At 34.5% G+C, this 144,179-nt stretch overlaps 1 long non-coding RNA gene across 1 annotated transcript; it reads left to right on the forward strand.

Moving 5' to 3' along the window:
- The first annotated feature begins 23,249 nt into the window (after window positions 1–23,249).
- LOC127183366 (uncharacterized) lies at window positions 23,250–104,808 on the forward strand. Its single transcript, XR_007830029.1, has 3 exons — window positions 23,250–23,351; window positions 23,477–23,573; window positions 104,749–104,808. It is a non-coding gene; the product is annotated as an uncharacterized LOC127183366 (long non-coding RNA).
- Window positions 104,809–144,179: the final 39,371 nt, after the last annotated feature.

Here is a 144,179-nt window from a genome sequence, read left to right on the forward strand (position 1 = left end):
ACTGTAAAAAATAAAAACACAATTTGCTGAGTCAGCTTAAAATAATTTGTTACCCTGCTGCCTTAAAATTTTAAGTTTAGTCAACTTGAAATGTTAAGTTGTACTAAGCAACAACTTAGATATTTGCGTTTGCTAAACTTAACAAATGGGTAAGCAACCCAGCTGCCTTAAAATTTTAAGTTGATTCAACTCAAATATCTAAGTTGTCACTTAGTATAATTTAACATTTCAAGTTGAATAAACTTTTTTTGAGTTGACTGAACTCAAAATTTTAAGGCAGCCAGGTTACAAATTACTTTAAGTTGACTCAACAAATTGTTTTTTACAGTGTACAAGCAATGGAGGACCCTGCACGTCCAAAAGTGACGCTAAAGGGGTGCCTTAAGCGTCAAAAAATTGACGCCCAAGCGTCAATATTTGACAAATTGGGAGTGAGAATGTGTTGTTGATGCAGAATTACCAAAAGTGCAACAGTAAACTCAACAATCTTTAAATTACATCACTGAAATATATATTGGGCTTTGAATGTGTCAGCTGCATTGCTGTCTATGCAGGGTTAGAAAGCTCTAGGATTTCTTAAAAAAATACCTTAATTTGTGTTCTAAAGATGAATGAATATCTTACGGGTTTGGAACGACATAAGTGTGAGTATAATGACAGAATTTTCCTTTTCCAGATTCATAGCAGAAAGTGGAAATGATATAAATTTAATTATTTATCATAGTACAAATTATTTAAAATGTCCAGCAACTTTTCTCTAATGATGTTTGCACAAACAGTGTTTTCATGGGTAATGGTGATGTTTTATATTTGATATGCTTTGATGACACTTTAATTTTAACAAGGACTGCAAATTTAACTTAAAAGTGAATTGTGATAATAACCACTTTATTCTTGTTAATGATTAAGGTTAAGTGGTGGTAATGCTAATTGATATTGAGAGACATTTCTAGTTTGGGTCTTGATGAAGGGGTACTTGAGCTTTGCTAATGGGGCTGTGTGGTCACTTAAGACAAAAGGTTAGGAAATACAGCTATAGAAGATTCTTGCTTCACAATTTAAATGTGTACATCACAAGCCACATTGAATGAATACGTACTGTGAATGACTACAGGTGTTTCTGGCCAAATCTTCCTTTGAATGCTAATTTGATCCATGGTTACTACTGCACATTTACATGTCTTGCTTTCTTGTTGTGTCAGAATTAGATTTTGCATGTAGTGTAATTTCAAAAACATTTTTAGCAGCACTTCTCTTTCTGTTTATTGTCATTATAAAGATGCTTTTGGGGAACAGCTTATTATGATATACACCGTTTCATTTAACTTAAGGTCTTTGAGAAATGCAGCCTGAGGGCCTGTCGTTTAATTTTAACTTGGCAAACAAAGAAAGCATTAAGGAACCTTCTTAAGACATAAGTTGCATAGAAACACAGAGTTATTGATGACTTAACCCTTGTATGGGGTTCGGGTCTGTGGGACCCATTTTCACTGTTTGTCAAAAGAAAAACGATATGCAAAATTATTTTTTCAAGCTCATACTCATTGGCCTTGGCTAATTTTCTGTGAAGAGCATATATCATACACATAACATATGTGTGTTTATGTGTGTGTATGTGTGAGTACACTGTAAAAAACAATTTGTTGAGTCAACTTAAAATAATTTGTTACCTGGCTGCCTTAAAATTTTAAGTTGAGTCAACTCAAAAAAGTTTATTCAGCTTGAAATGTTAAACTATACTAAGTGACAACTTAGATATTTGAGTTGATTCAACTTAAAATTTTAAGGCAGCTGGGTTACTTACCCATCTGTTAAGTTTAGCAAACACAAATATCTAAGTTGTTACTTAGTACAACTTAACATTTCAAGTTGACTAAACTTATTTGAGTTGACTCAACTTTTAAGGCAGCAGGGTAATTATTTTAAGCTGACTCAACAAATTGTGTTTTTTTTTTTTTTTTTTTTTTACAGTGTATGTGTGAGAGAGAGAGAGTCTGAGAGAGTGTGAGTGTAAGTTTGAGTTCCGCTTCTGCCCCTGCTATTTCCGCACAAGGCTGTAGCACTTTAATTCATAAATGTGATCTAACAAAGGAAAAGGGCGAATATCAGCCAAACATTCTGTTTATATTGCTTGTAATTGGGATGAAGTAAACATCTGCTGAGTATTTTAACATAATTTTTTTGTGTTGAATTAAAAACCCAAAAATGCAGCAAGTCCACCAGACACCATACAAGGGTTAAGATTTACATGTTAATTATATTATAAGGATATCTATTTTCAAAAAAAAAAAAAAAAAAAAAAAAAAAAAAAAAAAAAAAACCTGTTAATTTATTGTATTCACAGGGACTTGGGGCAAAAATGCCACAAATAGGTCAAAAATACCCCCGCACGTCTTTTGCTAACAAAGTGAAAATGAAAGAAAAGTGTTGTGGCATTGCATCTTATTTCCATTTAGGCAAATCACATAGGATTCTGTTGATCTTAGAAATGAAGTGGCCAATCAGAGGCATCCAGTTATAATGCTGCCAGCGTGTAGTCATAACTAATTACAGCTGAAATATCATATATCTTTAATAAATATATTTATAATATTGTTTTTACATGAAATGTGACCCTGCAACACTTTTCACACTTCAGTACAGTTAACTAATGAGATTTGCTTGAGCGTGGTCTAGATAAGTGCCTATAAATCTCTTCCTCCTCCTCCTCCTCCTTCTCTTCTTCCTCCAATGTCAGTTACAAATCTGCTCCAGTAGCCTGTACTATGTTGCACGTCAGTCACAAGTAGCTATTGAATGATGCTAAGACCTTAAACCAGATGATCTATGAATGCAGCTTGCTAAATTCGAAGACATGATGCTCATGGTGTTTAGAGATGCAAATAAATGAGGAGACACTGATGCAATAGCGCCCTGATAAACATGGGTACCTGCTTCAATCGTGCAGAGCCTGTTAATTAGAATGATTAGCCACAAATACCTCACCACTGAGTAATTAATTTAGAACAGGAGTTGTTGACATGAGGACAGCTCATTAACATAGGCAATAATTGTGTCGTTGTGAGTGCATCTGCATTTAATTTTCTTGGAATAGTCACAGAAACAAAGAAATATTTTAGTAAAACCCACATCCTCAGCTTTTTTTTTTCTTTTGTGTGCAGTATGCATGGACTAAAAACTGGTGCATTTCTAAATAGGACTGTGAAACTCATATCTCAGAGGAAGAAAGCCAAGTTAGGATCATTTCCCAGCTGTCCATTTTTCATGGTATAAAAAGACTAAACATTCACGCTTTCATTCTATGATGTATAACTTATTTTTTAAAAGCCTCAGAATTATACACACTGCACTCTTTTTACTCTTTTACTAAAGGCTATTCTCAAAATATTGTGTGATAACAGATGAGAGGCTATTGCGCACGCAATTGCAATTGCACGAGGCATGTTTTGAGCTCCAATCAGCCAGTAAGTGCGTAGTTTGCTTCTCACCTAAGCTTTTATGTTGACAAGAATGGAGGGAGTAAATGAAAGGGAGACAAAAATAAAATAAGAAAACAGTCTTAGACTGCTAAACAACATCATCACAGTAAACAAAAGCACAGAAAAAAAAAAGTTTTGAACTTGTGAAAATGAAACTAGAAATAATCTTAATTAGAAAAAAGCTATCAGACCCTAAAATGAACATAATATTGGATAGATTTTTTTTTCAAATCAAGTTAAAGCAGAGAGAAGTTGTGAAGAAATGTTTGTAGAACATATTTTTTCATCTTTATATTCAAGCTCATTTTTGTCTAAGAGTGAAAAATAACAATGTCAATTCTAATTTTAAAATAAGAAATGGTCTCAGTCTGAGATATGAAGTCCAAATCTTTAGAAACAAAGTCAAATTTATTTGTTTGTTTATTTATCATTTATTTTTTATTATGAGGGAGAAATGAGTTTCCATACATTTACACCACTATTTATCTATCATTTTTCTCAGTTACCTGAAATGTATTCCCAGCAGTAAAAGATGTATATTAATATCGCACATCTGACACATTCATATCATTCTATTTGAAAGGCTTGCATGTTTTAGTGATATGTTTGTTAGTTGTTTATGTCTGTCTGTATTCTCATTTTCACTGATGCCTGTTTTCATTTTCATTTCTAACGGTATCGTTTTTGTGTTGATTGAATGCTTTGGCAAAATTGTATGGGGAACAGTTATGCCACAGTTATGCCAATAAAGCACACTGAATAGAGAGACAGAATGCGAGCCAGACATTTAGATTCAGCGACACCAACATATAAGAAAAGAGACATGATTTATGTTGTCTCTAAGGCTCCTTGTTTAATAGAGTTCCTTTATCAAGGGGGGAGAAAAATCTGTCCATCTGTTAGTGTTTTGCAGGTAAGATAACTAATAATGAGTTGATTTAATCAGTGCAGTGCTGAGACAAAACAGGCACAGGGTGACTTCTCGACGACTTCATCCCCAGAACGAGAGACAAAGAAGTGTGCGAGGAAGAAAAACTATCAAAAATGATTATGAATCCTGCTAGCGTTGTTGCTATTGATTTTCTCATCTTCTCTTGGCTCATAAACAGTGTAGTGAGAGTCGCTCAGGCAGAGCTCACAGCTTACCAACAGATCTGGGATCAACGGCCACGAGGAGATCGATTTTGCCACGCAGATTTCAGTCCTGCTTAACCAATGCTGGCGTTATGAGTACTTTAGGCCATCAGTCAGCTTACATGAGCTGCTGAAGCATCATGGTCCAAAGATAAGTGTGTGTGTGGATTGAGGAACAGGATGCTAGCTGAGTATTTCCTGACATGAAGGGGTTCTCTGGAATTGCGATATTTAGTATTTCTAGTTATCTGTATTTTTGTTGTAACTATAAAAAGGTCCTAAAAAGATATATTTACTTAAAATAAAATTATACAGGAATTAAGACTGGTTTTCTGATGTGCAATAATAATGATCCCAGAGCTGTTGAGCCTTTAGTAATGAATTTATTTTTGTTCTGTTCTGTTCTGGGTTTTTGTTGTTGTTGTTGTTTTTGTTTTGTTCTGTTCTGTTCTGTTTTGATTTTTGTTCTGTTCTGTTCTGTTCTGTTTTGTTGTTGTTGGTTGGCTTGTTCTGTTTTTGTTGTTTTAGATTTTTTTTCTGGTTTACTTTTGTTTGACTTTTTTGTTTTGTACTGTTTTGTTTTGTTTTGTTCGTTTTTTTTTGTTTGTTTGTTTTTTTTTGTTTGTTTGTTTTGTTTTGTTTTGTTTATTTTGTTCTGTTCTGTGTTGGAGTTTTTTTTCTAATTTAGTTATGTTTCTGTTGTTTTGAAATAATTTCTAATTAATTTTGTTTTGCTTTTTGTTTTTTTGTGTTTTGTTTTGTTCTGTTTTGTTCTTTTGTGTTTTGTTCTGTTCTGTTTTTTTGTTTGCTTCTGTTATGGGATATTTTCTATTTTAGTTTTGTTTTGCTTTTCGTTTTTTGTGTGTGTTCTGTTCTGTTTTGTTTTGTTCTGTTTCTGTTGTTTTTGGATTTTTCTGGTTTAGCTTTGTTTTGTTTTGTTTTGTTTTGTTAGTTTTTAGTTTAATTTTGTTTTGTTTTGTTTGTTGGTCTGTTTTTTTTCTGTTCTGTTTTTTTCTGTTTTGTTTGTGTTGTTTTTTTTTGTTTTAAGATTTTTTTTTTTTTTATCTGATTTAGTTTTGTTTTACTTTTTTTGTTTTGTTTTGTTTTGTTTGTTTGCTTGCTTGTTTTGTTTCTGTTGTTTTGGGATATTTTCTAATTTAGTTTTGTTTTGCTTTTTGTGTTACGTTTTTTTGTTGTTGTTTTTTTCTGTTGTTTTGTTTGTTTGTTTGCTTGCTTTTGTTTTGTTTTGTTTCTGTTGTTTTGGGATATTTTCTAGTTTAGTTTAGTTTTGCTTTTTGTTTATTTGTTTTGTGTGTGTTTTGTTTTGGTGTTTTATTTTATTCTTTTTTGGTGTTTTGTTCTGTTTCTGTTTTGAGATTTTTTTTCTGGTTTAGCTTTGTTTTGTTCTTTTTATTGTTTATTTTGTTTTGTTGTGTTGTGTTCTGTTCTGTTCTGTTTTGTTTTGTTATGTGTTTTGTTTTGTTCTGGTTTTTTTGTGTGTGTGCTCTATTCTGTTCTGTTTTGTTTTGTTTCTGTTGTTTTGGAATATTTTCTAGTTTAGTTTTGTTTTGCTTTTTGTTTATTGTGTGTGTTTGTGTTTGTTGTGTTGTGTTGTGTTCTGTTTTGTTTTGTTTCTGTTGTTTTGGGATTTTTTCTGGTTTAGCTTTGTTTTGTTTTGTTTTTTTGATTGTTTATTTGTTTTGTTGTGTTCTGATCTTTTCTGTTTTCTTTTGTTCTGTTTTGTTGTGTTCTGTTGTTTTGTTTTGTTTTGTTCTGTTTGTTTTTTGTGTGTTCTGTGTTTTTTTTTCCTCTCTTTTTTTGTTCTGTTCTGTTTGGTTTGGTTTTTTGTTGTGTGTTTTTCTGTTCTGTTCTCTTTTGTTTTGTTTTATTCTGTTCTGTTTTGTGTTTTGTTTTAAGCATAAAAATAAATTTGTGCGTAAGACCCATTCTCCAAGTCTTATTTTGCACAATTTTGCTTCTCATGCTAATTTATCTTGTTTTAAGGGTGTTTAAATAGTTCTAATCTGACACAAAATGTTTTTTCCTGTGTAGTTGTCAGTTCAGCTTAGAAATCCCCCATGACTCCAAATCGAATAAAAGCTTCACGTCTCATCTCTAAAATAAGAGTGACAGTTCATTTCTGTTGTCGACTACGATTAACATTTTCTTTTAGTAAAGTGGATGATGGATAGACAGAATATCCTGTCCACTTGAAAAGGATAATAATAAAACAATTTTCTTTGTCCCTAGGTCAAAGCTCCGAGCTTAACCCGAGTAAGCCTGTGAAAGTGTGTAACACGATTAAAGGCAGAGAGAGAATATGTCAGCATCTTTGAGTCCACTGGGATAAGCCTGTTAACCCTGACCTCTGATGTAATAACCAGAAACCACTCTGGCCAAACTCTCCTTATATATACATTAATGTAATTATCAGCAAACAGGGTCACAGCAGTTCAGCACAGGCTGCAGTAAGACACACACTGTTACAGCAACGGTCAGGTGTCAAAACACTGAGGCTAATAGTCATCACATTCTCTATTTAAAGAAATAAAACAGAAAGAAAACACCCAGTGAGGGAAAAAATAATTTGAGATCACCAGCTGGAGAACTTGACTTGAAATGCAATGAATAGTTTATAGATATTCATTTCTAACTCTGCATAGAAGAGATAGATATAGAGGGTGTGCATGTTATGCTAATGGTTTCATCAAGCTTCTTTTAGCTCCTAAAAGTTTGCCTTTTTAAAAAAACCCACATCTCTTCAGTTTACTGCCCCATGCCTCATGTTTTTGAACACAAAAAAAATGTGTTCTGCTTGCATGGCCTCTTAGTAGGCTGCTCCCTATGTAGGCAGCTAAGCAGTTTACTTGGTTTGGATTTCCATGCTGACTTGATTCTCCATTTACTCCACTTGTAGCAACATACTCGAGTGAATTTAGCCATAATGAGTTCCTCTCTCGTTCAGGACTGACAAATTAACCCGAGTTCTGTTTGCTTTGTCACGTGTTAAGTCACAAACACGTACTAATCACCGAATCCAGTCAGTCGCTCAAACACTTTCTCTTAAAACTAAACATATGTTAATTACCTGAAAGTCATTTCCGTCAAATCAAACCGCAGACACTTGTAGAGAAATCTGTCCTTTCCTACACCAAACACATGTTTCTCATTCCACGTAATTAGCCACAGATTGCAGAAGTGCCATATAGGGGAAATATTATTGTTGGACAACGAGTAAAGAATTTTAACAGAGGGAAGGGTGGGGGAATAGACTTCATTGTGGTTTGTAGAGGTTAAAGTTCACAAGTGGTCTTTAAACCAAAGCCATGCTACAGACTTGACTCACCTACAAGAGAAGTCTGTAATTCATGCTGTAATGCATCTCATATACTTGTGCTTTCAAAACATGTCTGGCTTTTTTTAAAGCTGGAATGTATTTACTCTAAACTCACATGGCCTTGTCCGGGGGAAACATGATATGATCATTAAAGCAGCTCAGTGTTTAATGGCAACATTTTAGCATTGCAAGTACAGCGGAAAGTATAATAAATGAGTTAAGACCTCTGTCTTTTTCGAAGGTAAAGAGCTGGAGGGCTGTTCCAGTTCTCTTGTTCTTTTCTGTGGGTGGTTTACAAATGTATTGTGTTACAAATGCATTGGAAATATCGGTCAGCACGAAAAACCTTTTTAAGAAGGTCACTCTGTGCTAAATCGTCAAAAAGAAAAAAAAATAAAGCAATGGTAAAAGTGAGAAAATATTCCTCTTAGAGCCCTATTATTTTCTGGCCTTCACAACATGGCTGTGTTTACTCTCCAGAGGTATTCAGATTTAAAAAAAAAAAAAAATCAAATAAATAACCTTTTTGTTTTGTTTTGTTTTGTCTCTGTGTTGTAACCTGAAATCCAAGAAATAGGTTTTTTTTTTTTTTTTTGTTAAAATTGTAAATGTAAATGTAACACAATAAAGCTGGATATGATATAATATAATATAATACAATATAATATAATATAATATAATAAAGTATAAAATAATAAGTTTGGGCATGTCCGTGTTAAAGTTTCATTGTATATTATATTATATTATATTATATTATATTATATTGGTAATGTGGTAATTCTTTTTTTTTTTTCATCTGCATCTGGTAAGACTGTATTTTTTTTTAATTATATAAAAACAACACACATAAAAAGGTTATAAGTAAATATTATTTGTAATTTTTATTCTGTGTAACTTAACATTTTATTATTATATTATATTATAATATTACACTATAGTAAATTAAATAATATTGAATTGACAGTGAGATTAATATTTTTTTTTGTCTTTTAAATTTTCTTTTAGTTAAGATATATATATATATATATATATATATATATATATATATATATATATATATAATATAAGGAAATGGTTATGAATAAATATTATTTGTAATAGCGTTATGTTATGTTATGTTATGTTATGTTATGTTATGTTATGTTATGTTATGTTATGTTATGTTATGTTATGTTATGTTATATTATATTTCTGGTACTTTTTCCTGTTTATGTCACTCTGTTTGCCTTTGTTTGCGTGTTCCATACAGACAATCAGTCTGTGCATTGATAAGGCATTTTAGTGACTGCAGTTTACATTGTTGTACCGAAAGTTGGTGATATCAGGGTGTTGGGGCTACTGCCCATAAAGTGTTTATTGAAAGAATTTCCCCTGGATTCTTCTATGTGCCAGAAAACTGCACCAAAATATGTGCACACAGGGTGCTAACAGGGTGTTCCAGACTAATGACCGTTTTAAACCAGATGCCACTTCATAAACGTAATATGTAATATATGTAAAAGTAATATGTAACATATGAAAACATAACATGTAAGTGAAATGGTGCAAAATTCCATTGGGCAGATCTGATTTGCAATTACAGGAAACATTACTTCTGCCAAAAGAGGGTCAAAATCACATACCTTTCCTCAGGCTTTGTGCGTTACAGTATTTGTTTAAGCAGATTGTGTACGTCTGTTGTTGTGACTTGAAGGTCATATCAGATTTTATGACCAATTTATTAGATGGAGGTGCAAAGCGCATATGATCTTACTCGAACGAGTGGTTTATTTCAGCAAAAAGCATTGATGATCACAAACTCCTTATTTTCAATATCACCCCACCAAGTGGATAAATCACAGCATGCCACTGCTTCACAGATGTTGTGGGAGGACGTTGGATCATCCTCAATCCAGTTTTCTCTACACTTTTGCCTTATCATCACATTGATAATCTTGTGCTCATCTGTCCATACAGTTCTGTTCCAGAGTTTCACTGGCCCATCGCTGTTTTGTGCCAAATTGTAATCCGATATGTGGTTTGCATCTTCAGTGTGTGCTGTGAAATTCTGCTGCCAAGGTCTTCTGTCAACAGCAGATAGTAGCACTTCATCACACCGTTCTGGATGTTGAACCTCGCTGTTCCTTCTCTTCATCGCTAAAAGAACAAGTGCTTTTCTTAATGGTGGCCTATTATGCCCCTTTTTACAATATGAAATATAAGTCTTAGGTGTCCCCAGAATGTGTCTGTGAGGTTTCAGCTCAAAATACCCCACAGATCACTTATTATATCATTTTGAAAATGCCTACTTTGAGTGGAAGCAGAAACATGCTGTTTTCGTGCATGTATATTTACCAGAATAGAGCTGTGCCTTTACAGCTCATATCAGATACTCTGCCAAAAAACATCTGTTTGGTTTTGATTATAATGTCTATCACGCTGAAATCATGCGATTTTAACCATATTAGTTTAAACTTCTGATATATGGTTTTCTGAGTGCACACATTCGAAACACACACACACACAGAAAGCAGCTGTCACACGCCATGTGAGTACTAAACAAAGTTTAAAAAAAAATGCGTTACTAACGTACATTACTTTTTTCAGTAACGAGTAACCAAACGAATTACTGTATCCCTGTTACAACGCCATTACCATTACTGACAATAAAATGCGATATACTGACAATATAAATAATGTTTAAAATTTGAAAAGCGAGGTTGCTTGTGGGTGTGATTACAATAGAGATGAGTTTAGACTGTAAAAGCTGAAGCTCGCATTGGTATCATACTGTTTGCTTCATCAGAGAATATTTGTTTCCGACATGACTTGCTTCATTTAAAAGTAGACATTTCATGCTTTCTATACTGTACATATATTTCTCTTGTTTGCGAGGCACGTATTCACGGAGATTCAGGTGAAATTTCGGGCCAAAATGTCTGTGAAGAGAGGTGATGGAGACCGAGACAACAGAGAGCGCACCCTGTTTATTTATTTTACAAAAGCACATTGTTTTGTTGTTATGATGTTTTTTATGTCCGCGGGTTGAAGTGACCCCAATAACGTGATATTTAGCCACTGGAAGGTTTCTCTCATATTGTCACACAGCAACATTAAAATAGTGTAGAGTAGTGTACAATGTTTTATTCATTTACCATATTTTTTTAAAAGTAACACAGTAGTTTCTTACCCTGGTAATTAGTTACTTTTATAATGATGTAACTCAGTTACCAACTCAGCTACTATTTGTGAGAAGTAACTATAATTAATTATTTTTAATAAAGTAACATGCCCAACACAGATAAAAAGTAAAAAATAAATAAATAAATAAATAAATAAATAAATAAATCCCAATCCCATGTTATCCAAAATGATACAGATTTTACTTAATGATTTTGTCATAACATTTCTTTTTGTTTTTCACATTTCTAAAACTTTAAAGTTTTACATTTGATTTTGTATCCCATATTTTTCTGAACTTAGGACACCATTGGATTGGATTAGGCTAAACAAAACAAAACAAAACAAAACAAAACAAGAAAAAAAAATCCTTTTATTTCTGACTTTAAATTTTCCATTTTATTGTCAAAGTGCGTTACAGCTTTAAGACATTACTGTCTCAATATTTCCATGTGGCATTGTGCCTGAATCATCTTGATGTGCATTTATTGTCTGTCCTTGGTAAGATTTTGTCATTTTAATGGCTCTCCTTATTTTGTTTGCTTCAATGATTTTCTTCTTATTTCTATTGTGTTTTGCCAATTTCCTACAGCTGTGTCAGAGTGCCACTCGTTAATCTGAACTTTATTTTATCAGATGAATCTGAGAGCTCTCTGCCAAGGAAGCCAACAAACAGATCTTTCAGTGACAAAGTGAGTTATTGCATCTTACAAAATGAGTCATTTCCACAGCAGGTCCAAACTCCCAGCCAAGCAGTTTACTGTTTACTCAAGCAACTGTGATTTGACCTTTAAATCCGCTCCCACCAAGGATTCGGTCCCCCAAACAACCGCATGCTCAAATACACAATCAAGACTCCCTATAAACTCAACTGCATAGTCATACAAAAGACCTGCTGAAAACTGGTTTGTGCTGGTCAGGCTGGTGGATTGTAGGAAGTGTAAACATCGCATGGCAGGTCCTCATTCTCCAAAGCCATGAAGAAAACTACTGTATACAAGATGTCCTATCTGTTACGTTATTAAAAAATGCAGTTCATACATGTCTCAAATACATCTCTTCTATGATAAACGTGTTTCTTATTTTTTAATTAAAATTAATTTTGACTTTACTTTTATTGAAGGACATCTGGTAAAAAAAAAAAAAAAAACGTCAGGGCGATACTGTCCTGATATCATCTAAAATATTTCTGTCATGACAATTCCCATAGAATTTAGCATGGTAATTTAGCATGGTGGTTAATGCAAACTGATAATAAGCGTTACACTACTTACAAGCTGAATTTGCTCATGTTGCACACGCTGCCAATGAGCTTAAATGCTTTACAAATAAATGGCTGGTTAACATTCAGAGCATGTTGCAGCGTGCTTTCAGAGTTCCTCTAAAACCCCTCACCTCCTCAGCTCCACCTGTATAGATGTGCTATGGTTTATTACATATGTTATTTGTGCAACAGCAGTATGGCTTAAAGGTCCCATATTGTCAAAACTGAAATTTCCTGGCTTTTTTTCATGATAACTGAGGTCTAGGGGCTATGTAACCACTATATAAGTTTCAAAACAGTCAATCCACAGTAAAATGCACACAGCCAGCATAAAGTAGCTGTGCCTTTTTACAAGCCGCTGTGACTTCCGTAAAAATGTGACGTCCGAACTACTCAGTCACCACCTTTAGTCACCACCCCGAGCACCAACCACCATCCCACCCTCCTTTTACCAAGCCCACAGACAACATCACGCCCATGCCATTGCTGAGCAGTGTTGGGGGTAACGCATTACAAGTAACGCAAGTTATGTAAAATTAGTACTTTTTCCAAGTAACTAGTAAAGTAACGCATTACTTTTTAATTGACAAGAAAATATCTGAGTTATTTTTTTCAGATAAGTAACACCAGTTACTTTTCCCCCAATTTATTGATTAAAAGCTCTCCTTTCCCTATGTTCCCCTTTCAGTATTTCTCACAATGAATAAAAACATGTAATTCAACTCAGAATATTGCAAACCTGCAATAATTAAATGTTAAATAATACAAATATCCTTTATGCATTTAATACCATTTTATTAACCCATGTATTTGCTGCTGACCTTTAATGATTCAATTCAACCATACTAATAAGCAAGAATTACTCAAGATAATCTAACATTTGTTTTCCTTTTTTTATATTGCTGAAGAGTTTATATTTTTTTCTTCTGCAGTCTACTGTACAGACGTGAATTCACTTTTACATTTGCCAAAAATAGAACTTTTTATATTAAAAACAAACAAGCAAGCCCTGCCCAGATTTAAAAAGTAATGCAAAAGTAATGTAACACATTACTTTCCATAAAAAGTAACTAAGTAATGTAATTTGTTACTTTTTTAGGGAGTAACTCAATATTGTAATTCATTACTTTTAAAAGTAACTTTCCCCAACACTGTTGCTGAGCAACAACAACATGGAAACAAGTCGAGAAAACGCTGTTCAATCGATGGATGTCAGGAAACTACATCATCGTACAGGCTTCCGAACAACATTAATATAAGAAACCAGTGGCACATCAGCTTTAGCCTCTTTTACACAGCAATTCCGGAAAATACACGGATAAAGTGTCTCATGATTTGTTCCAGAATTGTTTAATTTGGTTCGTTCACACAGTGATTTTCTGGAATCTGTGCGTGCTTTACACACAACCTCTAAAGATCCCGTAAAGACATGTGACGTGTAATGCGACGCATACATTGCACTAAACTGAAGCTACACTGGCGAACGATCTGCGCTTCAGCGTGGTGAGGAACTCCCTGCAATGCTTCATTCCGGTTTACACATATTTTTTCGTCGTGAAGAGTCGCACAATAACATGCATCAACACTACAACACAGCCTTTATGGTACTGGTTCTGGCTTTTGTTCACACAGCGCTCGTTCCGGGACTAACCCCAGCAATGTTACTAGGTTCCCAATCCGGGATCGTTCCCGGAATCAATCCTGGGACGTGTTTGCATTCACACAGAAGGCACTCTGGCAACTTTCCGGCAATTTTCCGGAATCAACGTCCAGTGTCAAAAGGGGCTTTACTAAAGCAATAGTTACGTAGCTTGAATAAATAAATAAATAAATAAATAAATAAATAAATAAATACCATTCTGAAACATCCTTTTGAGTATCACCAAGCCACAGCAGGCTACAGCATACATGACCCTAGTTACCTGTGCTTGGCTTGGCTGTGCGTCACTCAAAAATCAACAGGCCAATCAGAAGAGCGGCTCATAAATATTAAGTAGATGGGCCAAAATCGTTCTTGACAGAACTCCTAAAAGAGGAGCTGTAAAAATATATTGAGATCGTTTTTGGCACTTATACCGCAAATATATATTCTTAAAGACATCAACAGCTAAAATAAACCTCTAGAAATGTGTACAATATGTCACCTTTAAATACTCACGGCACCATATTGGTGTATGTATTGGCAGTAGCAAGTTCCTGTACTTGCTTTGCAGCAGCAGCAGCAGCAATAATCTACAACAACAACAATTCAGCAGCAGCAATTTAGGAGCGCAGATCTATTCCACCAAGACCAAATTCATTAACATTGTAATATCTATTATCATGCTAAAATCTTCCAAGAGCTGTTATGACAGAACTTACAAGATAAACATACAAGAGCAACAACAACAAAATCTTACTTTATTTTGCATCTTTTATAATTATTCGCATAATTATTTCTTAGATCAGATATATTTCTTTGCTCATTAATATTTGAAAAACTGGTGACCAGCATGCAGGAAAATAATAATAATAACAATAAATCAGGAAATTGTATAATAGGGAATAGATTCTCATGGCTGTCAAGGTCAGAAAGTCTCTCAAGATATCAGATAATTTGATCTTTTATGACAAGGCAAGATTAGTTCAGGTTGAAAAACATAATGTTGTTCAATTTCCCTCAAAATGTAATGATATTTATGAATAATTCAAGATACCTTGAAATTACCTTGGAAAGTAGTTTCAAAAACATGATGAAAATATTCATTAAAATGTTTTATACTTTTTTTCTTCTTCAAATATTTTCATATTTGAAAGAATAGTTTCAAGTTTCAAACATTTCATGAAGTACACAAGAAGTGGCCTCAAAAAAGTCAAAACTGATTCACTGCATCCGAAATTGAATACTTCCTTACTATCCACCTTTTTCTTCCTATAAGAGTGGAAGCGGACATTTGTTAATTACCGCATTTGCATGTGGATGAACGACTAAACCATATAAAAAAATCTGCGGTTTTGAAAATACCACTCGCATGGACCCTAGTCACTTTAAATGGCCAAAGCCCACCCAAGAGGCCATATGACTGACAGGTACAGCAACCAATCACGTTTCGTTTTGTGCCCAGTCATGTTTAGGGGCGTGGTAATGTCGCCACAATAACAGACCGGTGTGTAAACTCTCATATTTTAAAGATTCTATGCTGCAAACTTTACATTTTTACGTACTTTTGAAAATCCAGCATTTAGTTGATCCTGATAAGCCCTCGCCGTCACAGTTGTAAACACGACGGCTTTCTTTCTTTGTGAGAGTGTTTGGCGCCACTGCATTTTTGTTTCCAGGCGTAACATTTAAAGAATGTGACGCACATGTCTCCCAGAAATCCTGTATAATCTAACCAATCCAATGACAACTTCTAAACTCCTGAAGTGTTTCCAGCTAAGTGCGCAATATGCATTAGATGTTTAGCCAACGTTCCGTGGGCGTTGACCCAAACCCTAATGATATCAGAATCTCACAATAAAATAATGTCACAATATGAAGTCCATGATACGATATTGCGATTTAAAAGAGAGAGAGAGAGAGAGAGAGAGAGAGAGAGAGAGAGAGAGACAGACAGAGAGAGAGAGAGAGAGACAGAGAGAAAGAGAGAGAGAGAAATTAAGACTTGGGGAGAAAAAATAAATAAAATGTTGTACATTTTAAAGTTACATTTTCCTATCTAATGCACTTTGAGAGTTCAAAATTAACAGCTCCAACCCATGTTCTACTCTGAAAACTTAAGTCAGTAAAAAAGTCTTTAAGTCTTTTTATTTGCAGTATACTGTCTCAATCTAAATTACATTCACACTGGTGTTTTAGGAAGCCAAACAAATTTGAATATAATAATAACAACAACAATTTTATATAATATATATATATATATATATATATATATATATGTATATATATATATACTTTATTTTATTTTTTTAATTTGCACTGGAGTTACCCATTTAAAACACTAGCTGTAAGTAATTCATACAGCAGCTTTTATTTTGACAGAAACGGCAGTAGAACTTTTATTTTGAAGGAAATCTCCGGCTTCAGTGAAAATGACTTACGAAAATGCATCTCACTATGAATCCAGTGAAATGCTGTAATCATCTGCCGCGAAAAAATAAAGCGCAACTGGTGGCCATTGCGTTTCCAGACGTGCGCTAAACAAAAAATGAGTTCACTGCATTCACTGTGAATGGAGTCGTTCTGAGGTGTGAAAAACACCGGATCACAGGTTGACTGCCTAAATGAAGTGTGTGCTTCACTTTGAGATGCACAGCGAAAACAGATTTGATGAAGGGATTAAGCCATTTGTTCGTTTGACAGATACTGTGCCAAAGCAACTTTAAAGATCTTTTATGTTAGAATAAGAAGTTTAAATATATTTTTAAAACTGCATTTTTTGCCTGGAAGACCTATTGTTTCATATCGTCATGTGGCCACGATAATATCGAGAGAGTTTTGCTATCATGATACCATGAAATTGACAATACTGTACGTTACATCCCTAGTGGACAGGGCCTAGATATGGGATAATTTTTGTGCCAATAAGAATGAATGTAACTTTATAAAACTGAACGTAACTTTCCAAGAAACGATCAAAAATATGCCACTGCAAAAGAAGAAAAACACAATGAAAATTAAAAAATGAACTCAGTCGCACAAATTTAACATGCTCTTCAAATATGCTTCATTCTTTGTTAATGATTTTCAAAGAATCGTTTTCACGAATCATGGATTCTAAATGCGTTGCCACAACTTTCGCTTACGCTTCGCAAATTTTCGTTTGCTGTTTTGGCACAAACCTCTCGTAGGGGCGGGCTTAACAGCGATCTACTCTGATTGGCTAATGAGCTTTTGATGGACAGTTGCTCTCTGACCTGGAAGCACGGACGGTGACGTCAGTGGCGCACATATTGGAAAGTTGTTGCGGTGTGCAATACGTCGTGCTTTGTTTATATTAAGTATTAATGTTATTAATTTTTCACCTACGGTCGTCTCTTAGTTTCTAAAGATGAGCTCCCAGGAAAGACACGGAGCAGCATCATCTTCCACCTCAGCTTGTCCCTCAGGGCAGCTTGAAGTAAGTTCGTGTTGCTAAAGTAACGTTAATCAATAACATCGATAAAAGTTTTATTCATGTACAGTGTGCAACAGTTCTGATAGTTTCTATAAACAAAGCACGACGTATTGCGCCACTGACTTCACCGTCCGTGCTTCCGGTTCAGAGAGCAACTGTCCATCAAAAGCTCATTAGCCAATCAGAGTAGATCGCTGTTAAGCCCGCCCCCACGAGAGGTTTGTGCCAAAACAGCAAACGAAAATTTGCGAAGCGTAAGCGAAAGTTGTGGCAACGCATTCAGAATCCATGATTCGCGAAAACGATTCTTTGAAAATCATTAACAAAGAATGAAGCATATTTGAAGAGCATGTTAAATTTGTGCGACTGAGTTCATTTTTTCATTTTCATTGTGTTTTTCTTCTTTTGCAGTGGCATATTTTTGATCGTTTATTGGAAAGTTACGTTCAGTTGTATAAAGTTACGTTCATTCTTATTGGCACAAAAATAATCCCATACCTAGAAGCCACGGTTTTCTTTGCTGTTTCTGCGATTTTTACAATGTCAACAAAATTGTATTTTTGACAATAATGTACTAATTAAATAAAAGTACTTGAAATGGTTCTGGTTGATTAGCTAGTTCTTCCAATGTTTCATTGTCAGACTCGTGCTTGAAATTATATGGTAAAACCAGTGGCATGTTGCTGTTCTTATCACTGAAACAGCTGTAGAGTTGAAATGCTAAATGTGTGCCTTGCGATGTTAAATTCAACTTAGGTCATTGCATTCAAGCATTGTTTGGACAAGCTTTGGCAGCAACATATAATTGCATGTTAAAACACAGGACATCTAAATGGTGTAAAATTGTACTGGCTCTCACTTGAAGCCTCTGTAATGTTGTTTTGAAATGTCTACAGATCAAGGTTAGCTGTAGAGTAGCTCTGAGGGTTTTATACACAATAGTTCCTCAAGTCTCTCTCCACTTCAAGGCCTGTGAGGACAAGGTCATTCATGGGCCATTATGGGCCTTTCCTCTATCCTTGTAAAACTTGTAATCATGGAGGCAATATCCACAGCCCAATTGACAGCACTTTGGGGCTCTTTAGAGGTTACACTCCTAACAGTCTCTCTTCATCCTGACTGTCAAGGCTCTTAGGATCATGTAATTGTATTGGCTCGTTTAGATTCAACACAGACTTGTATTCTGGCTTTTAGTCACGAATGAGTCTTAGTCTGTATTTGTGCTATTTTTCCTCCTCTGTTTCTTTGAAAACCCTAACCTGAGCAAGCAGATGAGAAGTTGCTGAGCAGTGTCAGGAAGCATGTCTGACTATTATTTGCAGTATCATTTGGACTAACTTTGGGGGAAAAAATGCAATAGTTCTTGTAGTCTAGTATTTCTATTAAAATTATATGTAGATGTTTTATCATGAGACATTTTACATTTATGCATTTGGGAGATGCTTTTAAAACAACTTGCATTGCATTCAAGGTATGCATTTTATCAATTCATGCAATTTAAATGTAATACATGCTTGTAAAGAGAATACAATAACTGGAAGCAAAACAAGAGTAATGGCACCGTTCTGAGGATCACACCTGTCAACATGTAAAAATATTCAGTTTGAGTGAAAATGATTTGGAAACAAAGTAGTGTGTGTGTGTTGAAGTCAAGGTGTGTATGTGTGTGAGGAATTGTGTGTGAGGAAGCATAAAAAGGCGTGAAGCAAGCGGAAGGAGAAAGGAGCTTTATTTTGTGACAGCAGATAGAGAGAAAAAAGAGGTGTGTGCGCCTGGCAGGCCCAGCAGGAGGGCAAATGGGATGATAATGAAACAATGGAGCTGTAAATGCTAGGTTGCTTTGGCAGAGGACGACGTGGCAGACATTTTCTGAGGTGCCTCGGTAGGTCAGAACCTGGCCGTCTGGTTCAGCGTGATGGGTGTGAGGTGCAGAGTCAGGGTCAAACTGACCGATCTCACGAGTGACGCAACAAAAAAACAGCGTGAGTTCAGAGGTTTAGCAGACACAACATACTATTATAGCTCATCCGCAGCAGGGGTCTCTTTGCCACGGCTAAAAATGAGCTGCTGTCAGCTCATATGCGTAATGGCCATGTAACGGTACTATGTGCGTATGTGATGTCCTGTGTTTACCTTGAGCATTTCATGTGTTCTATAAAAAGCTCTTGAACAGCAAAGGACACTTTCCCGAAAAGTTTATAGGGCCTTTACAGTTTTGTGAGTTATTGTGTCCTTTACAGAACGGTTAGTCAAAGTTTTAGGTAAAGAACTGGAAGTATAATTTAATATACAGTAGTCAACATTTGAAGTGAATCAGAAAAATTCATCAAAGTTGTCCTAAGACGAGAACGGGTATTGTTTTGTTTAAGGACAACTTTTATGAAAGATTTTGATCCACTTCAAATAACGGCTTGCATATATATAGGCCATTCTTCAGAATTGGTCCAAAGTCAGAGTTAGAAACATTTTGGAAAAAAAAGTATTTTTCCAAATAATGTGTATGTATGCAAATTGTATAATATCCAAGGTACACATTTCTAGTGATTCTGCAGTTAATTCTCGTATTGTATTTTCAGAAAGTTATGGAATATTTGTCCTCTCCCCAAATTTGTCACTCCTGAAACACAGTAATGTATTTATTTATTTATTTATTGCTATTACAATTTTTTTTAGAGGTAAATCAATAACATTTACATTTTTAACAATATTTCAAGTGTAAATGATAAGATTTGTTGTATTTTGAATCCAATTTTTCTTTGTAAAAGGCAAAAAGTTGATCATACTGATTTCAAAGTTAAGGATTCATTAGTTTGAATATATATTGAACCATCATGACATCTTGGTTGATAATTCAGTACACTGTAAAAAAAAAAAAAAAAAAAAAAAAAAAACAATTTGTTGAGTCAGCTTAAAATAATTTGTTACCCTGCTGTCTTAAAATGTTAAGTTCAGTCGACTTGAAATGTTGAAATGTTAAGTTGTACTAAGTAACAACTTAGATATTTGTGTTTGACTTAACAGATGGGTAAGTAACCCAGCTGCCTTAAAATTTTAAGTTGATTCAACTCAAATATCTAAGTTGTCACTTCTAAGTATAATTTAACATTTCAAGTTGAATAAACTTTTTTTGAGTTGACTGAACTTAAAATTGCCCAACTTAAAATTGAACAACTGAACAAATGCATAACTGTACTAAAATTTAGTTTATTTCCCCCAAATATAAGGATTATGTGTTCCCTTTTGTTACTACCAAAACAATGATGACATGTTTCAGTCGTGATTTTTTCGGTAGTGACAATTTTATGGGATAACACCCAAAAAAACAAAGATGCCAATACCAAAACTCCACCAAATGTTTCAGTTTTGACAATTTAAGATACTTTTGAACCTAGGTCAAAGATGCTAATCAGCACATGGTTAACTAGCACAGTTGTACACATAAAAACGAAATGTTATAAAATAACTCCCAAAAAAGTGTTTAATTGCAGAAAAAAAAAGGTTTTCGGTAGTGACATTCCTCAAAGTTACTCACAGATTTTTAAGACTTTTGAACACATTTAGCTCAAAATGATGAGGCCTATCTACTCACACTGTAGATATGAGAGAGAGGGACTCAGGAATATTTTCTGATTATAAATGTAGGGGTGTAGTTAAAATCCATCTCAGCCAATGGACCAAAACATGCACTGTTTCGGTAGTGATGTGAAAATGCAGGACATATATATATATATATATATATATTTTTTTTTTTTACATAGAGTTTCCCAATGTACAAAGAAAAGATTTAAAAAAAAAAAAAATTTTGAACTTCACTTTTTAACAAAATCAAAAAGATTTAAAAAAAAAAAAACAATAATAGAATAAAAAGTGAAAATGATTTCAATTTCATTTTCATAAATGTTGAAATTTAGGGGTTGGGGTTCGGGACAGCCACCTCCCAACTGAAAGTACCCAATAAATGATGACTTAACATTTATTAAGCTTACTAATATTTTAAATATAATTGTGGGTTTCAATAGATAACAGACGGATCATAGTAAACATATAAGATTTGGCCCATATATATCTATATCTATAGATAGACAGATAGATAGAGCACAAGTGCTGTATATGATGATTTAAAGGGATAGTTCAACCAAAAATTTTTTCATTAATCACCCTCATGTCATTCCAAACCCATAAGACGTTCGTACGTCTTCAGAACACAAATTAAGATATTTTTGATGAAGTAGACAGCAATGCAACTCATACATTCAAGGCCCAGAAAGGTAGTAAGGACATTGTTAAAATAGTCCATGTGACACCAGTGGTTCAACCATAATGTTATGAAGCTACGAGAATATTTTTGTGTGCAATGAAAACAAAAATAATGACTTTACTTAACAATTTCTTCTCTTCCGTGTCACTCTTTAAAAAAAGAAGGTAAACGAAGGTTTTACGGGTTTAAAACTAAATGAGGCAGAGTAATTAATGACAGAATTTTCATTTTTGGGTGAACTATCCCAAATGGATAGTTGAATGGAGGGAAAGCATTCTCAGGTCTTAATGTCTAAATGTTTAATGTCTTTGTTCTAAAGTGAATGAAGGTTTGGAACGTTATGTGGATGAGTAAGTGATGACATAATTTTCATATTTGGGTAAACTATCCCTTTAAATACCCATTTAATGCATTTCTAATGAGGAAAATACCCTGAGCAAATCCTGTCACAAATAATCATCCGACAAGTCTTGTGGCACATCCCCAAAGTTCAAATGAATCCTACACCACCGGTGCGTGCCCTCTTTCCTCAGAACCCATCAAAACTCCGCTCACCCCCTCTGGAGTTCTCATGTTTTTTTTTTTTTGAACTGTCTCATTTGTTATCCAGGTGGAATCCGATTCTTATTCTCTCCTCTACATCTCCAGCTCGCTCTTTTTTGTTTTAATCAGAGGAAGAATATGATCTCCCGACTCCTCTAGACTTTAATTATAACAGAAACCCTGAGCAATAACAGAGCAACGGGCCGATCAATAATGCATATCTGAGTTTTACACTACAAATGCACATATCCTGAGCTCTCCAGCGTTCAGATGTTTGATTGCAGTATCCTAATGATGCTATCCATCAATTCTGGACACGGTTTTAATATTCCTGTCACGCAAAAACCTGCCGTCCATCCATACTCACCATGACAAAGATAGCATCTGTGGTTGGAGACTCAAATCAAGGCCTGATTTATACACAAACCTCACAGATAGACGAAGAGCACATCTCCGCCGTGCATTGTTATGACTCTCGCAACATCTATCAGAGAGAAAATTGGGGCTCTGGTAATGAAGCTACGCTAACGTCAACACAGAGTGCCGTGCGAGATGTCCTCCCTTGATCTGTGCTCGCAGACTAAACCGTTAATCTACGCCATCTCCACATCCGAGATCATCTAACAGAAATAGACTGACGTGCAGAGGGGACTCGTAAGCGAGTGTTTCGCTAACAATTAAACGGAGAAGAAATCATGACTCCATTTGTGTCATTCTGTCACTGTGATTATGTCTGGAGCGCAGAATGGAGAGCAGAAGAGAGCTCTAAAAATACCGAGCACAGTACATGGTGTTGGCAGCCCTCCCGGCCTTCTTCATCATGTTACAGCTACTGTTGATTTAGCTGAGCAGGAAACAGATGTCAATAGGAAGGAGCTGCAGTGCCTCTCCCAACCTGTAGGGTGCAGTGTTTCCATTTTAAATGAACGGATGAGTGGTGGATGGGATGGGGTGTTTGTTTTCTGCTTTTTTTGGTGAAGGAAGGCCACTTACTTTAAGCTGAGGTGAGGTAAATTCAGCTTTTTTCTCATTCTTTTCTCTCCACGTCAAAGCTCAAGCTGTATTAGAGCTGCATTGAGAGGTAAAAGAGCTATTATTAACAGTCTGGGATTGAGAGTGTAAGCTTGGTGACATGTTTTAGATGTATTTTTGATTAGGTGAGATTCATCATTACCCAATCCTTACAAAGAATTACCCGTTTGACAGGAGATCAAGAATCACATGTCAGATCCGGAGGACACCGTGTGTCATTATTCATTTTTACAAATCCTGTTATCTTCAAGGTTTGCATCTGCTTTCAAAGGTACTACACTTTATTAGTCACCAAAAATATTCTCAGCGGGTCATTAATCAGTCACACCGGAGATACAAGGAGTGAATGTCACACTTTATATCTCTGTCAATGTTTGTTACAAGGTTAATTTGTTTTTGAAAGTCTATTTTTTAAATAGGCACATATCTTACAGTCAAGACAAGTTGTCACAATGGAAACTTGCTGTATTTTGCATTTTGATACTTTTTGATAGATAGATAGATAGATAGATAGATAGATAGATAGATTTAAACTTATAAAGTAAAAGAACAGGCCAGTTTAAACAAATTTGACTATATTTTTAATGAGTATATTTACATAAAAAATTACACATGAAAAATGTTAATAAAACATACAAATGATATCAACAACAACACATATCATATCATGAAATTCTAATTAACAAATGATAAAATTACAATACATAAAATGAATGACAATTTTTATGTAATTGATATGCTCTTATAGATTTTATAAATATTTAGGAATAGATTTTATTTAGACATTTTCCTTCTTCATATCAAGTGTAGATAAAGTTGTAATAAGGCCAGTTTCCACAAATTATCATATTTAAAATTGTATGTATGTTTTTTTTTTTTTTTTTAATTACTATTTTGAAAAAAAATAATAAAACATAAAAATGATAATAACATTACTATCAAATCATGATATTCTAATTACCAATTGTAAAATTACAGTATATAAAATGAATGATAAATTATATTTAATAATTGATATATTGTTCTAAATAATTTGGAATGGATTATATTTTGAGATTTTCCCTTTTCATTTAAGTTTAGATAAAGTTATAATAATTTAGAGGCCAGTTTCCACAAATTAACAAGCAAAAAAAAAAAAAAAAAAAAAGAAAACATAAAAATGATAATAACATAACAACTATCAAATCATGAAATTCTAATTAACCAATCAAAAAATTACAAGTAGATAAAACTGTAATAATTTACAGACCAGTTTCCACAAATTAACATAATTAAAATTATATCATGACTGTGTTTTTTATGACTATGTTTACATACAAAAAAAAAAGAAACATAATAATAAATAATAATAAAATAAAGAGTAAATAACATAACAAATATCAAATAATGAAATTCTAATTAACCAATTATACAGTTACAATATATAAAATTAATTGCACACTTGAATTATTGCTATACTGTTATAGTTTTTACGAATATTAAGGAATATAATATATATTTTTGAAAATACCCCTTTTCATTTAGTGTTTCATTCAAGTGTTTAGGTAATTTTTTTTTGTGTTTTATTTTGTGTTTTTGTCATTTGTATTATTTATTGTTGTTATATAGTATATGTGTGTATATATATATATATATATATATATATATATATATATATATATATATATATATGTATATATGTATATATGTATATATATGTATATATAGCTTGTATTAGTTCAGTTTTAGTTTTTATTTGTGTCAGTTTTAGTTAGATTTTTTTTTTTTAATCAGTTAACATTTAATTAGAATAATAATAATAATTTTACCTACTGATCATTTTATCTTTTTTTTTATGTCCTTACATTGGTATGTCCTTTGTAAAGGATGAATGTTTTATTTTTTAAATCAGTTTTTATACTTTTAATCAAACTTTGTACAAAGATTCCTAACTCATGAAAGCTATAACAGAATGATTTGATAAACTATTTTACTTTATGCAGTATGTGCGTAAAAGGTCCATTAACTGGTATTGCCATTCTATACAATCTGTCTATGCATTGCATCTAATTTGCATATTAATGTGTTCTTGGGGTAAACGCTAATGAAAAAAGAAGCACTATAATAGGAACAATAACTTTTCATAAAAATATTTCAAATTTATTTGGAATATTGATAATTTCTTTCCCTATTGTGTCTCCCCAAAATGCCTGATTAACATGCCGATTGTCCTGAAAACATGTTTCATAACAAAAAGTCATATTCCGATTTGAAACCCCATAGCATTTTTCTAAGTTGTTGATTTATTCCAAACAAGTTGCTTTGAATACAAACGTCTTTCAAATGCACAAATGTAATGTATTATTTAATTTACATATTGAAATAATGCAAATTACTATGCATTTGTTTTGAGACTTATGCAGTTGGACGTTTGACTCAAAAGCTTATACATTAAACGCTGAGATTCAGCCTGGCAACTAGCTCTACTTCCCACTACACCGAAAAACAGATGCATTATGCAGGTAAACCGCGTAAGTCACCTGAAAGAGATGAGTCGGTAAAGGTTCTTGATTAAAATCAAGAAATTGAGAGAGATTTGTTTAGAGCACGAATGAAGATTTGCAATTAGACTTCGATAAAATCTCTCAGAAGCTCTTCATAACGACATAGCAGTTAAATTGAGGAATCAAATTGGAGATGGGTCTATTCCTTTGGCAATACAAACTTTCTGTGGGGTTTAATTAATTTGAGGATGCGATTATGCTGCGCCTACGTGCCCCAAATAATGTGTTGCATCTAAATGCATGACTATTTTTGCCATTAAAGAATTCAATTTTACTCCCCACCTCACCCAAACAGGCAGCAGGCCCAAAGCCCTAAACAAACACAATGCGTGCATTTAAGCTTCTCTGTTTGACAAATTTCTCCCCAATGCTGAAAGATTGAACTGATTAAATAGATTTGTTTTAACCGACACATAAATAAATCTATTTTATGCCTCTGTGTGATACGGCACAACCCGAGTCCCCTGTCAGCGTGCTGTGTGCTGCTCCGGCTGCATAATATCAGCTTTAAAAGAGCTCAGTCCTCAGAACAAACGACTCACTTCTGCATTTCATTACAAACTAGTGTAGATAAGCTGACCTCTGATTTTTCTTCAGAGACTTGAGGAATGTTTTCATAGGTGCGGCGTGTAGTTTTTTGGATGTAAAAATACTTTGTCATATCCCAGCTTAATGTGCATTTTTGTAGCCTGGTTTCCTGGTGTGTAAATATTGTGGTTCTGTGGTGCTATTAAAACACTGATGTGTTTGTCTGAGGGTCCTCACCAGCCCAATGTAGGATCAACATGGCTCAACCAGTACCATTAGTTTGGGGCAGGAGCTTTGTCTTACTAATTGTAGACAGCAGCCGGGTTTTCATCCACAATTGGCAGTTTAACTTATGCGCAAAAATTGGAATATCGTATAAAACATTTGCGAATAAGCATTTCCATCCAAGTCAAAGAGAACAAAATTGTCACTTCCTGATAAACTCCCACTATATATTATTAAAAGTAGGAGAAACCACTGAATATAGTAGTTTTCATATATAATAAACTACTTCCACCTCAGAGCGGGCAGACGAAACACAATAAATGTGATCGTTTCTTTCGGAGGTGGATGCCTGCTGTTTGGGAATGCAGTCGAGACAATTGGGAGGCAATATTACAGAAATACTTTGATGACAGGTATTTCAGAATGACCATAACAACATTTCAGATGCTGTGGAACAAGATCGGTCCACTGGTTAGACGGGTTTTGCCGTTCCATAGTGTAAAGTCACATTACTTTTTTGATGCGCATGGAGGAATTTATTCGGCAAATGCGTTTCCATCTCCCATTATTTGCATTAACCCTTTTTTTCGCACACGTCAAAAACCACCTTAAGCGAGCGTAAGAACTTTTTTTGTTAATTTCTTAATTTTTTTTCGAATTAAGAGATTTTTATTCGAAATGTGGCATTTTCATCACTCATTTCTGATGCGATACTTGAAATGCGCATAAAAACAGGGTGATGGAAACATAGCTAGGGAGAATGAATAAATAAACAAATAGCATGCTGCTTAATATTTTTTTTGAAACTGTGACATTGTAACTCAGGATTTTGGAAGTTAGTTAATGCATTTAGGATTACTACTTTTATTTAGCAAGGATGAATTAAATTGGCAATAAAAACAATCCTAATATTTCCAAGTATTAATATAAATGCTGTTCTTTTTGCTCATCAACGAGTCCTGAAATTTCCATACACACACAAACACACACATGGAAATACATTTTACTATTGAGACCGCATTGGTGTGTTTTTGTGTATGTATTTGTACATATGGCATTATCAGTGTATTTTATTTTTGCTGTGGAGGAGCATCCAGATGTGCTGCTCATCTGGTGTCAGTACACAGATGACAAAGCGCACACGGTACAAACAAGAGCTGGAAATAAAAGTAATAATGTGCCTCTATTCACTACAATAAAATAATCATTCCTAAAAACTCAACTGCACAGACTCATTCTGCATGTTTGCTATCTTTTTCACAGAATAGGACTGTAGCTTTAGAAGAAAACATGTTTATGGCAGCAATTTATCATGTTGCATACCTGTTGTTTTATAATAGCCATTCCCACCTCTCCGTGATTGACTGAATTCACACAACCTGTTTGATGAACACGTGCAGCTCATGCAATTTGAAAACTCCCACTGTTCCTCATCGGCATTCCAAGTCATCATGTAATTACACGTCACATGTTAGTTTCATGCTAATTACTATATATCCGGTCATTATGCCATTACCATTAGGGAGTTAAGTGTAATTCCAGGTCCCTCTCACAGCCAGACCTTCACTGTAGCCAGTGTAACCAAGGAAACCAGAACTGAGGTGGTGACTGGCTCATTTCAGATAATTAGTACAGAGCTCTGTGCATTGGCTCAAAGGAAGGTCTTGCTCAAAACAACCCTCATATTCAGACACAAAAGCACTTATGCCCATCTGCACACGGACATTCAAAATTAATTCCACCTGATATAAAGATCAATGATGGGTAAGAGTGTCCACGATTAAGAAAAGGAAAAAATCTTTGTAAGAAATCTAGTTTAAAGGTAATTAAGATTTAATTTTATTACGTTTTGAATACATGTGAGTGTATCTTAATCATTTTCCAAAAGGTTTTGAAATACATTTTTCAAGATTAAAGTAGTTTTGTAAGTATGTTAGCATGAGTTATTAATTCAGGAAAATAATTTTGTGCAGTGACACCAGATGACATATTATAACCTGAACTATCCCTTCTTCATCATAAAAAGGAAAGATTATCTGATATTTTAAGTATCTTCTGTAACATGATGCAGAAGATATCATTTCCTGGTCTTTTTTTTTTTTTTTTTTTTTTTTTTTTTTTTTTTACCACATGCCTTGGCGGATGTTTAGGAATTTTAATTTATTAGCAAAACAGTTTTATAAGTAATAATAATGGGGGGAAAAAAGCCTTTTAAAATAAATCTTTTTTTAAGATGTTTGTGTAATATTCTATTTTTTTATTTCCTATATTAATCAAATAAATATATTTTGTTATTTTAAGGAATAAAAGAAAGGTTTACCAAACTTCTCATTAAGAATTTAATTTATTTAGGAGGCTTTATTCTTCATTATGTTATCAGGACAGCTTTTGTTTCAAAATTATTTTGATTCAAGATTTGATGGCAAAATTCATTTTAAAGGAACAGCTCAGCTAAAAATAAAATTTGCTGACACTTTATTTACCCTCAGCCTGTCCAAGATGAAGATGAGTTTCTTCATCAGAACAGATCTGAAAAAATTTAGCATTTACATTTTAGCATCACTCACCAATGGATCCTCTTGCAGTGAATGGGTGCCGTCAGAATGAGAGTCCAAACAGCTGATAAAAACATCACAATAATCCACAAGTAATCCACATGACTCCATCAATTTTTAAACTTTAAACTGCCGCTTCTGGACAAAATATAAGTCCATAATCCATAATAATGCTTCCTCAAGTTGTTCTCTCACATCAAAATCCGCCAACATATTTGTTCAGAGCTGTTTAAGACTGTTTTTCCTTGTAAACGTTGTATATCTGTGTATATTTCTCTTCTGATTCAAACGGGGCGACTTTTTCATTGGAGAGATCAATATTATAGATAGAGGACTCGTATTTTAGCCGGAAGCAATTGGTCTTGATGGATTTGTTTATTTTGAACACACAGCTTTTGGATATATAAGACGTTAACCGATGAATTGGTCAATTATTTGTGGATAATTCTGACGGCACCCATTCACTGCAGAGGATCCACTGAAGTGGAAATTTCTCCAAATCTGTTCAGTTGAGGGAACAAACCCATCTACATCTTGTGAGTACGTTTTCAGCAAAATTTCATTTTTGGCTGAACTATTCCTTAATTCAGAAATGGAAAAACATGCTCCTCACAGACAGAGTGTATTCAATTCAGTGTATATGCAAAATGGCTCTCAAATGTTTTCAGCTTGAGTAAATGATTGAAACAGATGCAGAAACACTGACAGCTTAAAGCTTCGGGGCTGAGACATATACAATTACTGCACATCGGCCCAGTGACTAACGTTATGATTCCAGTATTGCAGTTAAGCAGATATCACATGCCTGTCATAAAAGTTATGAGCCTGTGAAGCATATGAGATCAATGGGGCATGAAAAAGTGAACGAGAGAGAAAGATTGATCAAATGAGCATGCAGACTCATACTGTGTCTCTCTGAAGGTGAAGCAGGGCTGCTGTGTTATTTCGTGTTGGGATGAGCATACAAATGTCCTTTCCCTTTCTCAGTTTCAGAATGCTTATCTTTTTATTCAAAAATGTGTATTAGCATTTGGCCTTCAGTCCTTTTCATTAACATATTAGAATCTGCAAAGAAAAGAGAGCCAACGAGTGATAAAGATACAACTGTAGTCCTGACCATCTCAAAATGTCTTATGACAGCACATGGTTTAATGTCTGAATCACTCCATTTATCTGGCAAGCTGTCAGTCTGTGTGCTGTTTGACATGGAACACTTGTTATGGCTTTGCTTGCTAGAGTACTGACAGTGTAACTTCCCATACTGTGTATTAAACATAGGTTATTTGATATTACCTTCTTGCTTATATTTCCTCTTTTAAAGATGCATTAAAGCAGTATCACACTCACTTTATCAAGTGGTAATTAAAATCTGTTAGTCTTAAGGTTATCTATAAAATAGTGTGCTCCAAAACAATGACATAATTCACATTTAGAACAAATAAGCCATATATAAGACATATAAGACATTACCCTGCAATCAGACTTTCTGTCCAACTAAATGCTCTCTAGAATCCAAAGCGTCCCACCCCCTACACTATAAATAGATGCTGAAGCTGTGGCTGAAATTGGTCACTTGTTCAGAGTTAGTATTTCCTATATGGTGAATGGCATGTACACTGAAAAAAAACTTTTGCTGAGTCAACTTAAAATAATTTGTAACCTGGCTGCCTTAAAATTTTAAGTTCAGTCAACACAAAAAAAAGTTTATTCAACTTGAAATGTTAAATTATGCTAAGTGACAACTTAGAAATTTGATTTGAATCAACTTAAAATTTTAAGGGAGCTGGGTTACTTACCCATCTGTTAAGTTTAGCAAACACACATATCTAAGTTGTTATTTAGTACAACTTAACATTTCAAGTTGACAAAACTTATTTTAGTTGACTGAACTTAAAATTTTAAGGCAGCAGGGTACCAAATTATTTTAAGCAGACTCAACAAATTGTGTTTTTTTTTTTTTTTTTTTTTTTTTTTTTTTTACAGTGTAGTGCACTACTGTATATAGGGGGCAGGAACCATTCAGATAGTATAAATATGCTTTCCATTGGGGCAAAAGAAGTCTGGTTTCGCGTTGTGCCATGCGAACCTCCTTAGGTAAAATAGGCCAACAGACGAGACAGAGCAGGCTACTTTTGGTATAAAACAAGGTTTTAGCTTTAAAATGTTATCTTTTTTTAAAGAAATTCAAACAATAAATACCGTTTTGTGGCTGTTTGATGTGTCCTGACAGATCACTACATTACCTTATTAGATCAATCGACACGTGAACCAATCGTCATTTCTTATTTACTTAAAGCACAAAAAATATCCATGAACATCAGAACGTACTTTATTTCAGCCACGGAAAGACATCAATACACACAATTTTTCAAGTTTAAATCCACTGAAATTAATCTGCTCTCCTGTTTGATTTGTTTGTCGGACAAAATGAGGAATTCTACGTTGCTATTGGTTGTTTACGACTGGTCAGTTGCATGACATAAACTTACAATTGTCTTTTTTTCTTTTTTTTTTTCAGAATTGTGAGATAAATGTGAGTTTGTATCTTACAAATCTGACTTTTTTTCTTGCAATTGTGAGTTTATATCATGCAACTGACCCGTCGTAAACAACTTGATTGGAAAAAAAAAGACTGACATTCTCAGAATTGTGACTTAATAACTCAAGTTACAAAGTCACAATTGCAAGATATAAACTCACAATTCTAAGAAAAAAGTCAGAATTGTGAGTTTATATCATGCAATTCTGACGTTATTTCTCAGAATTGCTAATTATTTCTCAGAATTGTGAGTTTGTATCTCGTAATTCTGACTTTATAACTCACAATTGCGAGTTTGTATCACAATTTTGACTTAACTCGCAATTGAGTTAACAAATCAAAATTGCGAGATATAAACTCACAATTCTAAGAAAAAAGTCAGAATTGTGAGTTTATATCATGCAATTCTTACTTTATTTCTCAGAATTGCAACTTCATTTCTCAGAATTGCTAATTTATTTATCAGAATTTTGAGTTTATATCTAGTAATTCTGACTTCAGTTGCGAGTTTAGTCAGAATTGCGATATAAACTCACAATTGAATTAACAAATCAAACTTGCGAGATATATACTCACAATTTTAAGAAAAAAATCAGAATTGTGAGCTTATATCATGCAATTCTGACTTTATTTCTCAGAATTGTGACTTTTTCTCAGAATTGAGATTTTATATCTAGTAATTCTGACTTTATAACTTGCAATTGCGAGTTCATATCACAATTCTGACTTAACTGCAGTTTGTGAGATTTGATGAATAAGATCATAATGAACCTTTATTTATCTGTATTAAATAAGTCACTATTTTGTGTCATATTCTGTCATCATTTCACTGTATGTAGCCTAATGCCAAAATATGAATATTCAATAGTCGCACTGTCAACATGTTACTGTTAAAAATTATTTCAATGTTTAACATTGTTAAATAAGGCACTTACCCCACATTTATTCAGCTATTTTAAATGGCATAAGCAGTATGGGATTGGAAAAAGAGCACCAACGCACACAAACAAATTAGCTATGGTTTTACTACAACCAAAACTGTACATTCATCAGGTATGAAATATGATCAGAAAAAGAAAAATACTGTTAATGAGAATGCGGCAGGTTAGTGGGGAAATATATTTGCTTATCATTCAGAATGCACATACGGAAGTGAAATTTATAGTAACATTTCAGCAGGTTGAAGATGATTCATGTTAATGCAGGAAATATGATTAATAGTTTTTTTTTAAAGAAATGCCAGCCATAAAATGTAGTAATAATCTGCGTTCTCATTAGAAATTGTCTGTATGTAGGTACGCTGAACACTAACCGGGAACGCCCGAGTCGTAACAAGTAGAACGCGGAAGTAGTTGTGCAAGTAGTCCATTGAGTTAACAAATCAAAACTGCGAAATATAAACTCACAATTCTGTGAGTTTATATCATGCAATTCTGACTTTATTTCTCAGAATTGTGACTTTTTCTCAGAATTGCGAGTTTATATCTAGTAATTCTGACTTTATAACTCGCAATTGTGAGTTTATATCACAATTCTGACTTAACTCATAGAATATTTCACATAGAATATTGCTGTGCATTTCAGTGGCACTTCAGTAGATGTAAATATAGATGTACATTAGATTTGACATGAATACCTTTTTTCACTAATGAAAAAAAGAAAAAAGAGAGTAAGGATTTGACTGCATACTCATTGCACAACAACTTTTTTGTTGTTTCTCTCCTTCATTTTCATTTATTTTTCTTTCAATTCCAATTTCATTTGCAGTCTTTGTAGTCCTGGCAATACATTGCTCCTTTTTTGATACCAATAAAGCACATTTGAATTGAATTGAACAGAGAAAGAGAGAGAGAGAAAGAGAGAGAGAGAGAGAACATTAGGCTGGAGTGAAATTAGCGTGATTTGTTTTAGCTTTCAAGAATAGCTGAAGCCCATTTGCTGGACGTTCAATGAGTAAAAGACTGAAAAACAAGTAGGAGAGCAGCCCACATCAAAATAATGGGCCTACGGTATTTGAAGATGAGAGTGAGAGCAAACAGTCTCATCTTTCCTTTCTTATTTTCCCAGCCCAAAGTACACATTTGTCTTTTTTTCGTATATCATCTGATTTTTCCCTCAAGGGCTTCTCTCTGTCTCTCTCCCTCTCGTTCTCACCCTCCCTCCGTCTCACATTCTCTCTGGCGCGTGCAGTTTGTGTATATGTCTTTCTAAAGCCTTACACATGTGTTTTCCCGTACTGCACCATGTACGGGGATGTGGCGTAAAGCCAGGACCGGCAAACAGAGAAGGACAGTCTCTAGTGAGGGTTAAGGGCTAAACTACAAGAATTCGCTACATCTGTTGGAGCTCCGACAGCCCACTCAGTGCCATGTCATTGTCATGGCTTCAGAGGCCTATACTTGTCTGCTGATTTACCATGCAGCTCACCTTAAAAGAAAATGGCTGACTCATGAGCCCGCAGTCTCCACCATATGGAAACACTCTCAGACAGCCTGCTGTGCCCTCAAACTCTTACATGACTTTCCTAGTTTTAATAAAGAAAAAGTCTGAGCTAAAGCCAAATTATTATGGCACGCTGCTTTCTCTGGGCTGGAGTAACTGTAGCTGGGGAGGTCTGGAGAGAGTTTTAAGAGCAGGCTTTAGGAAATGGTTTCCTCTAAGAGCTCTTAGCAACGGAGCCTCAGCAAATTTGATTATGAGTGGTAAGGGTGTGAATGTGACACAACTGCATGTATCAGAGCGATTACATTTAATCTCTCGCTCGCTCCTTCGCTCTCTCTCACATCCCTCGCTGTCTTTCTGTGAATATTTATTTGAAAGCATTTACACTAATGGGGCTGACTTTTGCAGGTCAACAGGGATGAAAAAAAATGAAATTTTATCACATCGAAAAGACGGAAGAGTTGGTAAGGCACACATCTGAGTAGACGAAAGTGAGAGGTACAGACTGTGAAAATATCTATTATTAATAAACTGTAAGTATTCAGGGGGTGTTTCAGATAATTCTGTGTGTTTCACATCCCGGGGACATTATGCAGTACTTGTACAGGTCTGGAAAGTGTTTGATGTGGTGATAAAGGAATATTTCAGGTTCAGTACAAGTTAAGTTCAATCAACAGCATACAGTAATTTTGATTAGAACATAAACTGGTTTAGACTAGTCCCTCCTTCTCATAAGAAAAAAGCTTTTAGTTAGACATTTGTAATTGAAGTCAGTGGGGCCAGCCAGTTCATAAATGATAAAGTACTCACATTTTAATAGCATTTCCACAAGATGCGAATGTTAATATGATTTCAGTGTGAAAAAACTAACTTTTTTGGTAAGTTTTATTCAATTCTGCTATGTTATCTTGACAACGCAACACCATATACTTTAAAACCTTAAAATTACTATAGAATAAGTGATTTAAAGAATGTGACATCTCATAAAATACACCTTTTGACTCAAGAATTACTGTAAGAAGAAGAATTACTTTTATAAAGCTATTAATAAATATAAATCAATCAGTCATTCTGTGGAATTTATAGTAGCTGTGGTTACCAGATCTTAGTTGCTTTTCCACAAGCTGAGGTAAATGATTATATATAGAATGTGCCCAGAGTCATACACAAATAACACTAAAATAATGCAATAAACATTAATTTAACAGTGTAAGATGTAACATAAAACCTTAATTTACATAACTGTTTAAAAAAGAAAGAAGAAGAAGAAGAAACTTTTTAATGAAAAAACATCAAAGCTGTCACAGAGTGGATTGTGGAAGTCTCAATGTATGTTTTTTCAATGTCACTTCGAAGATTACATTTTTGTGCATTTAGCAGTATCTTGCTGTAAAATTATTTGAAATGTTCTAATAGTCCATTACAGTCTTTTTTGCTGTAAGTCAAACGTAATGTTGACCAGTTAACAAGTTAAAAATAATGACAATTTTGTCATCACTTATTAACCCTCAAGTTGTTCTAAACTTGTATTAATGGCTATATGTTCATCACACAATTTTTTATGTGCATTTTGTAGTATCTGAAAGGAGTGATAGAAATGGCACATTTTGGGAAAAAAAAATCTCTTAATTCGCAAAAAAGTTTTATACTTACTTTTATACTTATGAAATCGCATTCATGAATAAATGCTGAATAAATTCATCCATGTGCATCAAAAAAAAAAAAAAAAAATCATGTGACTTGCCCGATGAGACGACATAACCTGATTAACCAGCAGACCGATTTCACACAGGATCTGAAATGTTATGGTCAATCTTAAATGCCCAAGCAAAGTCTGTTGTCAAAGTATTTCTGTATAATTACCTCCCAGACGACATGCACAACTTACATCACTGCGTTCCCAAACAGCAGACATCCATCTCCAAAAGCAATGGCTGCGTTTATTGTGTTTCGTCTACTCGCTCAGAGGCAGGGCCTAAAACTAACTTTTTGCCACACCTGCCAATGGCCAGTGACGTGAGCAAATTTACCAGCCAATTTATTTATTTTTCAGCCATGAAACTATTTTTGCAAAAACAGGCAGTTACAAATATATGCATTTATGGTGTAATTACTACATTTGTGTATCAATGCATGTTCATATTTAGCGCAAACAAAGAGCTGTCACTATAATTCAGCACGTCCAGCACAGCAAAAATAGACTCGGTGCAGAAACGATCGCAGTACTGCTGCACCGCTCCTGGAACGCACTGCCGGACCGTAACCGTGTGCAGTGTGAACGCTCAAATCCGTTAACATGAGTGCGTAAAAAATCAGCACCACAAATGGAGTATGTGTGAAACAGGCGTACAGTATCAAATACAAGCCAGTCTCTCTTTTATCCATTGTCAGTGAAACACCATCTCTCGCCAAAACACCAAGAACCGTCTTGACTTTCTGATGTTTGCGTTCCGTCCATCGTAAACCTAGGTATGTGTCGCCACATTCTCAAGTTATGATAAAGGGAAATGTTAATCTTCCGAAATAAAGCAGCAGTGTCTTCTCAGGTAAAAGTTGTTAGAACCTTGTATAGGGACAAGCTGGCAATCACACTTCTCTGACCTTATCAGGCCATTTGTATAATGTTATTTGATTCAGTATTGTCGCTTATGACAAAACAGCTAACCAGCCACAATGATTTTGTCTTCGGAAAAGATTATTTTATTCGCTGACATCAGAAACATCGAATCTCTTTAAAACTGGCTGTTGTTCTCACTACGTTACATTGTTATGAATCGTAAAAGTAAGAGTTTTCCCCGCCAAATCGTGACCTACAAGGTTACCTATACTCGCCAACGCCGTTTTTTTACTCGCATTTGGTTCTTGGCGAGTGTTAATTTTAGGCCTTGGGCACAAGTAATTTATTATATCTGAAAAATTATTATATTCAATGGCCTATCCTCCTAGTGGCATTTAGTGCCAGTTTATCAGGAAATGACAATTTTGTTCTCTTCGACTCCTTGGATGGAAATGGTGTGATGTTCCATTTTTGCGCATAAGTTCAGTTCATACCTTTGGATGGAAACAAAGCTAAAGAAGTTAAGGGAATTTAAGAGATGAGTTAAATTACTTTTTGAGTAATCGTTATTCTACTCCAAATGTTGCTGATTAAACTTAAATTGCATCAAACCTGGAATAATTCTTTAAACATACCCATGTTCTTCAGGCTAACAAACAGGCCGAAGACGCACCTGGAGGCAATCAGCAGACAGGAATGTTTTTGACAAAGCCCTCAATCTGTTTCTTATGCTTTCTTACCGTGTGCACTTTTGACCGAGTTTATCTGGGTGGGTTTTGAGAGCCGCCAGTCCATGTGAGGGGCTGTTTTTAAGCCTGATGTTTGTTCACGGTCCAAAATAACTCACTGTAACTGCTGAGGGTGGTTTTAATAAGGGCCTCATTCGATCCTGAGTTATCCCAGTCTCTCTCCCACTCTCCTCATTTTCGTGCTTTCCGAGTATCTTATTCCATTCACCTGGTTGTATCTGCCCTCCAGATGTCCCCACAATCCCTTTCATCTCTGTGGGAACCCTTGTCAGGAAGAAGTTATTTTTTTTAACATTTTCTGCCAGGGGAAAAAATCCTGGCATGATACTGCCCTACCTTTTGGTCTACTGAGAACAAGATGAAAAATATCATTTCCTGGATTTGAACAGTGTGAACACACAGCAATGAAGTTTTCCCTCTGACTAGACCACATCATAGAACAAATAAGCACATGAGAACTTGTTTTAAAGGCATAGTTTTAAAGGAGATAGCTTTGTGCGCTTGAATTTCAGGCGCTGTAACATACACGACACACAAGAACCATTGATATCTGGAATCACTGATGTCGAGTTTGATGTTTGAATATAGGAAAACATTAATAAAAAATATAGCTGGAAGCAGCAATTAAGGAGCCAAGCACAATCAGAGGCAAAATAAGGAGCTAAGCATGGCATGGAGTGGCAGACCATCTTAATGAGTAATTAAAGCCATATTAGGATGATTTTAGTCAAAATGGCTGAAAAATAATAAATACAACCTCTAGTAATATGATTTAATGGCATATTACTTTTGACCAATAGGTGGCACTGTTATCAATCGATGTGGTGTGTTCTGTGTGAACAATAGCAAACAGAAAGTTTGGTGTCAGTATGTCAAAACATTGCAGAGATTCAGCCTCAGATGTAGTCAAGTATCTTGCCAACTTTATTGCGTTGCTATACAACAACAGTTTTGTTTATCACAATGAAATCCATATCTTTTTGTCAGCAGTCTGAAGATGATCTGACTTGATTTGAGTAAAAATCAGACCAGGAATTGAGGAAGAGTTTGGCTACAAGTGTGTTTTGGGACCCGGTCTGACAGTGCGGTCAAAATCCACAACCTTTTGTCAGCATGGTTTGAAGATGATGCAAGACAAATTTGGTGAAAATTGGACCAACAGTCTAGGAGGAGTTAGAAAAAGTAGGTTTTCAACATGAAAAAAAATGGCAGACAGGAAGTTTGGCTGAATATGGCAAAATTGGTATCTATGTTCTTGGAAAGGAATATATTGAGATCTTTACAATTATTATTATTATTATTATTATTATTATTATTATTTTTACAATATTTACAATATTTTCATTACAATAGGCCAGTTTAATCAAATGGTATTAGCATCTCCGGGTTCATCGTTTCCCACCCCCCGCTCCACGCTGATCAAGAACACTGCTCAACCTTCACTCTGAGGAAATTTACGTTTCGAAATATCACATATATTACAATAAAATGAAATACTAGGACAGAAGTTTTGTGGCTTATTGGACCACTAGTGTGCAAACTATTCCTACCACGTTCCTATCAAGCTTATTATGTGGGGTTCAGCATTAAAAAGTATCATCTGCTTTTTTCAGTGCAAATTGAGTTTGTAAAGGATGAAAATAATAGTTCATTTTTGTCAGTTATTTTATCTACGGATCGCTGCATTTCCTACAGATTTCTGCTCATTCGAAATCGGATACAGATGAAGCAGCGCTGTAAGATTACATTTGATAAAATCCATTATTGAGTGTTGTACCTGTTTAAATCATGCTTTCATCCAAAAATATTCAGTATCTAGAAGGAGCAAACAAATTCCTCAGAAACTATCCTCCTAAACCTCCAGCTCACGTATATTGCTGTCAATATAATCATGACATTCTTTCCGATCTCAGTGATTTATCTATATCAAGCTAGCTGACTATGTTTAACATGTGAGTTTTTGCTAAATATGCAGTTATATTACGGGCCGTTGGCATGAATTGTACTCGTGATGGAGCAGTAGTGGAGCGCTCTTGGAGCGAGTGAAAACCACGACGCTCCGGCTTTTAAAAAATGCGCTCCTTGCTCCATACAAAAGCAGACCACTCCACTCCGCGCTCTGCTCCCACGCCTCTCCGCTCACATACTCTGGACTCGCCATGCTCCTCCGAATCTAAAGAGCCCAGTTTTGCCATACCATTCAGAAGTTATAAGCAAAAATATCAATTTTTCATATCTCCTGACTACTAGGTGGCACTGTGCTGAAACTGTGCAGGTAGCCCCAGGCCATGGTTGTTATAACACACACCAACTTTGGTGTCAATACACCAAACCGTTGTGGAGATATAGCCTCACATCCATTTTAGAGTGTTCTTTGTCAAATTCATTTGCGCATTATTCGAGAATGGTTTGACTAATGAACTTTCTTTCCACAACTTTTTACCATCATGCTCTGAAGATGATCTGAGCCAAATTTGGTGAAAATCAGACAAACTGTCTAGGATGAGTTCGAAAAAGTAGGTTTTACGAACTATTAAAAAATCAACAACAACAACAAAAACCTTACAAATTTTCCTTCTAGAGCTAACAGTTCAAAAGCTGTGAGTGGTGCTGCTACAGAGTTTGAATTAGAGACTCCAATCTTGCTCTGGTTAATGATGAGACTGCCCTTTGTGTGCCAAATTTTATAACTTTCCCGCAAGCGGTTATATGGGCTGCCGTAGACTTGAGCGGAAGAAACGGAAGAATAATAGTAAGAAATGTAGTGGTTTCAAGAGATGCCTATCCACAGCAGTTACAGCTACAGCAGTAGAATAAATAAAGCAATTTTTGTCTTGCACAAAGCCATCACATGGTTTTAGAGGATATATTGACTACCTTTATGGTGGGGTTTGATCTTTTTGGAGTTTGACATCCTCTGGTTTCACTGAATAAAGAAGAGCAGCATCAACATTCTGCTAAAGCTCTCATTTTGTGTTCCACAGAAGAGAGAAAGTCAAATGGGTTTGGAATAACATGTAAATAAAAAAGTAAATAAAGACAGAATTAAATATAAAACTAAATAATGACAGAATTTTAAATCACATAGTTACCTCTAATGGACTTAAATTTTGACACCAGCATACATAATTTTTGTCCTTCATGCCACGTTTCCATTTATGAGACAAAAATGGAGAAGATATGGAGAATGTGGACTACTTCTCTGTCTTTAATGTGGACTACTTCTCTGTCTTTCTATGTGCTGGGAATAAACGGGATGGTCTTTCAAGTCCTTCTCTTTCATCGCTCATGAAGGTGTAGGATGACATTTACAGCCCAGATACACCATTTAACTGGCAGTGCTTTACTTTGGACTTGTTCTCTGTGCATGTGTGTTGCTGTGAAACATCCATTTAGGCAATGTGTCAGTGCAGCCTGTCTGTGTTTCCTTTACCTTTCCTCAAAGATAGCATCATCAGATGTAGGCCTTTCTCTCTCTCTCACACACACAAACACACACACACAATCATCAAAGTCATCTAAGAGCTGCGGAAATCTCAAGAGAGAACTTTTCATGCATGGTCATGTCACTATTTAGAGCTGAAACTCACTAAATATACAAATCATCATCTAACTGATGGCAGACAGCATGAAATATTAAAGAGAGACTGTGTGTATGTTGCAGCATATGATACTAATTTGATACTTTAATGTAATCATTTAAAAGGGATGGCTTTGGTCTATTTAAAATTCTAAACTCTGTCTTTGGAGGGCTGGAGGGTCTAATGAATATTTAAAGACTATTTTGATTTGAGTGTTTTTCACTGTTTTCAACTAGGAGAGAGCTGGAACTGTAGAAAACCTTGGCGCTGTCTTGTTACCGAATGAACAGGACCGGTAGCTGTTATCACCCCGCTCCTATAAAAATTCGTTCACACACTCCTTTCTTTTGAAGTATGCTTCATATTCATATTAACTCAACTGCTAAAGAAAATATGTGATTCTGTAAAGTCCAACGTTTAATTGTGTTATTGCGAATCTACGTGTTTACAAAATTTGGGAGGTTTTTAAATGGCGTGTCTTGAGAAGCTTGAATATTTAAAATGCGTTCATCATTAATAAATAATTGATCATTTAGCATACATTGGTAAATATAATATGTGTATATTAAATGAAATAGTTATGAAATGGGGGAAAATATGATAAATGTCACAATGCATCTGACATTTAAAAAAAAAAATAATAATAAATAACTGAGGAACTGAAATTTTGAAGTTAATGAAAACTACTGATGGTAAAGAAATAGTTGACAATTGTGCCATAATTTACTCAACTTTAACTCAACCCCTAAGACTTTTACTCATCTTATAAACAATTGAAGATATTTTCAATGAAACTTGAAATTTTATTGATTGAAAGTTCATATCATCAAAACTAGGCTGTTCAGAAAAGAGATGGTAAAATGAGTCAAGCAGTTTAATTAAAACTTTCTTGGAATGGGATAGTTTTACGTGATAAATCAGTTTAATTTAGGCTTATATTCACTTAAAAACATTAATCAATGCACATACACAGAGCACATCAAATATGTGACCCTGGACCGCAAAACCAGTCATAAGGGTCAATTTTTCAAAATTGATATTTATACATCATCTGAAAGCTGAACAAATAAGCTTTCAATTGATGTTTGGTTTGTTAGGATAGGACAATATTTGGCCGAGATACAACTACAACAAATATACTCCAGCGACTTAAGACTGGTTTTGTGGTCCAGGGTCACATATGGTAAAAAAAAAATAAGGTCAAAGTTTTGGTTGCATAGATTTTTTTTTTTTTTTTTTTTTTATTTAAGCATATGGAAATCTCTCTGTTTAAATTAAAAATACCTGAGTTTGTGTTTTGAACATGGTTTAAAGTGTCTTGGGGTTGGACGAGTAATTATATTTTCATATGTTGGTAAATTGTCCCTTCATATTCTTAAAAAAGGTTTTATGGCATTAACTGAACTGATAAAGAAAATGTGGTAGTCTAAAGTTTAATTGTGTTATTGCTCATCTACATTTTTACATATTTTAGGAGTGAAGTTTGTTTTTTAATAGTATTGAGAAGCTTGACTATTTAAAAATGCATTCATTATTAATAAACTGATTATTTAGTGTACATTGGTGAATATAATATGTATATATTAAATGAAATATGAAAAATATGATATTAAATAAGTCATCTCACATTTTGTAATTAACTGAAGAAGTTAATTAATTACTACCTGAATGTCTGAAGTTAATAAAAACTACTGATGTTAAAGAAATAGTTCACCCAAAAAATGACAATTCTGTCATCATTTACTCACCCTTATGTCTTTCCAAACCTATAAGACTTTTACTCATCTTAGAAACAATTGAAGATATTTTCAGTGAAACTTGGGAGACTGAAAGTCCATTCCATCAAAACTAGGCTGCTCATAAAAGAGATTGTAAAATGAATCCATATCGAGTCAAGACATTTAATCCAAGCTTTCTTGGAATGGGATCGTTTTATATGACAAATCGATTTAATTTAGGCTTATATTCACATATAAACATTAATCAATGCACATACATAGAACACATCAAATATGCTAAACAGAAGGTTAAAGTTTTGGTTGTATCGATTTTTCAGTGAATGAGAATCTCTCCGTTTTCATTAAAAATACTTTAGTTTGTGTTTTGAACATGTTTGGAAGTGTCTTCAAACTAAAGGTATGTCTTGAGAAGCTTGACTATTTAAAAATGCATTTATTATTAATATGTAATTGATTATTTAGCGTACATTGGTGAATATAATAGGTATATATTAAATGAAATATGAAAAAAATATGATGTGAAATAAGTCATCTGACATTTGTGAGAAGGTACTGAGTGTCTGAAGTTAATGAAAACTACTGATATTAAAGAAATAGTTCACCCCAAAAAATGAAAATTATGTCATAATATACTTTGAAAGCCCATTCTATCAAAACTGTGTCGAGCAGTTTAATCCAAGCTTTCTTGGAACAGGATTGTTATATGATGAATCGATTTAATTTAGGCTTATATTCACATATAAACATTGATCAATGTACATACATACACTGTAAAAAAAAAATATATATATATGGTAGGAACGTTTTAGGTTTTACAGTTTTAATTTAAATTTACATTTAAATATCGTAATTGCATTAACTGATGTAAGTTAATATACCAACCTATTAAAGTACTGAAATCTAATAGGAATAAAAACTAAGAAGAAGCATAGTTATTTCAACAACAACAACAAACATCAAATTTGAAATGTAGCACAGGGAATTCTGGGAATGTCCATTTACGGTTATTCACTGTAAGTTTTACGTTCTTTTTCATTTCCGAAAATGGTACCGTAAAATTACATGGAATGTCCAATACAGTTTTTTAACTGTATATACGGGAACTTACTGTTAACCATTTAACTGTTTAATTTAGATTTTTACTAGCCTTTAACCGTTAAATTCACTGTCAATTTTTAAAGTTTAGAGCACATCAAATATGGTAAACAATCTCAAAATTTTGGCTACATGGACTTTTTTAGTGGAAATCTCTCTGTTTTCATTAAACATACCCTTGTTTGTGGTTTGAACATGGAAGTGTCTTAGGTTTGGACGAGTAATCAATATAATTTTTTTTTTTTTTTTTTTTTTTTTTGGTGAACTGTCCCTTTAAGTATATAATTAGCTAGTTAATTTAGACATTTTGTTTAAAATTTTAGCTCTTTTATTCCACATTGTAGTCTGTATTTTGCTGAAAAGTTATTCCAGTTAAAAATTGAATATATAATGCAAAATGAATCCTGCAGTCATTATAGTCTTTTTTATGTAGTTCTGTATCACAAATTTGAATAAAAACAAAACTCAGCTCAGAATTATTCCGTCTTATAAATATGATTGTAGATGTTCTCTGCTCAACACCACTCCATACTGGCATCGCACAAAAGAGAGTTTGACCTTCCTTTGGTGAGATGGCTGAAGCGATAGTTTTGTGCTCTTCCTGACAATTCAGCAGGGGTTTCATACATAATGCATTGGATGGCATACACTGCAGCTGGCCATGGCCACAGTCTTTAATAAATATCTGTGACAACAGACAGACAGAGAGAAGAAGCATTATAACCAACAACGAGCTAATGTCTCCGTGCACTTTCATGAGGCTGCGAATGCATTATTCAGCTTCAGAATAGATGGCTTCCCACTGCATTTTTCATGCTCTTCTATTCTCTACCTTTTTTTTTTATTTTCTTCCTTGCACTTTCAAACACTTCTTTTTTTTTTTTTTTTTTTTTTTTTATTCTCACTGACTCTGTATGTATGTATGTGTGTGTGTGTGTGTGTTCTCAGTCAGTCTCGTCGGAGCCTGGAGGTGTGATCGTGTGTGTATCACTGCGCAGATTCTGATGTCGTGTTTATTCGCAGGCGTTGCGTCTGTCTGAAGAGATGCAACTTCACACTGGGGCAAATAGAGAAAAAAAACAGCACTTCAGAGATCTGAACCGAGACGACTTTCAGGGCCTTAAGAAAAAATCTGTGCAAAGAGAACAGGGCTCCCTGCCATTAAAAGTCTCTTTAGCAACAGATGCATAAATTTTCATAGAAAACATCTAGCGGCGTTATCTTATTTGGAGTGGAAAGTTTTTCATATATCTCAAATTATCCTTGTGAGCAGTTCAAGGTTGGGTTTAAATCTGGATATTGAGGCGGATCTGTAAAGGCAGCATTTCTGTTTTTTAGCATTATGTGAACATGTTATTTTCAGTGCATGATGACGGTCTACTTTTTATTCCTTGTTTGGATTTCTTAGAAATGTACTCTTTGTATTCTTGTATTTTTGAAATTTGTGATCATTTTTAATGACTTTAAATGTCATGTTGTGTAAGATATGGGAAAAATGCTCTTAAAATATATTACTGATTATTACAAATATATAAATGGAATAAATGTTGAATTTTTTAAAAATAAAATTCAAAAGTGCCCATGACAAAATAATTGGTAGCCATAAGTATGCAGCCTTTGACCAATGCAAGTGGCCTTCGATAACCTCCTGTAACCATCCATTAGCTTGGTGTGGTTGAATATAGACTAGCCTCACTTTTCTATTCATGCCCTCATCTTTTATACTATAATGCGTTTGGACTGAGATGACCCCTCACCCCAATGGCTTAGTCCAAGAGTTTTAAGGAAGTAGTTGAACATATTTTGCTTTAAAATAAAGCTTTTCTTTCATGTCTTCATATGAAATACATTGGGCTCTTCATTCTTTAGCTTCCCAGAACATTTTAGATGGAGTTCATCTTAGGGAAAAAAAAAAATTGTAGCCTTGAGAACTTTCTTTGCAATTCTGTTTGAATTAGCGTGTGTAGCTGCACTTCACTGTAGCCAGTTTCCTCATCCTTTTGACTTGGTGAAATACAATGGATGAGGGAAGGATATTTATGTGTTTTTGTTGTTGGTTTTGTAATATTACAAATACTTGTTTAAAAAGCCTACTCTGTTTTACCAGAGTTTTTCAGCAGTATAAAGATGCATGTCAGTCTTTTCCGTCATTTGAGCAAAACTATAATGCATCTAGAGCAGGTTTATGCTCCAAATCAGTTTTGCAGAATAAATATGGACTGTGGAAGGGTACTTGTGTGTTTTTGATGTAAATTTTGAAATATTATTAGATATACGTATGATGAAAATCTTACGTTAGCAGCGAAGCTAGAGCAAGTTTACACTCCAAAACTGTTTTACTTAGTGAATATTGAGGAAGAATACTTGTGTGTGTGTGTGTGTTGTTGTTTTTTTGTTTTTTTTTTTTAGGTTAATGTTGAAATATCACCAAATACATATTTTGAAAAATGGCATATTTGTAGATTTTTATTATTTTATTTTTTTTTACCACAGTTATTCCAGCAGTATAGTGATGGACATCTTCAGTTTTTGCACGAAAACCATAGTGTATTTTAGATCAGGTTTATGCTACAAATCGGTTTGGATGAGTAAATATGGAATGGGGAATGGTACTTGTGTGTTTTTGATGTCAATTTTGAAATATTGTCAAATACATGTTTCAAAAAATGCTACATTTCCAGATATTTTTATTTGTTTTATTTTACCACAGTTTTTCCAGGAGTGTAAGGATGAACATCTTACTTTTCAGTCTTCACAGCAAAACTATAGTATGTCTAGACCAAGTTTATGCTCCAAATTGGGATTGCAGAGTAAATATGGTACGGGGAAGGATGCTTATGTGTTTTTGATGTCAGTTTGAAAAGATTGTTAAAAACATGTTTAGAAAAATGCCACATTTGTAGATTATTTTGTTTTGTTTTGTTTTACCACAGTTATTCCGGCAGTATACTGTAGCGATGAGTATTTTACTTTTCAGTCTTTGCAGCAAAACTATTGTGTATCTAGACCACGTTTATGCTCCAAATTGGTTATTCCCACAGTTATTCCAGCAGCATCTTACATTTCAGTCTTTGCAGCAAACTATAGTGTTTCCAGACCAAGTTTCCACTCCAGATCAGTTTTACCGAGTGAATACCCTGCTGAAAAAAAAACAAACAAACAAAAAAAAAAAAAAAAACACAGGTATCTTTTCTGTACCCTGAAAAGTAAGATGCTGCTGGAATAACTGTGGTAAAACAAAACAAAACAAACAAACAAACAAAATCTACAAATGTGGCATTTTTCAAAACATGCATCTAACAGTATTTTAATTGACATTAAAAACACACAAGTATCCTTCCCCAGTCCATATCTACTCAGCAAAACTAATTTGGAGCATAAACGTTGTCTAGACACACTATAATTTTGCTGCAAAGACTGAAAAGTAAAATACTCATCACTACAGTATACTGCTGGAATAACTGTGGTAAAACAAATATTAATCTACAAATGTAGCATTTTTCGAAACATGTATCTGGCAATATTTAAAAATTGACATCAAAATCACACAAGTACCATTCCCCAATCCATATTTACACTGCAAAACTGATTTGGAGCATAAACTTGGTCTAAATACACTGTAGTTTTGCTGCAAAGACTCAAAAGTAGGATGTTTATCACTATACTGGAATGTGGTAAAACAAAAAGAAACCTACGGATGTGCCATTTTTCGAAACATGTATTTGGAAATATTAAAAAAAAAACAACCCAGACTTAGCTGGTCATAGCTGGTCAGCAGGCTGGTTTTAGAGGGGTTTTGGCCACTTCCTTAGCTGGTAGGCTGGTATTAGCTGGTCTCCCAGCCTGACCAGCTAATGAAGTGGCCAAAACCCATCTATCACCACCCTGGTGTTTTTTTTTTTTTTTTCAACAGGATGTGGACTGGGGAAAGATACCTGTGTGTTTTTGAGGTTAATTTTGAAATATTTCCAAATACATGTTTTGAAAAATGGCAGTAGTATAGTGATGAACACAGTACTTTTCAGTCTTTTCTGTGAAAGTATAGCGTATCTAGACCAAGTTTAGGCTCCAAATTAGTTTTGCAGAATAAATGTGTACTGGGAAATGGTACTTGTGTGTTTTTGATGTAAATTTTTACAATATTGCCAAACACATTTCAAAAAAGTAGTGTCCTAATGAATGTCTTTTTTTTCAGTCTCTGCAGTCAAACCATAGTGTAATTAAACCGGGGTTATGCTCCAAATTGGTTTTGCCGAGTAAATATAGACTGGGGAAGGATACTTGTTTTTTACATCAGTTTTGTAATATTACCAAATACTTGATTCTTGATTTTACCAGTTTTTCAATAGTATAATAAAGGATGTCTTACTTTTCAGTTTTTGCAGTAAAGCTTAGGGTCCACTATTTGGTTTTAGTGAGTATATAAATGTAATTAGAGTTACTAACCATTTAGCTGTTAACTTCATTTGAAACGTATTGCATATGCATTGCATATTTGTTGCTAAATACTAAATACGCTCTGCAAACAGATCAGAGAATGTCAAGACTTCTAACATTTACTTCAGTGGAAAACGTGGCATCAGATGTTTTTTTTTTTTTTTTTCTTCAAGGGTACCTAAAGGTTTTTATTTATTTATTTTTTTGTTTCACCTCTTAGAGCTATGCATAGGTATAATTACATGAAACCACCAAAAACAAACATAAGGAACGAAATGACAGCGTGTTTCACAAATGTAACAGGTGCATTTTAACAGAGAGACAGCGGCTGTCTGTCATATATGATGCTGTGACAATGTGCTGCGGCGTTTCATGCAATTACACAGGAGAAAAACAGCTATTTTTATAGAGCTTAATGTAAATATTTATGGTTGGTACATTTGGCAGTTGGGGCAAAAAAGTGAGCTTTGTACATCCTTCAAACGACTAAGCACATTACACAAAATACTATTCATGTTTTGCTTTAATTGCATAAGGATGCGTTCCAGAGAAAGCCAGTTCTGACAAATAAAAGCAGGTGCATGTTGACTGAGCCTCATATTTCCAGGCCGGGTTTAAGAGCTTTTGTTTAAGGGTTGACAGTGAAGTAGCGCTTAAAAGAAAGAAAACGGTAATTTCTTTACACAGTAACACACACACACATGCGTACTAGGACAGATACACGTCTATTTTGTTTTCATTTGTGATGTTGTTGGAAATGGTTCTCACGTCTTTCTAAGTGCAGGGCTAGGTTTGAGTGCTTTGATTAAGGTTTGACAGTGTGATATTCTTTTGATTATGGAGACAGCATGAAGGGGTTTATTCTGCTTCCAGAGATGAAAATTAACTGTCAACGTCCAATAGAAGCACTTTGAAAGGATTGTGCTGAAAAGTAGTCGCTTCTATTTTCTTCCGGCTCATTAAAATAAAAGGGAGAGCTGCTGAAGAGACTTTTGTATGCTTATTTATATGTGCAAAATCAGCAAATCTGCTCTTGATTGTGTTGCTCTGGACTTTTAAAACTGATATTCAAAAAATATTAAGTAAAGGTAAGTTACATTTTACAAATCATGAATTATTAATTAGTAATAAATATATTTAAGGCAAGAAACCATAGTATATGACAATATTAAGGCACTAAGGTTTTTTAAAAATGTTGGAATTATCTAATTAAAAATTTATAACATTTGGAAAAAAAAAAATAAAAACAGAAAATTTGAACATTGTATGAAGTCAGGTTAAAAATTGTGGAATTTTACATTTTGAAACTCTTTATTGATCACTCCATAAATCTAAAAATACTTTCTTTAAGTCTTTATATAGATACAGTTTTGGACAGTTGCACCGCATGACATTTTACAACCTGAGCTAACCTTGGCTTGTCATTAAAATTCTAATTATCTGATATTTTCTTAGACTTTTTGAGAGGATAAGGTTACTCTCTATGATATTTGTCCATATTTCTGCATGTTAGTCATACCACATGACTTTGATTCATTGGATAAATGTTTTTCAAATATTAATAAGCAGTAAAGTAGTTCTATTAGTTCTTCTTCTTATTATTATTATGATTTATTTATTTTTTTTTAATATCTCGATAAATCTAAAATTACTTTCAAAAAATGTCTTTATATAGACACATTTTTGGACAGTTGCACCACATGACATTTTTTAAACCTGCTAATTTTGCCTTGTCATTGAAAATCTAATCATTTGATATTTTAAGAGACTAACTGAGAGGACAGAGTTCCTCTCTATGATATTATATGTCCATATTTCTGCATATTGGTCATACCACATGACTTTAATTCACTGGACAAATGTTTTTTCAAATATTAATAAGTAGTTAAGTATTTCTTTTTAATTTTTTAATTTTGGATTTTGTACATCTTTTTTTTTTAATATCTCCATAAATCTAAAATTATTAAAAAAAAAAAAAAAAAAAAAAGTCTTTATATAGACACATTTTTGGACAGTTGCACCACATGACATTTTTTAAACCTGCTAATTTTGCCTTGTCATTGAAAATCTAATCATTTGATATTTTAAGAAACTAACTGAGAGGACAGAGTTCCTCTCTATGATATTATATGTCCATATTTCTGCATATTGGTCATACCACGTGACTTTGATTCATTGGACAAATGTTTTTCAAATATTAATAAGTAGTTAAGTATTTCTTTCTAATTTTTTAATTTTGGATTTTGAAAATCTTTTTAATATCTCCATAAATGTAAAATTATTTTCAAAAGCATCTTTATAGACACGTTTTTTTGGTAGTTGCACCACAAGACATTATATAACCTGAGCTAATCTTGCCTTGTCATTAAAAGACAAATTATTTGATTTTTTAACATCTTTAACCCTGTTCCTGGGGACCCATTGTCCTGCAAAGTTTATTTCCAGCCTGCTTCAGCACACCTCGCCTGTGACTTGTTAAGTGATCTTGAAGACCTTGATTAGCTGGTTCGCATGTGTTTGATTAGGGTTGGAGGACAGTGGGTCCCCAAGAGCAGGGCTGAAGACCTATTGAGAGGATAGGGTTCCTCTCTATGATATTTGTCCATATTTCTGCATATTGGTCATACTACATGACTTTGATTCTTTGGACAAATGTTTTTAAAAAAAAAAAAAAAAAAAAAAAAAAAACATTAATAAGCAGTAAAGTAGTTTTATTACTTTTTTTTTTTTTTGTGGTGTAAAACTGGTGGCAAAAAAGTTTTATTCTTTTAAGGAAACATGTGTTTGTATATAATGAAGTTTAAATAAAAAAAAAAAAAAAAAAAAAAAAAAAGAAAAGTATTCAGGTTATTTTCCTATAGTAGTTAGGAACATTATTTTGGGTAAACTAACCCTTAAACATCACTTTAATCGTATCAGGGTATCAGTTTTGCAAGCATCAGTTACACAAACCCAGTCATGCGGTTCTTCATCTGTAGTGTGCGTAATGTATGAATGCACTCAAAACATCCTGTGTGTGTCTGACACTCAGTGTGCGATCTCACACACCCGAGATCTATCTCATCACAGCTGCCTGATTCTTGAAACAGGCAAAGTAAATAGTGTGATGTATCAGTTTCACATCTGTTGGCATGAGGATTCCACATTCACCGGTGAATCGCAGCTCGCGTGGAACTCGCCGCATGTAAATGAGACATCACAATGCCGCTTACCAGGAGAAAGCTGTCAGCCATGATTACCAATCACCTTGAAATGATAATTATCTTCCATTTGCTGGGTGTTATCCGTAAGCAAGATAGACAGGTCAGGGCTTAGAATGGATGTTCAGGACTTCTCTCCTTATTCAATATTTACCTGGTCATTAAAGTTAGCTGGAGAGAATCGCAGCACTTTGCTTTGATTTAGTTGGTTATTATGCAAGACACTGATTAAAAGGGACAATGAAACGCAACTGATTTTTGAGATGCCACTGCAAAGTTTCATAGTGACAAGAAACGCACTTTGATCCAATTGATAAAGGGATGCTCTGTTCATAAATCTAGTGAGATGACTATGTAGGCAGTGTTTTAAGGCATCATCGTTACTTGAAGTGAAAACTGTTTCAAAAGCAACTAAGCTTAAAGGGATAGTGCACCAAACTAAACTTAAAGGGATAGTGCACCAAAAAATGAAAATTCTGTCATCATTTACTCATGTCATTTCAAACCTGTATGTAGAGCATTACAAAACAGTCATCTGAGGTCATGATAGTTAAGATGCTGCCTTAACTATGTAGCCAGTGAGACAACATACCACACTATAAAAAATGCTGGGTTAAAAACAACCCAACTTGGGTTATTTGGCAACCCAGCGCTTGTGAATTTTGAACAGAACACATGCTGGGTTATTTTGACCCAGCTAGTTGGGTTAAATGTTTTTACCAAACATTCCGGGTTATTTTATTTTAATCAACTATTGTTTAAAAAATATTATATTGCTGGCTAAACCCTTGTGCATCATTTTAAAAAAGTTACATATATAGAGGACCAAAATGTCCATTTCAAAAAACTTAAGTACAGACTTAAGTTTGGACTTATTTTACAGAAGACCATTGTTGAAGTTATAAAAAGTTATAAAAAATTTAAACCAAAAATGTTATAGAGATTTAAATTTATGAAAATGATTATGAGCAAAAAAAACAAAAACAAAAAAACAACAACAACAAAACAACAAAACAAAAATTGATAGAAAAACAAAGGCATAAATCTAAACAAGTTGTGTTCCAAATTTTGAGATTGATATCTCAAAAAATGTGCTATTAGTAAGATTTTGTTTGGGTGCAGTACCAAACTTTTTTTGAAGCCTTGCCAACAGAATGAAAGCCTATTAACAAATGTTGCATCATTTTATAGTTAAATGGCCCTGGGATTAAAAATTGCAGTACTGTGTTTTAATGAGGACCTTTTTATCCTGAGAGGAACTATTTTAGTACCTAGTGTAAAATAAATTTATTAAAGGAAATGAGGATAAAATATTTTAATTCCAATAAAAATACACACCTGTGCCAAAATTTATGCAGTTGGCATTAACACAGGCGAATTGATAAAACAAAACAAAACAAATCTGAAAAAGACAAAAATGTCCATAAGGTTGCACAAGGGTTAAAATTGCCTTGAACTTATAAAACACACACACAAAATTACTAGAGGCAACAGCAATAATCAAAAGATGAACATTTATTATTAAGCAAGAACACATGGACAAAATACAGTACAAGACAATTCACATTTGTTTGGGTGAATACAGCATAGTTTACAATATTGCATACATTTAAACTAGTTTAACAAGCATTTAAGACATAAAAAAGTAGCATTTTAATTTTGGTGTATTCAGCTGTTCTTTGTAATCGCTTTTTACCGAAGTAATTCTCGTGCCAGTGTGTTGCCGAAATCTGAGCCTGCTGTTTGCAGACCTCACGTTTCACCTGTAGCTGAAAGATGCTGTGACTGACTCCAAAAACTGCGCACAAACAAACAGTACTGAGATTAGAGAACATATTTTAATATCAAACTAAACTCAGTACAATGAATAAAATCCATTTATGTTATGCAAGGCAAAAGGTGTTTCCATCATGCGAAACAACCGCTGCTGGTGCAGCTGACTGACATCTCATCCTTACATTGTATTGCGTAAAATAATATATTTTGCAACACAAAGACTTTATAAATGAAATAAAATGTATGCAAAGCTTTGTTTTACTGAAGAACCAAATCGTCTGCGCTGAGAACCGCTCTCTCCTGTAGAGGGCTCCAAAAACCCACAATCTGACTGTAACTCAGCAGCTGGGTTGTTTCGTCAGAGACAGGCTCAACCCATTTGCTGGGTAGAAAAAAATAACCCATCGTTAAATGACCCAGCAGCTGAGTTACAGAAAAACTGGGTAAAAATATTAAAAATAACGCAATAAAATGACCCAACAAGTTGAACCCAGCATTTGGGTTAAAAGAATAGCCCAGCACCTGGGTAAAAATATTAAAATAAACCAATAAAATGACCTAACGGGCTAAACCCAGCATTTGGGTTAAACAACTAACCCAGCATTTTTATGCAAAAGAACTACTGTAGATAGGTATGTTTTGTTCTGATTCTAATTACTGAATGCAAAGTTAAAGGTCTCTTCTAATTATGGAGATATGAAGTGAAGTTCTTCAGACTGTTAAGTGTTTCTGTTTGTATCCTATATGATCTCCACACTGAGATAAACTCATTTCTCTTCCACCGACTGAACGCATGCCTAGATGTTCTCTCTCGACACACACACAGGACTTGATGAGTGTGTCAGCTAATGCTTTTGTTTCAGATGAGAGCTGTAATGAAATGTGACAGGCTGTGTGTGGGGGGATGTGTCGATGGCTAATTGCAGGGCTTGTTTAGTGAATAGGCTCATTGATAGACATCCGCAGGTCTGCATAATGTCATGTAAATGGGGCATGATGGTGTCTTAACCTCGTTTAACCATCTCCGCTCATCTGTAGGGTCTCTATCCACCCGATCTGTCCCTCTCTCAGTGCCGAGAGGCCATATGATTTAATTCAGATGCTGAATGTCACAGAGCTTCTGGATCCAGTTCTCTAATTGCTGATTAGTTGTGAGAGGTCCAGGAGTTTACAGAGCGTGCTGAAATTTGTGAACGGGCTGGCAAATCTCCTAGGAGCAGCTCGGTTTTGTGAGCGTGTTGTCGCTTTTGTTTTCCACTGTAAGTAATAAACGCCTTGGTTAACACAGTTTAATTGTAGACGATATTAGAAAGTGTTGTCGCCGCATGAATCGTATTCACACAGTATCGGAGGTCAGAGCGCTCTCGCTGGAAACCATTTGTTCCTGCTCAAGTACCCGTGATGCTCTAGGGCATGAGTGAAGATAAGGGCTGGTGTTTTTAATCAGAATACTTTATTGGTGCTGATCTCGACTGTGGTATCATTCATATCGACAGCACAATATGTTCACAAGCCTTCACAAGTCTTTCAAGGCCAAGTGTTTGAAGTCTTGTCTCAAATATGTTTTGTTAATAATGCTGCAGGTTCGTTTTAAAAGTCCCTGTTGCAGGCCAATTCATTTAGTATATTTTATTGTATATAATATAGCAATGTACTGGTATATACAAAAGTTAGAGGTCACTAAGATATTTTTTGAAAGAAATTAACACTTTTATTAACACTCACTTTTTATTTAGAAAGGACACATTTATAATGTTTTTTATATATACATACACATATATACAGTGCCCTCCAATAATATTGGCACCCTTGGTAAATATGAGCACTGTGAAAATAACTCTGCGACTGTGAAAATAAATCTGCATTGTTTATCCTTTTGATCTTTCATTCCAAAAATTCACAAAATTCTAACCATTCACTGAAGTAAAACAAGGGAAAGTGGGGAAAAAATCTCATTTTGAAATAAATGGTAACAGCTCTGAGTATCTCCTATAATGCCTGATGAGTTTGTTGAACACCTGAAGAGATCAGAGACCATTCCATCATACAGAATCTCTTCAGATCCCTCAGATTCCCAGCTGTGTGTTGGTGGTTCTTCTCTTCAGTTTGCCCCACTCATTTTCTATAGTGTTCACGTCAGGGAACTGGGACGGCCATAGCAAATGCTTAATTTTTTGCTCAGTGACGCATTTTTGTTGATTTTGATGTTTGTTTTGGATCACTGTCCTGATGAAAGATCCAACCACGGCCCATTAAAAGATTTCTAACAGAGGCAGCCAGGTTTAAATCTTTTATCTGTTGATAATTTGATATCTTTGATGCCATGTATCTGAACAAGATGTCAAGGACGTCCGACAGAAAAGTAGGCCCACAACAATCAGATCCAGCAATATATTTAACCGTGGACATGGGGTACTTTTTATTTTGTACCGAACCCATCTGGTGGGTTTGCTGCCAGAAAGCTCTTTTTTAGGTTCATTGGACCATAGAAGCCAGTCCTGTTTGAAGTTCCAGTCGTGGAACTATAAATAAGCTGGAGTTTGTTTTTGGATGAGCAAAGAGGATTTTTCTTGAAACCCTCCCAAACAACATGCGTTGATGCCGTGGTGACTCTGTAGTTCTCCAGCTGTGATCCTTGGAGAGTCTTTGACAACTCGAACTCTCCTCCTCACTGTGCATTAGGACGATATAGACACGTCATCTTCCAGGCAGATTTGACATTTTTAGTTGATTGGAACTTCCTAAAGGAGTCATCGGATGCACATTTCACTTTTACATGTTGTTTGAACATTAATGTGTGTTGGCAGTGTATGTACACATCTACCTTATAATGATAAAAATCCATGCAGTGGTTTTTAATTAATCTGTAAAAATAATATCCCCTTTTTCAAATCGAGCCATTCTCAGATGCCTGTCGGTGTGGCGTCACACTGACAGAGGCCGCTGACACGATAGCTGATAGACATGAGTGTCTTACCTTAGACCCACCTTAAATCAGCAGGAACAGTCCGACCTCCATTGTTTCGATGCCGGAGCAGGGATGTAAGTTAGACAAGAATATCTCAGATTGATCGATTGAAGTGTTGTGTTGCTGGATGTAATAATGAACATAGTGGTCGTCATCTACTCCCAACATCGGAGCTGCTGAAGATGCAGTGGATTAACGTTACGTTTGTTTGTGAAGGGAATGTGCCTCTCGATCTACATATATCTGTCTATGTTCACACAAATCATTCATGATCCAGCTTCACTTACAGCAGAAGTGAGTATAAGCATTTTTATGAATCTTTGCGATCACCTTTCCTAATAATGTGCTAGTTAGCAAGTTTAACGGCTAAATGCGCTAAAGTAAACAGGCCTGTCACTCCACAGAGAGAGAAGAGAGGGGCGGGGCGAGCAGAGCTCATTAACATTTAAAGCAACCTCGACCAGAACAGGATGGATTTTGCAGAGCTGATTTTGGCAAGGTAAAAATGGTGTTGTTTTACACTACCATTGAGAATTTTTAACCAAAGTATATTATAGACTTTTCATTAAAACCCTAAAGATCATATCAACTTGTGGAAAATGGGCATCCGATGACCCCTTTAATTATTGCCCTGGTGGTGGAATTGGGGATTTTCAATGCTTTAGCTATTTTCTTAGTCAATTTCTATTTTGTAAACCTCAGAACTATATTCTTTGGTTTTACTCCTTGTGATTTAGGGATGATTAAGGGAATCTGGCCTTTGTGTTTCTCATATTTATAATCATGTGGAACAGGAAGTCATGGCTGGACAATTTCATGCTCCTAGTCACCCTGGTGTGCTATAACAAATGTAAATATGAATGGGGATATACTTCAGAGATATTTTGCTAATAAGAATTCCCAGGGGTGCCAATAATTATGGCCAACATGCATTGGAGAAAAACATTTATTTAATAATGTGAGTTTTGCCACACTTTCAATTGTTTTACTTCAATGAAAGATTCGAATTTTGTGGAAGATCAAAAGGACAAACAATGCATGATTAGCAAAAGATATTGCTAAGCCATATTAAAACTGACAGTGGTGATCTGTAAAACTGTTATCCTTCTCACACGATCTAGGAAGACTGTGCTTGAGTGAGTTCTTGTAAAATCTCAGCTTTCTCACAATTTGCTATCAAACATTTGGTGTTTATAATGATTACCTGTCATGTTGCAGCTAATGGCGAGGGTCAAATGTGGTGGCAAAATGAATGTGTACTAAAGTTTTTTTTACAGTGGCTCAAAAATGTTTCGGTGATTTGGACATACACCTCCTTCTTTGCCCTATTTCATCAATCATCAAGATGCCGCAGGGTTTTATTGAGTTTCTGTTTTCTTGAATTCACCCACAACATCCAACTACTGTTTTTTTTTTTTTTTTTTTTTTTTTTTTTTAAACATATATACGTTTTTTTTTCTCCCTCTCACATTTCAGCAAATTGTCAATTTGATTTCATTTAAAGTAACAGCCTTTAATAACACAGTTAATAAAAACATTTAATTTGCATCTTTTCTTAATCATTACTAGCATTCATTCAATGATCTTAAAAGGTTAGTTAACTCAAAAATGAAAATGTCACTATTAACTCACATTTAATATTTAGAAACTGTAAGACTTATTTTCTTTTGCATGACAACAAAAGAAGACATTTTTAAGAATGTTCAAAACCAAACTGTTCTGGTGACCATTGACTTTCATAGTATGGACAAAAACATGTCTCAGAATATCTTCTTTTCTCTTCTCTAGAAGAAAGGCAGGGTAAATTATGACAGAATTTTCATTTTTGGGTGAACTATCCTTGTCATGATTAGTGAGTAAATTATTTAATTCTGTTGATTGCTTTGTATATCAATTTGGCTCTTTTGTGTATTTTCGAAGTATCATCAAAAACTCATCTACATTCATCTAAATTGTTTACCTTGTGTATCCAAATGAGTGTGAGCATTTGTAGTCTGTCAGCATAGTTCAGGATAGACCGCCAGGGAGAAGAACCAATCAATGACTGTGCCTCATCAGAGAGGTCAATAAGGTGGGCATGAGCCCTGTCAAACAAGCAGGCCGAGGTCCCGTCAAAGCACTGGGCATCAGAGAGAGTGAGGCAGAGGGCAGGGAGCTGTTGTCAAATGAAGTCCAGGCCATCGTTACAGCATGCCATCTGATAAACACATGGTAAGAAGCCTTACTATGGCAGACCAAACCAAATATACTGAAGCAATTAAAAAGCTGGAGGAAATGCAGGGCCCACAATGAGTAATTTGTTTAATGGTCTGAAAATGACTTACTTTTCAGCTATTCATTAATATTTTAAACTGTTTTTGCTTCTTTTGCAACTCAGGGAGAGAAAACTTTTTAGTTAGTGTGATGAAGTTGTCCCTTTTGTATGTTTTGAAATGGGACAGCTTGGAAAACTTGGCTCTTGTAAGTCCCGCCCAAGTGCTAAATAAATAAATAAATCGTATTTATTTATTTATTTATTTAGCAGATGCACAGCCCGTCAATATCATTTCTTTAAAACCAAATTCTTTTCAAAAGTAACTATCCAAACTATCAAAAAAAAAAAAAAAAAAAAAAATAACTATTATATACACTACCAATCAAAAGTTTTTAAACGGTAAGATTTTGATGTTTTTTTTAAGAAGTCTCTTCTGCTCAAAGCATGCATTTATTTGATCCAAAGTACAACAAAAACAGTACAATTTTGAAATATTTTTACAATTTAAAATAACTAATTTATATTTGAATATATTTTAAAATGTATTTTATTCCTGTAATTTATTCCAAAATTGCAAATTCCAGAATTGTTAGCATTACCCCAGTTACATTATCCTTATATATATATATATATATATATATATTATTATTATTATTATTATTATTATTATTATTATTATTATTATGTTGAAAACAGTTGAGTAGAATAACAGTAGAAGAACAGCATTTATCTGAAATAGAAATCTATATATATATATATTATTATTATTATTATTATTATTATTATTATTATTATGTTGAAAACAGTTGAGTAGAATAACAGTAGAAGAACAGCATTTATCTGAAATAGAAATCTTTTACAACATTATAAATCTTTTGAATGGTATAGTGTGTAATATTCCAAATGCTTTTTATTTAAAATGACTAAATATGGATAGCAACAACAACAATATTAATAATAATAATTTAAAAAATGTTTCTTGAACAGCAAATCAGCATATTAGAATGTTTTTTTTAAAGGATCATGTGACACTGAAGTATTGATGCTGAAAATTTAGCTTTGATCACAGCCATAAATTACATTTTAAAAAATATATTCAAATAGAAAGCAGTATTTAAATAGTAAAATATTTCATAATATTGCTGCTTTTGCTGTATTTTGGATCAAATAAATGCAGGCTTGGTGAGCAGACGAGACATCTTTTAAAAACATTAAAAATCTTACTGTTCAAAAACTTTTGACTGGAATATATTACTGTTGTTTGAGAATAAGAAACAATTTATGATACCTTTCCGGTCACATTATTATACTGATTTGAAATACTTTATTTATTCATTTTAATTAATTAATTAATTAATTAGTTTAATTTTACAATACAGTGGTATTATTGCAATACATTGCTTATATATTTATATGTATTTATTTATTTATTTTTATTTTATTTATTCATTTAATTATTTTTTTTTAAATAATAATCACAATAAAAATCAATGGTTTGCACTAAAAAAATCATCAAAATCATCCATTCATTCTAGAATTATCAGTTCTTTTTAAATATAGCTTTCAACTCAAATATAGCTACATACAGTTTTTACTGTTATTTGAAGGGAAAAAAAGTAAAATGATCATACTTTTACTGAAAAATTAAATGTGAAGTCGGCAACACAAACACTTAAAAGTATCAAAAATGTATTTAAAAAAACGTTTGCATAGTGTGTGACGTTCCGAGCACGCAGGCTCTTCATCAGTCTTTACATTTAATTTTTATCCTTGTTTTTTAATCAGTCACCCAATTGAGACTGATGTGTGTGCTTTTGTTTGCATTTTTCATACTTTTACTGTCAGATTCTTTTACTGTTTTGAAATATTTCATTAAAATGTGAGTTTGGAAAGCCGTTTGAGATTTTTATATTTCCACATCAATTTGAGGCTGTATTTGCATAACTATAAAAAAGCTGCCCGAGTGTGTTCCCAAGATAGCCACCAGTTCAGTTGACTTCCCTTGAAGGGATCTCACTTTTATATTTAGTTAGTAAGTAATTATGGCTGAAATGTTGACATCATGGGCCATTAACGTGTTGTGCTCATGACGGAGTGGCATCGTGGAGCGAGAAACAACAGACACAAAGACGCTTCTGGCAAAATCACACACTCCCAAACAGCTTGTTTGTTCTCTTCTGGATCATTCTAGTCAGACAGTAATTATTTGTTCTTGTTTATTTAGTTGAGAGTTTAATGTAAATGTCAATTTGTTATTGTGTCTGTGATTCAGTAGTCAGACAGCAGGGGGAATTACTGCTGGGTAAGCAGGGTGAAATAGGGCCGTCAGGGGTGTCATCTGATACTGACTGATGACTCAGCCACACACACACACACACTCGCTCACATGTTTGTGCAAAGTTAATTCCAGTGTTTTATTTGGTCATGGTTTTATCTTTCAATTACGCTCCTCTAAACAATAAAACTGCAGGATGGCACAGTGTCCAGTCATAGGTCACCTGAGTCATACTGGCACTGCGTATCCACACACACACACACACCATTTCCCATGAGTCAATGAGATTTATGCCCTGCTCGGCCCTAAGTAAGGCAGCTGGATGCCCCATGGCCTTCTGGGTAAAATGAAAAGTCTCTGGGAGATAAATTATCAGGGGCCTGGCTGATTTGGCCGTCGCGCTTGGCCACTCAGGCTAGCTGCTGTTTATAATTGATTAGCCTCCCCCAATGTTTTCTCATTTAGCGACCTTTGTGAAACACGGTCACGGTCGTAAAGCCGAAACCTCCCTCCCGTCCCCCTCGCGAACACGTCTGCAACCGACAGCGACGAATGAAGCGAAGGAAAGTCGGAGGATGACACTATAGGGCAGCTGATCTGAAGATCTAAATCACTTACAGCAGCACTTTATCCACTTTGTGCTGCTGTATCTGATGGTGGATCAGCTTAAAATCCAGAAGAAAAGTCGAGCGTCAACAGGTGCTGTGCGATCGTACCAAGTCATGAGGATTTTCGAGATAAGTACATCCCCTGTAAGCCTGTTCGCCGCTTTTCAAATAGTAAAAAATGGCGATATGTTAGATTTCCAGCTCAAAGACTTTGGCACCCGGCGCCGTCCTTGACACTCTAATTACCCGGCAGCCGGGTAGGACCTATATATCACCATGTTTACACTTGCGGTATCGATCTTGATGTAATGGGCCAGAGATTTCTGCCTGTCAAATCTCTCTCGCCCCATCCTCCTCCCTAACTCTCATTTCTGGAGAGTAGGGAAGGGTAGATGTGGGAGGTCATCTGCTCATCTCCCATAAGACGTTTTTTCTGCATTTCACTGACTGTGTGTGTATAAGTGTGTCTGTGTGTGTGCGCGTCTTGTCCTTAGCTGAAAACTCAGTAATTAGATAGTGATGGGTCTCTAATGGATTTGACTTAGTGCATTAAGGTGCAGGCGCAGTCCCTGAGGAATATGCCCACAGCACAACAATCACATCAAAACAACAACAGTGACTCCGTAGAAAGAACAGCTTAAAAAGTAGTTGCCAAGGGCAGTCTCTGATAATGAAAAGATGAATGGTGACAAGGAGAAAGCCAAATTAAAACTAAATGAAAACACAAAAGGAATTCAATTTGCCAGGACGTTTTTAATTACAGGATGCGTCAAATATGTTGATATTATGTAAGATGATGTATGATCTGTGGAAATGTTTGAACTCATTTGGACTCCTACCTTTTGAAAGTACAAACACTAAGCTTTATGCAACATGTCACATCTGAATGTTAATTAAAGGCATAGTTCACCCTCATTGTTTACTCGCTCTTCACTTGCTCTAAACCTGTAGCAGTTTCTTTCTTCTGCTGAACACAGAAGGATAGATTTTAAAGAATGTTCTTGGTGAATCTCATGAAGTTAGTATTTTAAAGCATATTTATTCCAAAATAATAACTCAAGACAGTAAAAATTTTGAAACAACATATTGTTTTTATATAGCTTTTCATTTTAATAGTTAACTTTTAACTATTTTTACATTTTCCAGATCATCAGTCATCAAAGCTTGGTAAATATTGGTCACAGACATAGAGATTTACTTTAAACCAAGCTGATTACTCACTTACTCCCACAGATCATGTTTTCATGCCATTTTAAGTCTTATTTTGATGTAAAAAAGAGGTTATACAGTGGAGGTCAAAAGTTTATGTACACCTTTGCAGAATCTGCAAAATGTTAATTAGTTTATCAAAATAGGAGGGATCATACAAAATGCATACTTTTTTATTTAATATTGACCTGAATAAGATATTTCACATGAAAGATGTTTTCATGACTGCCCGCTGTTCTTCAGAAAAATCTTTCAGGTCCCACAAATTTGGATTTCTGTATTTATGTGTATTTGAACCCTTTCCAACAATGACTGTATGTTTTTGAGATCCATCTTTCCACACTGAGGACAACTGAGGGACTCATATGCAACTATTACAGAAGCTTCAAACCCTCACTGATGGTCCAGAAGGAAACAATGCATTAAGAGCCAGGGGTGAAAACTTTTGAACAAATTGAAGATGTGTACATTTTTCTTATTTTTCCTAAATATCTTTTTTTTTTTTTTTTTTTTTTTTTTTAATGCTGCCCTTCAGGAGCTACAGAAGATGCTTACATGTTTCCCAGAAGGCAAAAAAAAAAAGTTAAATTTACTCTAATCTTCAAATTCAAAAAGTTTTCATCATTTTGCAGATTTTGCAAGGTTTATGTAAACTTTTGACCCCAACTGTATGTGAGTTTGAGAGTTGTTTACTTACTTTTTTAAATTAGTCTTCCAATTAACGCTATGTTGTTCATTCAGACTAATTTGTAAATGCGCACAGGCACAAGAGATGGGATTTATCACATGAACCAATCACAGTCGATCATAACCAGTCATATCCAATCATGCCTCCTCTCACATGACTTTCCCCCATTCATTACCAATTACGCCCAAAAAACTCACCACCCTTTTTAGGGGTTAAAACTCAATGGGCGTAAGGGAGATCGGGACAAACGTGTACTTCCGCTGAAACTTTACCTGCTGGTGTCACTGTTGGACATTTTTGAGTGAACTATGCCTTTAAGGCTGTTCCACAATGAGATTACATTGTTTATTATGTTCACTACTGTTACTTAATACTGTAACTATGAGTCGTTTCTGTCATGCAGTATCTTTTGAACTCTGTAACCTTTAAAAAAGGAAGATGCTTGTGTTGTGATTTAAGGAAGTATTTTATAAGAACACTCATGAGGAAACGTCACTGTAGCAAGTAAAATGTCATTCTTGTTCAGTATTTCTGATCTCACTTTGGTGTCAACTCATCTTTGAGGATTACTGTATTATCCAGGACTAAACTGAAAATATTCAAATGAATTGTGTATTTATGTACCTATTTGCTCACTGCTCTATTATTTATGCTTTATTTTCTGTCTTACATGAGACAAAAAGGTGTTTTTCTTTTATTCTTTTTAATAAGGTCAAAGTCTTTCAAAATATGTGACAAAATGACAAAAGCGCAGTGGGAGTATAAGAAGTAATCCATTCTGATATGGTCTTTATGCGCTTAAATAAGTTTTCAGTCACTGAAAATCACCCATAACAATCAAATCTGACATCACTTAATCATTTAAAGGTTGCTACTTAAAAAAAAAAAAAAAAAAAAAAAAAAAAAAGTTAGGATTGGTCTGAAATCAGAAGTGTCATGCATACATGTATCTTGTCTGTTTTAGCTCAAAAATGTGTGTGTGTGTGTGTATGTATGTGCGTGTGAATACAGAATATATATGAGCAGGCTGCTAACATAAAATATGATACCACAACATATGAGGTAAGTGTAGAGGTACTGCACTATGCAGTACTATTTTCATGTCCATATCATATTGGATAAAATATTAACTATTTGCAATTTCCAAAGAAAACCATAGTAGTTAACTTTCTTTCATCATAACATCATAATTAATTGAACAACAAAGGTGTGAATTATAAATGATTTAACTGTTTGTGTGAGTGGGTGTTGCAACTTTTGCCATGTCTTAAAATAGACCAATTAAGAAATATTCCAGGTGTTTCTTTATAAGTTTTTTTTTTTTTTTCTATATTTTTCTCATGTCCTTTTGTTCAAACAAAGCGTGTTTTATTGGGAGCATAAGCAATACTTTTACAGGTTTTCCAACGAATCCAATGAGACTATAACACACACATTTGTTTTTGTGAATTGTGGGGACTTTCCATAGACTTCTATTGTTTTTATACTGACCAAATGATATTGTCTATCCCCTAACCCAACCCTAACCCTAAACCTACCTCTTACAATAAACATGTTTGCATGGTTACATTTTCAGATAATCATCATTTACTATTTTTAATCATTTTTTTTTTTTTACATTGTGGGGACCACAGGCCGGTCCCCACCATGTCAAAAATGTCAGGTTTTACTATCCTTGTGGGGACATTTGGTCCCTACAATGTAGCAAGAGCAAGTACACACACACTCACATACATATTATGTTCTTTCTGGTCCTTGAATCTGATTGGCTGAGAGGAGCGCAATATTCTAGTGATATCGGAACTCCAACCGCTTCACCGTTTGTATCACCCCACTCAAATCTACTGTAATTTTAAAAATAATACTGTTTTTATGTCACGAAAAGAGTTTTTTTTAGGCAAAAATGTACTTGTTTGGACTTCAAATATGCGGTTTATTAATAAAGATAGTGTCTATTTGAAAATTTGCTTTGACGCTTTCGGAGATGTGAGCTCCAGGGCATCTGCGGCCATTCAGCGCTCAAGTACCTGCTGAGAGCAGCCTTACCTCGGCCAGATCTTCTGGAATTTGCTGCTGGTTCTGATGTCTCTATAGTGGTTAAACATGATATATAATTCGTTTTGGGTAAATCTAATGGGCAGTCTTTGTTCTCATGAATCTATTATTTACCTACGACTGAATCACAGCCGTTCTGATATACAGCCATATCACACTGCTACTCGTGTGGTTTTGCTCATTTAGCAGCCTAGCTTTGTCAGCTACTGAATTACTGAAAATGTGTGTTGTGTTCCACTGTGCTGCTTTTGAATTGTTTTTCAATGTAAATATGCATTACACAAGCATCCTTGACCAAGTCATGCTGCTTTTCAGCATCTCACACATGAGTGGAGCATTTTTAGGAAGTTTTAATCTCCAGTTCTGTGTGAACAGCCCCTAATACGATTGTTGATGTGCTGCAAAGCATTACAATTAACTTCATGTTTAGGCCTGGGGTTTAGGTTAGATGCAGTAAAAGTGAACAGTTTTTAAGTCCATTGTGTGCTAGTTTTTTCATTGAAGTTCATCTGGAATAAGAGAGCAAGATAGTACTATTACTACAGCTCTAACATGAACACTTTGGCTAACTGAGTTGAGCTGATTAATTTACTGCTTCACGTCTGCTTGGATACCATCAGTGACGCCACTGTAGGCCATGATAGTCAGTCCAATTAACTCTGAGATTCAGTCAGCGTCCAACTGCTAGTGTGTAAATGTGTTTCCACAATCTACCCTATAGCATGTATGGAAAAAAAAAATGTTAAAGCTAAATAAGGAAATCTTGGAAAGATGACATTTACTTTTGATTTTTTTTTTTTCATTAATATATCTGTGTAAATCTCCCTCTGTCTCTCTTTCTCTGTCTCTCGTGGGTTAATGTGTTTACAGTGCTGATAAAACTCTGACCTCGCAGATACAATCGCTACTGTGATCAGATTCCGTTTTTGTTCATCTTCACAGTCACTGTCTCAGTTAAACTGTCTTTCTCTCTCATTACTGTGGGTTAATCTCTGTGATGTACCGGAGTACAAAAAATGAACAAAGGATTAGATTAGTTCGCCTCAAAACCCTCAGTGCAATCAAAGTCTTTTTGAGGCCAGTCAGTTCACTCTACGGCCATCTTGGGCAGCTGTTAGAAATGGTATCATGAAATATAGTTCGATCATAACAACTCTCTGAAGATTTTAGCATGGTAGTGGATATGACAATGTTAATGTATTTGGTCTTGGTGAAATAGATCTGCTACACTGCTGCTGGTTATTGCTGTTGTTGTAGATTATTGCTGCTGCTTGCTGCAAAGGAATTTCCTAGTGCCAATACAGTGCTGTGAGTATTTAAGACATACTGCTGCTGCACAAGTAGCATATATAATAACCTGTAGCAGATCTATACAGGTGGAGCTGGGGAGGTGGAGGGGTTCTGCAAGCGTGCTGAGAAATTTTCTAGTGAATGCTAACCAACTATTTAAATGTAAAGCAGTATTTGCTCATTTGCTGCGTATGCAACATGAAACAATCAGACTGTGGTAAGTAGTTTAATGCTGTGAATATTTTTATCTCCAGGTTACCTTAAATGGAAGTATGGAAGCTTGTTTCCGCCACTGAATTAAAAAAAAAAAAAAAAAAAAAAAAAAAAAAATGGAACTTATCTCACAATTCTGACTTTTTTTTTTCTTGAACTACCTTTAGTCAATTGCGTCAGTAATAGAAACTCACAATTCTGAGAAATAAATTCGCAATTCAGAATTATGACATATAAACTCGCATTTGCAGAAAAAAAGTCAGAATTGTGAGGGGTTTTTTTTGCGAGTTTATATCACGCAATTCTGAAAAAAAGTTAGATTTATAAGAAAATAAAAGACAGAATTGCGAGGTATAAACTCGCGTTTGTGAAAAAAAGTCAGAATTGTAAGGGTTTTTTGCAAGTAGTCGATATTCTGAATTTATATCACTTAATTATGAAAAAAAGTCAGAACTGCGAGGAAAAAAGTCAGAATTGTGAGGTATAAACTCGCATTTGCGAAAAAAAGTTCTCACAGTTATGAGTTTACATCACACAATTATGACTTTATATCTCACAATTCTGGGAAAAAAGTCAGAAATGAAAAAAAAAGTCAGAATTGCGACATAAACTCACATTTGCAAAAAAGTCAGCAAGTCAGCAAGTTCTCACAATTATGAGTTTATATCACATAATTCTGAGAAAAGGCAGATTTGCGAGACATAAACTCGCACTTGCAAAAAAAAAAAAAAAAAAAAAAACATTTGTGAGGAATTGTGAGGGCTTTTTATTTTTGTGAGTTCTCGCAGTTGTGAGGTTATATCACAGTTCTGAAAAAAAGTCAGAATTGTGAGTTTATATCTTGCAGTTCTGACTTAATTTCTCAGAATCATAAGTTTATATCTCACAATCCTGAGGAAAAAAAAAAGTCAGAATTACGAGTTTGTATCATTTAATTCTGAGAAAAAAATAATTGTGAGATAGGGCTGCACAATTAATCGAATTTGCAATCGTGATTACAGTTACAGATGCCACAATTATTTAATCGTTCAAAGGCACAATAAAAAAAAAATCCACTTACATTATTCTGCTTTCTTAAGATGTGTGGGTGTGTGCGAGAGAGAGTGTGTATTTTTGCTAAAGGTTATCTTATTTTCCTACAGCGTTTTTTTTTTTTTTTTTTTTTCTCATTGTTTTAATTTTTTTGATTTGTACCTTTTTTATATTTAAAGAATAAACTATATATAAAAATGTGATATGAAGCTGCTTGAAACAATGGTATAAAGCTATTAAAAACATCATTCAGTGTAAATTGTGATAATCGTAATTAATAATTGCAATTAAAATTTCAAGGGAATAATCAACAATTATGATTTTTGTAATAATCGTGCAGCCCTATTGTGAGATTTTTTTAAGTCAGTGTCAGAAATGGGCTTTCTATAATTATGATTAGTAGTAATTAAAGTGGTTAAATATATGTACATTGCAATATATTGTAAAATGTATTTCTGTGATAACTAATTTTTACTAGCATCAAGAGTCATTACATCAGTCTTCATTCTAATTTGCTGATTTGGTACTCAATAAATATTTCGGTAATACTTTACAATAAGGTTCACTAGTTAACAGTTGAACAGTACATGAACTGAGAATAAACAAAACTTCTACAGCATTTATTAATCTTCGTTAATTTTAATGTCAGCATTTACGAAAACATTATTAAAATCACAAGTTGTGAATTAACAAGTTGTCAAAGCACTGTGAATTAACATGAACAAACAATAAACAACTGTATTTTTAATAACTAACATGAATAAAAATTCATAAATAGTGTAATATGTATTGTTCATTGTTTATTCATGTTAGTTAATACATTGACTAATGTTAATAAATGACACCTTATTGTAAAGTGTTACTAATATTTATTCTATCTAATTATTATTATAAAAAGAAAATGTGCCGCTTGACATTTTTATGGAAATCGGGATGGATTTTTTTCAGGATTCTTTGATGAATAGAGAATAAGTTGAAAAGAGCCATCATTTATTTCAAATAGAAATCTTTTGGATTATTATAAAAGTCTTCACTGTCACTTTTGATCAATCTAATGCAGCCTTGCTAAATAAAAGTACTAATTTATCTAATATAATGTCTTATTATTTTCAAACTGTTGAACTGTATTGAAACTAAAATTTCGATTCAAAATTATTATTTAATATAACTGTTGTTGCCAACTTGATCACTTTGAGTAACAACCAAGTTAAAGTTTGAGAAATCACAATGAAAGAGTTGAATGAGAATGAAAGTATTTATCAGCAAACAAACTCATCAAAGATTTTTTTTTTTTAAATGATGACATTTGAGATTTGAGATCTACAGTACTTCATGCTGTGAAAACTTTATTTTGTGGTTTTCAAGGCTGACACGACTGAAAGAGTTTGAAAAGTCTTTTCATGATACATTTTTTTCTCCTCACCAACTCTTCCTCCTTCATGTTCTCAAGTCATATTCTCACTTGGGTCAGATGGCCTAAGAGCTTCTTCAGAGGTTCACTGAGGTCTGAACTGAGCTGTGAAAATCAAGGGCTTCGTCTCGCTAACACACACTCACACACACATATACACACACTTCTGGATCTGGAACAAGCTGAAAGAAATTCTTACATAAAAGCTGACATGGAGTCTCTCAAGCAAACCTTTCTGAGAAACAGAGAGGGCGGGAGAAAGAAAAAGAGAGAAAGACAAAGAAAAGCGCAGACAGTTGAGATAATAGTGATGGTTTGTGACTGGTTAAACCGGTGATGTAATGGCCATGCGGCGGCCCTGTGGGGTCAGCAGAGAGCATCCATTATGATTCCGTGGCATTAATGTGATAATCTGAAGCCTAATGAGAAACCGCCTCAGGGATGTTGTTTGAGAACAAGGGGTTGGGATGTCACCTTCAGTCTTTAGCCCTCTTCGCTTTACCCTTTCAATCTCCGCCGTCCTGTCTCTCTCTTTGTCTGTTTTTGAACTATGAGGTCAGTGCATTAGCCTTGCTGTAGGAGCTGCCGGGGGAGTGAAGTGTGCAGCCCGTGCGTTTAGCCAGAGCGGATGACCCTGTACACACACACACCTGTGGCCCACACATAAAACAACATTATGAAGAACAAAGTACGCTAATTTTCTTTTTCTCTCTACTCCTTTGAACTTAAAGGACAAACACTAAATGGTTTATCTATCTATCTATCTATCTATCTATCTATCTATCTATCAAAATAAATAAAATTTACCCTGATCTTCAAATTCTGTGGATCATCCAGGTATCAACACAGTATTAAGATTCAAGGGGATGTACACTTTTGAACCAGGTCGTTATTTATAAACATGCATTCTGTGTGATCCCTCTTATTTTGGTAAAATAATTAACATTTGTAATGATTCTGAAAGGGGGATACAAACTTTTGACATCATATCTATCTATTGTTCAGTCAGTCTGTCTGTCTGTCTATCTACAGCCATGGCCAAAAATATCAGCACCCTTGCAATTCTGTCAGAAAATGCAACACATATTCACATGCTTATTGTTTTTATTTGCACTGCAACAACACAAAAAGGTCAAACTTGATAACATTTTACACAGAACTTAAAAATGGACTGGACAAAATTACTGGCACCTTGTCGAAATTGTGAGAAATAATTGCTTTTTAAGCATGTGATGCTCCTGTAATTTGTATTTAGTAATCACACTTGCAACCAGTTAAAATGGGAAAAGGCTGGCTCAGCCTTTGTGTTGTGTGTCACACTGAGCATAGAGAAAAGAAAGAAGTGTAAAGAGTTATCTGTGGATTTGAGAGAAAAAAAAATGAGACAATCTCAAGGCTACAAGTCCATCTCTAGAGATCTTAATGTTCCTGTGTCCACTGTGCGCAATATCATCAAGAGGTTTACAGCCCATGGCACTGTAGCTAACCTTCCTGGACATGGACGGAAGAGCAAAATTAATGAAAAATTTCAATGAAGGATTGTTCGAATATTGGATAAAGAATCCTGATTAACTTCCAAACAAATTCAAGCTGATCTGCAGACACAGGGTACAATGTCAACTCGCACTATCTGTTCTGAAATGACCAGCAATGAGTCCATAGAACACCTGTGAAGAGATCTCAAAACAGCAGTTGGGAGAAGGCATCCTTCAAATCTGAATGACCTGGAACAGTTTGCAAAAGAAGAGCGGTCCAAAATTCCAGTAGAAAGGTGTAAGAAACTCATTCATGGTTACAGGAAGCGACTGATTTCAGTTATTTTTTCCAAAGGGGGTGCTACCAAATATTAAGTTAAGGGTGCCAATAATTTTGTCCAGTGCATTTTTTGAATTCTGTGTGGAATTGTATCAGATTTGACTTTTCCTCTCTGTTTTGTTAGTTTTTCCAATGCAAAAAAATAATTAAATCAAAAGATCTATATGTCTATCGATCTATCGATCTATCTATCGATCCATCGTTCTGTCATTCTGTCTATCTATCTTTCTATCTATCGTTCTATCATTCTGTTTGTCTGTCTATCTTTGTATCTATTGTTGTATCGTTCTGTCTGTCTGTATGTCTGTCTATCTATCTACCGTTCTATCTATCGTTCTATCAATCTGTTTGTCTGTCTGTCTTTGTATCTATTGTTGTATTGTTGTATTGTTCTGTCTGTCTGTCTATCTATCTATCTATCGATCGATCGTTCTATCATTCTATTGTTCTGTTTGTATCTATTGGCCTGTCTGTCTGTTTTAAATAATCCGATCTTACATTCAAATAAAAATTTAAATCTGCATTCAGTTTGCATCTGCTTAAATTACAGTTTTTCTCAGTTGCTTATTACATTTCTTAGACACTGGTGCTGTTTGTAAGACTTGTTTTGAGAAATGCACATACTGGTTTGCAAATATTAAGAATGATTCAAGAAATGTACCAAAGCGCCTGAGAAAATTAGGAATTAGGAAAATTCAGGAATTGAAGTGGAATTTTTTAATTTATCAAGGCATTCATTTCTGAATGCTGCACAACTCACATTCTTTTGTCTATGCAATGTAGCCAGTCTACACAAACAAATATTTGAAGTATAATATGCAGTTTTGTGGTACCAGTGAGATTATACAGTGAACAGGGCTTACAGTGGATATACCTTCCTGTCTCTCGCTGAAGATGCGGCTTCTCTTGTTTACATGAAAAAGATAACTTTTATCTGGTTAGGACAGTGTAAATCTCTACAACACACCATTATGCCATATTTTGTTCATTGCAGCACTGGCAGCAAAGAGCGGATATTTCTATGTCACCGGCTAGTTTGTGTCTACTCGGCCATGCAGTGTAATTTACAATGTCATTTATTATTTTACAAGGTCATTATTATGCAGATCTGTTCCTGTGTGTGTATTTGTGTTTTGCCAGTAGAATCCACTCATCCTTGTTTGCATTTGCGCATCTGTGTGTGTTATATACTCAGTAAGTGTGATGTAGTAGACTAATTCAGTTACATTGTGATTACAGGAGCATATCTCAAAGCTCCCTATCAGGATAAGAACAAGATGAACGAGACTGCCAAGGAGAGTGGGAGGAGAGAGGATCGAGAGGGTGAGAGAGAGGGAGAGGGTACAAAGAAGATATTGAGGCAGTCAAGATGACAAATAAAGGAGGGAAGACAGATTAAAAGAGGAGAATAACATGGTAAAGGAGACAGAAAGGACATAAATGGTGTCGTTTGTTGGGATCGCACGAGCACACAACTCGCAAACACTCGCATCTGTACACGAAATCTCACACACACTGTGGAGCTGTTAGATGTATTAGTTTTTCTCTGCGGTGATCTGTCTTCAGTAATGGCTAATACTTAAAGACAGCGTCTGTGATAGTGAAGACGAGGAGAAGATGAGTTAGTCAGCGCAGGGGACCGGCTCTATGCCTGGGGACAAGCCGTAAGGGCCTGACTCTCAAAAAACATCACTAGTGCACCCTGATGCTCGCCCCTGGCAAACACTCAGCGCCTCACTCTCAAGACGTTACCTCAAACGCCTTCTCTTCTCTTATTAAGACTAAAATACTGAGAAGGGATTTGCAAAGAATAAAGCGTGCCCACTGGTAGCAGGGTCAATGACGTGGCACTATTTTTTTTTTTTTTTTTGAATATTTTAATTAATTCAAAAATACATAAAAAGTGCATTTATTATGTACAATGGTTTGAATACTCTTCTGAATAAATTTTTTTTTAATACTTTTTGAGGGCATAAAGTAAAAAATGTCAGGGTGATACAACTTGACTAATTTTAAAATAAAGAAAAAAAGCTTTTTTTACTTAAAATTGAATTTGAAAAAAAGCTTTAAATTAAAAGTTTGACTCAAAGAATAAAGCAATTATTTTTGTTTTCTTTGCGCACAAATAGTATTTTTGTAGCTGATGTCACATGGATTGTTTCAACAATGTCCTTACTACCTTTCTGGGCCATGAACCTCTCATATTTCATCAAAAATATCTTTGAATGAAGGTCTTACAGGTTTGGAACAACATGAGGGTGAGTAATTAATGACAGAATTTTCATTTGTGGGTGAACTAACCCTTTAAATAACCTTTCCTTTTATGCATTCATCTTTAACTCATCAGTGACCCAAGTACAGGCATTGGCACATGCTGCCTGTTGTTTTAGCACCCGATTCAGTAAACAAATTGCATAAACAGTGCTATTAGTAATGCTTAGTTGCTTCATTTCACATGAAGCACAGCACAGACGAAGAGACTGATGGACAGAAACAGAAGAAAGGGAGAAAGTGTCCTTGTGTTTGACTAATTTGGGAAAAACATACATATTTTCCATTGAGCAGGAATTTTACTGTGCTGGAAACACCTTTCTCTTTGGGATGGCTGAGAGATATACATATAAATATATACTTGCTCTTGCATGAAACGTTGGGTCTTTTATAGCAGCATAAACGTACACAGTAGCCCAAACACACATTCTTTGAAAAGTGGGAGAGATTTTCAGCACGATTAGCCCCACTAGCAGTCCTAATTGTTAGCCTGTTTCCATGGTGATCATGGTCTTCCAGCTGTGCTTGCGATGCCTGACGGGGGGGTTGTATTGTTGGGTAACTGGACCTACTAAATCGTTCTGATGAGATGTGCTCCTTTTCACTCATGAGTTAATTAAGAGTATGTTTGGCATCTAAATATGTTGTACTCCCAAATGTAAGTGTGGAAAAAAATATCTTGCAGTATTCTTACCAGCCACTTTGTTAGGTACACCTTTTTAGTATCAGGTACTGTCTTAAAGGGGACCTATTATGCAAAAATCACTTTTATAAAGTGTTTTAACACAGTTGTGTGTCTGCATTGTGTAAAAACAACCAGCCTATAATGGTAAAAATCCACCCACTCATTTTTTATAATCCCAATAAATCATAATCAGTCTCTCAGAACAAGTCATACCAGATCTCTCCCTACTTTGAAGCAGCAGTCCGTCATGACTGCCATTATGCCATTACAATTGTGTTTTGGAATGCACCAACGGACATAAGAGTCTCCACAGACTCCTCCATCTGAGCCGCTGAGGACACTGTGGTTAAATTTCATTTTCGATGGAAATGTCCCTGGAAAAAAAAAAAAAAAAAAAAAAAAAAAGGTAATGTCCCCCATGTTTAGGGATTGATACCAACACTTTGTGTGCGAACATCAGCTCCAAACAAAGTAAATATCACACATTTGTTTTCCAAATTGCCTTTCTGAAAGCGCTTCTAAGGCTAATGTTGCTAAAGCTAGCATTGTCTCTGACTGTTTTCACTGATGCTGCCTTCACATGCTACCAGAATGATCAGAAATTAGGAATGTGGTGGTTAAAAATCGCATATAAAAACAATGTGAATTTATCGAACTCATAATCACAAGTGGGACTTACAAAGTTTGTGATAGAATGTAATGGCACCATGATACCAGCTATGTTGTTATTTTTATCTGTAATTCATAGATGCACATTTATTATGCACAGTACAATCAAATTACTGACTTTTAAACCAAGTACATTTTCTATAAAGATAAAAGACTTGTACTAATAGTGGAATGTTTACATAGACCAGCTCCGGTATGCCTGAGCATGAGCTCTTGAAGCTCCGCCCTCTTCTCTAGGAGCACCAGCTCATTTGCATTTAAACGGACAAACACAGCTACCCCTTTTCCACCAAGGCAGTTCAAGTGCTGGTTAGGAGCCACAGCCAGAAACAAGGCAAACAGAAACTTCTGACTGGGCTTTTTTTGAAATAGCAGCTAAACACGAACCCGTTGGTTTTGCCACGTTTGGATGCCGATGTGGTTTCGCGAAGCCATTGTTGAAATTAGGCTTGCTCGGGATGTGTCGGCGCTGCGCAGACTGTAAAGACGAAGTACCGCGAGAGCAATTCAAAAGCTTAAAGAGTCGTCTATTCTCCAATCGCTCTTGCATAGTTTGGTGTCGTACGCTTATCTGTCAGCTCTTGAAGCTCAATAAAAATTTTAAAAATGGACATAATTGGTCACTTTTAATTTTTTTGTCGATGATTCAAAACAATGCTGGAAACATTCCTCAGATACCCCTTTACCACCAAGGTAGTTCGAGTGCTGGTTTGGAGCCAGAGCCTAGTTTCAAATCGGTTCCTTGTCTTTCGACACCCAAAGCACCCAGCTCGAAACCTGGAAAAGTGGTTTGTAAGTAGCACCAAAACATTGCTGGTCTATAAGTAAGAACCACTTGTGTCAGGGGTTGGGGGTGGGATTACCGTGACCAAGACGAACAGAAACTTTGTTTGAAATAGCAGCTAAACATGAACATGTTGAATTCTGCGTGTTCTGAAGCCGATTTAGTTTCACAAAGCCATTGTTGATTTTAGGCTTGTTTGGAATGTGTCGGCGCTGTGCGGACTGTAGAATCGAAATACTGTGAGAACAATTCAAATCTTAAAGAGTCATCTGCTCTCGAATTGCTCCTGCAGTGCTTTGGTGTTGTCCGCTGGTCGGTCTGTGCGGCACATCTCGAGCAAGTCTAGTGTGTTTGTGTTTGGCGCTTCTGCACTAGTGTTGCTGGGAAAGGTGTGACGTAATTTAGTGATTTGGTTCATACTGACATAACAGCATCACCCAGTTCCTGCAGATTTGTCAGCCAAACAGAAGAAATTGTTGAATAAAGTCGTTATTTTTTGTTTTCTTTGCACACAAAAAGTATTCTTGTAGTTTCATAACATTACAGTTGAACCACTGATGTCACATTAACTATTTTAATGATGTTCTTACTACCTTTCTGGCCCTTGAACGTGGTAGTACGACTGCTGTCTATGCAAGGTCCGGAAGCTCTTAGATGTCATCAAAGATATCTTAATTTGTGTTCTGAAGATAAATCTTATGAGAAAACAATGTGAGGGTGAGTAATGAATAACAGAATTTTCAATTTTGGGTAAACTATCCCTTTAAGGACCCCACAGTATGGCTAGAAAATGTCCCCCACATCATTACACCACCATCACCAGCCTGAACCATTGATACAAGACAGGACGGATCAATTATTTCATGTTGTTTATGCCAAATTCTGACCCTACTATCTGAATGAAACAGGAGAAATCGAGACTCATCAGACCAGGCAACCTTTTTGCAATCTTTTTTTTGTGCAATTTTGGTGATCCTGTGTGAATTGTAGCCTCAGTTTCATTTTCTTAGCTGACAGGATTGGCACCCAGTGTGATCTTTTACTGCTGTAGCCCATCTGCTTCAAATTTCGACATGTTGTGCATTCTGAGATGCTCTTCAGTGTACCTCAGTTGTAACGAGTGGTTATTTGAGTTACTGTTGCTTTTCTATTAGCTTGAACCAGTCTGGCCATTTTCCTCTAACCTCTGACATCAACAAGGCATTTTCACCCACAAAACTGATGCTCACTGGATATTTCCTATTTTTCAGATCATTTTCTGCACACTCTAGAGATGGTCACCTTTCTTCCCCATTTTGATGCTCTATTTGAACTTCAGCAGGTCGTCTTGACCGTGTCTACATGCCTAAATGCATTGAGTTGCTGCCATGTAATTGGCTAATTAGATATTTGCATTAACAAGCAGTTGAAAAGGTTAACATATGAAGTATATACTGTATGTGACCCTGGACCACAAAACCAGTCATAAGAGTCCTTTCTTTCTTTCCTTGATGTATGGTTTGTTAGGATAAAACAATATTTGTTTGAAATACAACGATTTGGAAATCTGGAAACTGAAGGTGCAAAAAATTAAAAATATTAAAGTTTAAATTAAGTTTTGATATATTTATGGTAGGAAATTTACAAAATATCTTCATGGAACATGATCTTTACTTAATATTGTAATGATTTTGACACCAAAAAAAAATCGATAATTTTGACCCATACAATGCATTTTTGGCTATTGCTACAAATATACCTGTGCTACTTAAACGTACTCCATTTTTTTGAAAATAGGCTCATTGTCCAACTCCCCCTAGAGTTAAACAATTGAGTTTTACTGCTTTCGAATCCATTCAGCCGATCTCCTGGTCTGGCGGTAGCACTTTTAGCATAGCTTAGCATAGATCATTGAATCTGATTAGACCAATGGCATCTCGCTCAAAAATGACCATATATAATGACATTATTTTTCCTATTTAAAACTTGACTTTTCTGTAGTTACATTGTGTAATAAGACTGACAGAAAATGAAAAGTTGCGATTTTCTAGGCTGATATGGCTATACTCTCATTCCGGCGTAATAATCAAGGAACTTTGCTGCCCTACCATGGGTGCAGCAGGTGCAATGATATCACGCAGCGCCTGAAAGTGACCGGCACTAAGTTTGTGTAGATGCAGAGTTGCAGCTGGCAGAGTTGACGGCTGCGTAATATCATTGCGCCTGCTGCACCCATGGTACAGCAACAAAGTTCCTTGATTATTATGCCAAAATGAGAGAATAGTTCCTAGCCATATTGACCTAGAAAATCTCAACTTTTCATTTTCTGTTAAAAAAAAATCACAGAGTTTTAATAGGAAATCGCAAGTTTTAAATAGGAAGAATATCAGAACTCTTTGGTCATTTTTGAGCGAGATTCTAGCGGTCTAATCTGATTCAATGATCTATGCTAAGCTATGCTACAAGTGCTACCGCCAGACCCGGAGATCGGCTAAATACATATAAAGGCAGGGTTGACAGTTTTGATTAATTGATTTTAATCAAATTCATTTTGAGGAACCAATATTGATTCTTAAAATCTTTTGGTGTTTCTGCCTATCTATCCGATCTCTTATATTATACATACTTTTACTTGTCCTTTTTTAAAGATTGCACTTCTCCTTTCTGATATCTCACATTTCAGAATGGCTCAGATTTTTTGACATTTCTTTTTTCATTGGTTCTCCGTTGATTGATAGATTCAATATCGCTCCATTTTTCCCTCACTCCAAAAAGATTTTTAAAAAGCAAAGGCATTGTGAAACAGCAGTAGTTTTCAGTCATACACCACAGATGCAATATTCAGTGATGACAATGAAAATGAGACCGTGAGGAACAGTCACACTGTGAACCTGGGTGTCAATCATGTAGCTGAAAAATGCTTGAAAATGCATCTTTGCTCATATTTCCTGTGGACAAAATGCTCATTCATGAAACAAATTGCTGTGTAAATTGTTTGTATGTATTGTTACCTTATAACAAGATATTTATAGAAAGATTTCCAGTGCATGTAATCTTAGCAATGGTGGGTCAGTTTTTGCAACCCTCCCTGAGGGACAAAGAGAGCCTCACCATCCGTAGCCAAACTCTTAATTTATCCGGACATGCTATTAACAAAACAGCTTTTGTTGGGTAAACAATAATTACTATTTCAGGTCTGCAAGCGCTCTTTTTATTTTTTCCTAGCTGCAGGGAACAACTCACAGGCTTCTGCACTGTGCTTACTTTGAGACTCTTTTTAAATTCAGGTCTCAGACCCACCGAGATGAGTTTAAGTAGCAGCGGGGAAATGCAGAACATGGCTGTTTTCATGCTGCGATCATAAACAAGCCTCAAAACACTCCAACACACACAAACCGCCTCAAACATACAGGCAGGAGAAGACCTCAGCTGAACTCCGCTGATTCATTAGGCTGCGATGATATCTGCGTAACATTACCCTCTCGCACGAAGAGCAGAACTGTTCATTGTGTCACGCTGAGAAAACTATATGTGTTCAATCTAAGATAAAAGCGGCAAATCTGTGCACACAGTGCGGGGCTATAACGCTGATTTGCTCGAAATTGTAATGTCATTACGAGCCCTTTAATGTTTCTAGCATAGATACTCAAGACAAATACTTTGCTGGAAAGCTCCCGCTCGTGTGATTTCATTGGCTGAGAGATTTTTGGTGTGTCAGACCATCAAGGCTGGGCAGATGAGGTCTTTAGTTTGAATGGTCTCAGATTTGCCTTTGGACGTCAGCGCAAACAGTCAGAATCCAGAAATGAAGCTCTGAGGAGGCTTTTGGCCCAGTTTGGTTTTCAGTCTTCTCTCCAAATGCCACTCTATAATGTTGCAGCGTTGGACTCAAGGCCCAAGCCATTTGTCTCTTCTAAATAGACTCATTTCCTAATTATATTATTTTGTTATATTGTATAATAACAATGGTAACGCTTTACATTAAGGTTCCTTTAGTTAATGTTAGTTGATGTATTAACTAACTTGAATGGACAATGCACAATATATTTATTACAGCATTTGTTAATGTTAGTTAATGAAAATACAGTCGTTCATTGTTAGTTCATGTTAGTTCATAAATACTTGTGATTTTAATAACACATTAGTAAATGTTGAAATTAGCATAAACTAACTTTAATAAATGCTGGAGAAGTATTGTTCATTCTTAGTTCATGCTAACTAAAGTAGTTAACTATTAACCTTATTGTAAAGTGTTACCAATCATGTTAACAATTGTATATTGTTTTTATATTATATAAAAAGTATATTTTATTTTATAAGTAAAAATATATATATTTTTTATTTTTCTTTTAGTTTATAAATTATTTAAAATCACATTTTTAATTATATTATAATATATTTTAATGCATTCAGGTTTAAGTTCAGTTGATCAGCCAGCCAACAAAGAGCATAACGTAATTCACAATAATTGAAAAGTTGAAAAGTGAAATCTGTACTTTCATTATTTTATCTTTTTTTTTTTTTTTTAGTATTGATTCAGTTGATTGGCCAACTGTTAAAAATAATGTTAAAAGTGCATAACTTTACATTTCACATTTTACAAGTTCACATTAATAATAATAATAATAATGATGATGATTTCATTATAATAATAATTTCATGTAATATATTTATATTTATATTTATATTGATCTTTATTATTTATATGAAAAAGTAAAAGTGTAGTTGAAAATTGAGTTTTTTATATTAAATATTATATTTAAATCTGTATTTTAATTGTTTTATTATCAATTATTTTATTTTTAGTATAAATTCAGTTGATTAGCCAGCTGTTAAAAAATAAAGTTTAAAGAACATAACCCAATTCACATTATTATTATTACTATTATTATTAATAATAATAATAATTTAATAATATTATTAATTTTCATATAAGATTTTAGATTGTTCTTTATTATTTATGTAAAAAGGTAAAAGTGTAGTTAAATTTTATTTTTTTTATTAAATATTATATTTAAACCTGTATTTTTTTTATTTATTCTTTTAGTATCCATTCAGTTTATTAGCCAGCTGTTAAATATAATGTTAAAAGAGCATAACTCGATTCACATTATTATTATTATTATTATTATTATTATTATTATTATTAATAATAATAATAATAATAATAATAATTTTATTATAATATTGACATTTCATTACAAATTTAGCTTTCTTTTTTATATTAAATGTTATATTTAATACATATTAATTGTTTTATTATCACTTATTTTATATTCAGGTTTAGTGTCAGTTTAGTTGATTAGCCAACTGTTAAAAATAATGTTCAAAAATCATAACTTAATTAGCATTAATAATAACAATAATAATTTTAATTGTAATATATGAATTTCATATCATATTTTATATTGTTTCTATATTATTTATTAACAATATAAAAGTGTCATTTTTATTATTTATTTTATTAAATGATTTATTAAATATTGTTTTTATTCTTGCATTTTAATTACATTTATTATAAATTAATTTACATTTAGGTTTCATATCAATTCAGTTTAAACTTCAGTTCAGACTTGCTCCAGTAACACGTTATTGTGTAGATAGTAAATATTCCAGACATTTCTTTTGAACTCAAAGCATAACATGCAGAATATAACCAGATATGAGGTGATGTGACACGTCTGACCATGTCAAGGAGAAAACAGATGATCATAGTACTCGGTGTCATGTTCCACTTAACACATTACCACAGTGCCTGCGATGGACGTAATCATTATTTATAGAGTCGCGCTCCCACATCTGATTACTTCAAGCCTCCTTGACTTTCACAGGCCAAGGGTGCACTTCTGGATCACAAATGTGACAATGCAGTGCAAATGACAGTGGTCTCAGTTATAATGTAAACTAAAGAGGTTCTGCATCTGACTTGATAGCCAATCACAATTTAGAATTTTGAAGTGACACCTGGGGTGGCCAATCCAATAGCAGACAGCTCTTATTGACACGCCCCTGATGATGGAGCAAAATGATTTTCTTTTTTTTAAACCCTTTACCCCTTTTTAGCTCAGCTGCAATTTTTTGATGAGCAAATGTGAAGTGTGATAATTGGAGTGTCATGCATCTGTGTGTCTGTGCACGCCAAGGCATGCATGCACATGTTAGTCTGATGTTTGTTTCACTAAATGAGTACCTGTTTCAGAATACATTCACACTGTATGTCTCATGCGGACGTACTGTGAGCGGAGTCGCGTTGCCATGGCAACCATGAGCTGGAAGGATGTTTTTTGACCATATGTACGCAAGTTACCAGCAGGATGTGGCAGCAAAGTCCTCTGATCAAGGCTTCAGAATGTGATTGCTCTCCCTACACTTCTTTCGTTCTCTTTTTCCTGTCCACGCTTTCGTCTCGTTCTCTACCGACTTCATACGGATGCCACAAAGCTGCCGGCTAGATTGTAGCTTTACATCATGTTGTGCGGCACGCTCTTGTTTATCGTGAGATTTCGCAAAGAGTAGTTCTTCTGATGTGTCTTGTCCATTAAAACCTGCGTGGGACTTAAAACCCAAAACTTTGTCACAAACATACTCTTTCTCTAGGCATTTCTTGGAAATGTACTAAATACTGCATGTACATTCTGAAAGCCTGTTTTCTAAGCATTTCGTAGCTGTACACCCAATACTTCATGCATATTGCATCTTTGAGATCAGGAAAAAAATGCACAGTTTCTCTTACACATACAAAAGAGCAACAGAAATAAAGAGAGGGCAACAGAAAAAAAAAGTTAAGGGCGTAATGACTTTCAGGGATGAGAAACATTGATTTGATGCTAATTGCATTGTCTGGTGGCATAGAAAGAGAACATCATTAGTGTCTTTAAGTGTAATCATTCTCAAGAGTGAGTACAATGAGCTAACTAACACACACACACACACACAAACACGATAACTGCATTCATCAGCATTTCTCATTCACTCCCTGCCTTGTCTTCTTTTCTTCAAGGGATCTGTATTCATTTGGATGCATCTTCCTTCTTGTTAGACACCCTGCCTAAGCGTGAAATGGTTTCCGCCTGTAGTTTCCCTCTGGTTATGCTAACACAGCCTGCTTTTGGTCAGCTGGATATCAGCCAATAGTTTCTTTCTTGTGCATTAATATGCATGAGATTGTGATTTTAGTGGGGTGTTAATGCTGATTTGTATTTCCACAGCAAACAATCTGTACACACATTTGTATTAACAAACGTGTATTTATGGGGCAGAGTTTGGTGTGGGTTTCCTCAAGGTATGTTGGATATGCTAAATTGACTGTAAGTGTGAATGTCTGGGTGTGTTTGTAATGTGTCTTTTGTAATGGACTGGTCATCCATCCAGGATGGTTTCCTATCTATGGCCCGAGATGCTGAGATGGGCTCCAGCATCCTGCTGACCCTATAGGACAAGGTTTGGAAAATGGATGGATTGACATGCATTTATGCATTTAGTTGTTCTGCTTTAATAATGGTGACTGAAAAGGAATACACTGCGGATGAAGCCACGGACAAAAATCTTGTATTTGGGTTCTTATTAGAACATAACTTTTTGTAAAACACTTTTTTAATGTGTTCACTTACGTTGTGTCTCATTGTGTCTCATCAAAAGAAAATTGTATTCTTTATTTTTATTTTATTTTATTTATTTATTTTTATTTTTTGCTTTTTGTTTTGATAGTTTTGTTTAGTTTTTTTGTTTGTTTTGCTTTGTTTAGCTTTAATTTGCTTTTGTTTGCTTTGATTTGCTTTTGTTTATTTTTTTATTTGTTTTCCTGTTGTTTAGTTTTTCTTTGCTTTGCTTTGTTTAACTTTGCTTTTTATTTTGTTTTTCCTTAATATGATTTGGTTTGTTTTGCATTTTGTTTTGATGGTTTTTGTTAGCTTTGATTTGCTTTTCTCTAGTTTTTGCTTTGCTTGGTTTAGCTTGGTTTAGCTAGATTTGATTCTGTTTAGTTTTTTTTTTTTTCTGTTTAGTTTTTTTCTTTCTTTGCTGTGCTTTACTTTGTTTAACTTTTTAGCTTTTTTATTTAGCTTTTCTTTGATATGCTTGGTTTGTTTTGCTTTTTTTGTTGTTTAGATATATTTTTCTTTTTTTACTTTGCTTCGTTTAGCTTTGATTTGCCTTTATTTTTTGTTTGCTTTGTTTAGCTTTGATTAGCATTTGTCTAGTTTTTGTTTGCCTTACTTTCTTTGATTTGCTTCTGTTTCGTTGTTTAGCTTTGATTTGCCTTTATTTTTTGTTTGCTTTGTTTAGTTTTTCTTTGCTCTGCTTTGGTTAACTTTGCTTTTTATTTTATTTTGCTTTTGTTTGCTTTACTTTTTTCACTTTGCTTTGTTTAGCTTTGATTTGCTTTTGTTTAATTCTTGTTTGCTTTGTTTAGCTTTGATTTGCTTTTGTCTAGTTTTTTTTTTTATTATTCTTTGATTCGCTTCTGTTTCATTTTTTGTTTGATTTGCTTTGTTTAACTTTACTTTGTTTTTTTGTTTTTCCTTGATATGCTTTGGTTTGTTTTGCGTTTTGCTTTGTTTAGCTTTGATTTGCTTTTTTTTTATTTTTGTTTAGCTTTAATTTGCTTCCGTTTCATTTTTTTTTGTTGTTGTTGTTGTTGTTGTTGTTTTTGTTTTTGTTTGATTTGTTTTGTTTTTGTTTATTTATTTTTTTTCTATTTGCTTTGCTTTGATATGCTTTGGTTTGCTTTGCTTTTTTCCTCATTGCATTTCAATGGACATTAATTTCTATAGAGTTGGCAAGGATACTTTTTGTGCCACGTCATCTAAGCAATGGTTAGCAATAAAGACTTATTACGTCAAAGGTTTGTTGGAAAATCACACCAGACTGTGCAAACATTTCCCAAGTCCCAATTAAACATGTTCACTCAGTGAAAACAGAAGCAAACAAATGCAAACACGATTAACATACTGATTCACCAAAATCCAACAACTGTTGAACGCTGGTGTTTGGTGGTGGTAACTAACCATTAGTCAGAAGACTTCTGTGTTACCGGTAAAATTTACCTGTAATGTTACCTGTGTTACCTGTAAAGTTGAGAAGACAAGACTTGTAATGTGAGTGACATGTGGTAATGCTTGTTGTGAAACACCCACAAACAACTAATAGAGGTCAAATAAAAATATTACTTGTAAAATCAAAATATGCAGTAAGTATAATATTATATTGGCACATTGTTGCCAATATAAAAATCTTATGAAGATTTGTATCATTTTTATTTATTTATTGGTAAATTAAATTATATTTATTAATTTATTTGGTGTTTTTTTTTTTTTTTTTTTTTTTTCGGCACAGTGTTGACATTTTGTATTATGATTTTTTTATATATTTTATGTAGCATTTTTATAGCTTGCTTTTATTTTTATCTTTTCTCGACTACTGCCCCTGATTGAGGGTCATGGTCCTGTAAAATAAGAAAACTTCAATAATCCTTCATATTTGATATATCCTGATGAAGTCGGTATTCATGACCCTTTGACTTTTCAGATGAATTCTGTCTGAAAAGCTTTTGTCTTCCATATAAGGACCAATTGCATTGACCTCCTGGGAGCTTGCACAAATCACATTTTCTGGCAAACTTACTCTATAGTATTTAGAAATCTTTGTATTGCATTACTTTTTTTAATAATCTGAAATCTTGAAAGATTATTTTCCATCCATGGTTAAAAAAACATTTCCTTGTCTTTCCTTGAACAGCTGCGCCGCTGAGCTTTAGTCACATCAGACAAATTCAAGTTCAGATCTGGAAGGCTCAAAATCTAAGTGCAGATTATTCCTCCCATAATCCACTGCTCTCTCATCATGTGTGTTGAGCGGGATTAAAGCCAGACTCTGCCAGATGTGAACAAAGCAAACCACTACCTCTTTACTCTTAGGAAAAACTTTCTTTTTTCAGTTCTTAGAGAGAGAGAGAGAAAGAGAGATCACTGGAAACCGTTCAGTCTCGTCCGAGGTCAAGGGAAAAGAGGACACGAGGGAGGGTTTCTTAGCCTCCTCCATTTAATATAACATGTATTATTAAAGGTGGAAGTGTGGAAGCGCCATGCTAATGCAGGAGATTAGCTGCGCTCGAGAACTCTTCCTGAATCTGCCACAGAGCACATTAAAAACATCTCCCTTACACATTAAAATAGTCATGTTTGTGGCTAATTTGCAAAGAAGCGATATGCAATCTGACTGCCGTGGAAAGGCGGGTGGTACCTATGTAGCGGAACGAGTGAGACTTGTGTAAGTGCTAGGCTAAAGCCCCGCAGAGAGCTAGCTGTGAACCGCTAAGTGCAGATCCAAGCAACGCTTCAGCCGCCCGCAGTACTCGCCCTAACCCAATTCCCCTCGCGCTCAGAGCTAGCATAAAAGCACATTAACATCTGCTGAAAGGAGAGCGCGCCTGGGTTGTGGCTAATGTCTCCTAGATGGTTAGCGAATGTCTAAGTGATAGAAATTCAGGAAGACACTGCTTTGGACACACTCACACAGTGAGTTCAAGGCCTTTCCACACAACACAGCCAGACGAGATTTTCATTTATCCGACTTTTCAACAGCCGTACGACTAGCCCTTCCTTAAAGACACACACACAACGTATAGCACAAAACTATCCAATTGCAGGTTCTTTGTTCTCGTTTCTGGATGATTGAGGATTTCATAGTTGTGTCCAGTTTAAATTCAGCATCTGCAGCCCAAGGCCTTCTCTTTTATAGGCTGAACTCATGTTTCTGAGCGAGAGAAAGACAGAGAGAGAGAACAGCCTGCAAAGATATTACAGCTCTGTCTTCTCTAAGGCTGTGTATATGTAAGTGATAATGGAGAATGTAGAGGAGTGAAAATGTGATTGTGTGTGTGTGTGTATGTGTGCTTGTAAGGTACGGTTGAGGAGGCCGGGTCTCCCGCCTGCAGCAAAAAGGAATCATAACCAATCTATTCCAGACAGACAGAAGTAGTTGAGGGGGGAGAGCGAATGAAAGAGAAAGTGGAGATGGTGAAAGGGGACTCGGCTTTCTGAGGGGCCTGTGCTGCCGGGCTCAAACACTTCAGCCAGTGTAGCGTTTTTCCCTTGAAAGATCGCAACAGATCACCCTCGCTTTTGCTCTTTCTGTCTCCCCTCATTTCATCTCCACATCCCACCCTGCTGATTTATCTCTAGTTCAGTAGTTCTCAACTGGTTTCGCTTCAGGATTTTGACATCAAGTGGCGACCCAACACAGTACCAAAATAGTTTATGGTTTTGCTCTAGCATTTCTTTCTTTCTTACTTTTTTTTCTTACTATTTTGCAACATTTTAAGGTTCAGTTAGTTGCCATTAGTTAGTTACAATCTTAAAGGTTCATTGGATGCCCATTTTAGACAAGACAAAATGTCAGTGGTTGTGTAAAACAACACCCTTTTTACCTTGTCAAAATGACCATGCAAAAATCATCCCATTCTGAGGGATTGTTCCTTTAAATGCAAAGGAGCTCTGCTCGCCCCGCCCCTCTCTTCTCTCTGTGGAGTGACGAGCTGCTCCGAGAGATTGTTTACTTTAGCCGCATTTAGCACGTTTAGCCACAAAACTTGCTAACTAGCACGTTATTAGGAAAGGTGATTGCAGAGATTCATAAAAAAACCCTTATACTCACTTCTGCTGTAAGTGAAGCTGGATCATGAATGATTTGCGTGAACATAGACACTTTTATGTAGATCGGGAGGTGCATCCCCTTTACAAACAAACTTAATCCACTGCATCTTCAGCGGCTCAGATGTCGGGAGTAAATGACGACCACTGTTCATTATTACATGCAGCAACACAACACCTCAATCGGAGATATTCTTGTCTAACTTGCATCCCTGCTCCGGCATCGAAACAATGGAGGTCGAACTGTTACAGCTGATCTGAGGTAAGACGCTCATGTCAATCAACTAACGTAGGAGTGGCCTCTGTGACACCACACCGACAGGCATCTAAAAATGGCTCGATTTGAAAAAGTGAACTTTTCATCTGATGACCCTTTGAAGATACCTGAAATGAACATACTTTTACAGCATGTGTTAAGCTAAGTTAACGTTAATAGTACTCTCCGTATGTTTTAACATTTTAAATTGTATTAATTTACATTAGGTAATACATTATGAATGAACATGACTTGAACAATGGTATATTCAAAAATTAGCTTAAAATGCTGAAAAAAAAATGTTGTATGTTAGTTCATGACCTAATTTATTTGAACCTTATTATAGTGTTACCAATGTTGTTTACTTATATAAATTTAGTTAAGGTTTCCCTTTTAAGTTTTATAAAATGGAAGTTAATTAACACTAATGAAATTGTGTTGGAACAGGACTCTGCAGTGTGACAGTTCAGTCGCATTTGCAATGAAATATTTTAAATGTATGAAAAATATTTAGGAGCACCAGTGCAACTTACCCAATCAGTATATTTGTGTTTGTGCTGAGGGCAGCTTCAAAGGTTTCTACGTGTTTTTGCAGCGTTGCGTATCACAGACATATCTGACGAATCCTTTCATAAACAAAGTTTAGAGAGAGTGTCAATAAAAGATTCATTGTGCAGCCCTGCTGAAAAACAAACAAACAAAAAAAAAAAAAAAAAAAAAAAAAAAAAGCTAAAACCAGCCTAAGCTGGTTGGCTGGTTTTAGCTGGTTATTCATTTAGAAGGGTTTTGGCCACTTCCTTAGCTGGTCAGTCTGGGAAAACAGCTGGAACAACCAGCTAAAACCAGCTTAAACTAGCTAAGACCAGCCAACCAGCCTAGGCTGGTTTGAGCTGTTTTTTTTTTTTGTTTTTGTTTTTTTTCTGCAGGGAGTGTAGAGAGCTTTGTTTATTATTATGGAACTTTGTGAGACCGTGATGACCTAAGATGAGTGACAGCTTTTAGTGATTTTTAAGGGAGTTTGTAAATGAGAGATTGATTTAATACAACAGTTAAATAAACAAGAAGTTAATATTAAGTGACTTACATTGCCTGACTATAACACTATTGCCTGATTTTGCTCTATTTCATCATCAAAAATAGTCTGAAACAAGTCACAACTGAGCCGCTGCGCACCTCCATTCAAACACAGCGGTGTTTCATTTATGAATGAATGTGTGTTTTTAAGCTAATCTAGTGAGTCAATGATTCATTTTTCCATTCATAAAGACACTCACTTGTTTTATTCCTGAATGAATCAGCCGTTCGAATGAGTCAAATGAATAAATATTAATTCAATAACTTACCAGTTACTTATTCAGTAACTTTAGTATCTTTTCAGTTATTTAAATCATTTAATATTTCTATATTCAAAATGTTATATTTAAAATAATAATCTCGACATGAATTTATAAATTTGATTGCACTCATGCCACCTCTGAGCCTCAGTAAACAGGAACATACACCTACAAAGCACTTTTGTGTTCTTCTATGCCACTTCTGTAGTAAATATTAATTTTGTTAATACTGATTTCATTTGATTGGTAACTTATTCTTATTCTACTTGTTCTTATTCTGTTGTTTTAATTAGCTTATATAAAAAAAAAGCTTCTAAAATATAATTGTGTAATACTTTAAAGTAGAAGATGACATACTTACATAAGTTAGAAAAATGCCATTATAAAGGTAAAAACAAAATTTTGTAAATCACACTAAGGAGTTAAATATCACCCCGTAATGGGAAGCCTAATTTTTCATCAGATTTTTTGATTATTGTTCAGAATGTGCTCCTAAAATCTGACTGTGCTCCTAAAAAGAAAAGTAAGCGTAGAGCCCTGTGGAACTATATAAATTATTTTTGTTGGCATTAACTGAAACTGTGTGAACTGAACTGAACTGAAATGTGACTTACGTATTATTTTAGTTGTTTTTGGGCAAGAAAACGAAATAGGGAACATTTATTGTATTTATAATGTCTAGGTTGACAATGTGCATAATGAACGTGTCAGTGCTGATTTACTTAATGAGTGTTTGATGTTTAGCATGCTAATGAGTGCTGTTGGTTACAAGTAGAGTGCAAACTGGTAGAACCCAAAAATAAGTAATGTGACTCCAAAATGTAAAACTGAAGAAATGAATCATGTAAGAGAAACATATAACATCATATTGAGGCTTCTTAATTAAAATTCAGACAAAGGTTTATTGATCTAAACTGAGGGAAAATTGTCAATGCAACTGATTAGTGTGTACATTGCATAATGTAAATTCAAAGGATTACTCAGCTCATATTTAAAGGTGCTTCACTGTGACCAGGCTATCAAGCACTTACTAGCACACTAGCTTTTATTGTTCATTTGTTAACAAGAGGTGCATGAGTGGTACTTGAGATCGTTTTTCTTGTAAAAGTGTAATTTGTAGAAATTGCAGATGGATGGAGAGTTTCAGTTCTAAAGCCTGCTTGATTATGGCATAACATCATAATGACGAATAGTTTGGTCAATATTGAGATCATGGTCATTTAACACGATTATTCATAGGAAACATCATGCATTTATTTGACTTGTTGAATGTGTTTTTAACAGTGGATATAAATCGTTGTAGTGCACTCTGCAACAACCTACTGAAAATATATAGTCAACCTTTTGGTAAAGTATGTTCTACTTGGTCAAAGGAATAGCTAGAATAGTGTGGGCAGCGCTTCAACATTCAGCGCAGCTGCGTCTCAGGTGACCCGAGTTCAAGCTCTGACTCTGTCCTTTACTGACCCCATTCCCCTCTCTCTGCTCCTGTACTATCCTATAAAGGCATAAAAGACCAAAGCTGTAAAGCACAGTAAAGGACAGTATGTATGGCTGAATTTTTTTAATTTAAATCTTCCCACAATTTCCAATTTGCCTAGCATGTTACTTAAAGGAATAGTTCACCTAAAAATGAAAATTACCCCATGATTTACTCACCCTCAAGCCATCCTACAGGCGTATATGATTTTCTTCTTTCAGAAAAATACAATCAGAGTTATATATAAAAAAAGTCCTCTTCCAAGCTTTATAATGGCAGTGAATGGCTGCTGAGATTTTGAAGCCAAAAAAGTGCATCCAACCATCATATAAAGTACTCCACATGGTTTCAATGGGTTAATAAAGGACTTCTGAAGTGAATCGACACATTTGTGTAAGAAAAATATCCATATTTAAAACTTCATGAACTTCTGCTAACTGTTGTATGCATGTTCACGAGAGAGTGGTGTTCCAGGGAATAACTTAGGATGTAGGTGTAGCGTAAGCCCCGGTGAGAATTTGCTAGTCATGTGAGAACCAGGTTTTGTTTACAGCAAAGGAAAACCAGCCTCCACTTGGCTTATATCGAAATCCTCTGACGATTTTCTTTACAAATCCTCTTTTTGTACTTCTAATTCATGCCCTGTGTTTTGTTTTGCTCTCTCCTTTCATTTCCGCTTTGTCACTTTTCACCTACATCGTCTTTCATCTGCTGGAATCCCACTCTCTCATGAACATGCATTTAAAGTTTTTATAAAGTTTTAAATATGGGTATTTTTCTTACACAAATGCATCGATTCACTTTAAAAACCCTGGAGCCATGTGGAGTACTTTTTATGATGGATGGATGTACTTTTTGGGGGTTTAAAATCTCAACACCCATTCACTGCCATTTTTAACCTTGGAAAAGCCAGTTTTTTTTTTTTTTTTTTAACTAAACTGTGATTGTAGTAATCTGAAAGAAGTAAGTCATTTACGCCTAGGATGGCTTGAGGGTGAGTAACCTTAGGGTAATTTTCATTTTTGGATGAACTATCCCTTTAAGTTTAAATTCTCTTCTTGTGCCTTTTTGTGCAGAATTAATTTATAATATTACACTAAACTTTGAGTATGAGCTGATACTGATGCTAGTCTGTGGCACAAAAATGTGCATCCCAGATGCAGAATGCACTTTAAAGCAACATCACTTCTTTGACTCAAGGGCGGACCTTGTCCCATCATGAAAAGTTTTTAATATCAAGAGATATTGTGTGCAAGTAAATTGCATCTATTCAACTGTTTACTTAACCTTGTTCATCAGGATTTTAAATTGAAAGTTTAATTCAATAGCGAATACCTCACAATTTAGAATCAACAATAAACTCCAGCAAAATACAGTTCTGTCAAACAAAAGTACAGACCTTTATGTTCAGATTATACATAATAATGAGAGCATCTTGGAGAAAGTTTTACTGTGCTGACTACTATAACCGAATGAGACACACTGTTTGAATGCTGAATGCTGAATGGAGAATGAATTTCTGTAAACATAAATTTAACAGCTTATACTGTTTCTCAAATAAAGCTATCGAACACTTTCAGAAGACACAGAATGTAGTGCATGAAAACATTTATGGTGCTTTTATGACAGATAAAATATACCAATACTGAGTGTCAGATTGGTGCTTCCCTAAACACAAAGCTCATAATCTTTGGAAGCCATAATTAAAAGTACAATTTGATTAAACACCCTGTCCTAATTGTTTTTCTTTGATTTGGAATGATGTCAGGTTACACCGCGACCAATACTAGGTGTTGTTTTGCAAGTGTAAATAATCTACTGAATCACCTTTCAAACTAGTGAAGGACATAATGGAATTGCTTCTGTTAAAAATGTTTAACTACTGCATTGCTAAGCTTTGAGAGTATCTCAGTAAAAATGATTGAAATACATATTTACCTATTGTATTTGATGGTAGAATGTTCAACCTTATACTTATAAATTTATAAAGACAGAATATTTGTGTGTGTCTAGTAGAATGTAAAGCTTTGAAAGATACACATTTTTGTATTACATTTTTGTTTTACCAAATGGGTAAATAACTTGCGAATTGATAAGGTAATTAAATACTTGAAAAAAATCTGTTTGCATAATGCATTTGCAGAATGCAGAGAGATATTGCTCATCTGAATGACTTACTATCCAATGCAAAATTCACTTTTACATGGTGTTGGCATATAAACGTGTCTTAGTGTTTGAACTCAACCACCCTACAATGATAAAAACCCATTCACCTCTTTATTATTAAGCCATTTTGATTTTCTGAGCGGTATGACATCATATTTTACTCAAGCCCCACCCACGACCACTTTTCTCCGCCCTCAAGTAGCTGGAAACAATGTATTGTAAGCAATCCAGGTGTTTTGTAGTTGGATATAAAGTGAACATAAGAGTCTTCATTTTCAACAAATACACACACACACAAAAAAAAAAAAAAAAAAAAAAAAACAGAAGAGAGGGGGCGGAGTGAGCAGAGCTCATTAACATTTAAAGAGACATGCACTGAAACTGGTTGTTGTGAACAGCTGTTTTTGACAAGGTAAAAAAGGGTGTTCGTGAAGAACCTAAACATATCAACTTGTGGAAAATGAGTATGCGATCTCCCCTTGAATATTGCAAAACTAATTATATTGATAAGTGTTCAGTCACAGTGTAAGTTGGGTGAGACTGTAAAATCAAATGTTTTCTTCACTTAAGTGAACGTGGTTAATTGGAGGTACTTCAGAAAAGTGCTAGTCTTGCAAAAACAAACAGAAATGTTCTTAATTTATTCACGCACACACTTTAAAATGCGCATGGGGTGACTGTTAATTGTGTTTTGTTTTTTTACAGAGCCGTGTCATTATGATTTGTCAGAGATTTTCTGCAGATGAAGCAAAATGAGCGAAATGATGAGGGGAGAGTGTGAAGTCCTTAGTGGGTAATTGTTCATTAGCATTAGACAGACATTTGCTGTTATTAGCGTATTATCTTACTAGATTCTTTAGGGTTTATATATCTTAGTCACGGGCTTTTGTGTGGCTTAATGTCTACATTCACAGTTTTACAAAGCACAAAAGCTGATTCACTTAATTAATGCATAATGCGGCAAAGTTGCAGACAAGAAAATGGAGGCTCTTTTAATAATGAAGAGGGTTTATAAGCTAAATCTGATTGTTATGATAAAGATATCAAATTAGTCAAATACATATATCATAAATAACAGGGCAATAAAAGAACAGTGTGCGTTTCGTGCGTTCTTCAATTAAAAAAGAGTAGTTCAGCATTGACTGTGAGGCCAATTTGAGGAATATTCTATCTGATTATGATAAAAAATCTTTCAGTTTGGTACATTTTAACATTTTGTCAAAAAGTCCAGCTGTCTCTTTGCACTGCTGACATCATTTTCTGTCTTGTAGCATTCATGGTTTTTCTGCCTAGCCGTCCGTACTGCCAGATGGTGCTCACTAATTTTTAGTCGACTGAAGGTGCTTCTCAAAAGCTCATTTTAGAAGTTAAAGTCAAGTTCAAACTTTATAATCAGTCATTATTAGCAGCTGTTCTGATTATACCAGGTACATACTAGAGTGTCTTTATAGAGCTAGACTACATTTCTTAGTTTAAGATTCCCAAAAAAGTAATGCACTCTAGTTTTATTTCTAATTTAATTGGCTACTTTTATTCTGCTCTTGAGTTTGGGTAATTCATGAGCAGGGATTGTTTTTGAAAAATTTAATTGTGCTTTTGGGTGCAATTTTTCCTTCGTTCATGGAGGTTTTTCAGTGTTTTCTGTATTAGAAAATCTGTATTATGAAAATATGGTACATTGAATAGGGAGAAAGACAATAATACAGATTTAAAGTGACTACATTTTCATGTCATTGTTTTTCTGTTTTGGTTTTTATATACTTTAGGATACACTAGATCTCATCTAAATTGTCCAATCCTCTTAAGACGTCTGCTACAAGGTCTTGTGATGATAAAACTGTCCTTTTGTTGTCTGACATATCGATGAGAGCCAGTTAGCATCAGCTGTGCTGGACTAGATGTTGTTGTTTTGGAGGCTTGGATCTGTGAGCGAGCAGGCGCCTTAGGTCATATCTCTCTGATGCAACTCATCCCTAAACCCTGAGACAACTCCACTCACTTCTGCTCCTTCTGTCCTCCTGATCCTTTTTACCACTGCTAGATCCTCTTTCAGCTTTGCTGTTCTGGAGAGACACTTCTTTATTTCTCTGTTCAGCTCTTGTACACAAACCCTCAGCAGGGTTTTGACCGCACTGGACTGATCTTTGAGGAGCTCTGGGCTTTTGTACTTTTTAAAGCTGTTGTACTTCAAACCGAGACAGTCTGGAGCTGTGTCTCCCTGTCTGTCTCTCTCTCTCTCGCTTTCGCTTTGTATGCGTGTTAGTAAACCAAGACCAGTTTTTACGTATTAACCCACATCTAACAGATTGTAAAGGGATTAAAGCAGTCAATCAGTCTCATCTCTCCTCTAATAGACATATTAATCATCTGAGCCAAAACCGTATTAGTTATACCAGCTCAGAACCATACCGTTCACATGGGCTCCTCGTGATCTATCACTCTCACTAATATTATTATTTGTGTGTGTGTGCTCAGATGTAATTTGAAGGCATAGTTGTCCCAGAAGTGAGATAAATCTGACAGAATCCATGTTTAGGGATTTTTGGAGGATGGAAATGATGAAATGTTTTCTTTTAGAGGTATGTTTGGGTTAGAAATCATTAAAATTAAGATTTATCTGAAAGCAGGAGACAGTATGTCTTCCTTTATGTTTACAACAAGTAAAGTTGTGGGTAATTGTTATGATAGACATTTTTGGTTCTACTGACCAAATTTCATTTCATTAAAAAAAAAAATAATAATAATAATAAAAAAAATAATAAAATAATAATAATAATAATAAGTTAATTAATTAATTAATTAATTAATAATAATGATAATAATAATGAAGAAAGAAAGAAAATAAGAAAGAAAATTCGCAATTCACATATACATTAACTTGAATATGTTTTATAAACATACATAATTAAACACATCTATCTATTTTGTTTATTAATGTCATAATTAATTTGAATTAATTTAATTTATTTAAATTTATTTAAATTTTTGGATTGTTTTTTTTCTTTCAAACATTTACATTTTTTCCCTAATGTCATAATGTTTTTTTTTTTTTTTTTTTTTTTTTTTTTTTTTTTTAGAAATAAGAAAATATATATATATATATATATATATATATATGATGAAAAAGTGAAATTCATAATAACAGTAACTTAAATAAAAATGCAATTCACATATAGATTAAATTGTATTCATTAATAAATTAAATATGTTTCTATTTTTAAAATAAATAGCATTGTAGTATTGTTTCCCCCCCCTTTTTTAATGTCATAATGATTTTTTTTTTTAGGATATATAGTATAGTAAGTTAATCGTAATAGTCAGTAATAATATTCAGGATGTGAAATAACATTTGATAAATGTAATTATATTTATGAGTTAATAGTAATAGTTAAGTAATAGTGATTTGATGGAAATTTTTGGTTTTACAGAACAAATGTAATTAATTAAATTAAATTAGAAATAACTGAAATTGTCAAAATTTCATTTAATGATTCAACATTTAATTTAATTTAAAAAAATAATTATTTAATTTCAAAATAATTGTAAAAAATGAATGACAAAATAAAATTCATAATAACAGTAACTTAAATACAAAATGCAATTCACATATAGATTAACTTGAATATGTTTCTATTTTTCAAATAAATAGCATTTTAGGTTTTTTTTTTTTTCTTTTTTAATGTCATGATGAATTTTTATAGGATATAGTATAGTATAATAAGTTAATCATAATAGTTAGTAATAATATTTAATGTAAGTGATATACGTAATAGTGATTTGATGGACATTTTTGGTTGTATGGACCAAATTTAATTTAATTTAATTTAATTTAATTTAATTTAATTTAATTTAATTTAATTTAATTTAATTTAATTTAATTTAATTTAATTTAATTTAATGGTTGAACATTTAATTTAATTTTAAAAAATGTAATTTTAATAATTTACTAAAAATAATTTTTAAAATAATTAAAAAAATTAATTTAAAAAATACATACAATTCATATACACATGAACTTATCTTATGTGTGTGTGTGTATGTGGTGAAAACTTATTAATAGTTCAGAATATTTTAGAAAAATAATGTTACCTGCAAGGAAAAATGTATTCAGGATGAGAGGAAAACATTTTATTTTTATTTTTTTCTTTATGGTTGCACCACATAACCTGGGTCATTACATTCAACAAATTTTGTAAGGGTTTTCCAGAATCAACACAAAGTACATTTCTAATGTGTTCTAATCTAGACTTTTAAAAAGATTTTTTCTTTGTGGTGAGCAGTGTGTGTTGTTTATAGTGTGTGTGTGTGTGTGTGTGTGTCTGTCAGTGTGTATAGACATCAGTAAGAGCGTGTGTGTAATCCCTAAGGAGTTTTCTGATAAGAACAGAGTTTTTAATCCAGCGTTCATCCAGCTGTTGGACAGAATATCTGTCACCACAGCCGCTCGGTAATCCTTCACTGCTCACGCTCTCCCATCGATCAAATTCAGCACATTTCTACATCATAAACAAATACATCTACCCGGGTCCATCCCCACACCTCCCCGATCCATCACCTCTCAGACACTTTCACTACAGCTAGAAATGAGCTGGATAATTAGACTCAATATTAATGATTCACAACTGATATTTATGAGCTAATCACCAAGGTTTGCACTTGAATCGGTGCATCAGCAGCCTCCATACGGGGCCACGCCACTTGCCGCAACGATATAATGAATTCCTCCCCTCTAAAAATCAATATGGAGATTCGTTTTTGTTCCTAGTGGGGCTGAGCGGATGATAGATCCAGAAAGGCCCATCAAAGAGAGAGAGTATGGGAAAGAGAGCCATTTTGTAGCCTCTTTATACACAAAAATAATAAGAATAATAGCACCCACTGTTTGATTGGCTCTTTTGTTTAATTGACATATTGAAAGATATGGTAATGGCCTTACAATGGCAAAGAACCTGAGGTTTTGTGAGTTTACATGTGAGTTAATCAATTCCTTTTTGTCTTTTGAGTAAGTGTGTGTGTTAGTACCTAATAACAGTGTAATGGCAGTATAATAACATCCTTACAAAGCTTAATGAGGGACCGGCGCAGCGGGGCTCGGGGGACCGCGGAGGCCATGTTTGGTGTCACATCATAAGTGCATGCCTAGGGAAACGATTAAAGTAACGCAGCGGACACTGCTGCAAATCTTACTGCAGCGGGAGGGATGCTGGTGGGCCTCCAGCGAGAATTTTTTAAGCTTGATATTCAGCTGGTGAATGTAGGTCAAGAGATTAATCTCCATTTAGCCACCTTGAGCTGTTTTTCCACACTTTAAGACTGAACAAAACACTCTCTGGGATACGTCCTTCTCCTCTTGCTTAAAATCGCACCGACGTAGACGCGCACATACAGATTTACCGCATGTGATTGTAAACCAATCATGTGATTTTGCACCGGAAAGTCTGTGACATTTAGATACAGTGTTTGTAAGGATAATAGGTGTTTTAAGGGAATCAAAAACACACAGTACAGCGCAATCTCTGTAATCCAATTCCCGAATGAAATACCAAATGAGTCGATTGTTTTTAGTGACTCAAATACACACAGCTTACAACTAATTGTTAAACGGTTAGTTCATCCAAAAATGACAATTCTGTCATTAAAGGAGAAGTCCACTTCCAAAACAAAGATTCACAGATAATGTACTCACTCCCTTGTCATCCAAGATGTTCATGTCTTTCTTTCTTCAGTCGTAAAGAAATTATATTTTTTGAGGAAAACATTTCTGCATTTTTATAATGGACTGATATGGTGCCCTGATTTTAAACTTCCAAAATGCAGTTTAAATGCGGCTTCAAACGATCCCAAATGCGGTTGTAAACAATTCCAGCCGAGGAAGAAGGGTCTTATCTAGCGAAACGATCGGTTATTTTCATTTAAAAAAATACAATTTAAATACTTTTTAATCTCAAACGCTCGTCTTGTCTTGCTCTCCCTGAACTCTGTGTATTCTGGCTCAAGACAGTTAGGGTATGTCGAAAAACTCACTGCAGAAGTACCGACCCAGTCGTTGCAAAGTGAACATGCAAAGAAGATCAAACACCCTTAACAAAAAAGGTAAAGCAGTGATATAGGACGATTTTGAAGTTGAGGGAGAAAATGTAATCTGAGTTTTTCGACATACCCTAACTGTCACGAACTGGAACAAAAACAGTCCAGGCAGAGTAAGACAAGATGAGCGTTTGGCATTAAAAAGTATATAAATTGTATTATTTTTATTAAAATAACCAATCTTCACACTAGGTAAGACCCTTCTTTCTCGGCTGGGATCATTCACAACCGCATTTGGGATCGTTTGAAGAGCCTTGGGATCATTTAGAGCCTTTTGAAGCTGCATTTAAACTGCATTTTTGAAGTTCAAAATCAGGGCACCATACCAGTCCATTATATGGAGAAAAATGCAGAAATGTTTTCCTCAAAAAACAATTTCTTTATGACTGAAGAAAGAAAGACATGAACATCTTGGATGACAAGGGGGTGAGTACATTATATGTGAATCTTTGTTTTGGAAGTGGACTTCTCCTTTAATTACTCACCCTCATGTCGTTCCAAACCTGTAAGACCTTTGTTCATCTTCAGAACACTAATTAAGATATTTTTAATGAAATCCGAGAGCTTTCTGACCTTGCACAGCAATGCAACTACCAAGATCAAGGCCCAGAAAGGTCGTATAATGACATCGATAATAGTCAATGTGACATCAGTGGTTCGACTGTAATGTTATGAAGCTACGAGAATACTTTTTGTGCAAAGAAAACAAAAATAAATTGAACAATTTCTTCTCTTCCGTTTCAGTCTTTGACACGCATTCAGGAAATGATTACATTTATTAAATATTATTTACAATTATTAAATATTATTATGGCCATGTTTACAGAGATTAACTGACGTGGAAGCTCTTTCATGAGGTTTGAATTCTCCTCTGTAATATGACCTCATGCATAATACAGCACAGTGATTGGATCATAAAATTTCATTCTCATGAATAATACAGAGAAAAGCTCGTAAAACTGATGACCTAGACCCATACACTCCAGCCACGGCAGCCAATCACCTCTTCAACAGTGTTGCAATGTCCACGGTTTTCCCACAGAATTTGGCTACTTTAATACTGTTGCCGTGGGTTGTTTTTTTATGTCCGCAGTTTGAAGCGACTCCAATAACATGCTATTTATCCCCTGGAATGCTAATTTTACCAGGGGGAAGCCTGCCAATAAATGTTGAGTTTTGCCCCCCGGAACATGATTTTTACTGGCCCCCTCAAAAACGGAATTGGGACACTTTTGGGCTAATTTTGAGAAGCAATTGGGTGGGTTTTGTTGTGAAAACCTTGCAATCCTGCTCTCCAACTTTGCTTTTGAACCGGAAGAATGAAATTGCTCCAAATAATGAAAAAATAACCACTTTTCTCTTAATAATAGACATAATGAGTGCTATTGTTGTTTTTACTGATGTGCAACCTGTACATATATGTTAACATCTCAAAAAATGTGTTTTAGTGTTTTATGGGCCTTTAAATTCAGGTGGATGATGATGGCGGTTTAAGAGATCGGATTTACATCCATCTCAAAATCATTTCAGAGGGCATTTGGTCTTTTTACAATCGGATAGCTATTCGATCAGAGAAAATGTATTAAGTGATTAGGTGTAAACAGGCCCTATAGTTAGACCAGTTACTAGATTGCATTTGTTACCTATAAAAAACAGTGTAAAAAGTCAGGAAAAAATCTATTGAAAGCTTTAGTGACAAATTCTATATAGGTTAACATTAATTTGTATGTAATTTAACTGTCAAACAGCAATACATTTGTAAAACTATTACTAAAAACTAAAAATTACTATATAAATTATGTTTAAAAAAAATAAATAAATCAAAGACCATTTACAGCAGTCCCTGCAATGGTGTTTTGTCTTTGTATGTGATTCTGTGAACCACCTAGAGTATTGGTTTTATGAACATGCTTGAACTTTACGAACTTACTTTATTTATTTATTTATTTATTTTATTTATTTAAAGGTGCAAAGCAAATTAATGTTAGTTCATGTAGCTTGGTATTATTAACATTATATCATTTAAAGGAGAAGTCCACTTCCAAAACAACAATTCACATATAATTTACTCACCCCCATGTTCATGTCTTTCTGTCTTCAGTCGTGAAGAAGTTATGTTTTTTGAGAAAAACATTTCAGGATTTTTCTCCATATAATGGACTTCATCGGTGCCCCAATTTTGAACTTCCAAAATGTAGTTTAAATGCAGCTTCAAAGGGCTCTAGACAATCCCAGCCGAGGAAGAAGGGTCTTATCTAGCGAAACGATCAGTCATTTTTTTTGGAAAATAAAAATTTGTATACTGTTTAAGCACAAAAGCTCGTGTAGCACAGGCTCTGGGATGCGTGTTCACGTACTATTGAATCACGTCGAAAGGTTACGCGGAACGTAGGTGGAACCACTGACCAGTGTTTACAAAGCGAATGCGCAAAGACTAAGAAAGTGCAAGTAAGTCAAACGCGGTTTACAAACAAATAACATGGAGTTTTTCAAAATACTCTACCTTTTTGAGCCAAAGTACACTTTTGAGCCAAAGTAAACAATGAACTTGTGGTGATTTGAAGACATGATTCGTAGTAGTGATGGGAAGTTTGGATCATTTTACCAACTCTGACCTTTGCGTCTCGTTCAGCAAAATGAACAAATCTTTTTTTGAGTCATTTCGTTCATTTTAGCAAAATCAGCCTCATGTGACAGCCCCATAAGATGAACAAACAACTCGAAACAGGTGAACTAATTCCAGTATAGAACCTAATAGGATGTGCGCATCCCCCCGAGATGACTCGTTCTTCCCGAGTCACATTGAATCGTTCAAGAACGACCTGGGACACGCATCCCAGAGCCTGTGCTACACAAGCTTTTGTGCTGAAAAAGTATACTTTTTTTTTCTGAAAAAAATGACTGATCGTTTCACTAGATAAGACCCTTCTTCCTCAGCTGGGATCGTTTAGAGCCCTTTGAAGCTGAATTTAAACTACATTTTGGAAGTTCAAAATCGGGCCACCAATGAAGTCCATTATATGCAGAAAAACCATAAAAAAACATAATTTCTTAACAACAGACAGTAAATTATTTTGGGGGTGAGTTAATTATTTGGAAATTGTTGTTCTGGAAGTGGAGTGCTCCTTTAATGCAATGTATGGTCATAAATGATAAAATATAAACGCACCAATATGACATTGTATAATATCTGAAAACTTGTCACTGAATAGAAATCTGAATAGTTAAAAGGATAATCAGAATAGTTTTATCTTTATGATTGCCACCCATAATTAACATCTACATTTTAATTTAGAGGGAACAACATTGGCTGCCTTAGCTGTGAAGTTAATTTAATGCTGTTTTTGTTTAATGCATTTTCTCACAAAAATTAGTTTGAGATCAAACAGTAATTGGTGAACCCCCAGTTGAAGCAGGAATGCTGGGCCATAAATATAAATATTAAAATGACATCAAAAGGGCAAGTGCCAACTGTGTTTACACATATACTCTGTATATATACATTGTGTGTGTGTGTGTGCAGCAGCTTGTACACAGCCTCTGATCAGCATCTACATGTTTATGTATGGTATGGCCTTTAAAGTAAATTAATTCTTAATGTATTCATTTATACTCCCAGCTAATCCATAACTTGTATATACCGAGGTCTGTTTCATTAGCATATTTCTGTAGCCTCATTACAGGCTGAGAAATAACACCTGATTGAACAGTTTCTGAGCACACGCAGCGCTGGCGTCCCGCGATAATATTTCAGGCCAAATCGCGTTGACCACGTTAGGATAAAGATTTCGAGTCGGTAATAACAAGGAGGATCTAAACAGCTGCGTACATTTAGCAAACAATGTGCAGAGAGCATCAACAGCAGACAGCATTAAAAACTCACACAGGGATTTGGCCAAAACAAATGAGCTTGGGCTCCAGCTCTGGGTTTGAGTCATCAGCATTTACATTGGTTTGAGTCACAGAAGCGCAAAACTCGTGAATATATTTCAGCGAGATCAAAGCGCACGCCGCTGCGAGGCATCCTTCCGCTGTAGAAACATTTACCACTTTTTGAATATCCCACCATGGTCATTTTTCATAAAAATCATGATTCTCCCAAAGTGATCTTTGAAAGCCAGACGCGGGGCACAAGACAAACTGGCGTCAGACTCTGTTGAGCAAAGGGGTAAAAACGTCAAAGCTGCGTTTCCCTGCAAATCCATCAAAGCTGTAATGCAATGAGAAAACACAGTGCAGCTTCCGTGGAAGAATACACAAACAACAATGAATACAAGTGCGGGAACAGATGGGAGCCAATTTAAAGGCTCTGCTGTATATATATGGAAAATGAATAAAGGTGAAATGCTTTGGGTGTTTCAGGATGGAGTATGTAAACCTCTGCTGTAGCAAAAATAATCTCGCTGAACTTTGACTGCTTTAGTTTTATTTTAGTTGGCTTCCTTGGCGGTGACTTTCACAGTATGTTAAGGAGGTGGTGGAAAATTTAGCTTCATAGATAAGAGCCAGTGTGGGACCACCAAGGTGTCCGAGCTCACAGCGTTATAACCGGTGGATTTAAATGAGTGTTATACAAGAGAGCTTGTGTGTGGTCTCAAAGTTTACTGCACTGCTCAAAGTAACATTAGTAAAAGGTCGTTGTGCATTTGACAAGAAATAAAACTCACTTTTATGAACAAACGCACACAGCTGTTTTGTTATACGTGCACTGCAGCTCACTTGACACTCGCACTTGAAGAGGTAGTGCTTTTAAAAGGTTCGCTCTTTGCCGTAATCTGTCATTATCCCTTTAAGTTAGTGTTAGATGATGATCAGATTTCTAAAATGTTGAATATCTGCCAATAAATTTCCAATATCAACTACTATATAAATGAGAAAAGCAGATTTCATCCGATAATTGATATGGTGTCAATACACTGCACAACCCTATAGAATTTATAGCTATATATTGTAAATAAATGAATGTACTAAATAAATAGATCAATTAATGAATGTATTTATTTAGTGAAAGGTTCTGTCTCTGCAATAATCTATCAACATCTCATTAAGTTAGTGCTATATGATGATATTAATCTTAGTAATCTTAAAAAATAGTCTTAAATCAAAAACATATATATAAATAGAATAAACAGAAATATATAAATAGACTCTATAATTTCAGTTACAGTTATATAGTTATACAGTTATTTTGTTCAATAACCAATGTCAATATACTACAATTTATAGTTCTATTAAGTAAATAAATATAAAATACATTTACTAAATAACTAGATAAATAAATGTATTTATATACTAAATAAATACAATTATTATTAAGTATAAATAATGAATAAATTACAATTTTGTAGATAAATAAATGTTTTTTGTAAACACTTAAATATTTACCATAATCTATAAGTATTCAATTAAGTTGGTTCTAGATGATGATCGAAATATTGATTAGTAAAATATTGATTATCTGACGATATGTCTAATATTGACTTTTTTTTTTTATAAATAAAGGGGATTTTTCCCAATAACTGTAGTATCAATATACTGACACTGATCATTTCTAGAATTTATAGTTATATTCTTTTAATAAATAAATAAATAAATAAATGAATGACTACTACTACTACTTCTACTAATAAATTATATAATATAAATTATATATATAAATAATAATAATAATAATAATAATAATAATAATGATGATGACAATGGTGATAATAATAATAACAATTATTATTATTATTATTATTACTATTATTATTTAATAATATTTAAATTAATAAAAACTAAAATAATACAGTTTATAAAAAATACTGATGGTAATAATAATAATAATTATTATTATTATTATTGATATTATTATAATTATATGATTGTAATTATTATTATTGTTGTTGTTGTTGTTGTTATTATTATTATTAAGTAAATAAATAAATGGACATGTTTGTTTAGTAAAGGGTTAAATCATTGTTGTAATTCGGTACAACATTATGGTTTACATTATAAAGTTACATAAAATATGCTGCCAATATGCTTCACATTCTTTGAATAGATAGATACTAAAACATACAGACAGACAGATGACAGCTGACAGATAGATAGATAGATAGATAGATAGATAGATAGATAGATAGATAGATAGATAGATAGATAGATAGATAGATAGATAGATAGATAGCACTCACTGTACTATGATGTGTTAAATAACTGTTTCCACACTGCACTTTTAACTTCTACGCACTAAATAGCAGGGTACATTTGATTGCATTTATTTTACACTTTTTACAGTCCTGATTGTCTTGACCTATACAGGTGAAACCACTCATCGGCAGTCTGATAGCAACAGAAGTGGGATGGGATGGCCACCGCGATAAGGAAATCTGCTTGAGAAAGGTACGATCCTGATAAAAGCACATAGTGCATCCAGTCCAGTAAAACTGTTTATGGACGTGGATCAGTGAGAATATTCTCTGTATATATGTATGTCTATGCTCATGTGTGCTCAGTTCACTGGGCAAGGGAACAGTAGCGTGTACTCAGCTCGTGTTTAACAAACACACTCCTTCGCTAGAGCAGATCAAAGCCACGCTACACTCTATCTCAACTGTTCTGTGGGAGGAAAGCCCTGACATCTACAACTCTCACTGTCTCCTCTTCCACCAGTGCTCAAAAACAGTGTCACATCCTTATACAAATCCGTATTTTTATGTAAATATATAGCCTACGCCTGACAATGCATTTTGTACGTGTATAAAATCCATATGTGTCATATAAATACATTTTGACCCCTCAAGACACTACAGTTTTGTATAAATAGACCGAAAAATGATGTAATATGCATACAATGCAGTGTCGCTTGCGGGGTGTACCTTCCCTCCTTTAGTCAGCAATCATTCCTGATATTTCTTCAATTTTAATCTCATTCTGAGCTCTTCAGAGCAAAAATATATTGTATCCAAGCTTAGTTTGCAGAAACTACTATAGTAAAACACTGTAGGCTGATCTTTTAAAAGTTAAATAATGTTGGATTAGTGCCCACCCCCTTTTTCAGCTGCCTTGATTCTACAAGTATTTTTTCAATTAATGTTTCCCAGAGATTTTCACAAGCCTTTGTTAAAGATTCATAACCCAGACAAACAACAATATGAATTACAACTTTACTTTGATTTCGACTAAGCTGGAGAAGATGGTACAAAACTGTATACTTAATGGCTTCAAATAAGGGAACAAACTACAACCCCATGAAGCATTGCAAATGACAATCAAATTAAAAGTGATTAAGAAATACAAAACTATTGATTTATTGTGACATTCACAGTGCTTCATTGGAGTGGGCAACTGCTAAAGACTTCTTTTGGTGCAGTTTGCTTGTTTAAATTTATCTGATTGTTAGAACTTTCTCCACAGAATCATGGGTAATGTAGTTTTCACCGGGAATGCTGCTGTTAAACATGTTAAGCAAGTTGAAATAAGGCTTCAATAAGAGCAATTGCCATTGATTAACATCATTGTAGCTCACAGTATGTCTGTTTATAAGCTGTTAAAAATCAACTGAATCAAAATTACAATTTTTACATCCGGAACCCAACTGTTCCACTTGATTTGAATGTTAGGACGCTTTATTTATAAGATTAATACAATAATTTTGACTGTTGATTTTTTTTTTGTTTCCCTTTGTGCTTTTTAACAAGAAATCACATACTCATTAGCAGTGTTAGCGAGTGTTAGCTTACAGCTAGGTTGTTTGTGGCTTTTCCTGCCTGAACACTACATTTCTTGCTGTTGAATGTCACGTAGAGGTAATTCGTTATAACTAGACTAGTTTCTCATTGTTTAAGACATCCTAGAGGCGCATCACACATCGCAACGTCATGCGACTTGTGAATTGCTGTGGGAGTTGCTTCACTGAAGGTGTGAATCTCAATCGCTGAAGGATTTGCCTCACTGAGCTGTGAAGCGCAATCGCTGTGTGAGTGTGAATTGCAGCAAAACTGCCAAGGTAGATTTGTAAGAACGCCATTGTAAGTAGACACAGATACAGCAGAGAACATTCAGACCGGTGTTGTGTGTAGATGCAAGAGAACTAAGCTGACCTTCCTTTCCATGATGAGCATTTCAGTTTTAAATGACTATATTATGGTTTTCCTTGTGGAACTTTTAATATTCTGTGTATCTCAAGTCCCACAATCAATTTCTGTGCATATTTATGTGATGTTTAATATACACTACTTGTTTAAAAGTTTGGTTTTGGTAAGATTGTTCTAAAGATTTTGAAAGAAGTCTGTCTCTTTTGTTTTCTACGTCGAAAGGTCACACGGAACTACAGACCCAATGTTTACAAAGCGAATGTACAAAAACTAAGAAAGTGCAAGTAAGTCAAACGCGGTTTACAAACAGAAAGCTACAATGATGTCGGACGATTCTGAAGTTGTAGGAGAAAATAAGATGGAGTTTTTCGCCATTTTCTACCTTTTTGAGCCAGAGTACACAGATGATGAAGGGAAGTTCGGATCATTTTAGCAACTCGGACCTTTGAGTCTCGTTCAACAAAATGAACGAATCTTTTTTCGAGTCATTTCGTTCATTTTAGCAAAATATAATTAAAATGTTACGTGTTACTTCCCTAACACATCTACTGCTTACACAAACGTTGATTACACCACAAACAAGACAAAACTGTAATGCTATAAGAAACAGAAAAGATTAATTAATTGTTTACCTGAGTCTTTAGTCTAGGATAGGATTAGCTCACCTCACCTCTTATGTGACAAGTTTTTGGGTTTGAGTTGTTCGTTCATCACGTGACAGCCCCATAAGATGAACAAACGACTCGAAAAACCAAAAGACTCGAAACAGGTGAACTAATTCCAGTATTCCAGAACCTAATAGGATGTTGCGCATGCACGACTGAACGAATCACTCCCCGAGACGACTCGTTCTTCCCGAGTCACATTAAAGATCCGTTCAAAATGAACAAATCATTCAAGAACGTGCATCTCAGAGCATGTGCTACACAAGCTTTTGTGCTTAAAACGTATACAAATTTTTATTTTTCGGAAAAAAAAAATCGCTAGATAAGACACTTCTTCCTCGGCTGGGATCGTTTAGAGCCTTTTGAATCTGCATTTAAACTACATTTTGGAAGTTCAAAATCGGGGGCACAACTGAAGCCCATTATATGGAGAAAAATCCTGAAATTTTTTCCTCAAAAAAACATAATTTCTTTACGACTGAAGACAGAAAGACATGAACATCTTGGATGACAAGGAGGTGAGTAAATTATTTGTAAATTGTTGTTCTGGAAGTGAACAGCAACCATTTCTCCAGTCTTGAGTGTCATGATATTTCAGGAATGATTGTAATATGCTGATTTGGTGCTCATGAAACATGTATCACTACTATTAATCTTTTGTTTTTGTAATTTTTTGTAGATAAGCAGAGATGGCAAAAGTACACACATCCTTCACTTAAGTAGAAGTATAGATACTCATGTTTAAAAGTACTGACTACACTTTTTTACTTAAGTTAAAGTATGTGCTCAGACATGTACTTAAGTAAAAAGTACCCATTACTACTGTCTGTTTTAGTGTCACGCTCGTAACTGGACCTCACATCATATTGACACATTAATACAAAACTTTAATGAACACATTAAGTGATTCATTCAGGAATGTAGTAAATGGCTCTCTTTATGAATGGGCCTTTGAATCGTTGATTCACACGATTCATTTAAAATACGGATTCATTTATAAAACAAACACCACTGTGTTGGTAGGAGACAAACAATTCTGCTATGGCTTTAAAGGTAACACGTTCTCTGCAACACTGAGCAAAAACACATAATATAGTGTTTAAAATATAACACAATATCAGCTTTTACTGAACTGTTGTAACAATAACATTTAGGTTTATTTTAATCGCATTATATATTTTATTTATAACTAATTAATTAAGTTAATGCATTAAACTGCCAGCCCTAATAATAATAAATAATACATAGTTTTATTTATTTATTTATTTATTTATTTTTATTACTTTTTGTTGGGGGAAAAAAAAAAAAAAAATAGAAAATAAATAAAAAAAACAAACCAACACAATATGAGCCAGATGCTAATATTAGCAACATCAGTAAGAAGCAAATACATGGAAATATGCCTCGCTGACATGTAATGACACTATTTTCCAAGTTTAAGTCATTGAGTTTCATTATACAGCAAAAAGAGAAGCATGAACATTTAACTTCTCCTTCTGTGCTCCAATGAAGAACACAAAAAGCATATGACTTTCTTAAGTGAAACAAAAAAAAGAGAAATAATTAGATTTGGAACAACATGAGGGTGAACTATTCTTTTAACAGTTATAGGCTTAGGGGGATGTACTGTAAATTGAGTAGTCAGGAAGTCTGCATCGGTTTCATGTCTTTATGGACGCCATCCGCTGAAACAGACTAGCGCAGACAATGATCATGAAGGCAGCAAGATAGTCTTTTCTCTTCCCCCTCATCACAGTAACAGCACCAGAGAGGCAGTATTATCTGGAAGTTAAAGCAATATGACAACGTCAAATAACAGTTCAGGAATTTCACTTTGTGTATCCCTACAATAAAACAAAACAGAGTGAAAAGCCCTATTTCTATAGTCTTGTGTGTGTGTGTGGTTGTACCCTGAGGGAGACAATCGCTCCCCTGAAAATGAAAAATACTCCAAATGTGTTTTATTGCCGTCTCTCTGTGCTCCCCTCAGCACTTGAAGCAAATGCATTTCCATCAAGTGCTGGAATAATTTACCACATACATTCCACGTTTTTCCCCCTTTCCTCACCGGTTTTCCCCTTGTGAAAGAGAAGAAGTGAGAGCAAAAGAATCTGCAGTATTTAGCGCAAGGCTTTTCGCAGCTCGTCCTCGTTTGTATGTTTTTGTTGTGTCCTGTTAGGGATTGGAGGTTGGGTCTGTGGGGAAGAAGAAGGGTGATGTATGGTTGCATTTGAGCGATGGGTTCTGGCTCAGCCCTCGCGTGTACAGTGCACTTGAAGGAAAAAATCGCTGTTGTGTGCTCTGGGACTAGTCCAAGACTCACGGAGGCCCTGGGGTTAAACCTGCTGTAAACACTGAAGAACGAGCCCCTGCTATTCATCCATCATTACACCAATTAATCACATGCCGTTCTCTTAACATGCAAGGGGTTTCATGCTTTTTTTTAAACAGGCCCAGATGGAGTGGTTGGTGCAGACAGGGCATGTTTAAATATGGAGTCTTTGTATTCAGGCATGGTGTTGCATTACAAAATATCACCTCATTTTACTTTCACATCTACATAAAGATGCGTGGGAGTGTATGCTGATAATGCCTTTTTTATGCAAATGTGTATATCCATTTCTTCATTAGTAAGTCATATAGTGACTTCACAGTTCAGTTTTCAGGAGGAACTCACTACAAGTAACTTAACTATATTGCAGTGAGTGACAGTAGCTCGTCGTGTCGTTTCAAACCCGTTTCAAACAAATTAAGATATATTTGATGAAATCTGAGAGCTTTTTGACCCTGCATAGACAGCAGCACAACTGAAACGTTCAAGACTCAGAAAGTAAGGACATTGTTAAAATAGTCCATGTGACATCAGTGGTACAACCGTAATGTTACAAAGCTACTAAAATAATTTTTGTGAAAAATTAAAATATGAGAAAATATGAGAATATGAGAAAATAAAAATAATAACTTGATTCGACAATTTCATCTATTTTAGCTGAATTTCATCAAAAATATCTTAATTTGTGTTCTGAAGGAAAACAAATGTCTTACGGGTTTGGAACGACATGAGGGTGAATAATTAATGACAGATTTTTTATTTTTGGGTTAACTATTCTTATTTTTCTAGGCTATAACTATAACTGAAATTATAGTCTATTTATATATTTTTATTTATTTATCCAGAAAAATTGGGACGTTTCATGAAATGGCAAAAAAAGAATATGTTATCTGTTCATTTTCCTTAATCTTTATTTAATTGACTAAAGTACAAAGAAAAAAAAAAGAAAACGTTTTCAGTGGCCAACTTTTAATTTTATTTTGTAAATATGACCAAATTTTGATTTTCATGGCTTCAGCACACTCCAAAAAAGTTGTGACAGAGGCAAAATAAAAGTGAAAACGTTATAGCATATCCAAATTAAACTGTTTTGAAACAATAAGTAGGTGAAATGGAAATAGGTGATGATATGTTTGGGTATAAAAGGAGTTACATCATGTATCATCACTTTGTGCCAAATTTCATGACAAAAGTGTTAAACAAAACAAAACCCACATTTCTTAACAGAAACTCACAAAGAATTTATGTCTTTCACCAACTACCACATATAATATTGTGAAAAGATTCAGGGAATCTAGAGAAATGTCAGTGGCAAGACGCCTCAAGTGAATGTGCATGACCTTTGAGCCCTCAGATGGCATTTCATAAGAAACCGTCATGCTGCAGAGTTATATATAGCCACATGGGCTCTGGAGTACTTTGGAAAAGTTCACTTCCTTACAGAAATTTACAGATAATGTACTCATCCCCTTGTCATCCAAGGTGTTTGTGTCTTTCTTTCTTCAGTCCATAAGAAATTCAGTTTTTTGAGGAAAACATTTCAGGATTTTTCTCCATATAGTGGACTTCAATGGTGACCCCAAGTCTGAACTTCCAAAATGCAGTTTAAATGCAGCTTAATATGGATCTAAACAATCCTATCTGAGGAAGAAGGGTTTTATCTAGCGAAATGATCAGTCATTTTCGAAACAAATTGACAATTTATATACTTTTTAACCTCAAATGCTCGTCATGTCTTGTCTCTACGGTGTGCATGCGTAGTTTGCGTAATCTGGGTCAATACAGTTAGGGTATGTCGGAAAACTTCTTCCTCGGCTGGGATCGTTTAGAGACATTTGAATCTGCATTTAAACTGCATTTTGTAAGTTCCAACTTGGGGGCACCATGGAAGTCCACTATATGGAAATAAGTCCTGAATTTTTTTCCTCAAGAAAGAAAGACACAAACATCTTGGATAGCAAGGGGGTGAGTAAATTATCTGTATGTTTTTGTTCTGAAAGTGACCTTCTCCTTTAACACATTCTGCAGCTGCATCAATAAATGCAACTTGAATTTCTGTTACTCTAGCAGAAAGCTATACATCAATTCTGTGCAGTGATGCCATTGAGTTCTCTGGGCCAGAGCAAATGTGTGGAAATGTGCTGTGGTCAGAAGAGTCCATGTTTCAGCTTGTTTCTGGGAAAAATGTACATCGAGTTCTCAGTACCAATAACCAAAAGGCGCATCCAGACTTTCATCAATGACAGATGCAAATGCAAACGACTGTCATGGTATGGGGTTGCAGCAGAGCAAATGGCATTGGTGACTTGAATATGTGTGAAGGTACCATTGAAATGGAAGCATGTATTGGGATTGTACAGACACATATACTGCCATCAAGATGACGTCTTTCATGGGAAGTCCATGGTTATTAGATCAAGATAATGGCCGGTCTCATTCTTCATGTACTACAACAGTGTGGTTTCGTAGACATAGACTGAATGTTCTAGACTGTCCAGATCTGTCTCCTATTGAAAATGCAGAACCAGTCATGAAAAGGAATATTGAAGTTTTTTATCAAGCCAAATTGGACAACAATTTTGCTTGCAAAACTTGGAGTTTTAGTATAATCAATTCCAAAACAATTAAACATTGTAATTAAAAGGAAAGTTGATGTGGCACAGTGTTAAACATGCTTCTGGCCCAACTTTTTTGGAGTGTACTGCAGCCATGAAAACCAAAATTTGGTTATATTTACTGAAGTTGGCCACTGAAAACATTGGAAACTTTTTCTTTGTACTTAGTCAATTAAATAAAGGTTAAAGAGAATAAGCAGAGAACATATTCTCGATTTTATGGCATTTCATGAATAGTCCCAACTTTGTTGCAGTTGGGGTTGTATACAGTAGACAACATTTAAAGTGGATCAAAAAAGTTTATCAAAGTTGTTCTAAGACAAGTACGGTTATTGTTCTGATTTTAGGACAACTTTGATGAAAGGTTTTGATCCATTTAAAATGTTGACTACTGTATTCATTTCTATGTAAGTTTTCTTTTTGTTTTAGTTGCATTTAGTGTAAATGTATGTGTTCAAGTGTAATGCTGTCTCCATAATTATGATCCTCAGTGGTTTCCTGGATCTGCATTCTCCAACTGCTCTTAATTTAATTGTGGACAGTGGTTGCACAGAGTGGAAGTTTTCTTAACATTAAATTACCAACTCAAATTCCTTGCGTAGCAGAAACATAATTAAAAAACTCCAATGAGATTAGACATGTCAAGTAACTAAAATGACTCTCTTTCAGTTAACCAAAAGCACACACTTGTTACACATTATTACAATACACCTTATTACGCTAGACTATGTATTAGCATAAAAATATTTGGTCCCATTACATTAGATGGCCTTAACTACTGTGTACATACAACAACAACAACAAAAGCTTATTGAGGTCATATTGTATTGCAAAACACCTTTGCTGCTATTGAGGTGAGGTTAGGGACGGGTTTGGTGGTATATGGGTAGGTTTAAGGGTGGGTTAACATGTAATTATAGGGATGGATCGACATGTAATTATAAATGTAATTGCAAAAATTAAGTACAGTTGTAACTACATGCAGGTATTTTTTAAAATACAAGTTCAATGTAAAAACATTTATATACACAATAAGTGCATAGTATCAAATGATTCATTTCAATGTAAGTACATAGTAGTTAAGGCCACCTAATATAAAGTGGGACCACATTTTTTTTATAAATATTTGACCAAACAGCTACTGTTGCACAGTAAGTCTTTAAAAGAATAGCTTTAATGTAGCTTAACTCATGATTGGCTTGTAGTTCCAGCCGTAGCATCACCCAAAATTGTTGAATTTCTATCCCTTAACAATTGTTTCTGCTCATAACTGCGCTAGCCTACTGTCTGAGCGCTTGTTAGTGTTGCAGTTTTTTTTTTTATTCCCATCTAATTTATCCGTCTGCCATTTACAAAGCGGTTAATACAAGATATTTTGCTTCTGAAAAGGTCAGTCAACTCATATTAGCGGTTCCTTTAATCAGACAAATTTCAGAGGGTGTGGTAGCGGCGCTTTCATCTTCAGAGTATCTGGACCGCATCTGTTCTCGGCATTACGCCGCCTCGCGTGTTCACAGTACAGTTACAGATATCTGCAAAACCTTTCTTTATAAATATTTAGGGCACAGATCAGCAATGTGATTTTGCCTTTGCCCTTTTTTCCATAGCAGATCAATTCCTTGTTTATGGGGTTCACTTTCCCGTAAGCCCTTCGTCTGTTTGCTAGTTTTGCTGCCAGCAGGCTGAGCTGTTAGCCTGTTCTGCTGCTAGCCGGTGATGGAGTGGATCTGTCCCCAGGGTGACTAATATCTGACCTTCCACAGGCAGCCCCTTTAGCCCACAGACCTGCCCAGAGGCGCGGGTGAAGCACAGCTCTGATTCCGACCGAGTCAGCGCCTCCCTAAATGAGAAATATTGAGCGGCGGTGAGCAGCAGGGAGGGCCGGGGACTCGGATGCAGTGCGAGGGAGAAAATATTGGGTTTGTTTCCTCAGATTACCTGTCAGGTTAGGTCTCCAGTCTCTGCTCCACTCCATTCCGTGGCGTTACGTTATGTTCCCGCCGAACACACATCAAGTGCCTGACAACCTAATCTTCCCCAAAAGAAGCAAACAGTACTACAGCCTGCAGAAAGTGTTCTCAATTCAAAGAGCTAAACAATATGACTAAAAACCTCTCTTGTGATGCCAGTCCATCTGGTTTATTTCAAGCGCGGTGTAAAAGCAGGGCGGTTTCCCTGATGATATTTTTTTTTGCGTTCTTCACGAGAAACATCTAATTTTTCTGATGGCTTAGCTTGGAAAGGACACCTCCTTGACGACTCAACCGTTTACCGTTGGCTTAACAAGACAGGAGGGTAAACCGAAGTAAACAACAATCTATTTGCTCCCAAAAGCTTCAAACTTTTAATTAGGACAAATCAATTCTACAGAATACTGAGAGTGAAAGGCAAAATAAACAAATAAAAGAGTAATTAGTAAATTACACAGCGCCTGTTCCAGAGATGCCATAAGACTAATTAGTGTGGAAGGAGGGATGGGAAGGGAGCTGTGTGATCGGTGACAGAGGGGGGGCGGCCAAACAAGGCGGATGGACACATGGGACAGAGATATGAGGACATCTGTATTCCACATGAACAAACCTGAGCATGTTCCCTGCGAAAAAGCTTGACATTCAGCGCTTTACACACTGACGTTTGCCAATTCCCAGAAAGCTCTTTGCCTGGTCAGGTTTTGCTGTCCATTAAAATCAGTTTTATGGCGCACCTGTTCAAGGCTGAATTCCACTCTCAGTAAAGCACCTGTGATTCTACTGCAGGCTGTACTGAATCACTCATCTTGTATGAGAAGAGAAAATGTCCTTAAATAAAGAAATATGAAGAAAATGGACATCCTAGGATGAAAACCAGCCAGCATTAAAAAATGTACTTCTAGAGCACAAAAAAAGGCTTACAATCTCTTATTGGTGATGCAGAATAAAATATTGATTTTTGTGATTAATCTTCATATGAACAATCCTGGTTTTGATCTATAAGATCTATTTTCAGTGGATGTTTGAAAATGTATTTACTTGTTTAATGCATTTGAACAAATTATTCTTAAGAGACGGTCCAAGATGTAATATAACCCTTAGGTGTCTCAAGAATATGTCTGTGAAGTTTCAACTCAAAATACCCCACAAAATGGTTTTGATCATCATGTCTGTCATACTAAAATCATGCAGTTTCAACCATATTAGTTTAAACTTCTGATATAGGGGTTTCTGAGTGCACACATCCGAAGCACGCACACAGAAACCGGCTGTCACTTGGCAGACGAGTACTAAACTAATTTCTCTTTCATGACTTATTGCGCTTAAAATTGTATTGTCAAATACACCGTTTCAAATAATGTTAAAAACACACGGCTGAGGTTGGGACTCTAAACAGTGTTCTGTGCTCATCTGTGCAGCCAAAGATAGAACAGTTAGCATGCTTTGCTTGAACCTTTGCCATGGCGTTAGAACTGGTACACCATTGTCGCTAGCAAAAACATAATGGTGATGCCATGGGTGGAAACATGCAGATTAAGAGGCAGTAATATTATAATGTCACGGTATAGACAAAATCTGAGCGGCTCATTTTTTCACGTTTGCAGAGAAAGGCTTACAAAACAAAGCTATAGGGTTGTATTTTTGCATGTTTTCTGGGTTGGTAGATTCACTGGGGACCCGATTATAGTACTTAAACATGAAAAAAGTCAGATTTTTGTGATATGTCACCTTTAATCAAAACTACACCAGGGCTGTGTTTCCCAAAAGCATCATAAGCCTAAGTAGATCATAGATCTATTGCCATCAATGGTCTCTAAGATCAATCTCATGCAGCCAAGAGCAGTATGATTCACAAACAAATGGCTCTTAAGAGCCACTTCTTTTTAGTGAATCAAACCTATACAGCATGAATAGTGTAGTACAATTCACAACAAATAATTCTTAAGAGTCGGTTCTTTTTAGTGAATTAAAACCATACAGCTTGACCAGCTCAGTACAACTTGCAAACAAATTAGGGGTGTGCAGGGCACAAATGAATGTGGGGTTCATTGTAACAAATGGTTTAAACATTTCCACATGTGCTAACATTACAAGACTTGCAGTATTTAGTAGTCACCACATCATCACTATACAAAGAAAAAAAAAATAGTGCCAAAATTCAAAAATATTGAAGATATCACTGAACATTTATTTAACCATATTCCATGAGATTAGCAATGTAATGTAGACTAATCACTTTCAGCAATTTAAAAAAAAAATGTTTTGGGGTAAATAAAGAAATAAGGACACACTGTAATTATGAAACAAAACCATATATTTATATTTATATATTTATACACAGAACCTCATGTGGATTTACAACTGAGAAAGTCAAAAAAGTGTTAGGTTGGGCCTCGCTCTCCCCTACTCTTAAGAGCCCGGTTCTTTTTAGTGAATCAAAACCATATGACATGACCAGTGTAGTATAATTCACTAACAAATGACTCTTAAGAGCCAGTTCTTTTAAGTGAATCAGAAACATACAGGGTTAACCAATGTAACCAGATTCACAGAACAAATTACTCTTAATAAGTAGTACTTTTTTAGTGAATCAAAACCATACAGAGTAACCAATGCAGTCTTATTCAGTAACAAATGAGTCTTGAAAGCTTTTAAATCAGTCTACAACATTGTCATATGTTATTTACAGCCTAAAGGGAAGAAAACATCTTGCAAATGTAAGCATAAATGGATATTATTACTGAAATATACAAAGGAACCAAAATTCAGTCAGAATTAAAGCAGAATTGAAGAGCTTGTGAATCAGCACCAGATTTTATTGAGAAGATCTTGTCCAAAGATCTGGTTTTCCTTAACAATCATTTCAATAGCAACACTGCCCAACATGGTCAAGAGTCTGTCTATCAGATAAAGAGAGAGAGAAATATATGTATAAAGTAGATCTTAAAAAACAATATGACCTGACAGCATAGTGTGAAAAGGCCTGTTTGCAGAATGACAAATTCAGCAAAGCCAGCTGAAAAATGAAACCTCAGCCACCTTTCTTTGCCCTTTACTTAGTAGTGAGCATAATTTATAAAGCCTACTTCATGAAATAACTCCTGACTCAATACTCATTCATCAGATCTAACCAGCGCATCAGTGTGTTCTCATCAGCCCATGCCTTTGTTTCAGCTGTGGCCCCTGTGGAGCTTAATTTCAGCGTGTGAATATCTTCACCCGTGAGCGGCAACAGTCGGCCCGAGGTTGAGAAGTTGTGGATTATGAATAATACAGAGACAGAAGAGTCATATTTCCCCTGACACAGCCTCCCCTTTGAGTATTACACCCATTTGCACTATAAAGTGAGCAAGAGGAACACTTGTTATCGAGATGAGGTAGACCCTGTGTGTGTGTCGCTATGTGTGAGGGAATGAGAGAGAGAAATAGAGCATTGTGCTCCATTCGCTCAGCTGGAGACTTTTCTAGCCAACATAAAAAAGAAAAATCCTGCCTAAAACAAAGAGATTTAACAAAAAGCATGTTAATGTCTGAGTGTGCACCTAAGCGCGTGAAGTCACATAGATTTCAATGGAACAGCAGGTCGGCTGTCCGCTGTGAGTGTGTGAGCTTGTATGGAAATTGATCTCCTTTGGACGTTTAAACAGAAAACGGTGCCCATAATTTTAGTTGTTGACGTCAAAGGATGTACGTCCAATCAAACTGTATTTTGGCGGAAATTCATCTGTCACTCGATTGAAGCTAGCCAAATCAGCCAGATGCCAACATGGACAGGTTGCGAGGCATCATTGAAAACCATGAACAAAACTGTGGAAGGTGAAACAAAAAACAATCCAGACTACATTAAATATGCATTTCAGCTGCAGCGTTGAAAAACAGGATGTGTGCCGACCAAAATAGATGTTGCACAAGCTATTATAAGATACTATTTATAACTAAAAATTATATCACTTATATATTTATTATAACAATTGTATAACTTAATATCTATCTTATCTATTTTATAAGTAAATATTAATTATTTTCTAATATATAATTAGTTTATATTTATACTGTTAATTATTATTATTTAACTATATTTTTTTCATTCCTTTTGTGCAACAAACAATTTATAATACACCACCACTTGGGTCTTAAAGCAATACCAATTGAGAATCACTGGTTTAGAGGTGCTGTCATTTCACTTAAAGTCTGAGATGCTCTGAAATGGCTGATTTTTTTTTTTTTTCTGAAATGTATTTTGACCTTAGGAGTGATGCTGGACCTAAGCCATAAAGTAAACACTGAGTCCGTCTGTCAGTCCTTATCAGGAAATATATAAGTCCAGATCCACTTCTCTGTGTGATGGCCATATGTTTGCTCTGCCTGTAAACCTGTGTTGTGCAACAGTATAGCTACAAATAGTGAAGCCATTAGTTTAACTACATTTCTGGGAAACATATTTTATTAGTGGGATAACACTGACAAACACTCAAATGTTGCATTTTTTCCTGACAATATTTATAAATATATATGTCCAGTATTTTTCTTGGCTATTTAAAGGATTCGTTCACTTCCAGAACGAAAAAAAAAAAAAAAAATCGGATAATTTACTCACCCCCATGTCATCTAAGATGTTCATGTCTTCCTTCCTTCAGGCGAAAAGAAATGAAGGTTTTTGATGAAAACATTCCAGGATTTTTCGCGGTATCGTGGATTTCAGTGGGGATCAATGGGCTGAAGATCCAAATTGCAGTTTCAGTGCAGCTTCAATGGGCTCTACACAATCCCAGCTGAAGAATAAGGGTCTAATCTAGTAAAACGATCAGGCATTTTCCGGTCATCTCTTGCACTAGCGCAACCTCTCGCATTACGTAGTAAAGTTGGAAAGGTCACACAAGATGTAGGAGGAAGTACCAACCGTTTTTCACCCTACATCTTTGAACCAAAGTACACAGATGAAACACTAACTGCGCATGACTTTTCCAACATGATTACATGATGCTTTAATTTGTAGATGAAGACGAGCATTTGTGCTTAAAACGTGTATACATTTTTTATTTTTAGAAAATGACTAATCGTTTCACTAGATAAGATCCTTATTTCTCGATTCCTGGTATCATGTAGAGCCCTTTTGAAGCTGCATTGAAACAGCGTTTTGGACCTTCAGCCTGCTGATCCCCATTGAAGTCCACTATATGCAGAAGAATACGGGAATGTTTTCCTCAAAAAAAGACATGAACATCTTAGATAACATGAGGATGAGTAAATTATAAGGAAATTTTATTCTTTTGGCAAATTGGTGGTGAAAACACAAATTTGGGGTAAAAACTAACCTTAAGGTCTACCTCTAAGCCACACTTTAAGTGTATTTTATAAAATGTACTGATGAGATGTCCAAATTAATAAGAATTCACCAACAGTTTGACAAAATGTAAAATAGTAAACTGCGAGTGTATTTTGTTAGAATCGGAACTAGCAATGCTTGATTCACAAATGAATCACACTTTTGAATCACAGCTGTTTTGCAATAACCACTTTTGTGAGTTAGCAAAAGAGTCTTCACAATTTAGTTTGAGTTGTTCTTAATGGAGAGTTCACTTCCAGAACAAACATTTACAGATAATTTACTCACCGCCTTGTCTTCCAAAATGCTCATGTCTTTCTTTCTTCAGTTGTAAAGAAATTGTTTTTTTGAGGAAAAATCCTGAAATGTTTGCTTCAAAAAACAATTACTTCATGACTGCAGAAAGAAAGACATGAACATCTTGGATGACAAGGGGGTGATTAAATTATCTGTAAATTTTTGTTCTGGAAAGGAATTTCTCCTTTAAGGTTTGTTCTTGGTTAGCCAGAAAAAGCACAGTATATAATTTTCGCTGCTAGTGGTGCATATTAAAAACAAACAAAGAAACAAAGGCATATTTTGATGACACCATAATTTAGTATTGAATAATGGGTGTTGTCATCTTCATCCCCACAGCCAATGCAATACAAATGAACGACACATGGCTTGAAAACAGTGGAGCTTTTATTATGACACAGTCGACCGCTTCTGCTCTTTCTGGTTATGCGTATGTAGGGTAAAGCAGCGCTGGTTTGTCATACTATATACATTTGTGTCACAATCTCTAGCTGGAGTGCCCATGAGCTCTTCTAGAGGGCACTGCTTCTCATTACTTCACTACTCCACTCTGAACTGCATTTCCCAGAAACCCAATTACAGTCTCCCCCCACTGTCAATCAGAAGGACTATAAAAGGCGCACACTTGCTCACCCTTGAGCACTGAGTTTCATGTGTTCCTTGTTTTCCTGGTTTCCGGGTGTTGCTTGTTTCCTAGTTTTGTCCTGCCTGTGTTTTTAACCCTGGACTGTTTCCTAGTTTCATGAAAGTTTGCTGCCTGCCCAGACCATTGCCTGTTGTGGATTACCCGTTTGCCTTTGCCTTGGTTTATACTGTTTGGTGGTGTTCGACCCTGCCTGTTTTAACCACGCACCTGTTGAAAAAACCAGCATATGCAGGTTAGGTAGGTTTTGATGCTGGGATGCTGGTTTTAGCTGGTCCTTAGCTGGTTTATGCTGGCTCTTTGCTGGTCCTTAGCTGGAGGACCATCATAAACAAGCAAAAGACCAACATAAACCGGCTAAAACCAGCATCCCAGCATCAAAACCTACCTAACCAGCATATGCTTTTTTTTAACATATTGTGCCTTTTAAGAACTAGAACATTCTATTTAGGTTTGCAGAACATTTCCCTAACCTTCCACTAGTGTTCTCCTAACATTTCCCTAACCTCCAGCTAGCTACATCTCGCCCAACACTGCCAGTTAGTCCTACCAGTTACCGGCTACCTCTGAAGTGTGTCCGTGTCACACATCATCCGTTCCATCAGACTGTCTGATTGTGTTTAACTCGCGCATACCCACACGCACACACACTAGACGTCTGAGCTCAGAGAGTCCATTAAGAGCCAGTGATTTAGAGGCGTTTGGCTATGTTTACATTCCTGACTTCTTGAAATGGTGTCTGAGTGGACAGCTAAAGTCACACAGTCAGACGCTCACTAAACACACTCACTCTTCTCCCACACTACAGCCCGAATAGACTCATTTCACCTCTTCCTTCGCCTTCCAGATGGAAGTGTTTGAGCGAAGTGCCTGGGATCAAGAATGTGCAAAAAGCGTTTTTTGGTTGATCCTACAGTACTGTAGCTTATGCCTTTGAATGTGAAACATTAATTGCATTTACATATGATGTGGTGAGAAACTTCTGGCACAGAGACGGTCAAACGAGGTCGGAAAAAACAGTGGAAGAAGATAAAAAGAAAAGAGGAATGAAGAAGAAGAAAAGTGAGTTTTTTAACTCCAAGGTTGGACCAATTTTATAGTAACATGCTGTGTGCTCCTCTTAAATGTGCTTCTCATAGGAATTTACTCGGAGCATGTAATTGCTTTTGGCACGTAAGAACATACGTCCTATCCAAGGAGGCACTGAATAAATTATGAAGCCCTGTTTTTCCAGCGTTCATCTTTAAAATCTGTAGCGGAGCGCTTGAAATGGTCTAGAATCACCCTCTGGTCATGTCATTCCCGTGATCTGAACAAATCCTCCACATCTGGAATAAAACCAAAGATGGGAATGTGGGCTCGGATATCTAGTTCACCCAAAGAAAGCGCTCTCTCGCTTTACAGTCCTCTCATTTTAACACAAATATTCTCAGTTTATGACTAATCTTAAGAAAATAAACATGTTCTCGCCAACAGTGCTGGGAGAAAACTGGATAGAAGCGTGGCCTAATCTTCACTTTTTCGTGCAAACAGAAGTGCTTTCACTCTAAATAAGCACGAGCTGCCCCAAGGCTCTCGGATGGTAATTATACCGTTCGGTATACGGCAGCACAGCTGGGAACGGATCACATTCAATTATTATATCAAACATTAATTATTAGCCCATTACCTACACTATAGAGTGCATATCCTGAGCACACCCCCTCACGTACACCCTCAAAAATGAGCTTTTCTGACTGGGAAAAATGACTTAAATGCCATAAATCCTCACAAATACAGATTAGTCCTGGAGAAAATGCAGACTTTCCGAAATCCCTCACAATATGACAATGAATCCTTACTTGGAGTGACAATGAAGCTTAGGTATGCTTCAAAACCTTCTTTAAAAGAAGTTTAGAAGTGCGTTTACACGCGGTCCTTGCCCCGAAATGCTCCTTCTTTTTTTTTTTGGCTCCACGCATCATCGGTTCCGGGAGAGGCCCATTTATTTCACTCGTCAAATCGCTCACTCATCTGGTTTCCATGGTTTCAGCAGATCATCCTCTGTTTGAGGCCAGAGATAGTCCGTCAGCGTTATGATGGGCTGTCACGCGAAGAATATGGAAGAGTATATCTCAGATTGAAATAATAATAATGCCTGTCTATCATCATAAGCCTCCTGATGAGCCTAGGCACTTCCTGGGTTTCAGAATGCCACATTGACTTCCTGTTTGAACCCAACACGACTGCCGCCCACCAAAAGAGCTTATAGATATTCTAGTGATCCAGAAAACAGTCTGACAGTATCTTGAACAGCTTGATGGTGAAAAAAGAGCAACGGTGATGTCTTGCTGTATTTTATGCAATAGATTGTGAATTGTTACAGTTGTTTTCCAACTGATCCGCTTAACCATGAGGAAAATGTACTGTAGTGCACATTGTCTCGTTGCTTATTGTTTTGTTTTTTGTTTTTTTTACAAAATTGTGGAAAAAATACTATGGAAGCCCATTTCTGCCAGTGACTAAAAAATAAAAACAAGGTAAATACGACTTTTTATTTCACTTTTGATGCGAGTTCACATCTCACAAGTCAGAATTGTGGAACATAAACTCGCAATTCTGAAAAAAGTGTCACAATTGTGAGTTTATATCTTGAAATTAAGAGTTTTTTCTTAGCATTACGAAAATATATCTCGCAATTCAGAATTGTGAGTTCACATCTTGCAATTCTGACATTTTTCTCAAAATTGCGGGATATAAATGTGCAATTCTGAGAAAAAAAGTCACAATTGTGAGTTTATATCTTGCAAATTAATAAATTTGATATAAATTTGCGATTCTGGTTTTAGGTCACACAACTGCAAGTTATAAAGTCAGACTTAAGAGATACAAACGCAATTCTGAGAAAAAATTCAGAATTGCGAAATTAAACTTGCAATTGCGATAATTGTTGATTGAGTTTACACCTTGCAATTCAGACTATAAGCTGCAATTGTGAATTTATATCATGCGAGTCGGAGAAAAGTCAGAATTTCAAGATATAAAAAATAAAAACAATAAATTGCAACTTTTTTATATCACAATTCTGACTATTTTCTCACAATTGTGAGTTCACATCTTGCAATTCTGACTTTTTTCTCAGAATTGCGGTATATAAACTGGCAGTTCTAAGGAAAAATTCACAAGTTTTTTTCTCAGAATTCCATTTCTATCTCGCAATTCTGACTTTAGAACACACAATTGTGAGTTATCAATTCATAATTGTGACATATAAGCTTGAAAGTTGCGAGAAAAAAGTGAGAATTGCGAGACAAATGGAATTCTGAGAAAAAAGTCAGAATTGAGATATAAACGCGATTTTGAGAAATAAGTAAACATAGTGAGTTTGCATCTCGCAATTCTGACTTTATAACTTACAATTGCAAGTTTATGTCATGCTTTTCTGAGATAAAAAGTCAGAATTGCAAAAATGTATCACAGTTTGCAACTGCGAGTTTATATCACATAATTCAGAGGAAAAAAAAGTCGGAATTGCAAGTATGTATCATGTAATTGGGGGGAAAAAAACTGATTGTGTGATTAAAAAGTCACAATTATCTTCTTTTTTTTTTTTTTTACTTTTATTTAGTGGTTCAGTATCAAACTGGCTTCCATAGAATACAATAAAACAACAACAACAATCTTCCATAATAATAATTCAAATAAACACTTCAACTGCAAATTATTGCCCTTGCTGAATAAAAGCATTAATTTCTTCAATATAATGAATGTACTATATTATTATTTTTATATTAATGGGTAAAAAAATAATATCTAAATATGTTATATGCAGTTGCTAACATCTATAGCATTGGGCTTAACAAACAACATGATTATTCTGAGGCACGTTCTGCTCTGTAATTATTTATTACTCGTTCCTTGGTTCTTGGTGCAAATATATAAATGACACAGCAAAATCTAGGTGACACATTTCACTGCCATGCACTATTTACCATTATACCGCCCAGCTCTAATAGAGTTCATTAACCTAAGTTACTGCATTAATAAACTGTAGAATTCAGTTGGTGTGCGGTCACAGGTGTGTGACTTCCTCAGATTTTAGAGCCTGAACTGTAGATTTTATATAAAAATCCTTTTTTGCACGCATGTATCCTCTGATGAACTCCCATCTGAAAGGTCTTGTTTACCTAAATACAAGCTTTTAACCTGTACTCCCTTTGCCCTTCTCTTTATAACAGTTAAAGAGAACTACACAGATCTTCACAGAATACTAGCAAATAGAAAAGCACACTTAAAGGTTGATGGGAAACAGCAGCTCACTCATGCGTGAGGCAAGCAAGCAAATGGCTTTTCCGGATGTACTACATGGTTTTTCTATTCTCCATAACAGTTCATTATTTAATATTTCTCTTGGCTGCAGCATCTAACTACCCTGTCGCTGCATGAGTAACCATCTTTTGATGGCTTTATGTGGATATTAACCCTGTAATGCTCAAAAAAACTAATTTTTTGAAATGGAACAGTTTTCAGACAAAATATTTAATATTATACTGCACGTGTGTTATATGTTTAGGATCTTATTCAAAACATCTAGCTTTTAAGGCTCGCATAGTATGATATAATGAGAATATGGTTCTCACTCAAGGAGGAAAAAAACAAAAACTCAATTTTATTCAGAAGCCCCAATTTAGCAACAACATACAATTTGGTGCAGTTGGTGATATTTATGTGGCCAAAAAGTTGAAAATCGGATAGCTTGTAATGAGTTATTATTATTATTATTATTATTATTATTACAGTATAGTAGATTATATAAAAATATAAATATAAATATTAGTTGTCACCTTATTATAGTTAACTAAAACTGAAAATTAAACTCCAAGTAAAACCATTTAAAATAATATAAAAATAAAATGAATATTCACTGAAATAAAATAAAATAAAATAATAAAATAAAATTTTTGCAACTAAAAACTTTCCTTGAACTATAATAACTTAAATGAAAATTTAAAAAAAAGAAAAAAAAAAAAACTATGATAAATGACAAAAAATGACACTTTAACTGAAATTAAGATGAAAACAGGAAATATAAAAATAAAAACTCAATTTTATTTAGAAGCCCAGAATAAGCAAAAAATGCAATTTGGTGAGGTTATTCATATTTATGTGGCCAAAAATTTGAAATTCTGATAGCTTGTAATGAGATTTTTTTATAACAGTATAGCAGATTATTTACATAAAAATCTAAATATCAGTTGTTAACTAAAACTACAAATTAAACTAAAAGTAAAAACATTAAAAAATTATTCAGAATAAATATTTACTGAAATAAAATAAAATAAAATATAATAATAATAAAAGTTATAACTTTAGTTAAAAATAAATGAAATAATAAAATAAAATAACATTTCTTAACTAAAAACTTTCCTTTAATTGAACTAAAACGGAAATGAAAATTAATTAAAATAAACCATATATCCATATATCCACATATATATATATATATATATATATATATATATATAATATGACAAATGGGAAAAAAATGGAAATGAAAATTACTTTAAAAAACCATATGACCATATATATATATATATATATATATATATATATATATATATATATATATATATATATATGACAAATGGGGAAAAATTAACTTCAACTGAAATTAAAATGAAGGAAATATAAAAATAAAAACTCTTTAATCAGAAGCCCAGGATGAGAAAAATATGCAATTTGGTGCGGTTATTAATATGTGGCCAAAAAGGTGAAATTCCGATAGCTTGTAATGTGATATTTTTATAACAGTATAGCAATTACTTACATAAAAATACAAATATAAAAGTAATTACATAAAAAAAATTGTTTAAAATAAAATTAGCATTGACTGTAATAAAATAAATAAAATTTGTGCAACATTTCTCATATTGGATTAACTTAACTAAAAACTTAACTAAAACTGAAACGAAAAATAATAAAAACCATATAGCTGTAGATATATATTGATAGATAAATAAAACTACTACAAATGAAAATAAATAAATAACTTGCTAAAAAAAAATTATAAACTACCAATAAAATGACAGAAAGAATATGACACAGTAGGCTTTATGGGGTTAAAGATCTTGCGGCTCTTGAGTGGCAACAATGCGGGAAACGTGCCACCGCGGATCATCTAACCTGAATTATTTGGATCCGGCTGGGAGCGAGTGGCCGATCTGGGCTGCTGGGGTATTGTCCTGCAGGAGAACCGCAGGATCCCGAGTGCACGGTTGTAACCCCGCAGCTCTGTCTCACATGCATTAAACATCAGCTGCCACTCAAACTTTAACTGCAGGTTCACAGTGTAATTGCTTCCTATTTTAGTGAGGTCGATGCCAACTGCATAGCAATGAGACAACAGCTGCACGCGAACACACGCGCACGCTCAAGCATACACAAGCAGTCACATGTTCGCCTAGGCGCTTTCTCGCGCTCCTGCTTTCCCTCATGTATACATGCGCACACGCAGGCGCTAACAATTAGAGCGAGCTTTCATTAACATTGATTAATGTAATGCATCTGCTCCTTGCAGTGACAAGATCGCGCTGTCAGGAGCGCAGGCGGGAACATAAGCCGTGAATACCTGATTCTAAGCGATCCGGACTCAGCCCGGCCCATCTTATCTGGGGTCAGGCATTTAGTCGAGCAGGTTGGAAGCGGTTATCAAAGGTTGATCCTGATCTGGGATCAGATGAGCTGCCTCCACACTGGTTAAACTAACTGATGGTGGATCTGATTTAGGATCAGGCTTAAAGGATTTGAGACTCTTAGTTGAACAGCGAGCGCTCATCCAAGCGAGATTCTGCGCGCAAGAGTTTGATCATCTCACTATTACAGAGAAAGATGAAATTCAATGGATTCAATAGAGTAACACTTTGCTTGAAGCCTGTAGAATGCATTAGAAAGGGTTGTGGACATCAGCAGGATGGCTGAGTGATAGCAATAATACATATTCAAAATGTTAATAATGAATTATATTAAAATAAAATAAAAATTACATTTTATTTTATTTTATTTTATTTTATTTTATTTTATTATTTATGGTCCTATAAATAGTAGGCTAATTTCTTGGTAAGAACAAGGTAAATTAATAATACGTCAATAAGTATAAACAGGATTACTAATTTTCATACAGATATATGAAAAACACTGCAGGAAAAAAAAAAAAAAAATCTAACTTTTGTCTTGTTTTCCAGTACAAACAGCTAAACATTTACACGTCATCATTTTATTTTGTTTTATTTTATTTTATTTTATTTTATTTTATTTTATTTTATTTTATTTTATTTTTTATTTTATTTTATTCATTTTATTTTATTTTTTGATTTGATCATCCAAGGCTAATTTCTTGGCAAGAATGAGGTAAATTCAAAAATTGGTCAATAAGAAGAAACAGGATTACATATATAATGAAAATCTAAACACTGCAAACATTAAATATATAAAATAATGAAATAAAATAAAATAAAATAATATTAAAAACTAATACATCATGTTTAAAATGTCAGTAATGATCATCAATAATTGTCAATAATACATTTTTACTTAGTTTAATAAAGGTTTACATTTGAAATAAAGGGCAGTATTTATTTATTTATGAATATTACTTTTATTTAGCAAGGATACATTAAATGGTTAAAAAGTGACAGTAAAAAGTTTTTTTTGTTATAAAATATTTCTATTTCAAGTAAAAGCTCTATTTCAAGAAAATTTATATTATTATATATAGAATTAATTACATAAGAAAAAAAGAAAGAAAAATCAGGTTTCAGAAAATTGTATTAATAATCAAATAACACTGATAATAATACATGTTTCTTGAGCATCATATTACCATATTAGAATGATTTCTGATGGATCATGTGACACTGAAGACTGACATAATGCTGAAAATGTTAAAATATCTAAATATATATTTAAATAGAAATTATAAATTGTAATATATAATCTTTGGAACAACAAAACTTAAAAGAAAAAATAATAATAAAGTATTATTATTATTGTTATTATTATAAATAAAGTTTTATTGCTCCAAAGACAATCACACTTGTAGACGTGAGATATGGCTGTATGGCACACCTATGATTCAGCCATAGGTAATCACAGTGTGCCGTTATACAGCCATATCTCACGTCTATGAGTGTGATATTGTGTTTAAACAACAGTTTGACAGCACAAGTGTGTGAATACATAAACGAAATAACAACAGAGTGTCTTTAAAAGCCCTCTTTTGTGCAGAACTACTTCCTTCCGCCATGGATTCAAATCTACAGTTGAGAGTTGAAGAGCTGAGCCCAAGCCTTCTGGTCCTCAAACCTGATTGGCTGATAAGAGTGCCATATTAGAGTGATATCGGAGCTCCAACAGCGTTCCACAGTTTGTAATCGTATCCCTCCACTTGCGGTACTTCTTACAGCAAGTGTCATGCTGGACGCCCAAATCCAGTACCATTTTATAATTATTATTTTTATTATTATATACACTACCGTTATTTTATTTTATTTTATTTTATTTTATTATTTATGGTCCTATAAATAGTAGGCTAATTTCTTGGTAAGAACAAGGTAAATTAATAATACGTCAATAAGTATAAACAGGATTACTAATTTTCATACAGATATATGAAAAACACTGCAGGAAAAAAAAAAAAAAAATCTAACTTTTGTCTTGTTTTCCAGTACAAACAGCTAAACATTTACACGTCATCATTTTATTTTGTTTTATTTTATTTTATTTTATTTTATTTTATTTTATTTTATTTTATTTTATTCATTTTATTTTATTTTTTGATTTGATCATCCAAGGCTAATTTCTTGGCAAGAATGAGGTAAATTCAAAAATTGGTCAATAAGAAGAAACAGGATTACATATATAATGAAAATCTAAACACTGCAAACATTAAATATATAAAATAATGAAATAAAATAAAATAAAATAATATTAAAAACTAATACATCATGTTTAAAATGTCAGTAATGATCATCAATAATTGTCAATAATACATTTTTACTTAGTTTAATAAAGGTTTACATTTGAAATAAAGGGCAGTATTTATTTATTTATGAATAATACTTTTATTTAGCAAGGATACATTAAATGGTTAAAAAGTGACAGTAAAAAGTTTTTTTTTGTTATAAAATATTTCTATTTCAAGTAAAAGCTCTATTTCAAGAAAATTTATATTATTATATATAGAATTAATTACATAAGAAAAAAAGAAAGAAAAATCAGGTTTCAGAAAATTGTATTAATAATCAAATAACACTGATAATAATACATGTTTCTTGAGCATCATATTACCATATTAGAATGATTTCTGATGGATCATGTGACACTGAAGACTGACATAATGCTGAAAATGTTAAAATATCTAAATATATATTTAAATAGAAATTATAAATTGTAATATATAATCTTTGGAACAACAAAACTTAAAAGAAAAAATAATAATAAAGTATTATTATTATTGTTATTATTATAAATAAAGTTTTATTGCTCCAAAGACAATCACACTTGTAGACGTGAGATATGGCTGTATGGCACACCTATGATTCAGCCATAGGTAATCACAGTGTGCCGTTATACAGCCATATCTCACGTCTATGAGTGTGATATTGTGTTTAAACAACAGTTTGACAGCACAAGTGTGTGAATACATAAACGAAATAACAACAGAGTGTCTTTAAAAGCCCTCTTTTGTGCAGAACTACTTCCTTCCGCCATGGATTCAAATCTACAGTTGAGAGTTGAAGAGCTGAGCCCAAGCCTTCTGGTCCTCAAACCTGATTGGCTGATAAGAGTGCCATATTAGAGTGATATCGGAGCTCCAACAGCGTTCCACAGTTTGTAATCGTATCCCTCCACTTGCGGTACTTCTTACAGCAAGTGTCATGCTGGACGCCCAAATCCAGTACCATTTTATAATTATTATTTTTATTATTATATACACTACCGTTCAAAAGTTTGGGGTCAGTACATTTTTATTGTTTCTTTTTTTTTTCTTTTTTTTTAAGAAATTAATACTTTTATTCACCAAGGATGTATTAAGTTAATAATTAAAAGTTTATTGAAAGTTAATAATAAATTATTTACATTGTTATAAAATATTTATATTTTGAATAAACACTGTACTTTTTAAACTTGTTATTCATGAAAGAATCCTGAAAAAAAAATCACAGGTTCCAAAAAATATTTGGCAGCACAACTGTTGATATTATCCAACATTGATCATTCTAATAATAAATCCGCATATTAGAATGATTTCTGAAGGATCATGTGACACTTAAGACTGGAGTAACAGCTGATAAAAATTCAGCTTTTCATCACAGGAATAAATTCTATTTTAACGTATGTTAAAATAAAAAACATTATTTTATATTGTAAAAACATTTTGCAATATTACTGTTTTTTTTCTATATTTTTAATCAAATAAATGCAGCCTTGATGAGCATAAGAGACTTCTTTAAAGACTATTACAAGTCTTACTGACCCCAAACTTTTGAACGGTAGTGTATATATATATATTTTTTTTTTTTGTCACAGAATGTAGTTATAAGAGGTTTTCAATGGAGAATGTACTTGTTTATAGTTCGAATACGCAGTTTGTTAATAAAGATAACGTCTATTTGAAAACATGCGTCAGTGGCCGTTCTGCGATCATGAACCCGCCCAGAGCGCCTCACCTCGACCAGATCTTCTGGAGTTTACCATTGGCTCTGATGTCTCTATAGTGGTTAAACATGAGATATAATTTGTTTTGGGTAAATCTAACAGGCAGTCTTTGGTCTCATTAATCTATTGTTTGTTCCAGAGAAGATAGTTTTGGCAAAATCGCATGTTTATGTAAATTCAATGCTGTATATCAGAGCGCTGCCTTTGTGTCTTTGCCTTGTTGTTTATTAAATATTATTATTCAATAAATGATATTTCATATAAATAACAGTATTGAGAAATGTTGTGTGTTAATGAGGTGATTTTATTAACATTGTTCCGCCAATAGATGGCGACAATTCACTGTTTTATGAATCAGCATTAAACACGTATAAATTGAAAAATAAATGCTATAAACGGAAGTTATTTTTAGTTTCAACAACAGCTTGACGCAGCCAACAAATGCACTGAGCAGCAAAATCACCCTTAAAAGATGAAAGTATATTAACGTTACGACAAAGATATCACTCTCCTCAGCAGATATTCAAACGAATGTTTATTCTGAAATGAGATTGATCTGAAGAATGAATGCTGCATCAAATTCAGTCCATCTCTCTCTCTCTTATCATATCTACTACACACATTACACTGCTTTTAACACAGTAACACAATAAGCTTTTAAAGAATCAACTCAACATTCCTTCGTTACTAGTTTTAAAGTAACATTTTGGAATCAGTAATGGAGGCTTGGTCTCAGCTGTTAAACTGTCAACTTTAAATTTGAATCCATGGCGGAAGGAATTAGTTCTGCACAAAAGAGGGCTTTTAAATACACTCCGTTGTTTTGTTTAGGTATTTACACACTCATGCCGTTGAACTGTTGTATAAACGCAATATCACACAAGTAGACGTGAGATATGGCTGCATATCGGCACTCTGTGCCTCGTGCCTACAGCCGAATCACAGCCGTGCCGATATACAGCAATATCTGATGTCTATTTGTGTGATATTGCTTACAAATACAGTCTTTGGAGCAAAAAAACTTAATATTGATATATAATAATATTCAAAATAACAATAAGAGGGCTTTTAAAGATGTAATCATAAATATGCAAGTATTATAGATGATTAAAACTGAGGTTACTATTGTTTATGAAAAGAGACAATGCATTACAATGTTTATTATAAGGCATTATATGGCATCAAGGATTTTTATAATACGTATGCATGTATAGACTTGAAGTAAAGTGGTGATAAAAGCTTTTATCCTATAGAGGTTATAAATTCAGTGGTGATGTCGTTGATGAATTGTTTCCATTGAGAAGGGAAATGCTAAATCCCCATTGCATATAAATTCCCAGCCCTACTCTGACCTTGTGTGTTTGTGTGTGTGTTTATGTTTGTGTTTGTGAGAGAGTGAAGAAAAGCACAGACGGGTGATTAAGCAAGAGTGGAAAACTGTTTATGACCCGATTTTTGAGTGTGTTTACTGCAAGTGTGTGTAAGCAAGAGATACAGGGTGGCAGTAAAAAGACAAGGAATTATCAGTATTAATTTGTGATTGAAGTCTCCTTTATCAGTTCTACCAGCATTGCCTCTTTATCGGCTGCTAACCGATCCTGCAGCTTTCCGATGAAGTGAGTGGATTAATGTGGGATTTCAGTGTAGGGCTCAACAATCTGCGCAGGGTCCCTCAGAGCACAAGTGTAAGACACAACATATACATGCGCACACACACACCGTCCTGTATACAAACACATGTCCAATGGTGAGATCCCCCTCCTCCTGCCGTCACACACGCAGCGCGGCGGGGAATGGTGTAACCAACAGCAACGAGCAGAGCGGGGAGTTGAGAGAGCCTTGTCACACTTTTGGTTCTCATGCCCATGGGATTGTTTGTCGTTCTCGCTCGCTCTCAGAGGAAGATGTTATGCATTTTGACAGGATTATAAAAATAAATAATGAGGTGGAAGTTTGTTAGAAAAAGCGGCACCATCTCAGAGGCCCTGAAGTATGTGTGAACAATGTGTGTGTGAGTGTGTTATTGAAGAAGAGTCCTACAGTCTTACAGACTGGCATTACAAAATCTGTTTTTGCAAAATGGTAGTGACTAGTGAGGGTGTTTGGGATCACGTCTTGAGCAGTTATATCATTTTTTGTTTTTCAGTTGCATAAATATTAACAGTCAGGACCATCATGCGTTTTTTTTATTTTTTATTTTTTCTTCTTCTTCTTTTTTTGGATAGGGCACTAGTGACAGTCCTGGTTTCCTAGATAAGATAAGACAAGACCAAAGGAGGAAAAAATAAAAAATAAAATAAACTCTCTTAACAACTAGGCCCTCTCCCAAACGGCATTGGGAATTTCATGAAGTAATGGGTGCCCCATTTGTCATTTTAGTTTTCAGAACAGCACTGAATAAAAAATAAAAAAAAGATTATTGCAACTGTTTATCTAAAAATTGTGAGATATAAACTCAATAAACAATAACCCGCCACTGTGAGAAAAAAAAAAGTCAGAATTGCGAGATATTGTGAGTTTATATCTTACAATTCTGAAAAAAGTGAGAACTGTGACTTTATATCTCACAATTACGAGTTTATATCTTGCAATTCTGGCTTTATTTCTCACAATTGTGCATTTTTATCATGCAATTGCAAGAAAAAAGTCAGAATTGTGACTTTATATTCTGCAATTCTGACGTTATTTCTCACAATTGTGAGTTTATATTATGCAATTCTGAGAAAAAAAGTCAGAATTGTGACTATGTCTTGCAATTCTGACTTTATTTCTCGCAGTTGTGAGTTTATATCACCCAATTCTAAGACAAGAAAGTCAAAATTGTGACTATATTTCACAATTCTGACTTTATAACTCGCAATTGAGAGTTTATATTATGCAATTCTGAGAAAAAAAGTCAGAATTGTGACTATGTCTTGCAATTCTGACTTTATAACTCACAATTGCAGGTTTATATCTCACAGTTCTGACTTTTTGTCTCACAGTTGTGAGTTTATATCACACAATTCTAAGAAAAAAGTCAAAACTGTGACTGTAAAAATTGTGATATCACGCAATTCTAACTTTATAACTCGCAATTATGAGTTTATATCTCACAATTCCGAGAAAAAAGTAAAAATTGTGAGATATTTTTTATTTATTTATTTTTTTTTTTTATACAGTGGCGGAAACGGGGTTCCGTACTTGTGAACATCCCTATTCAGTATTTAATTGCACAAATTATTTATTTAATTTTATATTTATTTTATTTTATTTTATTTTATTTGTTAGTCATTTTTCCAAGGCTAATTTATTTGCAAGAATAATAATAAAAAAAAAAATAATAATAATAATAATAATAATAATAAAAAATAAATAAATAGGTCAATAAGTAGAAAATGCAAAGACAAACACGACTAATAATTTTCATTTATTCAATATTTTTTCTTATTCTAATGATAGTTGTTTTATGCTTAAAGTGATTCAATTTTAATAGATTTTTCAGAAAACAAGACTTTATGTCTTATGTATCTTGCTTAAAGTATCTTAATTTAAGTATGCTTAGATACTGGTTAAATAAGACAAAATATATAGTAAGAAAACATTTCTATAGTTTAATATATGAGTATTTATACAGAATGCATTTTTAAATAAACCATATACATTTCCAACTGAACTGGACAGATAGTGAAAACCATACATGTTTTGTTTTGTTTAAAATAGGAGCTTTAACATTTTGATACTTCCTTTTGATTTTGTACTTTCTTTTGTTTTATTTTCCACAGGAAGTGTGGCTGTGAATGAGCATGACCCGTCTGCTTAGAAAGTCATAATGAAAAAGAAAGTAGCGACTTTTTTTTCCATATGGAATAAAACAGATGAAACATATGCATGAATAAACTGTTCACAATAATAATATATAGAGTGAAATTTCATTTCATGCTGACTTTAAAGTATACACAGTATATTAACAGTCAAAATGTCGTCTTTTGTATTATATTTCCCTTTTTTGCCTCTGAGAAAACTCAGCAATAGATCACATATCTAGTTAAAAGTGTTTTTGCACAATTTATTTATCTTAAACTTAACAGCCTTTCACTCTGCAGTCTGAAATGAGTGTGCTTAACCAAGGTGTTTCTCTTGTTTGTGTTTTATGCGTATGGCAGCGGTCCTCTGTTTTTATATTAGCTGCTACACAGTGCTGGTCTTATACCCTGCTATTCCAAACAATAAAACCCGGCTCTCACAGAGTGATTGTAGAGAAATATGTGCTGAATCTGCTGTTGTAAAGTTAGAGTAATTTAAAGAGGAGACTTCTCTAAGAAAGGGAATATTGTGGCCCATTCACTTTCTCTCTCACTCTTTCTCACACGAGACAACTCTCTCTTTCTCTGTCCATTTCCTTCTGAATATTTCCCCTCTCCTTTTGCACTCTGGAAACAATGAAGTGTTCTTGGAAAATTCACCAACCAAATTTGTAAGGCCTTCGATGTTGACCCAGACAACAAATAAAATGCATCCGTACGCCAATTCACACACATTTGGTGGGAAAGAGCACATACAAGGCGGTGAAAGAGAAGGAGGGGGAGAGAAAAATCTAGACCTCAAATCTGGCCTAAACATCTGCTAAATGAGAGATATTACATTATAAAACAACAACATCCAATAGAGATGCCTGTTAGAATATGATCTACTTAATGTATTATTTATGTTAAATTTGATATTTGTTTGTTTCATATTTTTACTTTGCAATATTTTATTTTATTTTGTAATTTTGTATAGGTAATAATACTGTATTATTATAGTTAGTTCTTTTTTTATTCATATGCATGACATTTTATTTTATTTAATTTATTTATTTATTTTTTTATTGGTAATCTTTTCAAGCAGTGTAAAATATGTTTTAAAATGGATAAAAATAATCTAATATTAACCTAAAAATCTGCATAAAAATCTACATAATGTATTCATTCTGTTAAATTTTATAATTGCTTGTTTCGTATTTTAACTTTGCATTATTTTATTTTATTATTTTATTTTATTTTATTTTATTTTATTTTATTTTATTTGGTAATATTGTTTGGGTAGTGATACTGTATTATTGTAGTTATTTTTCAGGCAATGTAAAACTATGTTTAAAAATGCATTAAATTAATCTAACCAAAAAAATCTGCTTGGTGACATATATTGCATTACATAAAACAACAACATCCAATAGAAATGCCTGTTAGAATTTAATAATGTTTTCATTATATTAAATTTGATAATTGCTTGTTTCATATTTTTACTTTGCACTGTTTATTTTATTTTATTTTATTTTATTTTATTTTATTTTATTTTATTTTATTTTATTTTATTTTATTTTATTTTATTTTATTTTATTTTATTTTTGGTAATCTTGTATAGGTAATGGTACTGCATTATTGTATTTTTTAAGAAGTGTAAAAAAAATGTTTTAAAATGCATGGAATTAATCTAATATTAACCTAAAAATCTACATAATGTATTCATTCAGTTATTCATTATGACATATTTTATTTTATTTTATTTTATTTTATTTTATTTTATTTTATTTTATTTTATTTATTGGTAATCTTGTATGGGTAATGGTACTGCATTATTGTATTTTTCAAGCAGTGTAAAAATATGTTTTAAAATGCATGAAAATTGTTTGTTTGTTGTTTCATATTTTTACTTTGCACCATTTTTTTATTTATTTTATTTTATTTATTTTACAGTTTTATTTTATTTGTTAATATTGTATAAGTATTGATACTGTATTATTGAAGTTATTTTTCAAGCAATATAAAATATATTTAAAAATGCATGAAATTAATCTAAAATCTGCTACTAATTTATAGTGTTCTTTGTCTGTTTGATTACGTCATTAATTGATCTTTACCACACATCTCTACCATATGTACATCAAGCTACTACTACATATATTGTAAAAATGTCAATTTGGTGTAAAGTTGCTTTGCAACGATATGTATCGTGAAAAGCGTTATACAAATAAATTTTAATTTTGAATTGAATTAAAATTATCCTAAAAATCTGAGTGACAAATATTACATTAAACAACAACATCCAATAGGAATGCCTTTTAGAATATAATCTACATGTTCATTCTCTTTAATTGTTTTTAAATTTTGTAAAAATGTTAAAAAGTGTATGAAATTAAGAATTATTATGTTTATATATACTCAAAATTATAAAAGAAACAGCAAGTAACACATTGAATTAAATAAGAGATTTTGAGTAGAAGTAGAAAGAATGAAATAGTATTTTCTTGGGGGAAAAAAGTCCTCTAATAATCTAGAAAAATCATTGTTTACTGTGTAGACAAAAATATTGCAGAATTGGTTTCTGGTAAACGGTTTCCATATTTCCAAGAAACTGTGTAAACATACTTTGGACTGAAAACGCAAACAGAGAGGACTTTTCCGCCTTCCATTTAGAAGCCCACCACACACGCCACTGCTACATCCAGCATTCCCATTAAAACAGAAATGCTAGTTTTCCTTCAGTGGCTCTGTCCCTTTGGAGAGTTTCATGTCGATGAAAGGAGCTCATCATGTTTTTTACCAGCAGGATCCCAGTCAAACAGTCATGCTTTGCGCCCCTCTGAGACTAGCATGATAAGATTTTAATTGTTTTCCTCGCTAGTGTAATGCCAAGATTTATTAATGGCAAATTAATAGACATGTTCATAAACAACCGATCAAAGGTAGTACAGTCCTTGATGCTTTTGCGCTTAGGTAGCACAGATATAAGTATATCTACCAGGGTTTTGAAAGGAATATTCTGGGTTCAGCACAAGGTAAGTTCAGTTGAATGTGGGCAATGTGTAAATAGTAAACTACTTACTGTTTCAATAGTAAAGCCCCAAGATGTAAACAATATATGTTAACAAGTTTTTTTGTGAAAAAAAATATATATATATATTCAAGGCTTGTTCACCAAGAACAGTAATGATAATTAAAAAGTTTTAAAAAACATTCTATTTCAATTAGAGAAGGGAACTCCACACCACAACTATATTGATAACCACAGACGAATGATATTGTTCAAATCACTTTCACATTTTTCTAGGTGATGAATGATAAAAACATTGACAGCCAATCAGAATCCACTCGATTTTAAAGAGTTCAAGCATTTAAAGTGATAGACAAAAAAAAAAAAAAAAAAAAAAAACGCAGCACACACTTAAAGTTTTTGTGTGTTGGTGTTAAAGCTAATAAAGTTATCTTCAAAGTCATCATTGTTGATGTGAATGGGCCTTTACTAACCTTTTTTTTTTTTTTTTTTTTTTTTTTTTTTTTACGTTTTATCCAATTTTACAACTTTACAACAGAAAAAAAAAAATTAACCAAACATATAATTAATTAGAAGAACTTTACAGCCTATATAATATGTTTTATGTTTAATTAATATGTTTAACAGATAAATTAATGGAAGTGCTTTAATAAAACTGTTTTAAAATCCTTCAAAAATTGGCCCTATGTACTTAAACCATCTGTGTTAAGACACCTAAATATTGAAACATCTAAAATTAAATATGTTGCCAGCTGTGGTCTGATCTCCTTAAAACTTTGCTTGATTGTTTAGAATCATGTGCCGCATTTGCTCAATCAGTTTTGTGAAGTTTTGAGTTTTCGTTTATGGTTTATACACTGTAAAAAACTATTTGTTGAGTCAAAATAATTTGGAACTTGGCTGCCTTAAAATTTTAAGCTCAGTCAACTCAAAAAAAAAAAAAATCAACTTAAAATTTTAAGGCAGCTGGGTTACTTACCCATCTGTTAAGTTTAACAAACACAAATATCTAAGTTGTTACTTAGTACAACTTAACATTTCAAGTTGACTAAACCTATTTGAGTTGACTGAACTTAAAATTTTAAGGCAGCAGGGTTTTTGCTTTTTTTAGTTTGGGTTTAAAACCTAGGAGTAGTTCACAACAGTAGGTTTTTTAAATAATGTCAAACATTCAAAGAACAATGTTGATTGACAGCAGTGGTTCTAGAGGCAAAGTTGTTCAGAGTCAGGAGATCGATCATATGATGGGAACATCTAGTGTATGAGTGAACGTATGTACGTTTCTGCAAATTGAGGTCATTTTCCATAGAAATACAGCATTTTTGAGTACTTTTTTAAACTTTTTTAACTGATATAGTGCCAGCCGCTCCCCTTAAAACTTTGTTTAGAAACACCCGTTGCATGAGCTCAGCAGGTTTCATAAAGTTTTGAGTTTTCCTTTAGGCTTTATAGGATTTTGGGTAAATTCGGACAGGCCCGTTTTCTAAAAGTCGATCTCCAGAACCAGGGTTGAGCACCCCTGGCCTAGAGAGTCTAGAGAATTGTACTGAAGTGTTTTTTTCCAGATAAAAAAACGTACAATCGTTTGCACCCTTGAAAAATGTGATATCACCTTCCCAGTGGCCAGTTTCTTTATAATTTCTCTCAGACCTTTGGGGCTGTAAGTCAACCATGCCCACTGAGTTTTTTTCCATCTGGCCTCCGTTAACCTTGTCTAACAGGTGCTCAAAATTTGCAGCCATGGCAGCCATATATATTTTTTTTGAGATACGCAAATGTCCTTGTAGACACTTGTGGCACTTCAGACCAAGACCATGCACACCGATAGGCAGATTGGTTGCGCAGTTATTGCCATTTTCATGTTTTTCCCTCTTATAAGTTTTTTATTTATTCATTTTTTATTTATTTATGTTTTGGCACACCTTTGTGACAGTGAATCAAAAGTTTTTTTTTTTTTTTTTTTTTTTTTTTTTTTTTCATAATTATTGATGCACTGATTTGGCTCAGATCGGGCCAAAAACATAGGACTAGTTCACAAAAAAAGTGGCAAATTACACAAAAATTTCACCAGCAATCAAATCAAATCATTGTATTTTGTCCTGTGTAACCCAAGGATCCAAGTGACATCAGACACTTGAGCCTGTGACTGACGATTTAGGAGTTATGAGCGATTACGTACTTTTGTTCGCTGTTGCACCCCCGTCAGGCCAGTTGGGGTGATCCTTGGTCACGTTGTAGGCAGTGTGAGTACTATCATCCTACCAAGTTTCAAGTCACTGTGACTTACGGTTTGGTCTGCATGATCAGTTTTGGATGGAGATTGCTGATCTGTGATCATTAACATTCTTCTTCAGTGGTCATGTAAAACAACACCCTTTTTACCTTGTCAAAAAAAGCTCTGTTCACAGTGACCAGTTTCGGTGTACATCTCCTTAATTGATCAGAATGACATCATACTGCTCCAAAATTCCAAACGGCTTGATAATCGACTGTTTAGGTTTTTAGGGATTAAAACAAAAGGAGTGAATGGGTTTTTATCATTGTAGGGTGGTTGTGTTCACACACTGCTAAGACACATTTACATCCAAACACCATGTAAAAGTGAATTTTGCATCCAGTGTCCCCTTTAAGAAAATCCAGCCGATGATTTGAAATGTGAAATTGCCATTTACTTGTGTGCCGTGTTTCCAACCAACCAAAGATTTGCAGCGACACAAGTTTCATAGTCACCTTTTAAATTGGAGTGATGCAGAATGCTTTTAAGCAAACCCTGTCATCTCCTAGCAACACATTTTACCATCTGCATCAGAGGCGAACAGGCTATATAAACAAATTTCCGGAGTACAGAGGTACTCTGACAGACGCTCTCGCTTAATGAATTTAGAGAGGTGCGCCAGGCCCTCGACAAGCCCTTTGTTGATGATGTCATTGTTCTCTTCATCTCATAGTGCATTTCGACGCACACATCACACTATTACTAAACGAAGGAGGTTGTCCAAACACACACACACCTATATACAGAGTCAACACGCACTCACGGCCTCCCGTAATTGACTGGAAAAGACTGCGGTGGCGTACACGCGGCACACGTGTTGATTAAAACGCTCTCTAATTAACCGGAGTAGATCTTCTGCTAAAGCGCATCCTGGCCGAAGCATCTTCAGAAGACGCATGGACGCGTGTGGATATTTACAAGCAGACGAATGAGATAACGCACAGCCGTAATCAACGCATCACAGCTGTTAAACATTTGCCCATATCGAAAGATGGATTATCTGTATCATCTCACCATTCAGTGCCTTTCAAGGCAAATGACGGCAATTTGTGTTCAGCACTCTTGATTTCCTTCTGGCTTCTCAGCTGTTAAGTACATGGTCTAAGAGGCTGTAATGGATTGAAGCTAGTTTGACAGTTACAGTGCATGATCGTAAGCTGAGGTAAACACAGCACTGGTGAGCAGGAGAATCAGCTTTTAGCTTTTCTGAGCATCAGGCGGAATATCAACAGGCTGTGAGTCAACCGCCCGATGCATGTTGCACTTTGTCTTTTAGCAGCAAGAAAAGGAATATTTTTACTAGCAATAGCACTGGATATTCTGATTTGCTTAAAGCAGGGAGCTCCAGCTCTGCTCCTGGAGAGCTTCCATTCTGCAGATTTTAGCTCCAACCCCAGTCAAACACATCTGAACGAGCTAATCAGTGTGTTCAGGGTTACTTGATAATTACATGCAGGTGTGTTGGAGAAGTGTTGGAACTGAAGTGAGCAGAATGGTAGCTCTCGAGGAATAGGGTTGGAGATCCCTGGCTTGAAGTTATGTCTAATTCCAGATTTGACCACCCCTAAACATTAAATTAAAAGTGAACTGTGTTTCATGCTATTCTTCTTTCTTGCAGTCTGACCAGTTCCTCTCCCACAGGAGTGTTCAAACTCTGACCGGTGTCCTGCAGAGTTTAGCTCCAACCACAGTTAGACACACCTGAACCAGCTAATCAAGCTCTTACTAGGCATGCTGGAAACTTCCAGACAGTTGTGTTGAGGCAAGTTGGATCTAAACTCTGCAGGACACTGGCTCTCCAGGACTGAGTTTGGGCACCCCTGCTCTAACATGAGTATTTTAACGCATTTTATTTTGAATATTGTAAAATGAAATCGCAGCAGGCTTGCTAGATGCTAGTCATGAGTACTTTAGCACTTGCTTTATTTTTAGACCAAAACTTCTTAAAGTCTTGCACATATACTACCAATCAAAACTTTAGGGTTTGTAAGTTGTTGTTGTTGTTTTTTTTCCTAGAAAACAATTCTGAGCATATTACCTATTCATCAAACAATGCTGAACATGTTATCACTGTTTCAAATTAATGACAAGAGATGCATACTGGAATGACTTCTGAAGGATCATGTGACACTGAAGACTGGAATAATGGCTGCTGAAATTTCAGAAAAAATTCACATTTTTAAATATATTAGAATAGAAAATTAAAATAGAGAATTATTTAAAATTCTAATAATGTTTCATATAATTACTGTTCTAATGATTTTTCTAATTAAATAAATTCAGACTGTGTGAGAATAAGACTTTAAAAACTCTTACCAACCCCAAACTTTTGAAAAGTGTGTGATGAATACATATTACCTGCCATGTATCATTTTCACTATTAAAATAGTAAAAATGATAAATGACAAGTTATCATTGACATTTTAAATACATTTGCTATCATTTAACACATACTTAATCTTTAAATAACTAATGAATAACACAGTGTTATCTATAATAAATATCAACATGACTTCATTTTACCAACCACTGTAATGTTGTGATGCCTAAATTCACGAACATTTAAAATGAGTAATTGTAGTTTTTAGTTAGTTTGTTGTTATATCTTATTTTGTGTTTTAATATTGGCTTTTACATTAAAAAATGTATTATTTCTTCCACTAGCTTGGTAAATATATGATATTTGCTTTTAACCTAATCATTATGTCATTGCGAAATGATTATGATGTGCACAGCCATGTTTGTTTACACTGAAATGCAATGTGGGATATTTCTGACAGCCAAGCTCGTAAGGAATGAAAGTCTCGTAAGGAATGAAAATGAGTAACTGGAGAACTGGGATAAAGCACCAGTGGAATCATAAATCAAAAGGTGATTTACTCTGTTTTTGTTTGCTACTGGAGACATTAGTGCATAGATATGACCTAAACTGTCATCCTAGTACTGCTGTGGTTATTCAGCACAGTAAGTTAAAGTATTGTATGATTTGGTGAATAGTTCGCAAATACTTATACATTTGTATGTTTTTGTACAATCTGCTCACATCCCACTGAGGGTTAGGTTTAGCGGAGGACCTTCACTTACCAAAAAAATCGTGTTTCATTATAACATCATACATTTAGTTTGTTTTTATGTAGTGTCATGTCAAACAAATGTATACGACAATGCACACTTAGGTTTAGCGGAGGACCTTCACTTACCTAAAAAATCATGTTTCATTATAACATCATACATTTTGTTTATTTTTATGCAGTGTCATATCAAACAAATTTATATGATAATGCATATTTATACACTACCTACTGAACAAATCTGGTCAGATTATTTGGATGTTTATGACATATTAAAGGGATAGTTCACCCAAAAATGAAAATTCTGTCATTAATTACTCACCCTCATGTCATTCCAAACCTGTAAGACCTTCGTTCAACTTCGGAAAACAAATCAAGATATGTTTTATGAAATCCGAGAGCTTTGTGCAACGCAGCTGATACGTTCAAGGCCCATGGGTCAAAGACTGACACGGAAGAGAAGAAATTGTTCAATAAAGTCTTTGCGCACAAAAAGTGTTCTTGTAGCTTCATAAAATTACAGTTGAACCACTGATGTCACATGGACTATTTTAACTATGTCCTTACTACCTTTCTGGGCCTTGAACGTGTCAGTTGTGTTGCTGCCTATGCAGGGTCAGAGAGCTCTCGGATTTCATCAAAAATATCCTAATTTGTGTTCCAAAGATGAACAAAGGTCTTACAGGTTTGGAACAACATGAGGGTGAGTAATTAATGACAGAATTTTCATTTTTAGTTGAACTATCCCTTTAAGACATTGTATGGTTGAAAAGAATGTTTGCATTGCTGCTTCTTAGGTATAAATGACAAAAATTCCTCTGGGTCAGGAGATTTGACTTTTATACGCCCCAGGGAGCAGTCTAGAGTGATCACATCTGTCTGATAACATGAAGGGTTAAATGAGCGATTCTTGGACAGAATAAGCAGGAAAAGCGCCCCAAAGTTCTTTCCAAAAGTCAGAATTCTGCTTCT

The sequence above is a fragment of the Labeo rohita genome, chromosome 20 (genome assembly GCF_022985175.1).
Source record: "Labeo rohita strain BAU-BD-2019 chromosome 20, IGBB_LRoh.1.0, whole genome shotgun sequence".
In the NCBI taxonomy this organism is placed as follows: Eukaryota; Metazoa; Chordata; class Actinopteri; order Cypriniformes; family Cyprinidae; genus Labeo; species Labeo rohita.